General features: G+C 42.5%; 3 protein-coding genes across 6 annotated transcripts; 1 reads left to right on the forward strand and 2 right to left on the reverse strand.

Moving 5' to 3' along the window:
* The first annotated feature begins 16625 nt into the window (after positions 1 to 16625).
* Positions 16626 to 39508, forward strand: LOC139584007 (sodium- and chloride-dependent GABA transporter 2-like). The gene is made up of 14 exons (XM_071415544.1): positions 16626 to 17043; positions 17370 to 17504; positions 18035 to 18175; positions 19030 to 19117; positions 19205 to 19337; positions 24202 to 24336; positions 27178 to 27281; positions 27748 to 27872; positions 31414 to 31526; positions 33626 to 33763; positions 35589 to 35691; positions 35825 to 35925; positions 36800 to 36970; positions 37442 to 39508. Exons 1-14 carry the CDS (start codon positions 16848 to 16850, stop codon positions 37595 to 37597), a joined length of 1839 nt encoding a protein of 612 aa, XP_071271645.1. The 5' UTR covers positions 16626 to 16847; the 3' UTR covers positions 37598 to 39508.
* Positions 39509 to 49565: 10057 nt separating this feature from the next.
* On the reverse strand, positions 49566 to 66023 carry LOC139564271 (prolyl 4-hydroxylase subunit alpha-2). The gene is made up of 13 exons (XM_071383691.1): positions 65969 to 66023; positions 63219 to 63365; positions 57317 to 57448; positions 52606 to 52845; positions 52212 to 52396; positions 51823 to 51999; positions 51662 to 51732; positions 51281 to 51380; positions 51106 to 51156; positions 50967 to 51026; positions 50797 to 50865; positions 50335 to 50431; positions 49566 to 49840 (listed from the first exon to the last, which is right to left on the reverse strand). The coding sequence occupies exons 1-13, from the start codon at positions 66021 to 66023 to the stop codon at positions 49770 to 49772; spliced, it is 1455 nt and encodes a 484-aa protein (XP_071239792.1). The 3' UTR covers positions 49566 to 49769.
* A 1152-nt stretch (positions 66024 to 67175) lies between these two features.
* On the reverse strand, positions 67176 to 107390 carry LOC139584013 (prolyl 4-hydroxylase subunit alpha-2-like). Of its 4 annotated transcripts, XM_071415572.1 has the most exons (16): positions 107275 to 107390; positions 88747 to 88849; positions 86408 to 86504; positions 86056 to 86207; positions 82988 to 83125; positions 82037 to 82276; positions 80810 to 81009; positions 80316 to 80492; positions 80048 to 80118; positions 79832 to 79931; positions 79555 to 79608; positions 76798 to 76851; positions 76671 to 76736; positions 74816 to 74884; positions 74440 to 74536; positions 67176 to 67783 (listed from the first exon to the last, which is right to left on the reverse strand). In XM_071415572.1, exons 2-16 carry the CDS (start codon positions 88829 to 88831, stop codon positions 67713 to 67715), a joined length of 1671 nt encoding a protein of 556 aa, XP_071271673.1. In that variant the 5' UTR covers positions 88832 to 88849; positions 107275 to 107390; the 3' UTR covers positions 67176 to 67712. The 4 variants fall into 4 exon arrangements, with proteins under 4 accessions (XP_071271673.1, XP_071271662.1, XP_071271666.1 ...); XM_071415561.1 differs by lacking the exon at positions 76798 to 76851; XM_071415565.1 differs by lacking the exon at positions 76671 to 76736.
* Positions 107391 to 133639: the final 26249 nt, after the last annotated feature.

Here is a 133639-nt window from a genome sequence, read left to right on the forward strand (position 1 = left end):
GTTTACAAACGCGTGGGGGGTAGATCAGCCTTGGGATGAGAGATGTGTAACTAACTTGAGCACAGGGATGTATGATCCGCAGGTACCAACTGTAGCAGAATACAGGAGGTCATTGGAGAAGTTCAGTCCTAGACTTATCAGTAAAACACGAAGACAATAGGAGAGCAGGAGACACATTCCGAGCAATATCTAATCTCACAGCAGTCGCTGTAGGGACAGTAACAGAAGGAGCAGTAGAAGAAGCGTAGAATGCTATATTGATAGCATGGAATTGGACTACTGTGCAAATTAGGGGTATTGTGAGACTAGTCATGGGCCATGTTAGAAGTAGCAATGGTTACTTTTGTAGCATTGTTGGTATATCAGTAATGACAACTCATGCTACATGGATTGGTTAGTGGTAACTGGGGGACCAATGGGAGGACAGAGGATGCTGTTATTCAAATATCACAAATGATGTTGTCAGGAAATGACTCATGTGTTGCAGTGTGCATATCCTCAGGTGGAACCAAGATATTTTAATTTTTTATTTAACTAGGCAATCAGTTAAGAACACATTCTTATTTTCAATGACAGCTCGGGGATTTGAACTTGCAACCTTTCGGTTACTAGTCCAACGCTCTAACCACTAGGCTACCGTGCCGCCCCATATAACCAAGAGACACCAGGCGGGGGTGTTGGAACAGCATCAAATGGAACACCATTTGAGAGACACACTACTTCGAACAGTACCTGCAGTGGTTAAGATCGTCATGTCTCTCCTTGGGGGGGTGCATAGTTTTCACGTGAAGTGAGGTCTAACTGCATAATGGGTGAGTGAAGACACCATGACACAGGAAGCGGAGCTAGAGAGAGACTAGATTCCACTGTAAGACATACAGATGGTTGGGTCTGGAAATTACTATAAACATCATAGTTGGTTTGGGGTTTAGCTGCTTTATGGGTTAATGCATCATATGATAGAGAATAGAGGGGTAATTGTACTGTGAACAATATGTTGAAGGCATTGATGTGAAAGCAGATAGAGTGCTGAGTTCCCTCAAGAGGATGGAACGTGGATTAGGGATACGCACTTGCATATCAGGTGTCGTGCCTATCAGGTGAAATGGAGAAGACGGGGAACAAAGTGAAAATGATATGACTTGGGAACACCTCTCGGAACCTGGGGCCTAAAGGGGAAGGCTGGGTGAAAGCATGAGGAAGCTTTTTAGAGCTTTCATTTTTGTGGAACCCAGCAGGAAATTATCTTGGAGGCATAGAGTCAGGTGAAGAGAGAGTGGGAATTGTCATGGTTTCAGACGTTGGTTTTCATGCATATATAAATATGCATAGATAATCACATTGTTAATTATGTTTTATGTTTTTTTGTTGCTTTCCTAGTCTTGTGCTATCACTCTCTTAGGAAAGTGGAGAAGGGGAAAGTGGAGAAGCCAAAGCCGCTCCATCTGACATATAACAAGACCGCAGATTCAGCTGGAATGGCATTTTGTTATGTGATGATAGATGGGAATAAAATTGTGTGATCACAGTATAGGAATGAATTTGTCTATGAATTTGTACACCTCGCGGTGACTGGTTGTTCATTGTTTGTTCATTTGTTTGTTTGTTTAATTCATGTTTTTATAATCATTTGTTAGTTTTTTTATTATTATTCATGTTTTATTATTATTGTTTATCCAGTTAAGTCATTTCCAAGTTTATGTAAAGTGAACATTAGGACGCTATTGTTCAAGAGGAAGGACTGTTGGGATGTGCTAAACTTTGAACATTGAGATATTAAATGAATGATAGGAAATGAAAGAGACTGGGTTATGTTAGAAGTTAATGGTTCTCAGAAGAAAGAAGAAAGCTTTGGAATGTGTTTGATGGAGGAGAGGAGAGCGATGTGTTGATACAGGGGAGAGGTCAGGAGGTGAGGACAGATTCTCTTAAGAGAGTAATACATGTTTGGAATCCTGTTACCCTCTTTATTAGCTTCCTGTAGAGCCATAAAATGTAAGGATTGGAGAGAAAGGGGAGTGTCTTAAGTAGGATGCATATAAACTGTGAAGTCTGAAATCTTTAGCTGTCTGTTTTCAGCTGTACAGAACCTTTGGGAAAGATTAAACTTGGTTAAAGCTTCTCTAGTGTCCGTGAGTTATTTACTCTGAAAAATAAGAACCTAACAACTCCAACCTGCCCTTTCCCACCTGGACAAAAGGAACACCTATGTGAGAATGTTATTCATTGACTACAGCTCAGCGTACAACACCACAGTGTCCTAAAAGCTCATCAATAAGCTAAGGTCACTGGGACTAAACACCTCCCTCTGCAACTGGATCCTGGACTTCATGACGGGCCGCCCCCAGGTGGTAAGGGTAGGTAACAACACATCCGCCACTCTAATCCTCAACATAGGGGCCCCTCAGGGGTGCGTGCTCAGACCCCTCCTGTACTCCCTTTTCACTCATGACTGCATGGCCATGCATGACTCCAACACCATCATTAAATTTGCCAATGACACAGCAATGGTAGTCCTGATCACCGACAACGAGGAGACAGCCTATAGGGAGGAGGTCAGAGACCTGGCCGTGTAGTGCCAGGACAACAACCTCTCCCTCAACATGATCAAGACAAACAAGAGGATTGTGGACTACAGGAAAAAGAGAACAGAGCACGCCCCCATTCTCATTGGTGTCCATATCACCAACAAACTAACATGGTCCAAGTACACCAAGACAGTCGTGAAGAGGGCACGACAAAACCCATTCCCCCTCAGGAGACTGAACAGATTTGGCATGGGTCCTGAGATCCTCAAAAGGTTCTACAGCTGCACCATTGAGAGCATCCTTACTGGTTGCATCACTGCCTGATATGGCAACTACTTGTCCTATGACCGCAAGACACTAAAGAGGGTAGTGGGAACGGCCCAGTACATCACTGGGGCCAAGCTTCCTGCCATCCAGGACCTCTATATCAGCCGGTGTCAGAGGAAGGCCCTAAAAATTGTCAAAGAGTCCAGCCATCCTAGTCATTGACTGTTCTCTCTGCTACCACATGGCAAGCGGTACTGGAGCGCCAAGTCTAGGTCCAAGAAGCTCCTAAACAGCTTCTACCCCCAAGCCATAAGACTCCTGAACATCTAGTCCCAGGCTACCCAGACTATTTGCAGTGTCCCCCCCTCACCCCCTCTTTACACCACTGCTACTCTCTGTTGTCATCTATGCATAGGAATTTTAATAACTCTACCTACATGTACATACTACCTCAAATAACCGGTGCCCCCGCACATTGACTTTGTATCGGTACCCCCCAGTATATAGTCTCGCTATTGTTATTTCACTGCTGCTCTTTAATTACTTGTTACTTTTATCTCTTATTCTTGTCTGTATTTTTTTAAACTGCGTTGTTGGTTAGGGGCTCGTAAGTAAGCATTTCACTCTAAGGTCTACACATGTTGTATTCGGCTCATGTGACTAATACAATTTGATTTGACTTGATCTCGATCTCCCTCCCTCTTTCCAGGGGGTAAAGTTAGCACCCGCCACCTTCCAAATGCAGATAGATTTTGGCATTGGCAGGTAAAATGTCTATTTCACCAGCAACATTGGTGGGTGGTCAGGGCTCCACAGCTCGGAACATTTCACTCGCATTTGTGAAAAGCAATCGTCAAGTATGATCCCATTTTTAGTAAAATAAATGCTGCAGTAGTTGTTTTCAAAGTATTTCTGCCGTTTTGTTATATAGTTGGTAAATTAATCGCACAAAGTCAATTATGATTGCATGTCTACTTACATTAAATATATAATTATTAATATACGCCTACTGTAAGATAGCTAGCAAACGAATTAGCAAAATTTCGTTAGCATGCCTAGCTGGAACTTCTGAAGATGGAAAATGTTCTACAATTTCCAAAAGCTAACCAAACAAAACGTCTTTACTTTTACAAGAGGTGTTTGTGTCGTCATGTGCATTAGTTGCATAATTTCATTTTTACTTACACTTGTATGTTGACTCCATATATTGACGTTGAGCATTGAGAGTTTCATGCCCCGAAGTGAACATAATTGTACACTCACAAACTCGACTAAAAACGAGAGCTGATGGGCTTTCGTTGCAAACTTCCCTTGCTTGGATAATCATTTGGACCGCCCTCTAAGATGGTGATGGGGATTCCCCGAAGGGCATAAGGCGAGTGTAAATGAAGGAGGGTATAGCTTTTATGAGCTTGAACCGCAGCCTCAATCTTGCAGGCAAAAACATGATTTGAGTTGCATTACCACGGTAACCACCCACCCTTAAAGGGGCAGTTGAACATTTTTGTCTCATCTGTGATATTTTGGTTAAAAGACTCATGTCTCCAAAAAAAATTATTAAACAATATAGGCTACTGCTACCTAACGGTGTTCCTACACATTTTGCGTAACCGAGGCATTCAAACAAGGCTGTAATGAAAATGAATGGGTCTGTAGCGACTGTGTTGGCATCAAAATCCGGGGTGTAAACTACATTTCTATTCGAGCGAGGATTGACATGGTAATGTACTGTAGCGTTCGTCGTCTGAAGATGAGGAATCATCGGACCAAAGCGCAGCGTGGTAAGTGTTCATGTTAATTTATTAAAAACAGAACACTAAACAAAAGAACAAAGAGAATGAAATGAAATGAAACGAAACGAAACAGTCCTGTCTGGTACAGACACAAAGACAGAAAACAACTACCCCCAAAACACAGGTGGGAAAAGGCTACCTAAGTATGGTTCTCAATCAGAGACAACGATAGACAGCTGCCTCTGATTGAGAACCACATCTGGCCAAACACACAGAAATAGAAAACATAGAACACAAAACATAGAATGCACACCCCAACTCACGCCCTGACCAAACCAAAATAGAGACATAAAAAAGGAACTAAGGTCAGGGCGTGACATGTACCAATAGTATTCGAGAAAATAAGAAAACTGACCCCTCTGATGCTATTCGTATCATGACGTAACGTACGGCACACATTATGCAACCCATTGTGTGCCGTACAGCATCTTCCCACCAGGGGTAGCGTTTATCTTGCAGATTTAAAACATGCTTAAGCATATACACGTGTAAGAAACCTTCATTATTCATGATTTTCGTTTAAATGAGCATTAGTATTAATATTATTATTGCCAATATTAAACACATTTTTCATGAGTAGGGTGCTAATAGCAATGTGGTCATCAATAACACAAACACTGAATCAATCAATAATGAATTACATAAGACTTTGAGGTGTATAATCTTAAAAGAATACCACTGTATCAACCTCTGATCTGTATTTACACAAGCAAACCCGTCACCTGCTGACAAAGAGCTTTCGTTTCTTTGCTCTCACGTTTGCAGTGTTAACATTAAAATACCTATTCACTAGAGCTGTGTGTTCAATAATTGTGAAATCTCATGTGTACAATAACCCATGTCAATAACGCATGTCCTAGATTCTCACGTGTGCTATCTATTAAAGTCGTTTGCAAATTGCACGCTCTAACCTAAATTGAGATGTGACATTCCTGCGTACCTCTCTTTCTGCACTTGATTCTGCACAGGTGAAGATAACGAACCAATCTCCCTAAAAGACAGCATGTCACCAAACTGCAATAGTTATGAATTATATGGAATGTTTTTGGTTTATTGGCATCCCTGTAAACAGGTACTGACAGGAGGCATGAGCCACCTCCCTCAGGCTACTCCCAGCCATCACCTCCTCATAAGCAGCCTGTAGCTATTCGGGGGTGTAACGCTGCTGTTTCTTGGGCTGTTGTTGGGTATTTCCCTTTCCAGTCTTTTCCTGTCATAATACAGTTAAATTAGTTATTGCACACTCTTCGCATTCTCTCAGTCAGCATCATGAGGAATGCTTTTCCAACAGTCTTGAAAGAGTTGCCACATATGCTGAGCACTTGTTGGCTGCTTTTCCTTCACTCTGCGGTCCAACTCATCCCAAACCATTTCAATTGGGTTGAGGTCGGGTGATTGTGGAGGCCAGGTCATCTGATGTAGCACTCCATCATTCTCCTTGGTCAAATAGCCCTTATTAAACAGCCTGGAAGTGTTTTGGATCAGTCCCATTAAGCGCAAACCAGATGGGATGGTGTATCGCTGCAGAATGCGGTGGTAGCCATGCTGGTTAAATGTGCTTTGAATTCTAAATAAATCAGAGACAGTGTCACCAGCAAAGCACCTCCACACCATTACACCTCCTCCTCCATGTTTCACAATGGGAACCAAACGTGGAGATCATCCATTCACCTACTCTGTGTCTCACAAAGACACGAAGGTTGGAACCAAAAATGTAAAATGTGGACTCATCAGACCAAAGGACAGATTTCCACCAGTCTAATGTCCATTGCTCATGTTTCTTGGCCCAAGCAAGTCTCTTCTTCTTATTGGTGTACTTTATTAGTGGTTTCTTTGCAGCAATTCTACCTTGAAGGCCTGATTCACGCAGTCTCCTCTGAGCAGTTGATGTTGAAATGTGTCTGTTACTTGAACTCTGTGAAGCATTTATTTGGGCTGCAATCTGAGGTGCAGTTAACTCTAATAAACCTGTCTTCTGCAGCGGAGTTAACTCTGGGTCTTCCTTTCCTGTTGCGTTCCTCATGAGAGCCAGTTTCATCATAGCGCATAAATAAAAATAACAAATAAAAATACATGTTATATTTGAGATTCTTCAAAGCAGCCGCCCTTTGCCTTGATGACAGCTTTGCACACTCTTGGCATTCTCTTAACTAGCTTCATGAGGTATTCACCTGGAATGAATTTCAGTTAACAGGTGTGCCTTGTTAAAAGTTAATTTGTGGAATTTCTTTCCTTCTTAATGCGTTTGAGCAAATCAGTTGTGTTGTGACAAGGTTGGGGGTATACAGAAGATAGCCCTTTTCTGGTAAAATACACGACAGGCCACGTGGAGTTTGCCAAAAGGCACCTAAATGACTCTCAGACCATGAGAAACAAGATGCTCTGGTCTGATGAAACCAAGATTGAACTCTTTGGCCTGAATGCCAAGTATCATGTCTGGAGGAAACCTGGCACCATCCCTACGGTGAAGCATGGTGGTGGCAGCATCATGCTGTCGGGATTTGTTTAAGCAGCAGGGACTGGGAGATGAATCAGGATCAAGAGAAAGATGAATGGAGCAAAGTACAGAGAGATCCTTGATGAAAACCTGCTGTCACGTCTGCTCCTGCTCCCCCCCTCCGGCATACGACGTCGCCAGAGTACTAACCACCGGTCCTGGGATTCATCATTATGCACACCTGGCACGTCATTATTACGTGCACCTATTAATCATTATGATTCACACCTGGACTCCATTACCTTCATCATTTCCTCCCTTTATTTGTCACTCTGTCACGCCCTGGCCTTAGTTATCTTTGTTTTCTTTATTATTTTAGTTAGGTCAGGGTGTGACATGGGGGATGTTTGTGTGTTTTTGTCTAGTCGAGGGTGTTTGTAGTGTCTAGGGGGTTTTGGTAGAGTTTATGGGGTTGTGTTCAGTGTAGGTGTCTAGGTATGTCTATGGTTGCCTGAGTGGTTTTCAATCAGAGACAGCTGTCTATCGTTGTCTCTGATTGGGAGCCATATTTAAGGCAACCATAGACATTAGACAGGTTGTGGGTAATTGTCTATGTCTATGTTGCATGTGTGCACGTAGGTTTGTAGCTTCATGGTTGTATTTTATTTTATTTTTTTTGAATATTTGTAAATTTGTAAAAGTGTTTGTTTCGTCTTCGTTATATTAAAAGAAGATGTATTCGTATCACGCTGCGCCTTGGTCCTCTCTTCCACAGAAAGACGACCGTGACACACTCTCCCAGGTTCTCACAACAGTTGGTGTTGTTCTTGTGTATCGGCGTTTTGCCTTATGTTAGTGTCGTGTTCTTGGTTTTATTAAAACGTTTCACCTGCACCTGCTTCCGACTCACTGCCACATCATTACACCTGCTCCACAGCGCTCAGGATCTCAGACCTAAGCACACAGCCAAGACAATGCAGGAGTGGCTTTGGGACAAGTCTCTGAATGTCCTTGAGTAACCCAGCCAGTGCCCGGACTTGAACCCGATTGAACTTCTCTGGAGAGACCTGAAAATAGCTGTGCAGCAATGCTCCCAATCCAACCTGACAGAGCTTGAGAGGATCTGCAGAGAAGAATGGCAGAAACTCCCCAAATACAGATGTGCCAAGCTTGTAGCGTCATACCCAAGAAGACTCGAGGCTGTAATCACTGCCAAAGGTGCTTCAACAATGTACTGAGTAATATTTCATTTTATTTTATACATTCGGAAAAAAAATTGAAAAACATGTTTTTGCTTTGTCATTATGGGGTATTGCGTGTAGATTGAGGGGAAAATCAATGTAATACATGTTAGAATAAGGCTGTAATGTAACAAAATGTGGAAAAAGTCAACTGGTCTAAATACTTTCCGAATGCACTGTATATACTCACAGACAGACGGCAAGACCATTGTGCCCAATGGAGGTCAAAATAATTTTGATGTGATTGACTTCAAACATGCCTGGTCATGAAGGACCCCCGGTCACAGGTATGTAACATTTTGGACGATTCAACTTTTTTAACACTTCACAACCACCCCTATGACCTATAATTAAGTCACTTCCTTTTCATCGCAGGAAGCTGAAATTCTATGCCCTAAGTTCCAAGTATTTTTGTTAAGAATGTACTGTTGTACAGAGGATGGAACACAGTGTTTTTGTGTAACTGCAGGGAGAAGGAACCATGTTGAGGATGAATTCCTGTTGCCACAGGAAGCTGAACCTCAACACAGGGCATCCCTATAAGGTCAGGATGGTTTGTGTGCAAGAATGGTTAGCGAGCTCAATTGCAGTCCACGGTTATGTAAGGGCTGTAGGTATCGCTTTTCTATGTGTAACAAATCAAATCGAATCAAAGTTTATTTGTCACGTGCGCCGAATACAACAGGTGTAGTAGACGTTACAGTGAAATGCTTACTTACAGGCTCCAACCAATAGTGCGGGGAAAAAAAGGTGTGTGTGTGTGTGTGTGTAGGTAAGTAAGTAAAGAAATAAAACAACAGTAAAAAGACATTTGAAAATATCAGTAGCAAGGCTATATACAGACACCGGTTAGTCAGGCTTATTGAGGTAGTATGTACATGTAGGTATGGTTAAAGTGACTATGCATATATGATGAACAGAGAGTAGCAGTAGTGTAAAAAGAGGGGTTGGCAGGTGGTGGGACACAATGTAGATAGCCCGGTTAGCCAATGTGCGGGAGCACTGGTTGGTCGTGCCAATTGAGGTAGTATGTACATTAATGTATAGTTAAAGTGACTATACATATATGATAAACAGAGAGTAGCAGCAGCGTAAAAGAGGGGTTGGGGGGAGGGCACACAATGCAAATAGTCCGGGTAACCATTTGGTTACCTGTTCAGGAGTCTTATGGCTTGGGGATAAAAACAGTTGAGAAGCCTTTTTTCCTAGACTTGGCACTCCGGTACTGCTTGCCATGCGGTAGTAGAGAGAACAGTCTATGACTGGGGTGGCTGGGGTCTTAGACTATTTTTAGGGCCTTCCTCTGACACTGCCTGGTGTAGAGGTCCTGGATGGCAGGCAGCTTTGCCCCAGTGATGTACTGGGCCGTACGCACTACCCTCTGAAGTGCCGCGCAATTGCCGTACCAGGCAGATATGCAACCGGTCAGGATGCTCTCAATGTTGCAGCTGTAGAACCTTTTGAGGATCTCAGGACCCATGCCAAATCTTTTTAGTTTCCTGAGGGGGAATAAGCTTTGTCGTGCCCTCTTCACGACTGTCTTGGTGTGTTTGGACCATTCTGGTTTGTTGTTGATGTGGACACCAAGGAACTTGAAGCTCTCAACCTGCTCCACTACAGCCCTGTCGATGAGAATGCGGGCGTGCTCGGTGCTCCTTTTCCTGTAGTCCACAATCATCTCCTTAGTCTTGGTTACGTTGAGGGATAGGTTGTTATTCTGGCACCACCCGGCCAGGTCTCTGACCTCCTCCCTATAGGCTGTCTCGCCGTTGTCGGTGATCAGGCCTACCACTGTTGTGTCGTCTGCAAACTTAATGATGGTGTTAGAGTCGTGCCTGGCCATGCAGTTGTGGGTGAACAGGGAGTACAGGAAGGATCTGAGCACGCACCCCTGGGGAGCTCCAGTGTTGAGGATCAGCGTGGCAGATGTGTTGCTACCTACCCTCACCACCTGGGGGGCGGCCCGTCAGGAAGTCCAGGATCCAGTTGCAGAGGGAGGTGTTTAGTCCCAGGTTCCTTAGCTTAGTGATGAGCTTTGAGGGTACTATGGTGTTGAACGCTGAGCTGTAGTCAATGAATAGCATTCTCACGTAAGTGTTCCTTTTGTCCAGGTGGGAAAGGGCAGTGTGGAGTGCAATAGTGATTGCATCATCTGTGGATCTGTTTGGGCGGTATGCAAATTGGAGTGGGTCTATGGTTTCTGGGATAATGGTGTTGATGTGAGCCATTACCAGCTTTTCAAAGCACTTCATGGCTACGGACGTGAGTGCTACCGGTCTGTAGTCATTTAGCAGGTTGCCTATTGTGGTCTGCTTGAAACATGTTGGTATTACAGACTCAATCAGGGACATGTTGAAAATGTCAGTGAAGACACCTGCCAGTTGGTCAGCACATGCCCGGAGCACATGTCCTGGTAATCCGTCTGGCCCCGCAGCCTTGTGTATGTTGACCTGTTTAAAGGTCTAACTCACGTCGGCTACAGAGAGCGTGATCACACAGTCGTCCGGAACAGCTGATGCTCTCATGCATTCCTCAGTGTTGCTTGCCTCGAAGTGAGCATAGAAGTGATTTATCTCGTCTGGTAGACTCGTGTCACTAGGCAGCTCGCGGCTGTGCTTCCCTTTGTAGTCTGTAATAGTTTGCAAGCCCTGCCACATCCGACCAGCGTCAGAGCCGGTGTAGTATGATTCAATCTTAGCCCTGTTGTCACGGCTGTTGAAAGGAGAGGTGCAGCGTTGTGAGCATACATACTTTTAATAGTCAATGTCGCTAACAAAACAATAAACAATACCAAAAAAAACGTGAAGCTTAAGGCTATGTGCCATCAAACAAAGTTAACTTCCCACAAAGACAGGTGGAAAAAAGGGCTACTTAAGTATGGTTCTCAATCAGAGACAATGATAGACAGCTGCCTCTGATTGAGAACCACACCCGGCCAAACACAAAGAAATAGAAAACATAGAAATAAAGAAACTAGAATGCCCACCCTAGTCACACCCTGGCCTAACCAAAATAGAGAATAAAAGCCTCTCTATGGCCAGGGCGTGACAGTACCCCCCCCAAAGGTGCGGACTCCGGTCGCAAAACCTGACTCTAAAGGGGAGGGTCCGGGTGGGCTTCCTTTATGGCGGCGGCTTTGGTGCGGGACGTAGACCCCCCTCCGCCTCTGGCTCCCCCCACTTTGGTGGCACCTCTGGTGCAGGGACCCTTGCCGCCGACCCCGGACTGTGGACCCTCGCAGCGGGCCCCGGACTGGGCACCCTCGCTGGGGGCTCCGGACTGGAGACCGTCGCTGGAGGCTCCGGACTGGAGGCAGACGCTGGAGACTACGGACTGGAGAACGTCGCTGGAGGCTCCGGACTGGAGGCTGTCGCTGGAGGCTCCGGACTGGAGGCCGTCGCTGGAGGCTCCGGACTGGGGACCGTCGCTGGAGACTCCGAACTGGCCCGTGGGGCAGGCACCGGACTCACCAGACTGGGGAGACCTACTGGAGGCCTGGTCCAGTAGGGAGTGTCTGAACATGGCCCAACAATTATTTTGTATTTATACTGTATATGAGGTAACGAAATGTTCAAAGGTAGTCATGAGTCTAGCTGAAGTTTGGAAGGGGAACACTTTGTTCTGTTCATTTAAAGCTTTTCAAGACCTAAGTTGACCACCTGCAGTCCATGCATTTCATTTTTATTTGACCTTTATTTAAAATAGGGAGTCACAATTAAGACCAGGGTCTCTTTCATAAGGGAGCCCTGCATATCGAGAGGCGCAGTGGTCTAAGGCACTGCATCTCAGTACAAGAGGCATCACTACAGTCCCTGGTTCGAATCCATGCTGTATCACATCCGGCCGTGATTGGGAGTCCCATAGGGTGGGGCACAATTGGCCCAGCGTCGTCCGGGTTTGGCTGGGGTAGGCCGTCATTGTAAATAAAAATGTGTCCTTAACTGAATTGACTAGTTAAATAAAGGTTAAATAAATATATATATACAGTATTAATAAGGCAATTAATAAGATAAAATCAAATCTAAATCAGTTGGTAGAGCATGGCGCTTGCAACTCCAGAGTTGTGTGTTCGACTCCCACGAGGGAACAGTACGAAAAAGTAAAGAAATGTATCCAATCACTACTGTAAGTCGCTCTGGATAAGAGCGTCTGCTAAATGGCTAAAGTGTAAATGAAAATACAATGTATAGCAAACTAAAATACAGCACACCACAAATATTTAAGAAAAACAGTTACATTACTCAGTAAGCAGGTCCCCAATCAATATTTAAATTGCCAGAGCCACACCAGAACATCCAATTGTAATGTATTTTGTAGGTAGTTCCAGCTATGAGGTGCATTAAAACTACAGTGCCTTGCAAAAGTATTCACCCCCCTTGGCGTTTTTCGTTGCATTACAACCTGTAATTTAAATGCGTTTTTATTTTGATTTCACGTAATGGACATACACAAAATAGTCCAAGTTGCTGAAGTGAAAAAAAATAAAATAAATTGCTTCAAAAAATTCAAAAAAAACGAAAAGTGGTGCCTGCATATGTATTCACCCCCTTTGTTATGAAGCCCCTAAATAAGATCTGGTGCAACCCAATTACCTTCAGAAGTCACATAATTAGTTAAATAAAGTCCACCTGTGTGCAATCTAAGTGTCACACGATCTGTCACATGATCTCAGTATATATACACCTGTTCTGAAAGGCCCGAGAGTCTGAAACAAAACTAAGCAAGGTGCACCACCAAGCAAGCGGCACTATGAAGACCAAGGAGCTCTCCAAACAGGTCAGGGACAAAGTTGTGGAGAAGTACAGATCAGGGTTGGGTTACAAAAAAATATCTGAAACTTTGAACATCCCACGGAGCACCATAAAATCCATTATTAAAAAATGGAAAGAATATGGCACCACAACAAACCTGCCAAGAGAGGGCCACCCACCAAAACTCACGGACCAGGCAAAGAGGGTATTAATCAGAGAGGCAACAAAGAGACCAAAGATAACCCTGAAGGAGCTGCAAAGCTCCACATTGGAGATTGGAGTATCTGTCCATAGGACCACTTTAAGCCGTACACTCCACAGAGCTGGGCTTTACGAAAGTGTAATAAAATAACAGGGTACAACAGCTTAAACTTGAATAAACAAATGTAATAATCACAAAGGAATGGTCCACCAAATTCTCTTTGGTTAACTGCCAGTTATGGCCCCTCTTTGTTGTTAATTAATGTTGTACACTGGTAACTCAAACTCGTTGACCCCTCCCCATGCCTCTTATGACCTCTTCCCAAGCCTCGTTTTATTTTATTTATTCCTTTTTTTAACTAGGCAAGTCAGTTAAGAACAAATTCTAATTTACAATGTCGGCCTACCAAAAGGCAAAATGCCTCCTGTGGGGATGGGGGCTGGGAATGAAAAGAAAAATAAATGAAATAAAAATATAGGACAAAACACACATCACGACAAGAGAGGCAACACAACACTACACAAAGAGAGACCTAAGACAACATAGCATGGCAGCAACACATGACAACAGCATGGTAGCAACACAACATGACAACAACATGTAAACAACACAACATGGTAGCAGCACAACATGGTAGCAACACAAACGTTATTGGGCACAGACAACAGCACAAAGGGCAAGACGGCAGAGACAACAATAGATCACGCAAAGCAGCCACAACTGTCAGTACGAAAGAGTAGCCAGAAAAAAATAAGCAAACATGTTTGGTGTTTGCCAAAAGGCATGTGGGAGACTCCCCAGACATATGGAAGAAGGTACTCTGGTCAGATGAGACTAAAATGTTGCTTTTTGGCCATCAAGGAAAACGATATGTCTGGCACAAATCCAACACCTCTCATCACCCTGAGAACACCATCCCCACAGTTAAGCATGGTGGTGACAGCATCATGCTGTGGGGATGTTTTTCATCAGCAGGGACTGGGAAACTGGTCAGAATTGAAGGAATGATAGATGGCGCTAAATACTGGGAAATTCTTGAGGGAAACCTGTTTCAGTCTTCCAGAGATTTGAGACTGGGACAGAGGTTCACCTTCCAGCAGGACAATGTCCCTAAGCATACTGTTAAAGCAACACTCAAGTGGTTTAAGGGGAAACATTTAAATGTCTTGGAATGGCCTAGTTGCCCAGAAAAAAGCCCAGACCTCAATCGAATTGAGAATCTGTGGTATGCCTTAAAGATTGCTGTACACCAGCGGAACCCATCCAACTTGAAGGAGCTGGAGCAATTAGATGTGCCAATCTTATAGAGACATACCCCAAGAGACTTGCAGCTGTAATTGCTGCAAAATGTGTCTCTACAAAGTATTGTCTTTGGGGGGGGGCATGTTGCCACAACAAGTGGCATGTTGTGTAAATCAAATGATACAAACCCCCCCAAAATAATTTTAATTCCAGGTGGTAAGGCAACAAAATAGGAAATAGGAAATGCCAAGTGGGTGAATACTTTCGCCAGCCACTGTAAAAGCGGATTTAGCTAATTCGGTGGAGATCCGACGACCCTCAAGAGTTAACCAATTCTGTGAACGTATTTGGTATCTCATGTTTGTATAGTTGGAAGCCTGTGTAGTACACTGTTGTAAACAAACAGGAGCAATGAAGGGATCTACGGGAGTTTAATGAGGACCAGCCAACCTTTTCATCATATAGGAACGCACTTGTGAGTATTAAAACTGTAACCTGTGATAAAACGAATGGCGCTATGGTAGACGGCATCCAAAGGTTTTGGAGTAGTGGCTGCTGCAATCTGGTTAATGGTGTCACCATAGTCAAGAACTGTCAGGAAGGCTGACTATACAATTTTCTTTCTGGTATTTAGGGAGAAGATCTATAAAAATAAAAAAACAACACTTTAAACCTTTGATTTTTTTTAACTAGCTCATCCGTATGTTTTTTAAACATTAAATCTTTGTCAATCCAAATGCCCAGATATTTATATCGATGGTATCGATGGGAGAACCATCCAATAAATAAATATGTAGTCCATCTGATTTTGTTGTTGTTGCGAGAATTAGAGAACAACATGCATTTAGTCGTCTTGTTCGAATTAAGTAGAAGTTTTAAACCAACCAGTGCTTTTTGTAAGGCAACAAGGTCATATTGCAGCTCTAACATAGCATGGTCAACCGTTGGGGCACATCGTCTGGATACAGATTAATATTACAAGTTTTAACAGATAGAAGTCTTAATGTAGTCTTTCAGAGTGTTCCAGAAGAGACTGTAAAGGACAATTTAATGTATATGAAATTTAAATATGGCAAGATATGTTTGGCAAATTAAGGGGTTTCATCACTTTTCGTTAGGTTTAATTAGCATTTTTTGAAACCTCATCTGCACGTTTTCCTTGTCTTCCCGTGACAGATGATCAAATCCGAACGATTACTTGGATAGGCTTTTACAAAAGGGCCTACATGTTTTAATGATAATAATAATAACAATAATAATAATAAATATATGTATTTACATAAAACAACAAGTTATTTATTTACAAAAAAACTTGATTAATCACATATTATCTCATTTTTATGTCAAATTGCATAATAAGACAATGGACAGATTTGCCAATGTTGTCTACTAATGCGTTTGTAGCCGTGCACAAGCCAACAACACAGATATGCATACCCCTGAAGACATACACCTTATGGAACGACGGGGACTGTGAAGAGACACACACACAAAGGCCCACGTACATTGTAATGGTGTTGTATGGTGGTATTATACATTTTGTATTGTAGATATGTAGTGGTGTAACAATGTTAAATGATGTACTGTTAAATATTTTGTTATATGTAAGTGCTTTAATGTGGTTGGACCCCAGGAAGAGTAGCTGCTGCCTTGGCATCAGCTAATGCGGATCCCTAATACATATAAATACAAATACGGTGATTCTCTCAGAATACACATAAAATGCACATACAAATGTATATTTGGAGTGTATAGCCAATATTGGGGACTGTGACATCGTTTCCCAGAAACAGAAACTGACATTCAATCTCGGTTCCCACTCTTTACCACAGCCACAAAGTCAAAATTGTCCATATCGTATAAATGCATGAAAACAAAAAGTGTGGTTAAAATCACATTTTATGAAGATAAATTGTAGAAATAGGTGGGCTTTATGACTCGCCCTATCTCTTCTCCCCTCTCTTTTCACTCGCACACACGCACGTGCACACGTTTACGAAAACACATATCTCTCTCTCTCTCTTTAAAAAAAAAATATTTTTCTCTCTCTCTTTCTCTCTCTCTCTTTCTCTCTCTCTCTTTCTCTCTCTCTCTCTCTCTCTCTCTCTCTCTCACTCACACACTTATGAAACCACACTCCCTCAGCCCCCTCTCTCACCACTGCTCTTTCGATCTGCCAGTTTCATTCACACCTGAGATGATGACGATTGGTCCTGCACAGTTTTCCTCTAGTCCCACCCTTGACCCCATTTAGGACAGGATTGGTGGGTTTTGTTTACACACATATCCTGTCTATATAGCCTTCTGACCGTGCCAACGTCAGCTACAACTTCTCAAATCCAAGGAAAACTTTACTTACGCATCCTAAAAAGTATCGGGCACCACCATGAACTACAACGAGAAGAAAGACCCCAAACTGCAAATGATGCCCAGCACAGCCAATGGCCAAGCAAAACTAAAGGAGCTGGAAGCGCGGGGGAACTGGGGCAGTAAAGCCGAGTTCATTTTAACGGTGATGGGAGCTATAATTGGACCTGGAAACGTGTGGAGATTCCCTTACTTGTGTTACAAAAACGGAGGGGGTGAGTGAAAGCGGTCGTCACCCAGTTACCACAGCCACAAATTCATAACCCCACCTATTTCTACAATTTATCTTCTTAAAATCTGATTTTAAACCTAACCCTAAACTTAAATTAAGACCAAAAAGCACATTTTAGTTTTTATCGGAGCCCAAGCCAATTTTGACTTTGTGTCTGTGGTAACTAGTGGAATCCTTTGAAACTCTGATGTTGTCCAATAGTCGGTCATTAGATCGCATTAGAGCAATGCATTTGATAAACTGTGTGTAATTTCATTAACAGTGACATTTGCGCATGTCTTGAGTTACCTGTTTTTTCGTGTCTGGCAGGTGTGTTCTTCATTCCATATGTTTTGTTCTTGGTGACGTGCGGGATCCCGCTATTCTTCCTGGAGACTTCTCTGGGACAATACACCAGCCAGGGAGGAATAACATGCTGGAGGAAGATGTGTCCACTATTTGAGGGTAAACCTTTTTATGTTGGCGCATGGGGAAAATACTTATTTTCATACAGCGGTATGGCAGAAGGCACAGACCTGATCAGATTAGCTGCACCCCAGTACTAGCAGTGTTTATTAGAATTACATCATCTTCTTACTGTTCTACATTTCTTAAAATTAAAATGTCAGGAGATTATCATGTCATTGTTCGGTCCATCTCTCCAGTAATTTTGGCCTTGTATCTTTTTATCCTAACTATTCTGTAATTTACCCACAAAGGCCCATCGGTGCTCAAGAAAATGCCCAACGTATGCACGGGTTTCCCAAGTCAGGACCCCAATGAACGACGTACAACTTATTATATGCATTGTATGAACAGTAGAAAGTATAGCACACGAACTACAGTGTTGGTTTTGGACAAGTTAAACCCTACATTTAATCTACTTGTACGTTTTTATTAAATATATGTACTGCTACAACCATTTTGGGACAATTAAGATTTTCACAATCTGCATTAAAATGGTGCTGAGTGCTAAAACATGCTCTTTTCCACAGGTATGGGCTACGCCTGTAACCTTGTCATCTCATTCGGTGCCATCTCCTACATTGTGATCTTGGCATGGGCCTTTTTCTATCTCTTCTCCTCCTTCAGTGCAGAGCTACCCTGGGCAAGCTGCGGAAACTGGTGGAACACTGGTAAGAGACTCAAAGACTCAATCATGGACACTCTTACTGACAGTTGTGGCTGCTTTGCGTGATCTATTGTTGTCTCTGCCGTCTTGCCCTTTGTGCTGTTGTCTGTGCCCAATAACGTTTGTGTTGCTACCATGTTGTGCTGCTACCATGTTGTGTTGTTTACATGTTGTTGTCATGTTGTGTTGCTACCATGCTGTTGTCATGTGTTGCTGCCATGCTATGTTGTCTTAGGTCTCTCTTTGTGTAGTGTTGTGTTGCCTCTCTTGTCGTGATGTGTGTTTTGTCCTATATTTTTATTTCATTTATTTTTCTTTTCATTCCCAGCCCCCATCCCCACAGGAGGCATTTTGCCTTTTGGTAGGCCGACATTGTAAATTAGAATTTGTTCTTAACTGACTTGCCTAGTTTAAAAAAAGGAATAAATAAAATAAAACGAGGCATGGGAAGAGGTCATAAGAGGCATGGGGAGGGGTCAACGAGTTTGAGTTACCAGTGTACAACATTAATTAACAACAAAGAGGGGCCATAACTGGCAGTTAACCAAAGAGAATTTGGTGGACCATTCCTTTGTGATTATTACATTTGTTTAATCAAGTTTAAGCTGTTGTACCCTGTTATTTTATTACACTTTTTTTTAAACTTGTTATCTCATTACCATTAACTATTGCCAAAACAAGGATGATTTAGTACCAGGCCTTAAAGTTTGTGAACTAAAATTGTACTTTTTACCAAACTATATCTTACAATACTATACCATGATATGGGGAGGTACAGTGTAAGGAGGGTCAATCAAAAAGTTGAATTGTCAATTTCCAATGTGTGTTACATGTACCAAATCAACTTGTCTGCCCTAGACTCATGCATGGACTACAGCAAGCAGAATCTCAGCACCAACCTGGCATCAAGACAGAATGCCACACTACCAGTCATGGAGTTTTGGGAGTAAGCAGCCCCCCTTACTTCACGCACGTGACGTGTTGAGCAGGATTCCCAAACCTTCTCACCATCTCTCTCTCTCTCCTCTCTCAGGCGCAGGGTGCTGAACATTTCCGGGGGGATCGAGGAGATGGGCAGCGTCAGATGGGAGCTGGCGCTGTGTCTCCTTCTCGCCTGGGTCATCTGTTACTTCTGTGTCTGGAAGGGAATTAAGTCCACAGGCAAGGTGAGAATCAATGAATACTAACTGACCTCTATGAACATCCCCACTCTATTTCCACAGTGGCATTGTGTGTGATATCCAGTATCACACTATTGTAACTACTACACCTACTGGTTAGAATGTGGTATGGTTATTTGTATGTGCAGTACAAAAACAGATAGACATAGCAACTGATGTCCTTGAGCCTCATGCTTGGACCTTCCCAGCAAACATGACCCAATTAGCCCCATGTGGGTATTATGTGGGCACGGGCTAGCCCACGCCAAGCCCACACCAACCCAATATGGGCTAGCCCACACCAACCGATACTGATTAGCCCACCAATCCCACATCAGCACAACACGTACCCTGTTCTTTTTATGAATGGCTCTGCCCTGGTGTGAGTGGTCAGCTCCACTAAGACTCTGTTCAGCTCCACTCAGTTACATATCACCATTAGAGAACACACGGTGTCTGGCGGTGGCTGTAAAACATAATGACAAGTGAAGGCTGCCACGATTGCCGAGGCGACGTATGTATGGTACTCCATTCACTGTGTGAACAGCTCCAATCCAGTGTGAATGTCTGTTCCTTTTTTTTAATAAACAACTCCAACAGCATGAGAGACCCACAATGAGAGACCCACTGGGTGGTATCTGAAACATATTACGATGATCAAAAGAGTATGTATGTGTAATGCAACGTTATTAAGCATGGAATGTTAGACTTAAGTGCATGAAAGTGTGAATTCTGATTTTAAATTCAGGTAGCTTTGTGCTGAGCTGTTATTATCTCCAGAGGTTTTGTGAAAGTGTATGAAAGTAAGTATTCTTGAAACGTCAGGTGAATGATGGGTGTAGAGTCAGGCGCAGAGAGAGCAAAAATTTTACGGGAACAAAACGCTTTAATGTCCATAGAACACAGGAACAGGTACAAAGGGGTGACGCCAAAACACAGGCGTAAAACACAACCCACAGACCACTGTTTAAAAGATGAACTGGACAGCGAAAAACCCACCAACAAATAATCCACACCCGAACGTAACATGAACACACGAAATAAGCCCGCACAAACACTAGCGGGCGAAACTAACCTAAATAGTACTCCTCCCAAAACCCCAACAAGAAACAGGTGAAACCAATTAGACATACATAAACGAAAAGGAAAAAGGGATCGGTGGCAGCTAGTAGACCGGTGACGACGACCGCCGAGCGCCACCCGAACGGGAAGGGGAGTCACCTTCGGTAGTATTTGTGACAATTCTTATTTTAAATCTATGTAGTTTTGTCCTTAAGTTGTTATTGTCTATTAATGTTCTGTATTATGTCATGTTTTATGTTTTGTGTGGAACCCATGTAGAGTAGTGGCTGCATTCATATGTCCAGAGAGGACATGTAAAAAATGTAAAAAAAATAGTTCCCTGATTTTCCCTCATTATGTCGAGCTCACAACTCATTTATCTCACGATCACTACATAACAAAAGTTATTTTGTCGAAATCACAATATGTGTTTCTCGTGATCACGACATAACAAAAGTACCACGATTCATCCTTTCATTTGTTCAGATGTACGATAACTACATAATCAAGCAAGGAGCCCTGCGGCTGCATTAATCACAATACGGGGCATTTAAGCCCCGAACGATGCATGACAGGCATCTCCTTCTCCCAGGCCGCGTACCGCCCCCAAGACCATAGTCAATCACATGCAAGGAACAATGCAGCTAACTTGTCTAGTCTTGCGAGCTAGCTTGTTAGCTAGCTAGTTAGCTAGCAAGTTATCTATGCTGGTTGTTAGCTTGCATAACTGATATGTATGTAATTATAAGGGACACTTATTGTTTTGTGGATAATATTTACATTGTCCACAAAACATAAATGCCCCATGAAGGCTTAGATGCCACAAGTGCTCTTAGCTCGAGGTAAGGGACATTTTAGCGTGCTAACATTCTAATTTATAAACTGATAATGACTGCCAAACACAAATGAAGGCATGGTGTTAGCATTAAATGCACCAACCCTTAGTGTAGCAATCAATAAAAACATACACCGTTGTCTCTGCCGCCTTAGCCATATTGTCAATCTAGCATCAATGCGTTTACTCCTATTGATAGAGTTAATCTCATGATCTCGACAAAACAACTTTTGTCAAGCCGTGACCATGAGAAAATTATATTGTGATCTCGATAAAACAGCTTTTATGTCGTGATCATGAAATAAATAATCTCGACATGACAAGGGATTTTGCATTTTGTAAATAAAGTATTTCTGTTTTTTATTTTTAAAACATTTGCAAATATGTCTAAAATCCTGTTTTTGCTTTGTTATTATGGGATATTGTGTGTAGATTAATACATTTGATCCATTTTAGAATAAGGCTGTAATGTAACAAAATATGGAAAAAGTCAAGGGGTCTGAATACTTTCTGAATGCACTGTATGTCCTCTCTGGACTTCCGTATGGGAGTCCTAATAAAATACTTAATACAAAGCCCAGCTAGAAGAGGGGCTCATTGGAAGATTTGGGGGGCATGGTTTGCAAGTAATTATTTTTGTGCAACCGTAACTGAGTGTGTTGTTCCAGTTTGTGTTCTGTTGTGGGCTGCCCAATTTTTTGTGCATGTGACATATGAGAAACTAAACAGTTTATTTTGTAAAAATATATGTATGATATTAACAACTTGGTTGTCTTTCTGAGTTCAATGTATCTCGTTCTCTAAAAAATACCTTTAAGCGTTGAAAATTATGCCATTCATGCATTGAACTAAATTGTAATAAATAAATACATTCCTTTTAAATAGCAAAGGCGCATCGGCCCAATGTGGGCAGCCTAAAAGGCCAATATGTTAGCCCGCATTGGGCCCACTTGGGTCGATGTGGGCATGTTTGCTGGGTTTTGTCTCACCCTTTAAGTCACTGAGAAAACCATATCACCTCAACATTAAAGATCCTGAGATTTGTTGTTGAGCCTTTTTTCTTTGAGAAAAAGTATTCTGTGAGCTATACAGCATATCTGCTTTTCTATCAACAGGTACAGTGGGGAGAACAAGTATTTGATACACTGCCGATTTTGCAGGTTTTCCTACTTACAAAGCATGTAGAGGTCTGTAATTTTTATCATAGGTAAACTTCAACTGTGAGAGACGGAATCTAAAACAAAAATCCAGAAAATCACATTGTATGATTTTTAAGTAATTAATTTGCATTTTATTGCATGACATAAGTATTTGATCACCTACCAACCAGTAAGAATTCCGGCTCTCACAGACCTGTTCGTTTTTCTTTAAGAAGCCCTCCTGTTCTCCACTCATTACCTGTATTAACTGCACCTGTTTGAACTCGTTACCTGTATAAAAGACACCTGTCCACATACTCAATCAAACAGACTCCAACCTCTCCACAATGGCCAAGACCAGAGAGCTGTGTAAGGACATCAGGGATAAAATTGTAGACCTGCACAAGGCTAGGATGGACTACAGGACAATAGGCAAGCAGCTTGGTGAGAAGGCAACAACTGTTGGCGCAATTATTAGAAAATGGAAGAAGTTCAAGATGACGGTCAATCACCCTCGGTCTGGGGCTCCATGCAAGATCTCACCTCGTGGGGCATCAATGATCATGAGGAAGGTGAGGGATCAGCCCAGAACTACACGGCAGGACCTGGTCAATGACCTGAAGAGAGCTGGGACCACAGTCTCAAAGAAAACCATTAGTAACACATTACGCCGTCATGGATTAAAATCCTGCAGCGCACGCAAGGTCCCCCTGCTCAAGCCAGCGCATGTCCAGGTCCTTCTGAGGTTTGCCAATGACCATCTGGATGATCCAGAGGAGGAATGGGAGAAGGTCATGTGGTCTGATGAGACAAAAATATAGCTTTTTGGTCTAAACTCCACTCGCCGTGTTTGGAGGAAGAAGAAGGATGAGTACAACCCCAAGAACACCATCTCAACCGTGAAGCATGGAGGTGGAAACATCATTCTTTGGGGATGCTTTTCTGCAAAGGGGACAGGGCGACTGCACCGTATTGAGGGGAGGATGGATGGGGCCATGTATCGCAAGATCTTGGCCAACAACCTCCTTCCCTCAGTAAGAGCATTGAAGATGGGTCGTGGCTGGGTCTTCCAGCATGACAACGACCCGAAACACACAGCCAGGGCAACTAAGGAGTGGCTCCGTAAGAAGCATCTCAGGTCCTGGAGTGGCCTAGCCAGTCTCCAGACCTGAACCCAATAGAAAATCTTTGGCGGGAGCTGAAAGTCCGTATTGCCCAGCGACAGCCCCCAAACCTGAAGGATCTGGAGAAGGTCTGTATAGAGGAGTGGGCCAAAATCCCTGCTGCAGTGTGTGCAAACCTGGTCAAGAACTACAGGAAATGTATGATCTCTGTAATTGCAAACAAAGGTTTCTGTACCAAAAATTAAGTTCTGCTTTTCTGATGTATCAAATACTTATTTCATGCAATAAAATGCAAATTAATTACTTAAAAATCATACAATGTGATTTTCTGGATATTTGTTTTAGATTCTGTCTCTCACAGTTGAAGTGTTCCTATGATAAAAATTACAGACCTCTACATGCTTTGTAAGTAGGAAAACCTGCAAAATCGGCAGTGTATCAAATACTTGTTCTCCCCACTGTAAGTCTTACATATAAGTCTGTGTTGTCTGCGGTTGTGTTCATTTTGTAAGAATTTCTTGCCACAGCATTGTACATATCTGTAAGTTTATCTATAATAATGCACATTATGACTTGTTGTCTTACCCAATGATTTCACTCTGACTGCATATAGTCTCCACCAATTCAATATGACCATAACTCCCTCTACAAACTGACAGGGTTGTTTAGATTCCAATGTACTAAGTTATTCCTGTTATCTCTCCTGTCAGGCTGCTTACTTTACGGCCACATTCCCGTATGCCATGCTCCTGGTCCTGCTGATCCGCGGTGTCACTCTGCCTGGGGCCATAGACGGCATCATCTTTTACATTTACCCTGACATCTCTCGCCTCACAGACCCACAGGTAGACCTACAGTACATGGCTTGACACACACGCACACAGAAACACACACACCATCATTATAATCATCATCATCACCGGCGATCACTCGGGGTCGAGTATGATTGTTCTCCTGGTGGATCCTGCTTGTGGGTCTTCAGATGGCTGAAAATGCCAATCCGGGAGCCGCACATTTTGGTGCTGTGTGGGCAAGGTTGAGTAGTGGTGGTGTATGGTGGTTGGGCCTTCTTGAAGGAAAGTTTCTTCTTTCGAAGTTGCCGCTTGTTATATGCTGCACAGCGAAGATCTTCATAAGTGCTTATCCCTCATGGAGAGTTTTCCTCCATGTCGACCTGTCTTTTTACAGTGTCTTCCCAGCTTGAATATGTCTACGTGGCACTTTTTGAGGTTTGTTTTGATGTTATCCTCGTACCACTTATTTTGTCCGCCAGGGGCACTCTTTCCTTAGTTTAGTTGTGAGTACAGCACCTGTTTCAGGATGCAGGAGTTGGGCATCCTGACAAAATGGTCAGTCCATCTGAGCTGGTTTTGGGTGGTGGTGATGCTCTTCATGTTCGGGCCACCTCCAGGAAACTGGTGTTTGTGCGCTTGTCTTGAGAATGCTCCACTGGCACAGCTTAGATGGTGGTGTATTAAGTGTTGTATCAGTGTTATTTCCTGGTAGTTGCTGGTTGAAAATACAATACGTACTACACAGGACCTTCTGATGCCTGTTTGAATGGGCGTCAGTTTCGGTTTGCATGGTGATGGTTAATAGACCAATAACAAAGAGGGTTCCATACGTCTATGCAAATAACAGATTGTATTAAGTTCCCCCCTCCTCACTCAGACCACTCCCAGACAGTCTTAGCAAAATTCTTGCTTGAGAAATAGAGCTATTTTTGTCTATTTTATTTTATATTTATTTATTATTATTATAAAATAAAAGAAATCACCCCTTTTTTCTACCCAAATTCATGGTATCCAATTGTTACAGTCTTGTCTCATCGCTGCAACTCCCATAAGGCGAAGGTTGAGAGCCATGCGTCCTCCGAAACACAACCCAACCAAGCCGCACTGCTTCTTGACACAATGCCCATCCAACCCGGAAGCCAGCTGCACCACTGTGTTGGAGGAAACACCTGGCGACCGTGTCAGCGTGCACTGCGCCCGGCCCGCCACAGGAGTTGCTAGTGCGCGATGAGACAAGGATATCCCTGCCGGCCAAACCCTCCCTAACCCGGATGACGCTGGGCCAATTGTGCGTCGCCCCATGGGTCTCCCGGTCGTGGCCGGCTGCGACAGAGCCTGGACTCGAACCCAGAATCTCTAGTGGCACAGCTAGCACTGCGATGCAGTGCCTTAGACCACTGCGCCACCCAGGAGGCCCTATTTTTGTCCATTTTAATTAAACTATTACAGTAAGGTACTTAATTGTTACCCAGAAATGGTTTGATATTGATATACAGTTAAAAGAAAAACAGCTGCATTGGACCTTTAAGGTTAAAGAGTCTGCCGTCTATTCTGTACAGGATTGGACTCACTGAGGCAGATTTTGGCCTGTGAGGTAGAGGATGGCAGCGATGAAGTTAGAGGAAAGGGTGGGTGCAATGATGCTGCCCTGTTTTTCTCAAGTTAAACCTTGAAGGGTTCCGTTTCAGTGCCACTGTTACTGAGCACTGTTGCTGACATGTCATACAGCAGTTGCAGTATTCTGGTGAATTTGTCAGGGCAGCCATTTTTTTTACATAATCAGCATGATGGTTCACAGAGTCAACGGCTTTTGTAAAGTCTATACAGTGGTTGCTTCTTGCAGTTGCCACACAGTGAAAAATCATGTCCATGGTGTCTCTGTTGAGCGAAAGCCACACTGACATTCTGGGAGGATTTCTTCTGACAGGGAAAGGAGTCAGTTGCCCAGTATGCTAGAAAGTGTTTTTCTGGTGGTCGACATGAGGGTGATGCCTCCCACGTGTCCAGCAAAAAATTGTGACGATTAGGGTGTCCCTGAGTTTTGCAGGGATTTCCTCCTTGTCCCAGTGGCCTTGTTGTTCCTCATCTTCCTGATGGCATCTTGCACCTCCTGCAGGCTGGGTGGTTATCCCATGTCCTCCTTTGTACTTCACTCTCAACCGCCCTCTCAACCGTTGTTTTTCTGTTGAGGAGCTCTTTGAAGTAGTCTTTCCAACGGGATTGGATGGATTCGTCATTCTTTAGCAGCTTTAGCCCACCTTTGGAGCGGATTGGGTTTAGGCCGCGGTAACTGGGTCCACATACCACCTTCATGGAGTCGAAAAAGCCTCCGGAACCTCCAGAGTCTGCCAGTTGCTGGATCTCCAGGGCCTTTTCTGTCCATTTGTTCTTTAGTTCCTTCTTCCCCCTGGCGTGAGCTTCTCTTCAGGCTTTGCAGTTGATGTCGTTCTGCCAGACGCAGGAGGTTCTCCACTTGGTGTTAATGAGCTGTTCTATTTCTGAGTCCTTCTCATCATTAGGGTGTTCTTGCAGGTGTTGAGGATGGTGGACTTGATCATGCTCCACTGTGTTTCAGTATCCTCGTATTCTTTGGGCAGTTTTGCACTGAGAACAGACTGGAGGTGTTGCCGTTTGGTGGCGTCACCCAGACTTTCGATGTCAAGCCTTTTGCCGGCTCAGCACACACACACACACACACACACACACACACACACACACACACACACACACACACACACACACACACACACACACACACACACACACACACACACACACACACACACACACACACACACACACACACACACACACACACACACACACACACAAGAATCATAATATCTCCATGAATTTAATGCTATGTGTAATATGCTATTCATCCCATCTAAGGTGTGGATGGATGCAGGCACACAGATTTTCTTCTCCTATGCTATCAGCTTGGGCTTCCTCACATCCCTGGGCAGCTACAACAGTTACAACAACGACTGCTACAAGTGAGTCACTGGCATAGGGATGTATAGAGGACACACATGCCACAAACCTGACTTTTTTAGCATGGGCAGCACCATTGAAGTATTTCAGCATTTTAAATTAGTCAACCGGATGGGAATTCCTATGTGGGATCACAGGTCAGTAGGAGGGATCAGCCAATGACGTATACTCCTGAGCAAACATTCCTGCACTACAGGTGGCAGTAAATCACCAACCTTAGAGCTGCCCATGCTCTCACAGAAGCAATACGTACAAAGACAAGGGGTGTGCCCTCTTTCCAACTCTATGGTCTCCGGAGTGTCAGTGAAACCCACCCCCAGTCTGACTGCTTGACACTGATTAAAAAGAAAGACTGCAGATTTATAGGATTACGAGACTTTGGGAATCACTCGCAAGTTATAAAGTATCTCCAGGCCAAAGATAGATCACTATTTCCCCTAACATGTACTTTGGTATTTTTATCCCCAGGGACTGTTTTTACCTGTGTCTTCTAAACAGTGGCACCAGCATTGTGTCAGGCTTCGCAATCTTCTCTGTTTTGGGCTTCTTGACCTATGAACAGGGGTTGTCCATTGAAGAGGTGGCTCAGTCAGGTAAATATTGATACTGTAACAGACAAGAGAGATGGATTTTACCATTAGAATGTTTGACATTATTCCATAGAAGATCATAATGCCGTAAAAGCCAAAGGTCACAGATAGTTCACACCAAATTCATCCACCATGACTGTGAAAACTTCGTATAGTAACTCATCTTCTTAAATAAAAAACGTTTATTTGGTTTCTATATGTGACCGACCACCTCGATTTGGTCTTATGTAGCAACATTTGAAATGGATAGAAACTCAGAGCTACAAAATGGCATATCATACACTACAGTTGAGGAACAATGGGAAAGTAATTCTGCTTTGAAAGTATTTGTAACCCCACTTTTGAGAAAATGGCCCTTGAATCTTTTTGGTACACCTACTGGAGAGCTCTTCTTTGTCTACACCTTTTCAGCATCGTTCACACCCTCTTAAGCCTTAGCCCCACCCATCTCTTTAAGGATTCACATGTGAGGCCATGTGCTAAACAGAGTGAGTAAGATAGTGTAGTAAACAACCAAAGATGTCAAGACTAAAAGTGGTGAAAGTAAGAGCCTACAATAAGGAAAAACTCCAGGTAAAAATACAATTTATCTAGTCCTTGGCCTATATCCTAATCTGACTTTGGTGCAGGTCATGTTGTTCTTCACATTACCGTTTCTAGTAAACACACACTATATCAAATAAAATCTAAGTTTATTTGTCACATGCACAGGATACAGAAGGTATAAACGGTACAGTGAATTTGTTACATGCATATATGCATTGTAGCAATATCAAAAATAGAAAGTGTCCAGATAAAAAATATTGTATAAATATGTTATCATTATTAGAAGATGCTTGATGTGTCATAAATAATTGCTATAGACACCCCCCAGCCACATCTAGCTAACTGGATGGGACACTATTGTCTAGACACATACACATGTTCATGAAATACAATAGATGGCCGTAATCACCCCCAGACACACCTGGCTAACTTGATGGGTCATGTAGCTAGCTCGCTAGCTAGCGAAAGAATAAACCATAATCCCAACCCATACTACTAGATATACTGATTGTCATAGCTAGCCACCAAGCATGAAATGCTGTGGTATGAATCTGCAAGTAGCTAAAGCTAACCAACTAGGTCCAATGTTTTTTTTAAATATATTTTTATTTCACCTTTATTTAACCAGGTAGGCAAGTTGAGAACAAGTTCTCATTTACAATTGTGACCTGGCCAAGATAAAGCAAAGCAGGTCGACACATACAACAACACAGAGTTACACATGGAGTAAAACAAACATACAGTCAATAATACAGCAGAAAAATAAGTCTATATACAATGTGAGCAAATGAGGTGAGATAAGGGAGGTAAAGGCAAAAAAAGGCCATGGTGGCGAAGTAAATACAATATAGCAAGTAAAACACTGGAATGGTAGATTTGCAGTGGAAGAATGTGCAAAATAGAAATAATAGGGTGCAAAGGAGCAAAATAAATACAGTAGGGGAAGAGGTAGTAGTTTGGGCTAAATTATAGATGGGCTATGTACAGGTGCAGTAATCTGAGAGCTGCTCTGACAGCTGGTGCTTAAAGCTAGTGAGGGAGATAAGTGTTTCCAGTTTCAGAGATTTTTGTAGTTCGTTCCAGTCATTGGCAGCAGAGAACTGGAAGGAGAGGCGGCCAAATGAGGAATTGGTTTTGGGGGTGACCAGAGAGATATAACTGCTGGAGCGCGTGCTACAGGTGGGTGCTGCTATGGTGACCAGCGAGCTGAGATAAGGGGGGACTTTACCTAGCAGGGTCTTGTAGATGACCTGGAGCCAGTGGGTTTGGCGACGAGTATGAAGCGAGGGCCAGCCAACGAGAGCGTACAGGTCGCAGTGGTGGGTAGTATATGGGGCTTTGGTGACAAAACGGATGGCACTGTGATAGACTGCATCCAATTTATTGAGTAGGGTATTGGAGGCTATTTTGTAAATGACATCGCCGAAGTCGAGGATCGGTAGGATGGTCAGTTTTACGAGGGTATGTTTGGCAGCATGAGTGAAGGATACTTTGTTGCGAAATAGGACGCCAATTCTAGATTTAACTTTGGATTGGAGATTCTTGATGTGAGTCTGGAAGGAGACTTTACAGTCTAACCAGACACCTAGGTATTTGTAGTTGTCCACATATTCTAAGTCAGAACCGTCCAGAGTAGTGATGCTGGACGGGCGGGCAGGTGCAGGCAGCGATTGGTTGAATATTATGCATTTAGTTTTACTTGTATTTAAGAGCAGTTGGAGGCCACGGAAGGAGTGTTGTATGGCATTGAAGCTCGCCTGGAGGGTTGTTAACAGTGTCCAAAGAATGGCCAGAAGTATACAGAATGATGTCGTCTGCGTAGAGGTGGATCAGAGACTCACCAGCAGCAAGAGCGACATCATTGATGTATACAGAGAAGAGAGTCGGCCCAAGAATTGAACCCTGTGGCACCCCCATAGAGACTGCCAGAGGCCCGGACAACAGGCCCTCCGATTTGACACACTGAACTCTATCAGAGAAGTAGTTGGTGAACCAGGCGAGGCAATCATTTGAGAAACCAAGGCTCTTGAGTCTGCCGATGAGGATGTGGTAATTGACAGAGTCGAAAGCCTTGGCCAGGTCAATGAATACAGCTGCACAGTATTGTTTCTTATCGATGGTGGTTAAGATATCGTTTAGGACCTTGAGCGTGGCTGAGGTGCACCCATGACCAGCTCTGAAACCAGATTGCATAGCGGAGAAGGTGTGGTGGGATTCGAAATGGTCGTTAATCTGTTTGTTGACTTGGCTTTCGAAGACCTTAGAAAGGCAGGGTAGGATAGATATAGGTCTGTAGCAGTTTGGGTCAAGAGTGCCCCATCCTTTGAAGAGGGTAGCTAGCTAGCTAACATTAGGCTATAACTAGCAATGCAAATGTATTTCTGAGATACAAATAAAAGGACTACACAGATCATACACGTAACGTTAGCTAGCGAGCTATGTTCGCTAGTTAGCGAACAGTACGCTTTAACTTGCAATTAAAGTGACTTTCTGGCAAAATTAGAAACGTATAATACCTGAAAATGTAGCTCTTACCCGTATCCATGGATGAACACTTCACAGCAGACTGGAACCCCTTTAACTGCATTTTGTGTCAAGTCACTCCAGTCACTCCAGTTCACACTGACCATTTTGGGACAAGACTTGTCACAAAGCCACTGACCATTTTTCCCGGGAGAAGGAAATGGTTTTGGGTGGTTAATCTCTGTAAATCTTGGCAACCGGGTTCCCGCCATTCATCCCTAGTGAGCATGCCTACATGCATATGTGTGTGTACGTTACATGTACATACTGGGCAAGGCCAGGCAAGGGTGAGGTCAGGTTTAGTCCATGTGTTCAGTCAGTGTGTGCAGTTATGTGTAGTCAGCGTGCACTGTAGTGACACACATTGCACAGTGTGCAGTGATTGAGTGTACTCAGTCAGTGTGCAGTGATTGAGTGTACTCAGTCAGTGTGCAGTGATTGAGTGTACTCAGTCAGTGTGCCTATCTTTGTACAGGTCCTGGGCTGGCATTTATTGTGTATCCTCGAGCAGTAGCCATGATGCCCATGCCTCAGATCTGGTCTGCCTGTTTCTTCATCATGATCATCCTTCTGGGTCTGGATAGCCAGGTAAGTGTCCCTCTTTCTCCCATGCACACTGAAGATTTTTCTAACCACATGAACTTAGTCATTGTCAACTGTTTGTCAAACATGGTTTAACAGGCCTGGGCTTAAATTCCGTTTCAATTCAGGAATGAAGTCAACTCCAATTGTATTTTATTTACATTTACATTTAAGTCATTTAGCAGACGCTCTTATCCAGAGCGACTTACAAATTGGTGCATTCACCTTATGATATCCAGTGGAACAACCACTTTACAATAGTGCATCTAACTCTTTTAAGGGGGGGGGGTTAGAAGGATTACTTTATCCTATCCTAGGTATTCCTTAAAGAGGTGGGGTTTCAGGTGTCTCCGGAAGGTAGTGATTGACTCCGCTGACCTGGCGTCGTGAGGGAGTTTGTTCCACCATTGGGGTGCCAGAGCAGCGAACAGTTTTGACTGGGCTGAGCGGGAACTGTACTTCCTCAGAGGTAGGGAGGCGAGCAGGCCAGAGGTGGATGAACGCAGTGCCCTTGTTTGGGTGTAGGGCCTGATCAGAGCCTGAAGGTACGGAGGTGCCGTTCCCCTCACAGCTCCGTAGGCAAGCACCATGGTCTTGTAGCGGATGCGAGCTTCAACTGGAAGCCAGTGGAGAGAGCGGAGGAGCGGGGTGACGTGAGAGAACTTGGGAAGGTTGAACACCAGACGGGCTGCGGCGTTCTGGATGAGTTGTAGGGGTTTAATGGCACAGGCAGGGAGCCCAGCCAACAGCGAGTTGCAGTAATCCAGATGGGAGATGACAAGTGCCTGGATTAGGACCTGCGCCGCTTCCTGTGTGAGGCAGGGTCGTACTCTGCGAATGTTGTAGAGCATGAACCTACAGGAACGGGTCACCGCCTTGATGTTAGTTGAGAACGACAGGGTGTTGTCCAGGATCACGCCAAGGTTCTTAGCACTCTGGGAGGAGGACACAATGGAGTTGTCAACCGTGATGGCGAGATCATGGAACGGGCAGTCCTTCCCCGGGAGGAAGAGCAGCTCCGTCTTGCCGAGGTTCAGCTTGAGGTGGTGATCCGTCATCCACACTGATATGTCTGCCAGACATGCAGAGATGCGATTCGCCACCTGGTTATCAGAAGGGGGAAAGGAGAAGATTAATTGTGTGTCGTCTGCATAGCAATGATAGGAGAGACCATGTGAGGATATGACAGAGCCAAGTGACTTGGTGTATAGCGAGAATAGGAGAGGGCCTAGAACAGAGCCCTGGGGGACACCAGTGTTGAGAGCACGTGGTGCGGAGACAGATTCTCGCCACGCCACCTGGTAGGAGCGACCTGTCAGGTAGGACGCAATCCAAGCGTGGGCCGCGCCGGAGATGCCCAACTCGGAGAGGGTGGAGAGGAGGATCTGATGGTTCACAGTATCAAAGGCAGCCGATAGGTCTAGAAGGATGAGAGCAGAGGAGAGAGAGTTAGCTTTAGCAGTGCGGAGCGCCTCCGTGACACAGAGAAGAGCAGTCTCAGTTGAATGACTAGTCTTGAAACCTGACTGATTTGGATCAAGAAAGTCATTCTGAGAGAGATAGCAGGAGAGCTGGCCAAGGACGGCACGTTCAAGAGTTTTGGAGAGAAAAGAAAGAAGGGATACTGGTCTGTAGTTGTTGACATCGGAGGGATCGAGTGTAGGTTTTTTCAGAAGGGGTGCAACTCTCGCTCTCTTGAAAACGGAAGGGACGTAGCCAGCGGTCAAGGATGAGTTGATGAGCGAGGTGAGGTAAGGGAGAAGGTCTCCGGAAATGGTCTGGAGAAGAGAGGAGGGGATAGGGTCAAGCGGGCAGGTTGTTGGGCGGCCGGCCGTCACAAGACGTGAGATTTCATCTGGAGAGAGAGGGGAGAAAGAGGTCAAAGCACAGGGTAGGGCAGTGTGAGCAGAACCAGCGGTGTCGTTTGACTTAGCAAACGAGGATCGGATGTCGTCGACCTTCTTTTCAATGTGTTTACATTTTTCAATGAGAAAATTGAAGTTTATGTCCTGACTTGAAATGGAATTGACCATAACCCTAATGGACAAACTTAAACTGTACATCTAATCTCGCTCTCCCTCTCTTTCTCCCCTCTCCCTCTCTAGTTTGTTGGGCTGGAGTGTTTGATGACATCTGTTGTGGATCTGTTCCCTACCTATCTGCGCCGTGAGTTCAGGAGAGAGCTGCTGTTGCTGGCTATCTGCACAATATGCTTCATACTGGGGCTTGCCCTGGTCACAGAGGTAAGAGACCAATGCATCACCCATACTGTTTGTCTATGACTAGTGCCCACTGTTTTACCAGGGGTCGTATTCATAAAGCGTCTCAGAGAAGGAGTGCTGATCTAGGGATCATAAACTGATCCAAGATACAGGCCCTTGTCAGGTAATGTTCTTGAACATTCCCAAACTGTACGCATACACCCACACATGTTGTTTGTTGGTATATAAGGTTTGGGAGTAGTGACTATAAGTGTGTATAGGTACAATGCATTCGCAAAGTTTTCAAGTCCCTTGACTTGTTCTACATTTTGTTATGTTAGAGCCTTATTCTAAAATTGATTAAATTGTTTTTTTCCCTCATCAATCTACACACAATACCCCATACCCCAATACCCCATAAAAACAGGTTTTTAGAAATTGTACATATTAATTATAAATAAATAAAAACTGAAATATCACATTTACGTACAGTAAGTATTCAGACACTTTACTCAGTACTTTGTTGAAGCACCTTTGGCAGCAATTACAGCCTTGAGTCTTCTTGGGTATGACGCTCCAAGCTTGGACACCTGTATTTGGGGAGTTTCTCACATTCTTCTCTGCAGATCCTCACAAGCTCTGTCAGGTTGGATGAGGAGCATTGCTGCACAGCTATTTTCAGGTCTCCAGAGATATTTGATCGGGTTCAAGTCCGGGCTCTGGCTGGGCCACTCAAGGACATTCGGAGACCTTTCCGGAAGCCACTCCTGCATTGTCTTGGCTGTGTGCTTAGGGTCGTTGTCCTGTTGGAAGGTGAACCTTCGCCCTAGTCTGAGGTCCTGAGCGCTCTGGAGCAGGTTTACATCAAAGATCTCTCTGTACTTTGCTCTGTTCATCTTTCCCTCGATCCTGACTAGGCTTCCACTCCTTGCCGCTGAAAAACATCTCCACAGCATGATGCTGCCACCACCATGCTTGACCGTAGGGATGGTGCCAGGTTTCCTCCAGATGTGACGCTTGGCATTCAGGCCAAAGAGTTCAATCTTGGTTTCATCAGACCAGAGAAGAGTCCTTTATGTGCCTTTTGGCAAACTCCAAGCAGGCTGTTATGTGCTTTTTTACTGAGGAGTGGCTTCCGTCTGGTCACTCTACCATAAAGGCCTGATTGGTGGAGTACTGCAGAAAAGGTTGTCCTTCTGGAAGGATCTCCCATCTCCACGGAGGAACTCTTGAGCTTTGGAGCTCTCCCTCAATTGCTCAGTTTGGCCGGGCGACCAGCTCTAGAAAGTGTCTTGGTGGTTCCAAACTTGTTCCATTTAAGAATGATGGAGGCCACTGTGTTCTTTGGGACTTTCAATACTCCAGAAGTGTGTTGGTACCCTTCCGAGATCTGTGCTTTTAAACAATCCTGTCTCGGAGCTCTACGTACAACCTTCGACCTCATGGCTTGGTTTTTGCACTGTCAACTGTGGGACCTTATATAGACAGGTGTGTGCCTTTCCAAATCATGTCCAATCAATTGCATTTCCAACAGGTGGACTCCAATCAAGTTGTAGAAACATCTCAAGGATGATCAATGGAAACAGAATGCACCTGAGCTCAATTTCGAGTCTCATAGCAATGGGTCTGAATCCTTATGTAAATAAGACATTTCTGTTTTGATTTGAATAAATGAGCAAAAATGTCTAAAACCCTGTTTTCACTTTGTCATTATGTGGTATTGTGTGTAGATTAATGAGGATTTAATTTTTTTTTATACATTTTAGAATACAGCTGTAACGTAACAAAATGTGGAGAAAAAAAAAAAATGTTGAAGTGTTGTGTTTGGTGTGGGTGAAGTCATGACAAGGTTTTGTTTTTACTCCAGGGAGGGATATACCTGCTTCAGCTACTAGACCACCATGTGTGCAGTGGGACCACCCTGCTACTGCTTGCCTTTTGTCAGTCTGTCTGCATCGCCTGGGTCTATGGTGAGTCATACACTGCCTATAGGTCATAGCAATGTACTCACTTTAGAATAACTGTCTGAAGGCAATAGGGAATTCAACCAATGGTGACATGGTGATTTGTGACTTTTTGTGATGTGCCCCCCTTGAACTATAGGTGCTGAACGTTTCTATGGTAACATCAGTGATATGATTGGCTACAGACCTCTACCTTTGATGAAGTACTGCTGGCTCTACATCACTCCTACAGTATGCGCAGTAAGGATTCAGTAATCAAAGGGCTAATATTAATACTATGCATGCCAGTATCACTTCTTGTTTAAGAAATAAGAAACATTAATGTGTTGGTAATTCCAAATTGAATGCCTAGTCAACTGTCGTGGAAATTCAACACCAGGGACACCTGAAGTCAATATTAAATGAATAATTCTTTATTATCAGCAAGCTGGAGAGTTTCCAACAAACGTAGTGCACCATAGTACAAGTCGGTCGGGAGCTCTGCCGGGACAGTCCCGTTGGTTCTCTTATATACTGCATTCATACAGCACACAGCGCTGACACACACACTTACCCCACCAGACATGCTGCCAGGGGTCTTTTCACAGTCTCCAGGTCCAGAACAAATTCAAGGAAACGTACAGTATTATACAGAGCCATGAGTGCATGGAACTCCCTTCAATCGTATATAGCGCAAGGGAACAGAGAACCTGGTTTCAAAAAAAAAAGTAACACCTCACAGCACAATGCCTCTCCCCCATGTGACCTACTTGTTGTGTGTATGTACTGACATGTATGTGTAGCTGATAGATTCACACACACACACACACACTACATGTTAATGTTTTTAAATGTATGTCAATTGTAAAGTCTTTTGTCTGTAATGTCTTTTTCATCATGTGTTGGACCCCAGTAAGACTAGCTGTCTCCATTGGCGTCTGCTAATGGGGATCCTAATAAATCAAAACACTGTCTCACTGTCTTGTCTCTGTTTCCGTACACCTCACTCTGTATCTCTCTTTCTGCTTCCCTCTCTAACACACACACAGTCTTGCCTCAGGTCAGATCTCTATGTTGAGAGAATTGCATGTTAATTTCATTTTGTAATGAGTTGCTTTTCTCTCCCAAACCATAGGCTACCTTCATCTTCTCCATAGTCAAGTACTCACCATTGAAGTTCAGCAACACATATGTTTATCCTGTCTGGGCTAACATCATTGGCTGGTTCATTGCCACTATCTCCCTCTCCTTCATCCCGCTATGGATGGTCTACAAAATGGCCAACGGCAATGGAACCCTGCGCCAGGTGAGCTCAAGTCAAGACATTTCAACATCTTTAGACAGGTTTGTCTTGTTTAGGTTAGACTAGTTTATAGTCACATTCTTTCACATGCGCTTCTATTATGATCCTGCAAGATTATTTTCCTGCTGTGAGAAGCAGGGTCAAATTAAGATCCAAATCTGTAACAGAACAGAACTCCAACCAGTTGGATATGTCAGTAATAGCGATTCGTCAAGCTACACAAATATGACACAAAGATGTTGGGGCTGTCAATTAAATTCTTCATATAATTCACATACAATGTTTCTGATCATGGAGTGTAAATAATTGTAATCAACAACTTGAAACTTATGGAAACACAGAATACGTTTTCAGTTGTGTCTGCTATTTCAGATCCTCAATTTAAGTTGTTTTCTTTCTCCCATCTACATGAGCTGTTATTTGTCACCCGTCTCATGTTCGATAATAACAGTTTATTCTCTTTATACTTCTCAGCGGTTCTCTGTGCTCTGTCGGCCTGTAGACGACCTCCCCGTGAACCACACATGCAAAACAGATGTCCCTCTTTATCTGGCGACCTCAGACGTTGTCAGCTCCAACATGGAGCTGAAGCCTCTCTCCTTCACAACGGGGGATGAGAACGCGCTGTGAACTCTCACAGACTATCAGAGAGAGATGTACATCTTTAGTCCATCGGCGGTGCCAATGTATAATATATTGCACATGCAAAAAATACACGTTTGTTTGTGCTTAGTCTTGTCACGTTCTGACCTTAGTTCTTTTGTTATTTCTTTGTTTTAGTATGGTCAGGGCGTGAGTTGGGTGGGTTATCTATGTTCGTTTTTCTATGTTGGTTTTTGCGTTTGGCCTGGTATGATTCTCAATCAGAGGCAGGTGTCGTTAGTTGTCTCTGATTGAGAATCATACTTAGGTAGCCTTTTTTCCACCTGTGTTTCGTGGGTGTTTGTTTTCTGTGTCTGTGTGTTCCACACGGAACGGTTTCGGTTGGTTATTTCACGTGTCGTTTATTGTTTTGTTTCAGTGTTCGATTGTTTTAATATAGAGCATGAACACGTACCACGCTGCGCATTGGTCCTCCGATCCTTACTACTCCTCCTCGTCTGAGGAGGAGGAAGACAGTCGTTACAAGTCTTTACATTGTGCTTAGTCTTTACAGAAACAGCCACCCTATTCACCCACACATACCTTGTTGGATTTTAGTTTGACGTTTGTCTATACAGAGTGATGTGGAGAACACATAAACTCAGAGTCATGTATAGCATCTCTGAATGCAGCCTTTACCTGCACTGCAATGCATCACTGGGACATCGTGCTCCTTTTGTAACCTGGTCCCAAATCTGTGAGTGCTCTTGTTGACTCCATTGCTGTCAATGTCATGCCAAAAATTCCATTAGGCATGAGAGCAGAAACAGACTGGCACACAACCATTTTGTGGAACAAATTAAGCAAGGCGACTAAAGATATGTGTGTGAAATGATGTATTGAAAAACTGAAAATAAGAAATGACCTCATATATATCTCAGTGGATTAGATTATATGAAAAAACATTATCTGGGTTCACACAGCACATATGAAATCGGAAAACTAAACTTTTCAGGCTTTATAATAGCACTTCCTCTTCATTTAGTTTTGACCTCTTCTATCCTCCCTTTGTTTATCTGTGTGCACACAAGTGTACGTCAATGCGTGGGCGATTGCCTGTGCGTGTGTATATGTTTGTGTTTATGTGCTGCAGATTAAATGGATGCTAAAATTAAAATATCCTGTAGTATGTATAGAGGAACAGTGATTCTTGGTCCAAATATTTTATTACTCTGTCTTCTACAATGTATTTGTATTTTAAATGTATAATGCGGATCTTGCAGAGATGTTGAGACACGTTTCAATGTTTATCAAATCAATCACATAAACTACTCTATGGACTACCCGCTAACAATATAATGCTCGACAATTACTGTAAATTAAAAAAAATGCCACACAGTTCAAATGTCAGCTTGGTATTGTTGGCATCTTGTCCTGCTTCACTGCACAAACACTTGAAAGGTGCTTTTGTGTAATTCAGTGGAGAGTAACAATGGGGAAATGTGCAGGAATGTGTAGGTAAACTGAGGGGAGAATCCATCCTGGCTCCAGTCTCAGTCCATCTGGGACAAAGAGCATCTTCTCCTGAACTCCTGTCCATGGGCCCTCACCCATTTATTGGCAACTAAAACCAGGGATGAAATAAGAGTCAAGTTCTGTGCATTTCATTTTTTTGGATCTCTAATTTACCCATTATATTATTTAATTATCTTATCACTTTATACCATTTTCCCTTTATTATGTACTGATCAGCTGATAGGTTGTTTTCCCATCTGACTGTAATGCTGCTGTTATGGCTCAAGTTTTCTCGGTACGCTTCTGCTTTAAAGTACCATCAATGTACTCTACTTGTATTTGAATACTTTGGTTTTGGTTATTACATCTCAATATGTCTATTATTGATTCTGTTGATATTATATGGATTATTAGGTTTTCATTTCAATAAAATTGTTATAAAAAGTGATGAGATATTGTCTTTTGTCATTACAGATAACGATTTTCAACCTTTTTTCCGATGTAATTGTCCATACTATGAGGCATAGGTTTTGATGGGAACTTACCCCATTTATTGCCCACAAACACAGGGCATGCAGCGTGTAAGGTCCTAGCGTCCTCCTCTCCATTCTGCAAAAGGTTGTACCACAGCACCGCTGAACCCTATAGCAGATTACACAGGTAACAATGAGTTCACGGATATACCTCAAACCAGATCTACAAGCACTACTCACATGTTTTACTGGCTTAGGGCAGAGATGCACAGCTCCAGTGCTCATTAAGGACCACCTATAGTGTATGAGACTGATTTCTACCTGAGAAACTAGGTACATGCACTGTCCTGCCAATCAGTAGCATTAATCAACCAGTTCAGGGCCAGGGAAAACCATAAAGCAGCAGAGCTGCGGGCCTGAGTTGTGCATCGCTGGCTTTTGGACAATGCACATGGACACCTATATTGTTTAACGTTGCTGTCACTAATGTCGTGACTTTACTTTCATTAATCTGATGACTGTTATTCATCGAATCAGCTAACTATGTTGAATTGTTACCCAATTAAATGAATCACGTAACAATTAACTCATTAGGAATTTGGGGCACCACGAGCGCGGTTATTTAAAGAGTTACCATCTTTAACCATCACATCCATAAAACAGTCAATGTATTAATCATAACCTCTTATCATATTATCATTCTGAATAGTCATAACCTACAGCATCTGCAAAAACCCCAGCCTTACTTATGATTCAGTACTACAGAAATTGGTTTAATTATTTATTTATTAGCTAACTTAATGATAACACAGGATAACATACACACTTAATACATCAGGAAAAGGTCCCTAGCGGCATTGAGAGGGAGAGAAAGAAACACTTATCGTTGATAGATTTTAGAAACTATTCTCACTGTAATTATATACTTTGCACACGAACCACCACCCATTTGGAGTAAGAAATCATTAATGTATTTACGTGTTAATGCCTTCGTTCGCCATTTATCTCTGAGATATTACTTTTTCTTTGCAACTCTGCCAAGAAGGCCAGCATCCTGGAGTCGCCTCTTCACTGTTGACGTTGAGACAGGTGTTTTGCGGGTACTATTTAATGAAGCTGCCAGTTGAGGACTTGTGAGGCATCTGTTTCTATAACTAGACACTCTAATGTACTTGTTCTCTTGCTCAGTTGTGCACCGGGGCCTCCCACTCCTCTTTCTATTCGGGTTAGAACCAGTTTGTGCTGTTCTGTGAAGGGAGTACTACACAGCGTTGTTCGAGATCTTCAGTTTCTTGGCAATTTCTCACATGGAATAGCCTTCCTTGTCTCAGAACAAGAATATACTGATGAGTTTCAGAAGAAAGTCCTTTGTTTCTGGCCAGTTTGTAATCGACCCCACAAATGCTGATGCTCCAGATACTCAACTAGTCTATAGAAGGCCAGTTTTATTGCTTCTTTAAACAGAACTACAGTTTTCAGCTGTGCTAACATAATTGCAAAAGGGTTTTCTAATTATCAATTAGCCTTTTAAAATGATAAACCTGGATTAGCTAACACAATGTGCCATTGGAACACAGGAGTGATGATTGCTGGTAATGGGCCTCTGTACGCTTATGTAGATATTCCATAAAAAAATCTGCCATTTCCAGCTACAATAGTCATTTAGAACATTAACAATGTCTACACTGTATTTCAATTTGATGTTATTTTAAGGGCCCCCCAAAAAAATCTTACAAATACAATGACATTTTTAAGTGACCCCAAACTTTTGAACGGTGGTTTATATATTTTTCTTGCTTTGCCCAATAAAGCACAATAATGATTCATCTTACAGAAATCATCAAGCAATTGTGACCATTGAATGATCAATTTAGGTATATTGCTATCAGGAGAAAATTACTAGGAAAAGGACTATTCATAGGAGGCTTAAATTGCAATTGTCTGATTTACCAGAGTGATTATATATTAAATGTTCCTAGACGTACAGTTCCCGGTTTGGTCTCACCTGACACATCCACTGTAATGATTTGCAGTTGTCTGTATATGTCCTGTAAACGTACAAGACCCAGTGCAACCCCATCCATGTCCTTCTCACTGGGGAGCCGCTGGGAGACCAATGATACATTAGCCAGGAAATCTAGATTCATGGAAAGGTTTAAACACGGCAGGAAAAAATGGAACAAGACTTAATGGACACTGGGTCTAGTCACTTTTAACACGTTCATATCCAAGCATACATAACTGATTTAGTAATTGAGTTGTGTAAGGTTCAATAAGTCTGCGTACAAAATGCCACACTATTCCCTAGTGCACTGCTTTTGACCAGAGCCCTAAAGTAGTGCACTATATTAGGAATATGGGGTCATTTGGGACACAACTTGGGTCTTGTAGTCACACTTAATATGTTATGTCCAAGCATAACTGGTTTAGTAAGGGTCTTGTGTTAGCTTGAGTAAGTTTGAATAAGGTTATTTAAGACACACTTATACAGCCAATAATTGTAATAAGGTGAACATAGATTCTATTACAAGCCTTGTAGATCATATCTGTGATAAAATAACAGATCACTTTGTGGAGGACGCCCTATGTGAGGGGATCCCTATACTGGTGGCTCCCAACCAGGGGTATTAGGACCCCTGGGGGTACTTGGCCTAGCCATAGGGGGTACTTGAGAAGACTCATGAGACCACAGGCTTACTGGTAAAATGCACATTAGGGGGTACTTCAGGGGTACTCCAGGGAGAGCAAAATTCAGTTGGTGGTACAGGAAACAAAAAAGATTGGGAAGCACAGCCCTATACAATGGGATACATAAAGACTAACAAGGGGTATTTAAAGTGCCATAGTGGAGGCCTGTGGGATCTCCAGTGTAAAGTACAGTACAGATCTCAGGCAGTGTGGGAGAGGTGCAATTCATCTTTTTGGGGAACAAGGACCCATATTGTGGGCCAGAATCAGCCGAAATCACCCCTCTCTGTCGGTCTGAACTAAAGGTCAGAAGCACATGCTCAAACTGCATGCAGACCAATTCAATAACTAATGGCAGCACTCTTGTTCTTCATGTCCAAAGAGGAGGCCGCGTCATTGATCCATAAAAACATGAAGTTGTATTAACACGCACACGTACAAGCTGAAAATAAAGACCATCCCTCCTAAATTCAAAGCTTAAATAAACAGTGGAAGTGTGTATATCTAGCAGATAGATACATACCTTCAATATATGAAGAACATGTCTTGGTAACTTGTTCCACCATGTTCCACTCCAGCCTCAGTCTTCACACCAGCTTGTATGCAGTGAAAGGGTTGTTGATGTGTTCTTCCAGATCCTCTGGGAAGGCTCCAGAGGCATTTTCACAGGCTTCAACAACACTGTGTTGGATTATTAGGAAAATATGATTAACTGAAAGCCCATTTCTAAGACCAGCATTAGAGTAGGCCTGTGGCACCGGAGGCCACAATAAAGAAAAGAAAAAAGAGAGACAAAAATATTTCAATACAAAGCAACCAAGTAACTCCTAGATTACGGTTGGAAAATATTAATTTTCTTTCTACAGCCACGTACTGTATCTACATGTCCACCTACCTTGGTGAAGGCCAGAATGGGGCTGAAAAAACAGGAAGTTATTTTTAAAAGTAATCCTAGAACTAATCATCTCGTTTTTCAAAAGGAACAGGATCTGGCACTGTCCTTTTTGGACTGTTTAGTTATGGGACCTGTTTGGCCGGATTTGTTACCTCTCATGGCATTAAAAATAATTTTCACTTTTTGCAATGTAAAAATTTGAGTATAAGTAAACAAAGTTAATTTGAGTTGCCTCTTCGTGAGTTATCCTAACCCCCCCGCCCTATGGGATCAAAATCATGCCAAATGTATTTGCAAATGTAAATCACCAGTCCACAAATATAAATCACTTTCCACAAATGTAAATCACTTTCCACAAATGTAAATCACTTTCCACATATGTAAATAGCAGGATTTCTTATAAGCTTCCGGGTTAGAGTTCCGCTCCTTGAAAGCGGCAGCTCTAGCCTTTAGCTCAGTGTGGATGCTGCCTGTAATCCATGGCATCTGGTTGAGGTATGTACGTATGGTCACTGTGGGGACTACATCATTGATGCACTTATTGATGAAGCCAATGATAGATGTGGTGTACTCCTCAATGCCATTGGAGGAATCCCGGAACATGTTCCAGTCTGTGCTAGCAAAACAGCCATGTAGCTTAGCATCTGCTTCATCTGACCACTTTTTAATTGATCTAGTCACTGGTGCTTCCTGCTTTATTTATTTTTTCTGCTTGTAAGCAGGAATCAGGAGGATGGAATTATGGTCAGATTTGCCAAATGTAGGGCGAGGGAGAGCTTTGTATGCATCTCTGTGTGTGGAGTATAGGTGGTCCAGAGTTATTTTCCCTCTGGTTGGACATTTAAGATGCTGATTCAGCTACAAAGAATATAGATGAAAACTCTCTCTGTAGGTAATGGGGTCTGCAGCTTATCATGAGAAACTCTACCTCTGCCGCCCCTTGTCTTACCAGACACCGCTGTTCTATCCTGCCGGTACATCGCATAACCAGCTGGCTGTGTGTTGATATTGTTGTTCAGCCACGACTCCGAGAAGCATAAGATGTCACAGTTTTTAATGTCCCGTTGGTAGTCTAATCTTCCCAAAAACTTGTCAATTTTATTTTCCAACGATTGCATGTTTGCTAGCAGAATTGAGGGGAGTTTTTTTTTTTTTCTGCCTCCGACTCCTCAAAAGGCAGCCCGCCCTTCGGCCTCTCTTTCTACGCCTCTTCTTCACACAGATCACTGGGGTCGGGGCCTGTTCCCGAGGGAGCCGTATATCCTCCACCTCGGGCTCGTCAGAGTCGTGAAAGAAGAAAAAGGATTCTGCTAGTCCGTGGTGAGTAATCGCAGTTCTGATGTCTACGACAAAAAAACTGTTTTTTTATCAGTAAAATGTCTCCAGGCATCCGTAGTGTGAGGCTAATCTCTCCCCCATTGAATGCAAACTATTCACATACGCAACATGTTCCTTGAAGCATATCTTTTTGCAAAACTGTACCAGATTGGCACTTATCTGCTGATGCCAAGCTGCAGCCATACAATATATGTATTTGTACATATGTGTTATATATTGTGTTTGTTTAATTACTTATCATGGAGCGGACACAGTTTTCATGCTGTGCTTTTGTTTTGTGTCTAGGTGGGATGAAAAGGTCCTAGCAGCAACATTCAGTGCCAACAAAAAAAATACAAATTAAAATAATGAAAGCAAATGGAGCCAATTATTTGATGCATAAATAAGAAGTTTTTATGCATCAAATAATTTGAAGTTATTTTAATTTGTACACTGAGTGTACAAAACATTAGAAACACCTGCTCTTTCCATGATACTGACCAGGTGAATCGAGGTAAAAGCTATGATCCCTTATTGATGTCATCTGTTAAATCCACTTTAATCAGTGTAGATGAAGGGGAGGAGACAGGTTAAATAATTATTTTTAAGCCTGAAGATTATTTTTGAGACAATTGAGACATGGATTGTGTGCCATTCAGAGGGTGAATGGGCAAGACAAAATAATGAAGTGCCTTTGAACAAGGGTACGGTAGTAGGTGCCAGGCACACTGGTTTGAGTGTCAAGAACTGCAACGCTGCTCGTTTTTTCTTTACACTCAACAGTTTCCAGTGTGTATCAAGAATGGTCCACCTATCACGACTCAGGATATGACCCAGATGCAGACACAGGAGGCGGATGGTTCAGCTCTCAGATCATTTATTATAACACGGGGAGCAGGCATAGGGCAGGTCGAGGACAGGCAGAGGTTCGTAACCAGAACAGAGTCCAACAGGTACAGGACGGCAGACAGGAAGAAGCTCATGAACCAGGTCAGAATCATGCAGGTAAAGAACGGCAGGCAGGCTTAGGGCGTACAGAACCGGAAAAGCTAGAAGAAAAAAAAACTAGACAGCAGGGAAAACCAGCAAACACGCTGGGACGACCTGACAATACAAGACCAACTGGCAACAGACACAAAGAAAACGCAGGAATAAATACACAGGGCATAATGGGAGACACCTGGTGGGAGGGGGAGACAAGCACATGACAGGTGAAACAGATCAGGGTGTGACACCACGACCCAAAGCACAATCAGCCAACTTGACACCACTGTGGTTAAGCACTGGAGTCAACTTGGCAAGCATTCCTGTGGAATGCTTTCGACACCTTGTAGTCCATGTCCCGATGAATTGAGGCTGTTCTGAGGGCAAAAGGAGGTGCAACTCAATAATACAGTAGGATGGTGTTCCTGATGTTTTGTTCACTCAGTGTATTTTTGGGACAGTATACAGATACATGACACTTTGACACTAGTGTTTCTGCTTTCGCCTGCCCATTGGAGGGTGCAGGCAATACTCTGGGTACAGGGTACAGCAAAGATACAGAGTAAGGAGCAATGATTTCTGGCTACAAGGATGGACCCTGGAACATCACTTCCAACTGAGGATGAAGGGCATCATGGCAAAGTCCCAGTATTGGAATGTAAGAATTTGGTACCCTTTAAATCACATACTTAGATGTAGTGTAATTGACTATTGGTTGATTTGGACCATTTTAACATTCTTTTTCATGTAATTGCCTCTAGTTTGACATTTTTACTTTATGCTTTGTGTCATTTGAAAGCTGGCTGTTTGTTAGATTGCTCAGTTGGTTGAAGGCATAGTGCTGGCATGACAACATTGATTAAATTCCTGCATGAGCTTCATAAAGTAAATATGTCTGTAAACCATCAATCACTTTGGAAACATGAATCAAACTAGTCAGCGACCATTGTTTTGCTAGTTGTAATGTAGCCTATGTCATTTTACACAAGACATTCTCAGTTTTATGTATAGCTTTTTTTGTCAGGTTGCATAATAAGACATAATGTCATGTGCATAAGGCAACACAGATAATGTGATTCTCTCAGCCCTAATTAAAAATTGTATTTGAAGTGTGTAGCCAATACTGAGGAATGTGACATAGTTTCCCAGAAACAGAAACAAGGAAATTGCCAATTGCCATTCAATCTCTCTCTCGCTCTCTCCTCCCCTCTCTTTTCACAGCACGCACGCACGTACACACATTTACGAAATCACACATCCTCTCCCACATGAAAAAATACTATGGTCTAGTATTACTATATTTATATACTATGTTATTCACTGTAGTCTTTCTGCAGACTTTATTGTAGTATTCACGGTAGTGTTTTTGCGGACATGATTAGTAGTAACTGTTTGGCCATAATGACCATCGTTATGTTTAGAGGGAAAAGGGGGAGGCTTGCAAGCCGAAGAACACCATCCCAACCGTGAAGCATTGTGAGTTTTTGTTTGTCCACCCGCCTCTTGAGGATTGACCACAAGTTCTCAATGGGATTAAGGTATGGGGAGTTTCCTGGCCATGGACCCAACATATCGATGTTTTGTTCCCCGAGCCACTTAGTTATCACTTTTGCATTATGGCAAGGGGCTCCATCATGCTGGAAAAGGCATTGTTTGTCACCAAACTGTTCCTGGATGGTTGGGAGAAGTTGCTCTCGGAGGATGTGTTGGTACCATTCTTTATTCATGGCTGTGTTCTTAGGCAAAATTGTGAGTGAGCCCACTCCCTTGGCTGAGAAGCAACCCCACACATGAAGGGTCTCAGGATGCTTTACTGTTGGCATGACACAGGACTGATGGTAGAGCTCACCTTGTCTTCTCCGGACAAGCTTTTTTACGGATTCCCCAAACAATCGGAAAGGGGATTCATCAGAGAAAATTTATTTACCCCAGTCCTCAGCAGTCCAATCCCTGTACCGTTTGCAGAATATCAGTCTGTCCCTGATGTTTTTCCTGGAGAGAAGTGTCTTCTTTGCTGCCCTTTTTGACACCAGGCCATCCTCCAAAAGTCTTCGCCTCACTGTGCGTGCAGATGCACTCACACCTGCCGGGTGCCATTCCTGAGCAAGCTCTGTACTGGTGGTGCCCCGATCCTGCAGCTGAATCAAATTTAGGAGACGGTCCTGGTGCTTGCTGGACATTCTTGGGTGCCCTGAATGAAGCCTTCTTCACAACAATTGAACCGCTCTCCTTGAAGTTCTTGATGATCTGTTAAATGGTTGATTTAGGTGCAATCTCACTGGAAGCAATATCCTTGCCTGTGAAGCCCTTTTTGTGCAAAGCAATGATGACGGCACGTGTTTCCTTGCAGGTAACCATGATTGACAGAGGAAGAACAATGATTCCAAGCACCACCCTCCTTGTCGCATGGAATAGCCTTCATTTCTCAGAACAAGAAAAGACTGATGAGTTTTAGAGGAAAGGTCTTTGTTTCTTATTATTTTGAGCCTGTAATCGAACCCACAAATGCTGATGTTCCAGATACTCAACTAGTCTAAAGAAGGCCAATTTAATCAGCACAACAGTTTTCAGCTGTGCTAACATAATTACAAAAGGGTTTTCTAATGATCAATTAGCCTTTTAAAATTATAAACTTGGATTAGCTAACACAACATGCCATTGGAACACATAAGTGATGGTTGCTGATAATGGGCCTCTGTACGCCTACGTACGTAGATATTCCATAAAAAATCTTCCATTTCCAGCCACAATAGTGATTTACAACATTAACAATGTCTACACTGTATTTCGGATCAATGTGATGTTATTTTAATAGACAAAAAAAGTGCAGGACATTTCTAAGTGACCCCAAACGCTTGAACGGTAGTAGAAATACATTAGGCTATAGGCCTATTTCAATCATATTGAAATACATTTTAATGTTCTATTTTGCAACTTATTGGCTACTGTCTGTAGTCTAATTTGTCTCAATATAAACTACATGACCAAAGGTATGTGGACACCTGCTCGTCAAACATCTCATTCCATAATCATGGGCATTAATATGGAGTTGTCTCCCCTTTGCTGCTATAACAGCCTCCACTCTTCTGGGAAGGCTTTCCACTAGATGTTGGAACATTGCTGCAGAGACTTGCTCCCATTCAGCCACAAGAGCATTAGTGAGGTCGGTCACTGAATTTTGGCGATTAGGCCTGGCGTTCCAATTCATCTTAAAGGTATTCCGATGGGGTTGAGGTCAGGGCTCTGTGCAGGCCAGACAAGTTCTTTGTCTCTCCTTCACAGTGGGGGACGAGAATATACTGTGGACTCTCAGAGAAAGATGTAAATCTCTGGTGCGTCGGCGGCGCCAAAAGCACATGCAAAAAATATGTTTGTTTGTGCTTAGTCTTCACTTCGGCAGTGGCACCATCCAGAAACAGCCACCCTCTTGACCCACACATGCGTTTGGGGATTTTAGTTTGACGTTTGTCTATACAGAGTGGTGTGGAGAACACATAGACTCAGAGTCATGTATAGCATCTCTGAATGCAGCCTTTACCAGCACTACAATGCATCAATGGGACATGGTGGTCCTTTTGTAAACTGGTCCCAAATCTGTTAGTGCTCTTGTTAACTCCATTGCTGTCATTTTCATGCCAGGCATGAGAGCAGAAACAGACTGGCACACAGGCAACCCATTTTGTGGAACAAATTAAGCAAGGCGACCATAGATATGTGTGGGAAATGATGTACTGAAAAACAGAAAATCAGAATTGACCTCATATATATCTCAGTGGATTAGATGATATGACAAATCAATATCTGGGTTTACACAGCACATATGAGATCAGAAAATTGAACTTTTCAGGCTTTTTTTATAGTAGCAATTCCTCTACATTAGTTTTTACCTCTTCTATTTTCTCTTTGTTTATTTTATTTGTGTGTGTGTGTGTGTGTGTGTGTGTGTGCGGCAGATTAAGTGGATGCTAAAATCAAAACAGCAAGCAAAACATATTCTGTAGTATGTATAGAGGAACAGTGATTCTTGGTCCAAATATTTCTTCTACAATGTATTTTAAATTTATAATGCGGATCTTGCAGAGATGTTGAGACACGTTTCAATGTCATTTAAATCAATCACATAAACTACTCTATGGACTACCCGCTAACAATATAATGCTCGACAATTACTGTAAAAAAAAAGATGCCACACAGTTCAAATGTCAGCTTGGTATTGTTGACATCTTGTCCTGCTTCACTGCACAAACACTTGAAAGGTGCTTTTGTGTAATTCAGTGGAGAGTAACAATGGGGAAATGTGTATGAATGTGTAGGTAAACTGAGGGGAGAATCCATCCTGGCTCCAGTCTCAGTCCATCTGGGACAAAGAGCATCTTCTCCTGAACTCCTGTCCATGGGCCCTCACCCATTTATTGGCAACTAAAACCAGGGATGAAATAAGAGTCAAGTTCTGTGCATTTCATTTTTTGGGATCTCTAATTTACCCATTATATTATTTAATTATCTTATCACTTTATACCATTTTCCCTTTATTATGTACTGATCAGCTGATAGGTTGTTTCCCCATCTGACTGTAATGCTGATGTTATGGCTCAAGTTTTCTCGGTACCCTACTGCTTTAAAGTGCCAACAATGTACTCTACTTGTGTCTTGGCAAATTATTATACCGGTTTCTTACATTACAAAATATATATATACTGTATATATATACATTTTATTTGAATACATTTGTTTTGATAATTACATCTCAATGTTTTTTTATTATTATTTTTATATTATATGGATTATTATGTCTTAATTTCAATAAAATTGTAATAATAAGTGATGAGATTTTGTCTTTTGTCATTACAAAAAACAACTTTTTTCGATGTAGTTGTCCATACTATGAGGCATAGGTTTTGATGGGAACTTACCCCATTTATTGCCCACAAACACAGGGCATGCAGCGTGTAAGGTCCTAGCGTCCTCCTCTCCATTCTGCAAAAGGTTGTACCACAGCACCGCTGAACCCTATAGCAGATTACACAGGTAACAATGAGTTCACGGATATACCTCAAACCAGATCTACAAGCACTACTCACATGTTTTACTGGCTTAGGGCAGAGATGCACAGCTCCAGTGCTCATTAAGGACCACCTATAGTGTATGAGACTGATTTCTACCTGAGAAACTAGGTACATGCACTGTCCTGCCAATCAGTAGCATTAATCAACCAGTTCAGGGCCAGGGAAAACCATAAAGCAGCAGAGCTGCGGGCCTGAGTTGTGCATCGCTGGCTTTTGGACAATGCACATGGACACCTATAGTGTTTAACGTTGCTGTCACTACCCATATAACCACGAATGATGATGATGATTAATCAGCTTTGAATGTACCTTGTACGGTCGTAGAGCAGCTCCTATATCAGGGAACACAGTCGATCCACCCACTGCCACATCACTCATCTGACATGGATCAGAAGAGGGAGACATTATGTACAACACAGTCACATGTTTCATTACTTTGTCACATTTTAACCAGAGATATCGATATACAGCAGTCTTACATAGATTAAGATCGTTGCGATCCTGCCACCCCTCGTCATGTAGTCTGTGTCATTGGTCAGCTGCGGAGCATAAGAATATTACTTAATATGCTTGTTGAACAAATAACACATACCATTATCAAATTATTTTAATGCTTACCTTGTTGTCGAAGTGTGGTTCATATTGGCCCCCAATCCCATAATTTGCAACCTGAAATAAATCTGGCATTTGAGACATTTAAAAAAAGTTCAACACCCTAATCCCTTAAACCTAGCCATATCCTCCAGCCAACACCCAGGCTTAACCCTGAGCTCTGCCTCTAGCTGTCGCCTACCTGGAGCATCTCTGCTGCCTCCATGTCCAGCCCAGTCAGGTCAGCCATTCTCTGGGTAACACGGGAGATGACAGGGTTGTCCTCGTCAGCCAGCCATGCACTGGCCACACAACACAATGGGTTAAGATAAAGTCATAGGGTCACATAAGGTCAGAGGATATCACAGAATCGTTGGTCTACGATCGATCCTGATTGTCAAGCTTTACAAATGGAACTTGCAAAAATAGAGAGTGTATAGAAAAAAAACAGAGGAAGTCTTTATTGTGTATAATTAGCTATTCAAATAGAAGTTACACATTACATCCTGTCTGCTTAATGCATAGTGGAATTCAATACACTATTAAAAATGCACTATTTTATAACAACATAAAAACAACCAACCTTTTAGCCACACGGGTTTCAGCTGAAAATCTTTCTCCTGTCACATGGTCTGACACCTTTGCTCTGTCAAGCTTGGTCACAATGCACAACACAAAATTGAGTCCAAAAAATAAAGACACTTGTGAATATATTCTTAGTAGTTTAAAATCAAGCTACAGTACCTTTGATCTGGATAGGTGTTTTATGGTCTCAATCTCCCTTTCAGATACTAGGTCATGATATCGTATTATTAGTGGATGGTCCCATTCCTGCTCCTCTTTTATAGGGGCATAGATGAGTCGAGGGTTGCCTCTACCAGTGCTGTACCTGCACCGCAATGTCCTCTGTCTCCTCGGGGTCTGACCATCACAGACACAGCATCTTTTATTTATACACTCACAAGACAGGTGGACAATGAGTACAGAATTCATGGAAAAGTTCATGTTGGCAGCTCAGAACCAAATATTGTGTGGCGCTGAACTATGGCCAGCTTTGTTACGGATGTTAAGGACAGACTGTTAATTTACATTCGTAGTATGTTCCTATTTGTTGTTGAGTACGAGGGACTTGCCATTTTGATGCCCTCCCCTCTGCAAAGAGATTCGTATGTTTCGCTTGCTGGTTTGATTAGTGTTAAGATGTTCACTGGTGCATCTGAGGGCAATGAGGGTGTTTGTGTCTGGCTCCCACACCGGATGCTCTCTCTCAGGGTTCTGTAGTAGGCCAGGTGCACCATGGTCTGCATGCAACTGGGGTCTAAGGGGAGGAAGTGTTTTGACAGACACACACTGTTCTGTAGCACATCTTAGCTAACTCTCAAACTTGAGTCCAGATATCAAATTAACATGGTAAAATACTTCACAGGAATTTGGGCTCACTCTCTGGAGATTAATGATTAATGTATTGTTTTTGAAACCATTGCATAAGAGAAACAACTGCTCCTTCATGTAACATAGGCCACATACCCAGTTCCTGCAACTGTTGCGTTAGCTCCAATGCTAGAGGCAGATTACCCATCTGAAAGGCTAGGGGACCCAGGTAGGTCAGAACCTCTCTCCTGGTCACCAGGGCTGGGATGCCATCCTCCAGCTGCCTGAAGGTCTCCTGGAGCCAGAGCAGGGCATACTGGAACTTGTGGTTCTGCAGGGCCACCATGGCAACGTGGAAGGACTCATCTGGATCCAAGGGCGTCACATTTACCTGTCCTGTGAAGCAAATAATGCTACATTTTATTTGTACATTTTATTTGTACAGCACTTTTCATTTAAGACAGAAATCAAAAAGCTCTGAACACAGCAACAACCTTAAACATTTATAAAACAATATGTTTTTTATTTCAAAGGATATTGGTCAGATACTGTACAAGAAACACAGACTATTGGAGGCAGCATAAGACTAACTGGCAGAACTTTAAAAACGTAACCCCTGTAGATCTACGCTCTTTGATCACAAAATCTACTTAGCTAACGTGGAATTGCTTTATGGTGACCGTAAAATGTATCATTTAGCTAGTTGATTTGGAATTTTAGGACCCTGATAGGTATAAAAAAATGAAACAAAATAGATTTGATGAAATATTGAATTTGGTACCACCTGTTTTGAGCCCCACATTTGGGGTTGCATGTTTTGCATGTTATTTTGGCATTAATACGTGTCACATATCAGTTTGCAAACAATGTAAAAAATAATCTATACTGTCACAACATCTGCCAAAGTCGATGCCTCTCCTTGTTTGGGCGGTGCTCGGCGGTCGACGTCACCGGTCTTCTAGCCATCATTGATCCATTTTTCATTTTCCATTGGTTTTGTCTTGTCTTCCTACACACCTGGTTCCAATCCCATTCATTACATGTTGTGTATTTAACCCTCTGTTTCCCCTCATGTCCTTGTCAGAGATTGTTTGTTTGTATATTCGTGTATTATGTATTGGTGCGCGACGGGTTCTTGTACCCACTTTTATTGTATCTTGTATTTTTGATTATGGAGTTTTGTCAAGTCTACTAAATGAATCCATTTATACCAAGTTCGATTCTCCTGCGCCTGCGCCTGACTTCCCCGCCAGCTACACACACGACATTACATATACATCATGTAAACATCATACAAACATGGTCTCTTTTTTGTTTTCTTGAGTAAGGCAGCTCCAAAATGCAGATGTTTCAGCCTAGCTCAGTGCTTTCTGTGGTGGTGGGGCAAGCCAGCAGAAAACACGGAGAGTTGCACCATGATTGACTCAGAGGTCTCAGAGGTCTTTCACTCATGGGGACTTTACGTCACTGCCAAGCGTAAGAAGAGACCTTGAACATTCTAGCCCTGGGGGTTCTGCCATAGAGTTACATTAGAAGTGCCCATCCAAGAAGGCTCAAGGTCATTGGACACAGATAAAATGACGTCAAATCACGTTATATCTACAGTAGCTTTGATTGGACTGATCATGTCAACATCATACTTTCATAATCTCAGCTAGCAGTCATCATCATGAATCAAGTCGATAATCTATTGGCAAATCATTTTTAATCCTTGTCATATGAAGAGAAATAATGAAGTGGTTTGGAAGGAATCAATGACAGTGACTGTGTGGTCCCAAATCTGGGATTAAGGGGCTCTTTTCAAAATTTCAAAATGATAAACATTCAACATTGGCCCTGGTGTCAATGAAGCATGATTTGTGCCGCGCTCGAAACAATTGTTCACCTCGGAACTGCGAATTCTTGAACTCACTGAAGTCAAGTAAACTGGGAAGTCGGGAATAAACGAGCTCCGACTGGGAAAATACGTTTTGAATGGTCATCCAACTTGGATTTGTAAATCCGTCCTCCAGTTGTTTTGAAAGCACCATAAATCCAGAGAATGCCAGACTTTGATGACAAAATTTGCCCCACGAAGGACAGGCACGCCAACTTCCTGTTCAAGACCAAAAATGGTGGTGACATATTAGTTTGTAGCTCACATGGTTCGGATTTTACAGACGATTTCGTGACGATTTTCTTGTCCGGATTCTCTCATGTGTAGAAAAAGGCCGCTTTCACAAGCCCCCATGTAATGCATAAAGAAGGGATTGAGGTGCAGCCACTAGAAGAAACGGAAAGTCTCCAGCATAAACACACTGCGAGCTATTCAATATTCAAAATGATGTCACCGTGTGACAAACGGGTGCGTCAATCGACTCTAGGGGGTTTTAACATAGGACCACATTAGACGAAGGCCGTTAGGTAAAAAGGAGTCTTTAGCCCAGACTGAAGGCTTTGATGGTCTGGGCCATGCAGAGGTGTAAGTGGGGAAGCTCGTTCCACAGCTGGGGGCAGAAAGGGCAGAACGCTAGGTCACCCATCATTTTTAAGTGGGTTTTAATGGACAGACAGTCTATGATCCATGAGCTGCAGTAATGTTTGGTGACGAGGGCAGTGTTGCCATGTATAGGGTTTTCCTGCAAATTGGGCTTCTTTGAAAACGATTTTGTGGGTGAAAATGTATTTGTCTATTTCTAAGTTGAAATATGTATTTCGTGTGACGTGCTGCTACTGACTGTCAGGCAGTGAGGAAGGTTGTTGCTGAGGGACCGGAGGGGTGGGTGTGTTTTGAGAGAGCAGTACAGCTATTGGCTGTGAACAAGACGAGAGAGCAGCACTCGTGCACGTTGTGACAACTTTTTACCAGCTGTCGGTAGGCTATTTATAGTTTGTCATCATTGAGACAAATATTTGAAACATATTTTACATAAAACATATTAATACGCGAGAACTGATACACATCAAGAACTAATGGAGACAAAGCATTGGGAAAGACTTTGGGCGCATTAGAGCGTATTACATAAATTCGCTAGGAGGTGGTTTAAACTGCATTCTAATGTTGACTGCTTCAAGAAAACGGTGGTTCTTTTTGATACAATAAATATGTTGAAATTACAATATCACTGGAGTCATTGCAAATCAATTTGTGCCACTTGTGTAGCCTACCTGGAGCTTGCAAACCCATTTAATAATAAATAGCTTCCCAGCTAGCACAGTGGATCTGGGAAGGTTCTGGCTGAGAGTCGGGGCACTAGGCTGAGAGTCAGACTCAGCCGATGTCATGTGGCCCGAGTCTGGGCCGCCTTCGGCAGTATTACTTATGGCTAGAATGTGGGGATTGAGCTGGGGCTGATTCCGGTATGAGTTATCCGGCCCAAACATATTACTTGGGGCTCGGGCAGATTGTGGCTACTCTCTGGCAGATGATTACACGGGCTGCTATTATTTATTTATTTTTCCATGTTTTCTCATTGTTTCTGTGATCAAAACATACATCTTAAATTCTAAGAGTCCTGTTTAAGTACTATTTTAGTATTTTGATACTTGGGGCAATTGATAAGCATTAAAAACTTTGTGGATGGTGCCTCCCGAGTGGCGCAGTGGTCTAAGACACTGCATTGCAGTGCAAACTGCGTTGCTACAGATGCTGGTTCGGCCGCGACCGGGAAACTCATGAGGCGATGCACAATTGGCCCAGCTTTGTCCGGGTTGGGGAGGGTTTGGCCAGCCGGGATGTCCTTGTCCCATCGCACTGTAGAAACTCTTGTGGCGGGCCAGGCGCATACACGGTCACCAGGTGTACGGTGTTTCCTCCGACACATTGGTGCAGCTGGCTTCCGGGTTAAGCATGCATTGTGTCAAGAAGCAGTGCAACTTGGCGGGGTTGTGTTACGGGAGTTGCAGCGATGAGACAAGACAATTGGATATGACGAAAAGGGGGTAATACATAAATAAATAAAAATTATGGATGTGTAGAATTTGTATGAATAAAATATATAATAGTAATATTTTAAATGACTAAAATCGGTTAATTTTGTATACATTTATTTAAAATTGCATCATGCCGCTTCTGGGGGGATTCTGGTAAGATGCAGGCAAGTCAGCTGAATTCCGGTCGGAAACGGTCAGATGTACTGGGGCCGATTATGGGCAGGCATTCATTTTGATTCCGGGCCAAGTCCGACACCCGATTCCGGGCCGATTAAATCAGTGGCCGCTTTTGGGCTGATTCCTCATTGCTAGCTGAGCTATATTGTTGTTGTAGCCTTGTGTTATTATCCAATTATTAATGTAGGTGTTTAGTTAATTAAATTGGAAATTATCAAAGCTCTATCGCAAATGTCGATCATTTGGTACCTGTCTGTCTGTGCGAGTTTGTTTTGTTCCTCAAACCTACCAGCGTGTTTCCCCTTGCTCCTGCCTTGTCTATTTTCCTGTTTTCCCGGTTTTGTCCTTTCTGCCTGCCCTGACCCTGAGCCTGCCTGCCGTCCGGTACCTTTACCCCACTACTCTTGATTACCGACTTCTGCCTGATCTGACCCGGAGCATGCCTGCCGTCCTGTACCTTTGCCTGCCCTTGTTCGAATTAATACACTTTCCTTACTTCGTCATTGTCTTCCCTTCAAACGTGATAAGCCCAATGTTACAATAAAGGAAAGATACTACTAAAATATGATTTTTTTTTTTGCCCAATAAAGCAAAATAATTATGAATCTTACAGAAATCATCAAGCAATTGTGACCATTGAATGATCCATTTAGGTATATGGCTATCAAGAGAAAATGGAGGCTTAAATTCATAGGAGGCTTAAATTCCAATGGTCTGATTTACCAGAGTGATTATTTACCAAATGTTCCTAGATGTACAGTTCCCGGTTTGGTCTCACCTGACACATCCACTGTAATGATTTGCAGTTGTCTGTATATGTCCTGTAGACGTAGAAGACCCAGTGCAACCCCATCCATGTCCTTCTCACTGGGGAGCCGCTGGGAGACCAATGATACATTAGCCAGGAAATCTAGATTTATGGGAAAGGTTTAAACACGGCAGGAAAAAAATGGAACAAGAGTTAATGGACACTGGGTCTAGTCACTTTTAACACGTTCATATCCAAGCATACATAACTGATTTAGTAATGGAGTTGTGTAAGGTTCAATAAGTCTGCGTACAAAATGTCACATTGTTCCCTAGTGCACTGCTTTTGACCAGAGCCCTAAAGTAGTGCACTATATTAGGAATATGGGGTCATTTGGGACACAACTTGGGTCTTGTAGTCACACTTAATATGTTATGACCAAGCATAACTGGTTTAGTAAGGGTATTCTGTAAGCTTGAGTAAGTTTGAACAAGGTTATTTAAGACTCACTTATACAACCAGTAATTGTAATAAGGTGAACATACAGTTGAAGTCGGAAGTTTACATAAACCTTAGCCAAATACATTTAAACTCTGTTTTCACAATTCCTGACATTTAATCCTAGTCAAAATGTCCTGTCTTAGGTCAGTTAGGATCACCACTTCATTTTAAACCTGTCTAGCCCCGGGGTTCCGCTAGCGGAACTCCTCCCACATTCCACTGAAAAGGCAGAGCGCGAAATTCAAAAAATATTTTTGAGAAATATTTAACTTTCACACATTAACAAGTCCAATACAGCAAATGAAAGATAAACATCTTGTGAATCCAGTCAACATGTCCGATTTTTAAAATGTTTTACAGCGAAAACACCACGTATATTTATGTTAGCTCACCACCAAATACAAAAAAGCACAGACATTTCTTTCACAGCACAGGTAGCTTGCACAAAACCAACCAAACTAACCAAGAAACAACTTCATCAGATGACAAATATACCTCAAAAATGTGCATATTTGAGGTATAAATCATAGTTTTACATTGCAGCTACCATCACAGCTACCATCATAAATAGCACCGAAGCAGCCAGAGTAATTATAGAGACCAACGTGAAATACCTAAATACTCATCATAAAACATTTATGAAAAATACATGGTGTACAGCAAATGAAAGACAAACATCTTGTGAATCCAGCCAATATTTCAGATTATTTAAGTGTTTTACAGCGAAAACACAATATAGCATTATATTAGCTTACTACAATAGCCAACCACACAACAGCATTGATTCAAGGCAACAGTAGTGATAGCGACAAAACCAGCAAAAGATATTAATTATTTCACTAACCTTCATAAACTTCATCAGATGACAGTCCTATAACATCATATTACACAATACATATATGGTTTGTTCGAAAATGTGCATATTTAGAGCTGAAGTCCGTGGTTATACATTGTGAAAACGTACTTTCCAGAATCTCCGGATATATTTCTGACACTCACCTATTCTGACCAAATAACTAATCATAAACTTTACTAAAAAATACATGTTGTACAGGAAATGATAGATACACTAGTTCTTAATGCAATCGCCGTGTTAGAATTCTAAAAATAACTTTAGTACGACATACAGCTTACGTTATAGCGAGAGAAAGCCCAAAATCTGGGCGGAAACTAATAGTAAACATTTTCGACAGAAATATGAAATAACATCATAAATGGGTCCTACTTTTGTTGAGCTTCCATCAGAATCTTGCACAAGGGGTCCTTTGTCCAGAACAATCGTTGTTTGGTTTTAGAATGTCCTTTTTCCCTCTCGAATTAGCAACCAAAACTTGCCAAGTGGCGCGAAGCTGTCCATCGTCACCAAACGCAGAGAACAGAACACGCCAAAACTCCCGAAAAATGTTCAATAATCTGATAAAACTATATTGAAAAAACATACTTTACGATGATATTATCACATTTATCAAATAAAATCAAAGCCGGAGATATTAGCCGTCTATAAGGAAAGCTTTTCAGAAGCCAAAGCTGATGTCCTTCCCGCGTCTTCCTGAACAAAGGAAATTGGGGTCCTGTCATTCCAAGACCTCTCTTTTGACCATAGATATAGCTAGACTCCCCATTTCACCTCTCACTGCCTATTGACATCTAGTGGAAGGCGTATGAAGTGCATGTATAGTCATACATTTCAAGCAAATTGATAGGGAGGCCCTGGAACAGAGCCTCGATTTCAGATTTTTCACTTTCTGACAGGAAGTTTGCTGCAAAATGAGTTCTGTTTTACTCACAGATATAATTCAAACGGTTTTAGAAACTTGAGAGTGTTTTCTATCCAATAGTAATAATAATATGCATATTGTAAGAGCAAGAATAAGTACGAGGCCGTTTAAATTGGGCACGATTTTTCCCCAAAGTGAAAATAGCGCCCTCTATCCTCAACAGGTTATTAAGAATGTGAAATGTCAGAATAATAGTAGAGAGAATGATTTATTTCAGCTTTGATTTCTTTCATCGCATTCCCAGTGAGTCAGAAGTTTACATACACTCAGTTACTATTTGGTAGCATTGCCTTTAAATTGTTTAACTTGGGTCAAACGTTTCAGGTAGCATTCCACAAGCTTCCCACAAAAAGTTGGGTAAATTTTGGCCCATTCCTCCTCACCAGAGCTGGTGTAACTGAGTTAGGTTAGTAGGCCTTCCTACTCGCACACACTTTTTCAGTTCTGCCCACAAATTTTCTAAAGGATTGAGGTCAGGGCTTTGTGATGGCCACTCCAATACCTTGACTTTGTTGTCCTTAAGCCATTTTGCCACAACTTTGGAAGTATGCTTGGGGTCATTGTCCATTTGGTAGACTCATTTGCGACCAAGCTTTAACTTCCTTACTAATGTCTTGAGATGTTGCTTCAATATATCCACATATTTTTCATTCCACATAATGCCATCTATTTTGTGAAGTGCACCAGTCCCTCCTGCAGCAAACATGATGCTGCCACCCATGTGCTTCACGGTTGGGATGGTGTTCTTCGGCTTACAAGCCTCCCCCTTTTTCCTTCAAACGTAACAATGGTCATTATGTTGAAACAGTTCTATTTTTGTTTCATCGGACCAGAGGACATTTCTCCAAAAAGTACGATCTTTGTCCCCATGTGCAGTTGCAAACCGTAGTCTGGCTTTTCTATGGCGGTTTTGGAGCAGTGGCTTCTTCCTTGCCGAGCGGCCTTTCAGGTTATGTTGATATAGGACTCGTTTTACTGTGGATATAGATACTTTTGTACCCGTCTCCTCCAGCATTTTCACAAGGTCCTTCGCTGTTGTTCTGGGATTGATTTGCACTTTTCGCACCTAAGTACGTTCATCTCTAGGAGACAGAACACGTCTCCTTCCTGAGCGGTATGATGGCTGCATGGTCCTATGGTGTTTATACTTGCGTACTATTGTTTGTACAGATGAACGTGGTACCTTCAGGCGTTTGGAAATTTCTCCCAAGGATGAACCAGACTTGTGGAGGTCTACAATTTTTTTTCTGAGGTCTTGGCTGATTTCTTTTGATTTTCCCATGATGTCAATCAAAGAGGCACTGAGTTTGAAGGTAGGCCTTGAAATACATCCACAGGTATACCTCCAATTGACTCAAATTATGTAAATTAGCCTATCAGAAGTTTCTAAAGCCATGACATAATTTTCTGGAATTTTCCAAGATGTTTAAAGGCACAGTCAACTTAGTGTATGTAAACTTCTGACCCACTGGAATTGGGATACAGTTAATTATAAGTGATATAATCTGTCTGTAAGCAATTATTGGAAAATGACTTGTGTCATGCACACAGTAGATATCCTAACCGACTTGCCAAAACTATAGTTTGTAAACAATTGATTTGTGAAGTGGTTGAAAAACGAGTTTTAATGACTCCAACCTAAGTGTATGTAAACTTCCGACTTCAACTGTATCTGCATCATCAATCCATAAAAACATGAGGTTGTATTAAAACCTTTTGTCAATAGGGGGTGCTGTTAGCACTTTTATTTTTTTGACATTGCCAAATTAAACTGCCTAGTAGTCAATTCTTGCTCGTACAATATGCATATTATTGTTATTCTTGGATAGAAAACACTCTCTAGTTTCTATAACCGTTGGAATTATGTCTCTGAGTGGAACAGAACTCTATCTACAGCACTTTTCCTGACAGGGAGTGAGATTTCAGAAATCTTGGCCTCTGGTCCCAGGTCAGTTTTAATGTCCCTGTGAATGCTATGAGGATACAAACACTGCCTACACCTTCCTCTAGATGTCAGTAAGTGGTGACAATTTGAATGGAGTCGATTGCGCAATCAGGGCCTGTATAAAACACAAAAGACCGGAAGTAGCTTTCTTTTGGATCCTGCGCTGGACGCATGAAGGGCGTCGGACCGACCCCTTTCCAAGCCTTGGTTTAGCCAGTAATATATCGCCGGTCATGTTTTTACTTGTTATAGGTGTTAAAAACATCATAAGGTAGTTAATTTAAACCGTTTTATAGCAATTTATATCCGTTTAGTGCGATTTTGAGGCATTTATTTGTGACGCCCTTCCATGAGCTGGGCACGTTTCCTGTACATACCGAACGTTATTGGCCATTTCGACGGGACAAGAGGACATCTTTCGACCAAAAGACGATTAGACCGGAGAAAGGATACATTGCCCAAGATTCTGATGGAAGAACAGCTCATAGTAAGAACTATTTATGATGATAAATCGCTGTTCTGTTGAAAATTTTTAAACGCATATATCGCCATTTTGTTATGTGTAGCTTCGCTTTGGCGGACCCGGTATTGCACAGTAAGGATAATTTTAGAAATGTAAGTCAGCGATTGCATTAAGAACTAATTTGTCTTTCGATTCCTGTCAACCCTGTATTTTTTAGTCAAGTTTATGATTAGCTATCGATTAGACTAGATCACTCTCAAAGATAGCGCCCGACATTTTCAGGCCAGTTTTGCTACTATTCTCATTGTATAACCACGTTTTTTTGTGGCTAAATATGCACATTTTCGAACAAACTCTATATGTATGTTGTAATATGATGTTACAGGAGTGTCATCGGAAGAATTCTGAGAAGGTTAGTGAAAAAATTTATATATTTTGGTGATCATAACGTTATCGCTCCCGTTGCCTTGAATTCATGCTGGGGTAACGTTTGCACATGTGGTATGCTAATATAACGATTTATTGTGTTTTCGCTGTAAAACGCTTAGAAAATCTGAAATATTGTCTGAATTCACAAGATCTGTGTCTTTCCATTGCTATGCTTTGTCTATTTTTATGAAATGTTTTATGATGAGTAAATTGGTAATACACGTTGCTCTCTGTATTTATTCGAGTCGAGTTGTGATGGTGGGTGCAATTGTAAACTATGATTTCTACCTGAAATATGCACATTTTTCTAACAAAAACTATCCTATACAATAAATATGTTATCAGACTGTCATCTGATGAGGTTTTTTCTTGGTTAGTGGCTATCAATATCTTTATTTGGCCGAATTGGTGATAGCTACTGGTGGAGAGAAAAAATGGTGGACAAAGAAAAATGGTGTCTTTTGCTAACGTGGTTAGCTAATAGATTTACATATTGTGTCTTCCCTGTAAAACATTTTAAAAATCAGAAATGATTGCTGGATTCACAAGAAGTGGATCTTTCATCTGGTATCTTGGACTTGTGATTGAATGATATTTAGATGCTACTATTTACTTGTGACGCTATGCTAGCTATGCTATTCAGCTTTTTTACTGGTGGGGGGGGTGGGGGGTGCTCCCGGATCCGGGTTTCTGACGCGGTAGAAGTTAACAAGCGCACATCAACAGCGGAAGTGTGTATATCAAGCAGATAGATACTATGTGAATACCGTATACATCTAATGATGTTAATTTCCATTCAAGATATTAGATCAGTACCTGCAATATATGAAGAACATGTCTTGGTAACTTGTTCCACCATGTTCCACTCCAGCCTCAGTCTTCGCACCAGCTTGTATGCAGTGAAAGGGTTGCTGATGTGTTTTTCCAGATCCTCTGGGAAGTCTCCAGAGGCATTTTCACAGGCTTCAACAACACTGTGTTGGATTATTAGAAAATATGATGAACTGAAAGCCCATATCTAAGACCAGCAGCAGAGTATGTAGGAGTTATGGCACCAGAGGCCACAAAAAAAAAGAGAAAATACATTCTGTTTTGAAAAACCAAGTAACTCCTAGATTACGGTTGAAAATGTTCATTTTCTTTCAACAGCTACATACTATATCTACATGTCCACCTATCCTGGTGAAGGCCAGAATGGGGCCGAAATCACACATGCAACATTTCAATTTTTTTCATAATATGAAGATTTCCCACAGCAGGCTCGTTTTTTTTTCTTTATTGCCAAGAAGATCAATAAAACAATTAAAACTGATTCCAGGTCTCTTTTTAGAGGACTTAGACTTCATGACTGTGCCAAAATATATAACTTTTAAGTCGGAAACTGGGTCCTTCTGATTCCTCAATGGATAGATGAGGTTAATTGCTGAATATTATGTGACAAAGTGGACATTTCCCATAAACCCACTACCCTCTGCACTGTCACCTGTTAAATCGGTCTATGCATTGTTTCTGTGCTGTGATGTAATCTCTGAGGCTCTGGATGAGGCTCCGCTCAATGACAAGCAGTTCCATCATGTGATCTGTCAGGAAGGGGAAAATGCCGTTCCCAATGAATATCATCTGACGCTCATAGACACAGAGGTGCACATACACTAATAGTGAATCGTCTTTAAATCACAAATCCGTGAATGACCTCAATCCTGACTATAAAGTTTTGATTCAGTGAATGTGCATCTAAAAAGTAATATAACTTTACCTGTAGAGGAGTAGAACTCAGTCTCTTCAGCACAGAAAGTCCAGCCTATCAGCAATAATAAAATCACACGTCGAAGACAATTTGCTTCCATTTCCAGGCCAGTCGCACAGCTCTAGCCCTGTTTAAGTAAAACTCCAAATATACCCAATGTATATGTTATATATACATTAAGGTATACCCAATGTTGATGTTGAACCAGCAAATACAATCGTATTCTTCTCAGATTCCAAGATGAGAGTTCAAAGCAGAAATGATGTGGTAAAATACAACTACTACGTTCTGAAAGACACTACTCCAAAGACAGTCGAGAAGCCAAACATGTCCACGTCAATGAGTCTGGTCAAACCCTTACATCTCGAGTCACCTGCACCTACAGTTTTCATAAAGCACAGTCATGGCAAATAGAGGATCTTTTCATTCGCACTAATCTGAATTGAGTAACCTACTGCACAGTTTAAGTCCACAGATTATGGCACTAGTAAGAGCGTGCTAGCCACATTGTCTTACAAATGCTGTAGACAAGAGATAGACAGAGGTAGTAAAATGCCATGAAGTTGTGCAAAACCATGTAGGCGCTAAACCCCTACTACTGTAACTCCCTGATGGCGTATGTGTCATAACACCTAAGTAGAAATGCATTTAGTTTAACTGAGGATTTAGCATTGAACTGAACCAGGGTTATGGAGATACCACCAAGGGCTACTGTTAATCCTTTAATGACAGGGTGTGGACATGGCTTCATTTATGGTGAAACACCAGAAGACATAAAGCCATGCTTAGCAATGTGACTCATAGGCTGAGTCCCTCTTACACAAACTCTTCAACTCTCTTACCCAACACATCTATTCTGTTAGGGTGTCATCTGTTTGTCTCAAATGAACCACAAAGTGCACCCTCGTCAACATACAAACCTGTCATGAGAGGATCTCTAGGGAATTTTGACAGCAATTTGACATAATATCCGAACAAAGCTAAGGGAGCGGAAGAGAGAAACGTATTTATGAGTGTGGACGGACAGTAAATTAGACTTGTGCGGTAACATTAACTTTCCCGTGTTCAGTCAATACTAAAATAGAAGCACATGGTAAGATGCCCCACAGTCATAGTAGGGTAAGGGCAAGTTATGGAACAAGACAGCTTGGAGATATCATGGCAGAGAGGAGGGAATGAGACCTTTACCTGTAGGCCCACAGTTGATCTCATATACGGTACATGGGTTCCCATATACACTGAGTGTACAAAACATTAGGAACACCTGCTCTTTCCATGACATAGACTGACCAGGTGAATCCAGGTGAAAGCTATGATCCCTTATTGATGTCACTTCTAATTAAAATTAAAATCTGTGTAGATGAAGGGGAGGAGACCGGTTAAAGAAGGATTTTTAAGCCTTGAGACAATTGAGAAAATAATTGTGTATGTGTGCCATTCAGAGGGTGAATGGGCAAGACAAAGATTTAAGTGGCTTTGGATGGGGTATGGCAGTAGGTGCCAGGCGCACCGGTTTGAGTGTGTCAAGAACTGCAACACTGCTGGGTTTTTAATGCTCAAAAGTTTCCCGTGTGTATCAAGAATGGTCCACCACCCAAAGGATATCCAGCCAACTTGACACAACTGTGGGAAGCATTGGAGTCAACATGGGCCAACATCCCTGTGGAATTCTTCGCCACCTTGCAGAGTCCATGCCCTGACAAATTGAGGCTGTTCTGATGGCAAAGGGGGGTGCAACTCAATATTAGGAAGGTGGAAATGGAAAATGTTGACACCAACATTACTGTAATGAGTTACAGGGTAAAGGCTGAGATGTTACCAAATCGCAGTCTGCTCGGAAATGAGTCCCTGTCCATGAGCTCTTGTCCGATCATTCTCGAACAGTGTTTTAAATAATCAATGTGACATGCGGCAAAACACTCAATGTTTTCAGTGTGGTGTGTAAAAACATTTTAATAGTGAATGTCTGACTGACTTTCGCAAAGTGAGAGGCCTTGTTTGAGACTGTCAAAACCGTGATGTAGTATGGGTAAATTGTGACTGACTGATCTACAAATAATATTGAATAGTTCTTTTGTAGGTGATTTGACTAGTCAGTCTTGACTCGCCTTTAAAGTCGACTGCAATGTTGAACGCACCCATAGAGTTTGGTCCCGTTCCCCTGCTCAGACATTGCATCCATCCACCAACGGTTGCGTACCAGGTCATCAACGTTTCTGTTGGACACCACATTGCTATAACATATGATACATAAAATACCTATCCAGGCGTTGTAAGATCTGGCATGCATCATCAACGCCTGGGCAGAGGAACGCGCCCCATGTGTGTAGGAAAAATGGCACCCTCATCACCGCTTTGCTACAATTCTCTGTCGTGAACAGTTGGGACATGTTAATCTTGAAAACATGTCATCCTTACTAGTTGGTGATGATGGCATGGCTTTACATTTAAAAAACATTTGATTTATCTAGGCAAGTCGTTTAAGAACAAATTCTTATTTACAATGACGGCCTACACCGGCCAAACCCAGACGACGCTGAGCCAATTGTGTGCCGCCCTATGGGACTCCCAATCACGCCCGGTTACATACATCAATAGCCTTTCTCAATGGTGGTGGTGATGACATTATGAAACAGTAATGTTACACAACTTTGTTCACAAGGTTACAATATAGGCCTTCCAATGTAGCCTGGTCTCATATCTGTTTGACAATGACTGACAAGGAGTTGGCATGATAGCACAAACAGACTGGCCCTCAGTCAGCTGCCCATCAGCTAGTGGCTAACTCCTGAAGTGGTTCATATTTGATGATGACTAGTCCTTTTTTCTTGCACTTAGATCATGCAGGCAGTGTTGATGTGATTTATCAGGCAGTCAGATATAAATCATGAGCCTTAGCCAATTTTAGGCTAATTTAGAAAAATGTAATCATAAAATAGGTTAGGGCTAGGCAAAACCTCATAACAACTTACATTTGACAGAGCCGGCAGAGATCAGCCATCACAATAGTGAATGTAGGCCGCCTGCACTTTTAATCAAATACACTGTTTATTCTGCTCCACATTTTCCATCTTTTAAAAAGGTCACAATCATACAGTGTAATAATTTAAGAAGTCTATAAATACAAACGTAAATGGACAGGAATAGATGAAGCAGTATGTTCTGATAGGGTTGTGCAGTCAGTATGTGGTTATGCATAAGTCATTTTTGTATGAAACATCTGAATGCTAAATAAACATGTAAACAAAACAAGAAATCAGATACTTTAATGCTACATATCCATTTCTCTCTATCTGCATAGGTACTGCAGACTCCCAAGCTTCAGATCATTGTTAAAAGCCATAATGGATACCACAGTAGGTAGGTGTGTGTGTGTGTGTGTGTGTGTGTGTGTGTGTGTGTGTGTGTGTGTGTGTGTGTGTGTGTGTGTGTGTGTGTGTGTGTGTGTGTGTGTGTGTGTGTGTGTGTGTGTGTGTGTGTGTGTGTGTGTTTTCAATCAAAAGTTCAGGCACTGCAGTTGGAGTGTACTCCTCCAGCCAGGGTTCAGGGGTGAGAGGTCAAGTTCAGTCCACTTCTGTCAGGCCACATGGTCTCCTGAACTCCTGACCTCGCTCGTGGATCCATTTGTTGGAGACTGGCAACAGATTTTTTTTAAAGAAAAAAAAGTACAGTATGTCAATGTCAGTCTCAATTCAGTGGAAGTCACAATTATCTCCAATGTGTGAGATTAGGGCTCTGTTAAAACCTACAACTACCAGGAAGACTCCCCTCACAGGTAGATGCTTCCTATTCCCAAAGTACAGTGCCTTCAGAAAGTATTCATACCACTTGACTTATTCTCCATTTACTTGTGTTATGTTTTATCCATTTGGATTTTAGGCTATGTAAAATCTCACCCATCTACACACAATGCTCCATAATGACAACCTGAAAACATGTTTTTAGAAATTATGGCAAAGCTATTGAATATTGAAATATCTTATTTACATAAGTATTCACACCCCTGAGTCAAAATTTTCTGGAAGCACTTTGGGCAGCAATTACAGCTGAGAGTCTTTCTGGGTAAATCTGTAAGAGCTTTCCACACCTGGATTGTGCAACATTTGCCCATTTATTATTTTCAAAATTCTTCAAGTTCTGTCAAATTGATTGCTGATCATTCCTAGACAATAGTTTTCAGTATACTGAACAAAAATATAAAAACGCAACACGCAACAATTTCAAAGGTTTTACTAAGTTACAGTTCATATAATAAAATAAAATCAATTGAAATACATGTATTAGGCCCTTAATCTATGGATTTCACATGACTGGGAATACAGACATGCATCTGATGGTCACAGATACATAAAAAAAAAGGTAGGGATCAGAAAACCAGTCAGTATCTGGCATGACCATAATTTGCTTCATACAGCATAGAGTTGATCAGGCTGTTGATTGTGGCATTGGAATGTTGTCCCACTCCTCTTCAATGGCTGTGCGAAGTTGCTGGATATTGGCGGGAACTGGAACATGCTATTGTACACGTCGATCCAGACCATCACAAACATGTTCAAAGGGTGACATGTCTGGTGAGTATGCAGGCCACGGAAGAACTGGGACATTTTCAGCTTCCAGGTAGTGTACAGATCCTTGCAACATGGGGCCGTGTATTATCATACTGAAACATGAGGTGATGGCGTCGGATGAACGGCACGACAATGGGCCTCAGGATCTCGTTATGGTATCCCTGTGCATTCAAATTGCCATCGATAAAATGCAATTGTGTTTGTTGTACGTAGCATATGCCTGCCCATACCATATCCCCACCGCCATCATGGGGCAGGCACTCTGTTCACAACGTTGACATCAGCAAACTGGTCTCCCACATTACGCCATACACTGCTATCTGTACAGTTGAAACTGGGATTAATCCGTGAAGGGCACACTTCTCCAGTGCGCCAGTGGCCATCGAAGGAGAGCATTTGCCCACTGAAGTCGGTTACGACGCCAAACTGCAGTCAGGTCAAGACCCTGGCGAGGACAACGAGCATGCAGATGAGCTTCCCTGAGACGGTTTCTGACAGTTTGTGCAGAAATTCTTCAGATGTGCAAACCCACAGTTTCATCAGCTGTCTGGGTGGCTGGTCTCAGATGATCCGTCAGGTGAAGAAGCCGGATGTGGAGGTCCTGGCCTGGTAACATATGGTCTGCGGTTGAGGCCGCTTGGACGTACTGCCAAATTCTCTAAAACAACGTTGGAGGCAGTTTATGGTAGAGAACTTAGCATTCAATTCTTTGGCAACAGCTCTGGTGGACATTCCTGCACTCAGCATCCCAATTGAACACTACCTCAAAACTTAAGTAATCTGTGGCATTGTGTTGTGTGACAAAGCTGCACATTTTAGAGTGGCCTTTTATTGTCCAAAGCACAAGGTGCACTTGTGTAATGACAATGCTGTTTAATCAGCTTCTTGACATGGCACAGCTGTCACGTGAATTAATTATCTTGGCAAAGGAGAAATGCTCACTAACAGGGATGTAAACAAATTTGTGCACAACATTTGAGCGAAATAAGCTTTTTGTGCATACGGAACATTTCTGCTATCTTTGATTTCAGCTCATGAAACATGGGACCAAAACTTTACATGTTGCTTTTACATTTTTGTTCAGTGTAAATTTAAGTCAAAACTGTAACTCATTCCCTGTCTTCTTGGTGAGCAACTCCATTGTAGATTTGTCCTTGTGTTTTAGGTTCCTCAGAGCCGCGTCTTCAGAGCACGTGTTTACAGACATATTCAATTTCTCCCTATCCTAGTCTGCTGTCCCCACTTGCTTCAAGATGTCTAGCATTATTCCTGTACCCAAGAAAGCAAAGGTAACTGAACGAAATAACTAAATCGCCCCGTAGCACTCACTTCTGTCATCATGAAGTGCTTGGAAAGGCTACTTAAGGATCATATCACCTCTACCTTACCTGACACCCTAGACCCACTTCAATTTGCATACCGCCCCAATAGATCCACAGACGATGCAATCACCATCGTGCAGTGCGATGGAACACTGGTCACACTGCCCTATCCCATCCTGACAAGAAGAATACCTATGTAAGAGCGCTGTTCATTGAATACAGCTCAGCCTTCAACACCATAGTACCCGCCAAGCTCATCCTTAAGCTTGGGGCCCTGGGTTTGAACCCCGCCATGTGCAACTGGGTCCTGGACTTCCTGACGGGCCGCCCCCAGGTGGTGACAGTAGGAAACAACACCTCCACTACGCTGATCCTAAACACAGGGGCCTCACAAGGGTGCGTGCTCAGCCCCGTCCTGTACTCCCTGTTCACCCACGACTGCGTGGCCATGCACGCCTCCAACTTAATCATCAAGTTTGCAGATGACACAACATTTGTAGGCCTGATTACCAATGACGAGAGCCCACGGGGAGGGGGTGAGGCCTCTGCCGGAGTGGTGCCATGAAAACAAACGTTTCCTCAATGTCAACAAAACGAAGGAGCTGATCGTGGACTTCGGGAGACAGCAGAGGGAGCACGCCCCCATCGACATCAACGTGGCCGTAGTGGAGAAGGTAAAACGCTTCAAGTTCCTCGGCATACACATCACTGACAATCTAAAATGGTCAACCCACACAAACAGTTTGCTGAAGAAGGTGCAACAGCGCCTCTTCAACCTCAGGAGGGTGAAGACATTTGGCTTGGCCCCTCACAAACCTTTACAGATGCACCATTGAGACCATCCTGTCAGGTTGTATCACCGCTTGGTATGGCAACTGCACCGCCCGCAACCGCAGGGCTCTCCAGAGGGTGGTGCGGTCTGCCCAACAAATTACCGGGGGCACACTGCCTGCCCTCCAGGACACCTACAGCACCCGATGTCACAGGAAGGCCAAAAAGATCATCAAGGACATCAACCACACGAGCCACGGCCTGTCCACACAGCTATCATCCAGAAAGCGAGGTCAGTACAGGTGCATCAACAGCTTCTATCTCAAGGCCATCAGACTGTTGAATAGCCATCACTTGCCGGCCTCCATCCAGTACCCTGCCTTGAACTCAGTCACCGTCATTAGCCGGCTACCACCCGGTTACTCAAACCTGCTCCTTAGAGGCTGCTGCCCTATGTACATAGGCATGGAATCACTGGTCACTTTGATAACGGAACACTGGTCACTTAAATAATATTTACATGAAAGTAAGGTATTTACAGCGGAAATTATTCAGGCCCCTTGACTTTTTCCACATTTTGTTACATTACAGCCTTATTCTAAAATGTATTAAATTATTTTTTCCCCCTCATCAATCTACACACTGACAAAGCGAAAACAGGCTTTTAAAAATGTTAGCAAATGTATTGAACATTTTAAACTGAAATACCTTATTTGCTTAAGTATTCAGACCCTTTACTATGAGACTCGAAATTGAGCTCAGGTGCATCCTGTTTCCATTAATCATTCTTGAGATGTTTCTACAACTTGATTGGAGACCACCTGTGGTATATTCAGTTGATTTTTGAAAGGCACACATGTCTATATAAGGTCCCACAGTTGATGTGGGACCTTATGCATGTCAGAGCAAAAACCAAGCCATGAGATCGAAGGAATTGTCCGTAGAGCTCTGAGACAGGACGAGGGACAGATCTGGGGGAGGGTACCAAAAAATGTCTGCAGCATTGAATGTCCACAAGAACACAGTGGCCTCCATCATTCTTAAATGGACAAAGTTTGTACTCACCAAGACTCTTCCTAGAGATGGCCGCCCAGCTAAACTGAGCAATCGGGGGAGAAGGGCCTTGGTCAGGGAGGTGACCAAGAAACCGATGGTGGAGATGGTAGAACATTCCAGAAGGACAACCATCTCTGCAGCACTCCACCAATAAAGGCCTGATTGTTTGAGTGCTGCAGAGATAGTTGTCCTTCTGGAAAGTTCTCCCATCTTCACAGAGGAACTCAGGAGCTCTGTTAGAGTGACCATCGGGTTCTCGGTCCCCTCCCTGACCAAGGCCCTTCTCCCCTAATTGCTCAGTTTGGCCGGGCGGGTCTGAATTCTTATGTAAATGTAATATAACTTTTACATTTTTTATACATTTTAAAACATTTCTAAAAATCTGTTTTTGCTTTGTCATTCAGCGGTAATGTGTGTAGATTGATGAGGGGGAAAAAAACAATTTAATAAATTTTAGAATAAGGCTGTAACGTAACAAAATGTGGAACAAGTCAAGGGGTCTGAATACTTTCCAAAGGCACTGTAGATGAAGTCTCTTCTAGATGAAAAGTCCCCTCCTTGATCTTAATGGAGGCTGCTGTTCTGTCTTACCCAGCTAATTGTATATCATCCATGTCCTTGTTCAGCCACGACTTGGTGCCAAGAGTGTGCAAAGCTGTCATCAAGGCAAAGGGTGGCTACTTTTAAGAATTTCAAATATAACATATATTTTGATTTGTTTAACACTTTTTTGGTTACTACACAATTCCATATGTGTTATTTCATAGGGTTGATGTCTTCACTATTATTCTACAATGAGAAAATAATAAAAATAAAGAAAAACCCTGGAATGAGTGTCCAAACTTTTGACTATTACTGTAAATGTGTATGCGACCAATAAAATGTGATGTATTGTCCGGCTGAAATGTGAGTTCATCTCCCAGTGTCTGGTGGAAAGCAGACAGACCCAGGTTTTCCTCTAGGATTTTGCCTGTGCTTAGCTCCATTCCGTTTCTTTTTTATCCTGAAAAACTCCCCAGTCCTTATCGATTACAAGCATACCAATAACATGATGCAGCCATCCCTATGCTTGAAAATATGGTACTCAGTAATGTGTTTTAATTGGATTTGCCCTAAACATAACACTTTCTATTCAGGACAAAGGGTTAATTGCTTTGACACATTTCTTTTTTGCAGACTCCATGCAACTTATTGTGTGACTTGTTAAGCAAATGTATTTAGGCTTGCCATAACAAAGGAGTTGAATACTTATTGACTCAAGACATTTCAGCTTTCCATTTTTAATTAACTTGTAACAATTTGAAAAACATAATTCCACTGACATTATGGGGCATTGTGTATAGGACAGTGACAAAAAAATCTGAATTTTTCTGAAGGCACTGTAAGTGTATGTGCAGGCAGACTTTCAAAAAAACAAACACTGCGGGTCATTCCATGTCATTTCCACAAGCCATGACACCCACCATCTCAGATTGTTAGAAACAGATAAGATAAGCATTCCTTCAACATTATTTTGTTGAAATATAATTTGATCTTTGAGAATTTAAGCTAACTGATAGTACATAAATTGGCCATTTTATTTGATAGGATTCATATATTATTCAATAAATATAGTACCCAACCTCCGATTTGGACCAAACTTCTTCTTACCAATGAGTAAGACATGAGGAATCCAAAAATGGTTGCTAAGAGAAGGTCAACAACATATATTTCATGGAGAACTGTCTTGACTTGTAGGACCACGTAATTTACAGTATTTTTATTATGAGCAATTAGTTTTCTACCCAAAAGATGCAAAGAAAATGTTGTGATCCATTTAATAAATACAAGTGACCAGCAAAATTGGTAAAAAGGTGTGACAGTATAGCAGGAACAGTACCATCTAGTGGTCAAAACCTGGTACTTTCACAAAGTTTAACAGGAAATAAGGCAAGTGACTTCAATGACTAATTTCTCTGAACAGGGGGAAATAACCGTCACCAGATTCACAGGGAATACATTACATAGTATGAATAAACAATACTCCAAGATGCAGCTCCATACTACTTGTCAAACACAGAGAACTGATACTGAACACTGGTTGTTGGGGTGGGATTGGTGTGAGGTGTGGGGGTGGCTTTCGTCAATTCTTTGGGATTCCTCATGGCTTTATCATTGCTTGGAAGAATGTAGGTCCAAATCAGATGTAAGGTACTATATCTATTGAATATTATATGAATCATATAAATTAAAATGGTCAATTTGGGTGCAATCAATTGTCTTCATTTCTCAAAGAGTAAATTATATTTTAAAATAATGATTCAGGAATGCAAATCCTATCTAACTACAGAAACGATTTCAAAACAATCTGAGATGGTGGGTGTCGAAATCTTCTTTCTTGTGTTTTTTGATGTGGAACGACCCTGCGGTAACATTCCTATGAAGGTTTGTTTGCAGCCTATGTGAGAGATACATACAAGGAGCACCGACTAGGAAGTAGTCAAAGAAACACAAATGACTGACACCAATTCATTGATTGATATTGAGATTAGACGCTGCTTGTGAGTTTGGATTAAACTCTCCATCCAACTCACCCCATTTACATCCTACTAAGACAGGACAGGCAGCGTGTCTAGTCCTGTAGTCTCCCTCTCCACTCCTAAAGAGGTTGTACCAGAAGACTGCAGTTCCCTGTGGACACACATAGATGAGACATACCCTGTTCAGTACATGTAAGTCACCACTGCATCGACATGATGGCCCACTATAAGATAGTGTGTGCCCTCTCAACCCAGGGTTCCATTAATTTGATGAAAAGGGCCAGGGGTTTTCCCTGACCATGTGACCTGACCAGGAAAACCTAGAGCCAAGAGGTTTTCACGACCAGGTCACATGGTCAGGAAAAGCTCCTGGCCCTATAGTGATGAGGCCTGTACTTGTCTAAGAGTAGGTAAATGGTTTATCTCTCACCTTTTTGGGATATATAGCTGCTCCAAAGTCTGGGAACACAGTTGCTCCTCCCGCTTCAACATCACTCATCTGTCAGGGAAAACACAACCCTGTCAGCTGGCTTTACTGATATACAGTAAGTGCACTTATGAATTTACTATACTGTAAGAAATGTGTACTGCCTTTAAAAGGACACACTGTTTTAACAGGCGCGTAATGATATAAGTTACAGGTAGCCTAGTGGTAAGAAAGGCGAGCCAGCAACCGGAATGTTGCCCGTTATAATCCCAGGTCTGACGGTATGAAATCCTAGATGACATTGCTTGTTGTTGTGCCCTTGAGCAAGGCACTTAACCACCCACAACAACTGCTCCCCTGGCGCCCAGTGTGGCAGCCCCCTGCTACAACCTGTACATGTATACTTGTGTCTTTCAGAGGGGTTGGGATAAAGAAAAGTGACATTTCTATTGGACCATGTGACCAATGGACGAATAAAGTGATATTTATTATTTATTTAAAAAAATAACATGTAGCAATGTAAAGACTACTGACGATCTAAATAACATGTAGCAATGTAAAGACTACTGACGATCTAAATAACATGTAGCAATGTAAAGACTACTGACGATCTAAATAACATGTAGCAATGTAAAGACTACTGACGATCTAAATAACATGTAGCAATGTAAAGACTACTGACGATCTAAATAAAATAATAACATGTAGCAATGTAAAGACTACTGACGATCTAAATAAAAAAATAACATGTAGCAATGTAAAGACTACTGACGATCTAAATAAAAAAAATAACATGTAGCAATGTAAAGACTACTGACGATCTAAATAAAATAATAACATGTAGCAATGTAAAGACTACTGACGATCGAAATAAAATAATAACATGTAGCAATGTAAAGACTACTGACGATCGAAATAAAAAAAATAACATGTAGCAATGTAAAGACTACTGACGATCGAAATAAAAAAATAACATGTAGCAATGTAAAGACTACTGACGATCGAAATAAAAAAATAACATGTAGCAATGTAAAGACTACTGACGAGCTAAATTTAAAAAATAACATGTAGCAATGTAAAGACTACTGACGATCTAAATAAAATAATAACATGTAGCAATGTAAAGACTACTGACGATCTAAATAAAATAATAACATGTAGCAATGTAAAGACTACTGACGATCTAAATAACATGTAGCAATGTAAAGACTACTGACGATCGAAATAAAATAATAACATATAGCAATGTAAAGACTACTGACGATCTAAATAAGTGTCTTGAAAGTCTTGAAACTATGACAAATTGTTTAATGACACTAAACATAATGTTTATTCAACACCATTATACTATTATACAGCAACACCAAGTCCATAACAGCCAGTCATTCAACTAGACAGAAGTGCAGCAGAAAACTGAGTGGTCCAAAAGCGCTGTAGTTTTGCAAAGCATTGCATTCTTCTTCTGTTTACACACTCACATCATGCATACAGTATTAGCATGGACCAAGAAACAAGGTAGCATGTTGTGGGGGGGGGGGGTGGGGGGTACAACACGCCGCAATATGCACTGAAATTGACTGACAGAGACTCCAAGGGGAAATGTCCTGTTTTTGACCACCTTTCTTCCGACAACCATCTACTAGGTTAGTGATTAGGTTAAATCGGTAACACCGATTTGTCAAATGGTTGAGAAACATGGAAATGTCAATCAATTGAAGTCCAATATTCAAATAGAGTTCATGGATCTGTCGAAAACAAAAAAATTATGCAAAATGGAGACCCCAAAAAAGAAGAGTCCAAATCTAAATCAGTAACTGCTACTGTAAATTGACGGCAGCAACTGGAGACGCATACTTACGTAATTTAAAAAAGTAGCCACACGATTTCCAGTGCCTAATGTTTTGAAAGCATCAGGTTCATCTTTCTATGAAGATAAAATTTGAGAGTAAAACACACGTTGAACATACACAGAGACATGTACTTACGTAGTTCAGGAAGGTAGCAAGTCTATTTCCATCGACCATGATGTCCTGAGGACGCTGCAACAAATGTTTATAACTTTTAACCCAGACTGAAATGAATAACTCTTGGATCCCGCCACTAGGGCACTAAATAAATATATACAGTGGGGAGAACAAGTATTTGATACACTGCCGATTTTGCAGGTTTTCCTACTTACAAAGCATGTAGAGGTCTGTAATTTTTATCATAGGTACACTTCAACTGTGAGAGACGGAATCTAAAACAAAAATCCAGAAAATCACATTGTAGGATTTTTAAGTAATTAATTTGCATTTTATTGCATGACATAAGTATTTGATCACCTACCGACCAGTAAGAATTCCGGCTCTCACAGACCTGTTAGTTTTTCTTTAAGAAGCCCACCTGTTCTCCACTCATTACCTGTATTAACTGCACCTGTTTGAGCTCGTTACCTGTATAAAAGACACCTGTCCACACACTCAATCAAACAGACTCCAACCTCTCCACAATAGCCAAGACCAGAGAGATGTGTAAGGACATCAGGGGTAAATTGTAGACCTGCACAAGGCTGGGATGGGCTACAGGACAATAGGCAAGCAGCTTGGTGAGAAGGCAACAACTGTTGGCGCAATTATTCGAAAATGGAAGAAGTTCAAGATGACGGTCAATCACCCTCGGTCTGGGGCTCCATGCAAGATCTCACCTCGTGGGGCATCAATGATCATGAGGAAGGTGAGGGATCAGCCCAGAACTACACGGCAGGACCTGGTCAATGACCTGAAGAGAGCTGGGATCACAGTCTCAAAGAAAACCATTAGTAACACACTACGACGTCATGGATTAAAATCCTGCAGTGCACGCAAGGTCCCCTTGCTCAAGCCAGCGCATGTCCAGGCCCGTCTGAAGTTTGCCAATGACCCTCTGGATGATCCAGAGGAGGAGTGGGAGAAGGTCATGTGGTCTGATGAGACAAAAATTGAGCTTTTTGGTCTAAACTCCACTCGCCGTGTTTGGAGGAAGAAGAAGGATGAGTACAACCCCAAGAACACCATCCCAACCTTGAAGCATGGAGGTGGAAACATCATTCTTTGGGGATGCTTTTCTGCAAAGGGGACAGGACGACTGCACCGTATTGAGGGGAGGATGTATGGGGCCATGTATCGCGAGATCTTGGCCAACAACCTCCTTCCCTCAGTAAGAGCATTGAAGATGGGTCGTGGCTGGGTCTTCCAGCATGACAACGACCCGAAACACACAGCCAGGGCAACTAAGGAGTGGCTCCGTAAGAAGCATCTCAAGGTCCTGGAGTGGCCTAGCCAGTCTCCAGACCTGAACCCAATAGAAAATCTTTGGAGGGAGCTGAAAGTCCGTATTGCCCAGCGACAGCCCCGAAACCTGAAGGATCTGGAGAAGGTCTGTATGGAGGAGTGGGCCAAAATCCCTGCTGCAGTGTGTGCAAACCTGGTCAAGAACTACAGGAAACGTATGATCTCTGTAATTGCAAACAAAGGTTTCTGTACCAAATATTAAGTTCTGCTTTTCTGATGTATCAAATACTTATGTCATGCAATAAAATGCAAATTAATTACTTAAAAATCATACAATGTGATTTTCTGGATTTTTGTTTTAGATTCCGTCTCCCACAGTTGAAGTGTACCTATGATAAAAATTACAGACCTCTACATGCTTTGTAAGTAGGAAAACTTGCAAAATCGGCAGTGTATCAAATACTTGTTCTCCCCACTGTATATATAATATCTATAACTAAATGGATTATTAACAACTGTTTGACTTAACATAGTTATTGAAAAATCAGTTAACCAATTTCACAAAATATGAGCTACTACTGAATATTTAGTATATTGAATATAATATAGAATAATGTAGATGATTAGATTCACTATTTGATTATATGGATATATTTTCATGAAGTGAATTGATACTTTGTGCACCTCCCATATGCACTGTCTACAAATGGGTGGTGGCCCCGGGAATCTTGCATTGCACAGTCTGAAACCTTCCAGACAGAAGAAACCTACACACATGACTCACTATAAAACCTTAAACTGTGCCCGAGTTTAAAAATGCAATCTTCATCCTGCTGTGATTTTTGTTGTTGCCAGAAACGTAAAATAAAACAACTTCTGACCGTGTATTGAATGTGTTTTTAAAGAATCCCATAACTCAATCACCACATATCAAAGGCAGCATGCATGGACAAACTTGAACATGTCTGAAAATGTGCTGATTTTCTAATTACAGTTGTATATTATTACTAGAGACTCTTCTCCTTCTAGGAAGATGCACTCGGGAGTTATGGACATGGTTGAACGGTGACTCAACCCATCATCTAGGGACGCGTCCAAGATCCCTGGTCAAAAGTAGTGCACTATATAGGGAATATGGTGCCATTTGAGATAATACCTAGGTCTCGTTTGGCAATCTGCCATATAGGAATTCTGGGCCTCTCTTAGATTACACACTATTCTAGCAGTGGATGGTCAATGAGATGGAGAAGCCTGATAAAACTTTATAGGTCTACATTTGTCTTAGACAATGTCTGGCATGTTGACTGCTAACACCGTCAACAGCGCAGCGGTAAATGTGTGTGCTACGGAAGTCATTTTGATCACAGGTCAACATACACGTGAAAACATACTTCCCCATAGAACCCAGCAGGATAAACCGTTGCATGCCTGTTGCATCCCTTCTCAGATGCAACAGAGAGCAATTTTAGGCCGTCTAGAGGTTACCCTTACCCTGGAGAAATCAAAATGTGGCTCATATTGTCCTCCGACCCCATAGTTAGCAATCTGTTCAGTGAAAAGAGAAGAAGCTGAATTATTTAACAACATCTGAAGCTGAAAGACTAGTCACACAAAACCAGGTGTCTGTTAAGATTGTCAGTATAGTTTCAAAGAGTGAACAGGGGTATTCTTGCAGCGAGCCACCAGAAAATAGTATCCAGTGCTAGGTAGTATGCGTGTCTTAACAGGTAGAATCCATGTACAGCCCTATACAGTATGTGGTGTGTACCTGGAGTAACTCGGCAGTCTGCGTTGTCAGGCCTGTGATGTCCTCTATCCTCTGGTTGACACGCTCAATAACAGGGTCCTCCTCCCCCTCCAGCCAGGCACTGAAGGACAACAGATCCACTGACTCGACACAACAACACCACTCATTCACCCAGATAGCATAGCTAAACATGAACCACAGAGGGCGCCAAAACCCTGCTTACCCATAATGACTCACCTTTTTGATACCCTGTAGTTTGCTGTGGTCAGGACGCCTGTTTTGGGGTCTCGAACAGTAGCTCTCGCAAGCTATACAAAGATTTACAGACAAGTAGGAATAAATATTGACATACAGTACTTGTAACATCTCATTTTCCTTGGACATTCACCACCTTATGATACAATGTTTCGATACTACCACTGAGACATACAGTATAGTGTTATATCTAAAAACATAGATCATCTGTGAGGTAATAGTGGCCCTGCTGCTTCTCTGCTCCTCTCACCCTGGGCTTGGCCAGCTGCTTAATCTTCTCAATTTCTGAGTCTGAAAGGGCGTTGAGGTAGCGGACGATGTGTGGGCTGTCCCACTCGTCCTCCTCCTTCATGGGCTGGAGCAGCAGGCGAGGGTTCCTGTTCCCGTCATGGTAGCGGCAGTACAGCCGGCTGCGCCGCTCACTGGTCTGGATGGGGTGGGTCGAGGGTGTGGGAGTTAGACCGGAATTCACAGCTCCTCTCCAAAACCCTGTCAAATGACCTCACCTCTAAAAGTTCCCTCACAATAACTGCGTGTCTCTTTTAGACATCACCCTTTTGACACCATCTCATTTAGCCCCCTGTCTGCTTCTGCTCTCTTGTCAACTCCATGTCATTCATCGTCACACCATGACAACGAGTGACAAGGAGTTGACATGATATCACATACTGGGAACAGGCTACATCTCATGCTCCTTACTTTTAAAAACCCTATCTGTGCGTTATAAGAGTCAGTCGGTCTCACCATTTTGACTCCCTCTCCCCTACACAGGCCCTCGTAGATCTCCCTCTCAGGCAGGTAGTCCTTGGGTCTCTTGTAGGTCCCCAGATGGATGGGCTCCTCTGTGGCCGGCTCCTGGACCTCTTGGTTCAGCTCCTTCAGCTGCTTGGACAGCAGCTTCTCAAAGTAACGCAGGTTCTCTCCTGCCCTCTGGTGGCTCGAGTCTGTAAGGACACCATGGGTAATGCAGTTCGGCAGATTAACAGCACATGGGGGAATATGAGGGAATTGTGTGATGGCATGGCACAATTCAACAACGTTTAACTCTCATCAATGGTTTGAGTGAAAAGGAACGGTCTCTCTCTGTGTGATGCTACTTCAACCATACAAAATGAATCCGTTTTGAGTATCAAGGGAAATAGGCCTTGACACTAACATTGAATGTCTGAAATCAGACGCCCACTTGTGGTGTTTGGAGTCAGTTATTTCAAAATTGCCATTACATGTTCTGAGATGAGAGACATGATAAAGGATTTAATGCAGTATAGCAAAAAGGCATTCAGTTACTTTAGTTAGATCCAGTTGTCTTTTCAGTTTGAATTACAGGAACCTCTACAACAAAAATGTTATACCAACTCCCTAGTATGGTATTTCCCTTTGTTTACTTCAAAGTTAGCTTTGAAGAGTTAAAAGTAGCACTTTTCCTGCCACAATCACACAGGGGATTGGGGGTCACAGACAGCTGTAAAAAAAAAAGATACCAAAACTAGACACAACTACCCAACGATATGTTACTCTAGCTAACTACAGCAGCTGATGTTATTGTTTTAAATCTGACTCTTTCCTTGGTAAATATGCTGGTAGATCTTACTAGGTGTTGACCTTGGGTTCGGTTCATTAGACTTCACATTCAAGCAAAGTAACCAGAACTCCATAGTTGCAGCCTTTAAACAGACAACATTCCTGATGCAGTTCAAAATAGTAAACCATGAGCACGCTTTGGGTTACACCCTGTAACTCTGGACGTATACGAGAGGTTTTGAGAGGGTGAGAATATGAGAGTACGTGAGGGAGAGTGAGTGCGTGAATGAGAATGTGTGAGGGAGAGCGAGAGCAGAAGAGATTGAGAAAGTGAGAATGTGTGCGAGAGAGAGGGTATGAGCGAGTAAGACGTCTCTCTTGTATGTCAAACACCCCTAAAAATAAGCTCCTGGATATGAAACAGCGGTGTGTCGCGTGTGTGTGTCCTACCGATGGCCACTAGGCGGCGTGTCAGCTCGATGGCGCGGGGCAGGTCTCCCATCTGGTAAACGGAGTAGCTGAGATAGTCCAGGACATCAGCCTTGGACACCACGTGCTCCTCCCCTGCATCCATCTGCCTGAGGGCCTGCTGCATCCACAGCACCGCGTGGTAGTAGTCTGCCTCGTTGTACGCCGTCTTCCCCATGTCGTAACAGTCATCTACTGTCAGGATGGCATTCTGGTGCATACCTGCAGGTATAGTATAGTATAATGCACCCTTTTGGCAATTCAGCACCATTCTGCTCTGTTTGAGGTTTCCCGGTAGCATGTCATAATAACATCCATTATTAAGACAGCTGTTTATGAGTAGTTTAGCAACTGCTTATGAGGTTACTCCATAAGAATGCTCCATAAATCCACAATGGTGTTATGATACTGTAGTGGACGTTGCTGTAGCAGCAGTAAGAGGGTCATATCAAAACCCTTTGCTTTTGCAACCTTTTTCCTGACAGACCTCCCAGACTTGGTGGGGTGTGCAATACTAGGATAGGATGCATATTTGTCATACAAGATATACATAGTGAATGTGTGGCCACAGCATTTGCTCCCCAGTATCAAGACTGTTTTGTTTGAGCTTGCATTTCTGGAGAGGGTAAACATCTGGCTGGGCGAAAGAGAAACCGTTCTCTGCGGTCTGGTAGTGCTGGAAGGGCAGGCTGAGAAATGCTCAGCTCACACACCGTCTACATCCCAAATGGCACCCTATTCCCCACATAAGTGCACTACTTTTGACCAGAGCTCTAATCAAAAGTAGTGCACTGTGTAGGGAATAGGGAGCTATTTGGGATGTACCCACTGTGATAACACATCTGGAGGCTTCTGGAATCTTCCATGGCAGGGTTTCAGTGAGTGTTCACACACAAAGAGTAGGGATGAGTCAAGGAGATGATAGAGCCTCACCAGGAAGTTTGCCCTTGGAGAAACTCTCTGAATCCAGTTTGTACGTGTCCTGGAGACGCATCAGTGCCTTGGCAGCACCTTTCTCATCCTCCTCGTCAGGGAAGTACTGCCTGTGTACAGTCATGTTGGAGATGAACCCTGAGGAGGGAACACAGTGATAAGGACACAGAGTGAAGCAGTGAAAAGGCTGTGTCCCAAATACCACACTACTCACTACTTTTGACCAGGGCCTTGATAGGGACAATGTGGGACGCAAACAATGAGTCGAAGGCATCACAGCACAAAACATCTGCATTGGAGTTGCCTGGTGTGCACTGCTATGATGTGTGATAATGTAGTGTGTGAGGTCAAGACAACTAGAGAATGTTTATTTTTATTTTTTATTTCACCTTTATTTAACCAGGTAGAACAGTTGAGAACGAGTTCTCATTTACAACTGCGACCTGACCAAGATAAAGCAAAGCAGTGCGACAAAAACAACAACAGAGTTACACATAAACAAACGTACAGTCAATAACACAATAGAAAAATATATGTACAGTGTGTGCAGATGTAGTAAGGTTAGGGAGGTAGGCAATAAATAGGCCATAGTGGCAAAATCATTTTGCATTAAAGTTAGCATTAACACTGGAGTGATAGATGTGCAGATGATGATATGCAAGTAGAGATACTGGGGTGCAAAAGAGCGTAGTTGGGTGTGCTATTTACAGATGGGCTGTGTACAGGTACAGTGATCGGTAAGCTGCTTTGACAGCTGATGCTTAAAGTTAGTGAGGGAGATATAAGTCTCCAGCGTCAGTGATTTTTGCAATTCGTTCCAGTCATTGGCAGCAGAGAACTGGAAGGAAAGGCTGCCAAAGCAGGTGTTGGCTTTGGGGATGACCATTGAAGTATACCTGCTGGAGCGCGTGCTACGGATGGGTGTTGCTATGGTGACCAGTGAGCTGAGATAAGGCGGGACTTTACCGAGCAAAGACTTATAGATGACCTGGAGCCAGTGGGTTTGGCGACAAATATGTAGCGAGGTCCAGCCAGCGAGAGCATACAGGTCGCAGTGGTGGGTAGTATATGTGGCTTTGGTGACAAAACGGATGGCACTGTGATAGACTACATCCAATTTGCCGAGTAGAGTGTTGGAGGCTATTTTGTAAATGACATCGCCGAAGTCAAGGATCGGTAGGATAGTCAGTTTTACGAGGGTATGTTTGGCAGCATGAGTGAAGGAGGCTTTGTTGCGGAATATGAAGCCGATTCTAGATTAAAATGTTGGATTTGAGATGCTTAATGTGAGTCTGGAAGAAGAGTTTACAGTCTAACCAGACACCTAGGTATTTGTAGTTGTCCACATATTCTGGGTCAGAACCGTCCAGAGTAGCGATGCTGGACGGGCGGGCAGGTGCAGGCAGCTATCAGGTGAAGAGCATGCATTTAGTTTTACTAGTATTAAAGAGCAGTTGGAGGCCACGGAAGGAGTGTTGTATGGCATTGAAGCTCGTTTGGAGGTTTGTTACAGTGTCCAAGGAAGGGCCAGATGTATACAGAATGGTGTCGTCTGCGTAGAGGTGGATCAGAGACTCACCAGCAGCAAGAGCGACATCATTGATATATACAGAGAAAAGAGTCGGCCCGAGAATTGAACCCTGTGGCACCCCCATAGAGACTGTCAGAGGTCCGGACAACAGGCCCTCCGATTTGACACACTGAACTCTATCTGTGAAGTAGTTGGTGAACCAGGCGAAGCAGTCATTTGAGAAACCAAGGCTACTGAGTCTGCCGATAAGAATGCGGTGATTGACAGAGTCGAAAGCCTTGGCCAGGTCGATGAAAACGGCTGCACAGTATTGTCTCTTATCTATGGCGGTTATGATATCGTTTAGGACCTTGAGCGTGGCTGAGGTGCACCCATGACCAGCTCAGAAACCAGATTGCATAGTAGAGAAGGTACGGTGGGATTCGAAATGGTCGGTGATCTGTTTGTTCACTTGGCTTTCGAAGACTTTAGAAAGGCAGGGTGGGATAGATATAGGTCTGTAGCAGTTTGGGTCTAGAGTGTCTCCCCCTTTGAAGAGGGGGATGACCGCGGAAGCTTTCCAATCTTTAGGGATCTCAGACGATACGAAGGAGAGGTTAAACAGGCTAGTAATAGGGGTTGCAACAATTTCGGCAGATCATTTTAGAAAAAGAGGGTCCAGATTGTCTAGCCTAGCTGATTTGTAGGGGTCCAGATTTTGCAGCTCTTTCAGAACATCAGCTATCTGGATTTGGGTGAAGGAGAAGCGGGGGGGCTTGGGCAAGTTGCTGCGGGGAGTGCAGAGCTGTTGGCCGGGGTAAGGGTAGCCATGTGGAAAGCATGGCCAGCCATAGAAAAAAGCTTATTGAAATTCTCAATTATTGTGGATTTATCGGTGGTGACAGTGTTTCCTAGCCTCAGTGCAGTGGGCAGCTGGGAGAAGGTGCTCTTATTCTCCATGGACTTTACGGCGTCCCAAAACTCTTTGGAATTAGTAAACTGTGATGCTAGTCACGCAGTGGCTAAGAGCTCTCCAGGGACACACAAGGGAGAGTAGCTGATATAATTAAGCAATAAGGCACGATGGGGTGTGGTATATGGCCAATATACCACGGCTAAGGGCTGTTCTTACGCACAACGCAACGTGGAGGGCCTGGATACAGCCCTTAGCCGTGGTATATTGGTCATATACAATCATAAATACATTTGATATACCACAAACTCTGGAGGTGCATATTGTTATTATAAACTGGTTAGCAACTTAATTAGAACAGTAAAAATAAATGTTTTGTCATACCAGTGGTATGCGGCCTCATACACCGCAGACGTGGCCAATGTAAACAGAGGAAAGATGCAGCTGCACGTGAAAGACGACAGCCTGTGTTCTCTCTCAGCTCCACTCTACTCACCCCAACTCTACTCTGCAGATGTTGGGGTGGAGCATGATGGATCAGAATTGGCCTCACACCTTCTTTTCCAGAAGCCTCCTCACACCCACACACACACAGAGGAGCTATATAGAAGCTGTAACCTCTCCCTCCCTCCGACCCGATCTTACCATCTGAGGGGTCCTGCAGCACAAGGCTCTCCAGCTCGGACCACTCGGTGTTGAGTCTCTTCATCAGCTTGTAGGCGTTGACGGGGTGGGCCAGGTAGACCTCTGGGTCTGAGGTGGAGGCACGCGTCAGCACGTCCAGCTTGTTAGCCCAGCTACAACACAGCACAGGGAAGAAAAGAGTCTGGTTCAGTACAGTAGACAATGATCTCCAATCGTGCTACAATCTGATTATTGAACATTTCTCAAAATGGGCTTATTCTGTCTAGTCTTATTTTGGCAAATTAACATAATTGAAAACATGGCTATCAAAGTCGCCTTTATTAGCACTATGGTTACAGAGTGTAGTGGTCACCTTTTCACAGCAGCAAGTTTGGACTCCTCTGCTTGGATATATTCTTTCAAGGACTGAACCAACTCCTTCTCTGTGTATATCAGGTCTGTCATTTGACCTAATGGAAAGTGGAAAGAAAAATAAAGGCCCATGTTGAATATGAAACTGGAGATGACTCATTAAATATACTGACGCTTTTGTGTTCTGTGTTATAGACCTATATAATAAATGTGTTCGGCAACCAGATCAAGTATTTTCCCTTGATCATCATTTCCTGAGGGAAAGTGGGGGATGTAGAGGGGGATGGGGGATGTAGAATATGCTTTGGTTTAATTGTCCGGAAAATAACGGTTTCCTCACACAGACTCTTCACAGTAAGTGAAAAGTTTCCACCTGTAGCATTCTCTGCTGTGATTGTATAGAATTACCGGTATGTGTCCAACCACACACACCACTCTAAATACCCATGGTTCTTGGGGTAAGGGGGTGGGAATGCTGCTGTTTGCAGAAAACAATTCCATAGCAACACTAGACAGTTATGAGTGAACTCAATGCTGTTGCCAGAAGGAAAGCGAAACAGCTTCACGCAATATTTATATCTTAGGGTAATGGCAGCCAAAGTAAGTATATAAATTACAGATTATTGAACTGACATTATGCAGGCTGATGGTGCCAATTTCAGTGAAATTATGCTCACCATGTTATTTTAGAAATTGGACTCAAAAAGAACTGGTGCTACTTGCTTATCCTGTAAACGATCCTATGCCTTGTCTATAGCAGGTGTTTCCTTCATTTGGTAGCTATACTGGACAGATGTGAGGAGAGTTCAGAGACTTAGCTAATTCTTTTCCAGATACTTTTTAGAAGCCTGTTGAACACTGGAGGTTTGGCGAGAGAAAGAACGTCAGTCAACTCTAAGACAAAGAGGCGCCGTAGGCTGGAGGTGTAAAGCTCTCTCTTCTCAATAGCACACTGGACACAGCAAATACAGCGTCATCAACATGCATGGAAAAGCAGGAATCCCGAACTCAATATCCTATAGACTTAAGAATTCTAAATGAGATGATTTACGACAGGAATTAGGGCATGCAGAAACTAAGGTTGACTGGTGTCATGTCAGATACAAGGTATAGGTCTACTTATAGATGTGTAATGGTAAAGGGTACCTACAGAGGCGTAATGGTATAACCATACAGGTATACACTACCATTCAAAAGTTTGGGGTCGCTTAGAAATATCCTTGTTTTTGAAAGAATAGCACATTTTTTGTCCATTAAAGTAACATCACATTGCTCAGAAATACATGAGAAATACATGTAGACATTGTTAATTTTGTAAATGACTATTGTAGCTGGAAACGGCTGATTTTTAATGGAATATCTACATAGGCGTACAGAGGCCCATTATCAGCAACCATCACTCCTGTGTTCCAATTGCACGTTGTGTTAGCTAATCCAAGGTTAGCATTTTAAAAGGCTAATTGATCATTAGAAAATCCTTTTGCAATTATGTTAGCACAACTGTCATACTGATTAAAGAAGCAATAAAACTGGCCTTCTTTAGACTAGTTGAGTATCTGGAGCATCAACATTTGTGGGTTCTATTACAGGCTCAAAATGGCCAGAAACAAAAGCACTTTCTTCAGTCTATTCTTGTTCTGAGAAATTAAGGCTATTCCATGCGAGAAATTGCCAAGAAACTGAAGATCTCGTACAATGCTGTGTACTACTCCCTTCACAGAACAGCACAAACTGGCTCTAACCAGAATAGAAAGAGGCGTGGGAGGCCCCGGTGCACAACTGAGCAAAATGACAAGTACATTAGAGTGTCTAGTTTAAGAAAGACGCCTCACAAGTCCTCAACTGGCAGCTTCATTAAATAGTACCCGCAAAACACCAGTCTAAACGTCAACAGTGAAGAGGCGACTCCGGGATGCTGGCCTTCTAGGCAGAGTTGCAAAGAAAAAGCTGTATCTCAGACTGGCCAATAAAAAGAAAAGATTAAGATGGATCTAAACCCTATTGAGCTGTTGTGGGAGCAGTTTGCCTATCAAGCCAATCCAATTTGTGGGAGGGGCTTCAGGAAGCATGGGGTGAAATCTCTTCAGATTACCTCAACAAATTGACAACGAGAATGCCAAAGGTCTGCAAGGATGTAATTGCTGCAAATGGAGGATTCTTTGACGAAAGCAAAGTTTGAAGGACACAATTATTATTTCAATTAAAAATCATTATTTGTAACCTTGTCAACATCTTGACTATATTTCCTATTCATTTTGCAACTAATTTCATGTATGTTTTCATAGAAAACAAGGACATTCCTAAGTGACCCCAAACTTTTGAACGTTAGTGTAGGTTTACCTATAGAGGTGTAGACTTCAGCCTGAACGCTCCAGAAGCAGCAGCAAACCAGAGCCAGGGCTAGGAGAGACAGGTGTTCCCTCATTGTACTGGTAGATAAGACCTGCAATGACATCATACAATCCCATCAATTAGTCATTATATTTAATTCAATACAACTTTATGTATCCTCTCATGGGCAATTAAGACGGGCAAGTCAGTCGGTCATTTCCATTTTAATGATCCACACAATAAATTACATTCAGCTACTGTACTATCAGAGATGTGATATTGAAACTTTTTTTTTTTTTTTTAAACAGGCAATGTCTTCATTATGAAAAAGCTTGCGGTGCTGTGTGTTCATAGTTTCCAACAGGCTTTTTACTATTCTGTTAGCCATTACCCACCAGCTGGGAGGCCCTGTGCGGCCTGGTGGTTTGTCATCCGAGTCTAAAAATGGCTGCAAAAGCAAAACCGAGGGCTGGCCCGCCACATGACTAATGAGAAACGATGACTCATAGGGTGAATCTATAAAATCAGTCTTTTCGTTGATCATAGGATCTTAATTTGATCACCCTGTTACAGGAGAACTTTCTTGCAGCGCAGGACGTTTTTAACTTATAGGGTATTTGAGGTTTAAAAAGAGTTGGAAATGTCCACTTCGAAATCTCAGACTTGATTTTCCCCTTACGAAAAATTGGTCAATCCCTATAACAACGTCCATTCATTATAATCCATATGGTTCACATTTCCTGTTGCTGCAGGATGATTTTCCAGCTGTAGCAAACTGACTCAAATTATGATCTTACATCTGTAGCAGAGCATTGGAGAAGACTCACAAATTCCCTGTTAAAAGGTGGCAGGTAGCCTAGCGGTTAAGAGCATTGGGCCAGTAACTGAAAAGTCAGTGGTTCAAACCCCAAGCCGACTAGGTTAAAAATCTGTCGATGTGCCCTTGAGCAAGGCACTTAACATTAATTGCACCTGTAAGTCGCTCTGGATAAGAGTGTCTGCTAAATTACTTGAAATGTTCAATGTAAAAGGTCTGGTTACCAACTACTGTATGTCTGGGTTAGGGGACAGGGCAGAGTGTATTATTAGAAAGCGGTCACATCTGCTTCCCTGATGGTTAAGAAGTCTGTAAACCTGTCTGGCTCACACATGCACATATGGAGAAATTACAGCACTTGATTGATAGAAGTAGTCTTTCGACCAAAGACAAAACAACATTTTCCACTTTCTCGTATAAAATCCCAAATACTGTTGACAGAGACACACATGACATAGTTCAGAGAGAGAGAGTTTACAGGGAGGTTATACAGGGTGTGAAGCAGCATTGCACAAACGCTCCCCAGCTGCTTCACCACAGCACTCCTCAGTGAGGACTGTTTACCGCAGGTCTGTCTAATTAAGCACAGCTCACTTCACACTCCGTCTGAACCACTATACCCCTTGCTTCTCCTTAATCCAGCTCTAATTTTGGGATGATCGCCAACAGCCTGCTGAAACACAGTGTGATGCCTAACTGTCAAAAATACCTCATTTGAAGCATACTAAGCATCTGGAGAAGAATAAGACGAGCCTAATTTCTAAGTGATTGTGTCAGGTTTTGACAAAGTTTTGACAATAGGATTTAAACATTCTTAAATATTTGTCACTAGTCCTACATTATGCTTCAAATTGTTTACACTGATAGAGAGCAGAATGTATGGATAGATTTATATGTGTAGAATATGCTATGTTTGGCAAATCGTAGTTTTTTTAATCTAAATAAAACCAATCCCTTGAGCCTTTCCAGATGAGTCCAACATCATTTTTGTGAGGAATGGAGGGAAAGTCACTTCCCAGAAGAAGAGATCCATCCGGGACAATGACAGATGCTATGGAAAAGGGGAGAGGAGGAGGAACAGAAGTGACTTCGAGCTAAAGCACTACGTAGCGGACTGTGGCAGTCTTTTTCAAATTTAACAGAGAGAGAAAAAATGAATTTGATACGTTCATGATAAAGGCAGATATTTGGTTAGAAAGCAGCTTACCATTACTAAATGGTATTTACCAAATGTCCGAACTAGTGTGTAGATGTGGAATTGCTGAGTAAGTGAATACTGTACACTGTGAATTGAGCACCATCATCCCACGCATCACCTCGCCTCTAGTTCTTCTGACCTCCCACACCCAGTTTTGCTAGTCATGGGTTAGTCCTGCAGTTCTGACCATTGGCAGGGTTTCCCCGTATATTAATTTAGCAGCGGCTGCTAAACTTTTGCCTTGCCACCGCTACAAAGAATATGATGTAATTATTGCCACCGCTACCCTTGCCACCATTGGTATTGAAAGGACAGAGGACAACGTGTGCAGTAGGAGCTTACTTTGGAGAGCATAGTAAAAGGTTTCTGACTGAGAAAACAGGAAATGTTTACTCAGCAGATGCCTCCATCTGGGGAATGTTCTAATGCTGTTGGAGCTCAGCTGAAAGAAGTTCCATGGAAGAGCATCTGGCTTGTACAAGCAATGGTTGTCTATGGCCAGTCAGATTCCAGTAGGGGAAATCTCCAATTCACAAGTCCAATTAGAGAGTAAATAATACACTACCGGACTCTTTGTGTACTGATACAAGTGAAAATACTACAGTACATTTCACATGAATACAAACAGGTTTATACTGTATCATATTTCTTTCAACTTAACATTGGCCTCGGGCTGGGATGAACTCACAGTGAAACTGTTGTGTAGAGATATATCATCATGTCAAGTGAATCAGTGAAGCTGGATAAAGGGCACGATAATGCAGAAACACACACCCTCCCCAGGCTGAGAGAATGCAGAGACAACCCACTCCAGCCTCAGACTTCACCTTTCCAGATTTCTGTCATAGCCTAATGTTAACTCATTCCTCACAACACACTGCTAGAACACACATCCCACAACCCCTTTCACCTAAGGAGGTCCCAACAGGGAGGCCTGACCGATTGCTCCCTTCCATCTCTGCAGCACACCGCTCCAATTTTTTGTCATATTTTTCCACATTTTCTAGGTGTTACTTGAGTTGACAAGAACACAGCTCTGAACCATTCCAGCGCAGGATAGGGTAGTGTGTGACCTTTCCAGTATTTATTATGAGCTGAGATCCAGTAAGCCCCAGGGGTTAAATTGGTCCGGGACCTGGTACCTATGATCCAAATGAGAGCCAGGCAGAGCTGAAACCTTTCAATTGTTGTCCACACAACATTTTCCACAGCCAACAACACGTGTAAGCAGCAGGGGAATCAGAAAACTCCACAGTGGAATAGTTTACCTATTCAATTGTTCGGCCTGTCACATTCTGTGCGAGAAAATAATACTCCTCCCGAGGTGTATTCAAATTGCGAGTGCCGCATAGGGAGAGAAATACGCATGCCCAGTTATTGTAGCCTATAACATTATGAATGCAGTCGAGGGAAAAAAACGCCTTTGAAAGCTTTTTTGATGGCCACTGTTAAAAGAGGAGGATTCACTGAACTTTCTTATGGAAGCCCTGAAGCCCAAGGCAAAAAAAAGTAACTTAGACTCTTGGAATTATTTAGTTAGTATCTCGTTTGAGCAACTTAGTAAAAAAAATATACTTTTTATTTTTACTAAATTGTTCAAATTAGATAGTATCTTGTTTGAACAACTTATTAAGTCGTTTGAACGACTTATTTTGTTTGAATGACTTAATTGTTCTTTTGTCTATAAAGGCATCTTTTGTTATGCAGCTTGTCAGACCTTGTAACGGTAGCTGCAGCCATTCATTCACTGATTCTATCCATTGACATGAGTGGGATGCTTTTGAATACCAGAGCATGTAGGTGGGCGAGTGTGGAGCAGAGCATAATTTCAGCAGATTAAAAAAAATGCCTAGCATTTTTCATTTCCTTTATCACTATTCTTTGAATTACTGTGACACCACCCACAGTAGCCAATATCTAGTGTATATTCTACTATCACGATATGTAGTTTATATTTTGAAGGACTTAAAATGTATTAAATTATGGTTTTAGGTAGGCAATACATTGGCTACTGAAAATATGTATTTTTTCTTTGAATAGAAACACCATATGTAAATCAATTTAATTAAGCTAAAATATCATGAACACCACATTCATGTCAATAGGAATAACAGTTATTTTGTCTTCCATTTTGTGTTCACTCACTATCGAAAAAGGATTAACACTCAACAACAAAAAACCCTAGTATATTGAAATGAGTCAATTTGACTAAATTACTCACTCAAAATGTACCAAGTATAATATATTATTATTTATATATATACATAAATATACAGTGGGGAGAACAAGTATTTGATACACTGCCAATTTTGCAGGTTTTCCTACTTACAAAGCATGTAAAGGTCTGTAATTTTTATCATAGGTACACTTCAAGTGTGAGAGACGGAATCTAAAACAAAAATCCAGAAAATCACATTGTATGATTTTTAAGTAATTCATTTGCATTTTATTGCATGACATAAGTATTTGATCACCTACCAACCAGTAAGAATTTCGGCTCTCACAGACCTGTTAGTTTTTCTTTAAGAAGCCCTGTTCTCCACTCATTACCTGTATTAACTACACCTGTTTGAACTACCACTTTAAAAACAACTCCAAAACTCCTGCCTCTGTCACTTTAGGCCCAGGCGGTGTGGTACAAGGGTGAATGGTGGTACTTGGGGCAGAGACAATCCATGGAAACGTAGGCTCCCCTCTTGGGTGTGCTCTACCTCTCCCTCCACTCTCTCTCTGCTTCCTCCTCTTCTCCATGTTCCTCTCCCTCCACTCTCGTCTCCCTCTTCGCTCTCCTCCTTTATCCCTCCATTCAATTCAATTCAAACGGCTTTATTGGCATGGGAAACATATGTTTACATTGCCAAAGCAAGTGAAATAAATCTTAACCTCCATTCCAGAATGTGATTGTTACGCAACCGTACATTTAATCCGCGCTGCCCTCAAACCAAGGCACGCAGCCTGTTTTTATTTATAGACTGTTTTCAATTTGTCAATTTCAAATGATTTTCCAACAAGTTTTTATTTTCTAAGAACAGTTTGAATTGAGGTGTGTTCCACCTCAATCATTCACATAAAAGTAGTCATTTTTACTTTTGCGGACAATTATTATTTTTTGACATTTCTGACCCGGACAAAATTCCCCAATCACTTCGCAAATTGTTTGCGCAGTTCAAGTCTGCAGACAGATCCGTCAGAACAGGATCTGCACACGTGTTTACATTTTCCGTCTTTGTCCGCATCGCAGTCATTGTTTTCGTTACCAATAACAACTTTGGAAATGTGTGCGTTTCTATCAAAGGAAGTGCCTTTTTACGTTATAATAGTTTCTGTATAGCGTTTCTACTGTAGCTCACTGTATGTATGGAGCATAGTATATTTGTGTATATTCCTTATAACCGCGGACACGCGAGGTAACGTTACTCATTTCATAACCTTTATGGTGTTATATTCAATCATGCTTATGTAGCAAGTACATTCTTCTATTAGCTCTGTAAAACAATGCTAATAGCATCAGAGAAGTATTAGCTTGTGTTGTATTTTAAAGCTACCCTGGCCTTATGATTCCCAAGTGGCGCAGCGGTCTAAGGCACAGCATCTCAGTACTAGAGGTGTCCCTACAGACACCCTGGTTCAAATCCAGGCTGCGTTTCTATCAAATAGTTAATAGTTTCTGTATGTGAACTGTATGTCCAATTACAAAAAATACCATGTTATGTAATCATCTCACCTGTTAATTGGCGGTGAACTATGTGGCCGTTGAGGGCTGCAGTGTCGATCAGATGGGAAAATATCTTCTTATACCACTTGGTCGTTTTCCGAGCGCATTCCACAAAGCTGTTTATCATGTCCGCCTTATCCACTGCCTCCATTTTGAGGTTATAGTCAAGCACACAGTCTGGTTTGATTTTTCTCTCTCCCACCAGGTTGTTCACCTTCCCTGTGGCCGACATGGTTGCTGTATGGACAGTGGAGAGGACATGGACGTCTCGTTTGTCATGCCACTTTACTGCCAGCTGTTGACCGTTCTCCTTGAACTCCACCTCCCCTCTCTGCATCTTCCTGCATGCGAATGCCGGCATCCCCTTCCTGTTTGACCTGACTGTCCCATGTGCTGTTGGAGAGCAGATGCTGAAAGAGTGTGGGACTGCTGTAACAATTGTCCACACACAAAGTTTGTCCCTTGCTGAGATGAGGAGCCAGCATGGTCATCACCACATAATGTTGGAAGTCAGTGGTGGACCCTGTGTAAACTATAATGTCCTGGACAAATCCTGTCTTCACGTCGCACATGACAAAGAACTTGACCCCAAACCTGTGCCTTTCGGAGGGAATATATTTACGCATCGCCAGCCAACCTTTCCCTAACATCAGGTACTCATCAATGCATAGGTTCTTGTATGGCACAAAGATCCAACCAAATGCTGATGTCAGGCTGGTAAGAACATTTCTTATTTTGTATAACGGGTCATTTAGGATGGCAGTAGCATTGTTGACGAAATGCAGGCATCGCATCAGTACTAGGAAGCGGTCTTGGGAAAAGAGGGTGGCAAAGAAGGGAGTTGCAAACATAGGATCTGTGCTCCAGTATTCTCTTAGGGAGTTCTTCTTTACTATCCCCATGAGAAGGACTGTCACCAGGAAGGTATACATTTCACTAATTGTGGTTGTCACCCATTTAGCAAGTTTCCCCCTCACTCCTGGCTCGCTCTTCTCTTGTAGCTCCAAGGTGTAACCGATGTGAAATGGCTAGCTATTTAGCGGTGGTGCGCGCTAATAGCGTTTCAATTGATGGCGTCACTCACTCTGAGACGTTGAAGTAGTTGTTCCCCTTGCTCTGCAAGGGCCGCGGCTTTTGCTACATGCAATGTAATGAGCTACAAAGCATCTGAACCAAGCACTGAAACGATCCCACTACATCATGCCGACACTAGAGGATGTCCTCTATAAGCTTCCCAATGCCAGGATTTTCACCTTGGTGGATGCCCGAGATGCATTCCTTCAATGCAAGCTGGACGAAGAAAGCAGCTTTGTGACTACCTTCTGGACCCCCTGGGGTCGGAAACGCTGGCTCAAGCTCCCGTTTAGTGTCTCAGTGGCGCCTGAGGTATACCAACGCAAGCAGCACGAGTTACTGGCTGGGCTCAAGGGCATTGAACCCATCTCCGATGATGTTCTGATCGTAGGCTGTGGTGACACAGACGAAGAAGCAGAACGCGACCACGATGTGAAGCTCCTGGCACTGATGGAGCGCTGCCGATCAGTTAAGCTTCGTCTTGGCCTGAAGAAGCTGCAGTTCAAGGTGAAAGACGTCCACTTCCATAGCCACATGCTCTCGGCAAAAGGCCTGAAGCCGGACCCAGACAAGGTCCGAGCGATCATCGACATGCCAAACCCGTCTGATACAAAAGGAGTACAGCGTCTCATCGGTTTTGCAAACTATCTTGCAAAGTTCATGCCACACCTATCAGCAGTCTGTGAGCCTCTGTGCCGGTTCGTGAAACATTATACTGGCTACCGCCAGGCTCGTGAAACATTATACTGGCCAAACATGCAAGCAGAAATTAAAGACTTTGTCAGCAACTGTACCACATGCAACGAGTACGCTCATGAACAGCAAAAGGAAACCATGATGTCACACGAACTGCCCACAAGGGCCTGGCAAATCGTCAGCATGGACTTATTCAGACCATCTTCTCATCGTTGATCACTACTCTGACTTTTGGGAAATTTAACTGCTCCCTGACTTGTCTGCAGAGACGGTCATAAAGCGCTGCAAGGCGCAGTTTGTAAGGCAAGGTCAGCCTGACAAGGTATTCACGGACAATGGCCCACAATTCACTGCACAGTTCAAGCATTTCGCCCCAGAATGGGAGTTTGACCACGTGACCTCCTCTCCAAGACACCCAAAAGCAAATGGCAAGGCAGAGTCAGCTGTCAAGATTGCAAAAAACCTGTTAAGCAGGGCCTTGCGCGACAGCAACGACCCATGGAAAGCGATCTTACAGTGGAGGAACACACCCACCGAAAACATGGACAGCAGCCCAGCACAACGCCTTCTGTCCAGACGTCTGAAGACTACCATCCCCGTAGCTAACAAGCTACTTGAGCCCTGCGTCATGGTTGGCGTCACGGACAAACTGCATCACAGAAAGCAGCTCGCTAAGTGCTTCTACGACCGGACTGCTCGAGACCTACCAGAGCTGGAGGTGGGTGAAACAATAAGGATGAAACCGCTGCCGGGAGACCACACAGGACTTTGGAGGCTGGGCACATGCCTACAGAGAGTTGCACCACGTTCTTACCTGGTGGATGTTGGTGGCTCCCTCTATCGTCGCAATCGGGTGGATCTGCGCGTAGCAGAGCAGACAAACCAGAACACGCCATACACTCACCTAGATGAGCTGGATCACAGTCCAGGCCTAAGGGTAAGGGGGGCCGAATTGAGACATGAGCCAACTGAAGGTGAGGCTTCTACCCCACCAAGCTCTCCAGCTCGTGGCCCTAATCCTACCCATGTCAGAGCCAATACTTACTCACGGGTCGGCAGTGCAAGCCACCGGACAGGCTTACTCTGTAAGCAAGAGACTTAACTTGTCCTCTGTTAATTAAAACATTTTTAAAAGGAAGATGACAACTGAAGTAAAAAGAAAATGTCATGCTTTTTCAATTGTTATGTCTTGACTGTTAAGAACTTAATGTCATGCCGTTATGTTTGCATATTGAAAATTATGATGTTACGGAGTCTAGTTGATAGGGATTCGACTAGCCGGACTGTTCCCTGGACTCCACGTGTAGGGATTTGTACAATGCTTAACAAGGCTATTGAACTTGACATTGGTGTCTGTCTTTATTCCTTTATCTAACATATCATACTGAAACAGTTCTGGTCATGGACCTCACGGCACCACTTAGTGCATGGGTACTTGGACAGGTTCTTGAGGCCGAGCCTGATTCCAAGGGGGTTAGTACATGCAGTACGCCTGAAGACAAAAACCAACATGATAGAAAGACCAATATCCAAGATCTGCCTACTGCAAGAAGGTGCAGTCTAAAAGGAAGGCTCCTTCAAGTTAAGTAAATAATTGTTTTTGATTTCACACCAAATACAATTGGGGCTGGTGTGTAGGAGTCAAATATAAAAATATACAATATGACCTGTTTCCAATTCATGATGCAAAGTGTGTTTGCCATTAATCCCCTGTCAAGGGTGTGTATCGACTCTTCAGACCAATGGAGAATACAGTTAATAAAAGGCATTCATGCTCCATAGCCTACTGGGAGTGACTGGAATGGCAGCATAGTCTTTTGACCATACCAGCCCATGTTAACCATGATGTTTGTTTGTTTCTTTAGTTTTAATGATCATAATTTATTTTGGTAGAATGTTCTTAACATTTTTGTATCCAGAAGAACAACGAATAAATGGATTATTAAACTCTGGACATTGGTGAAATGTTAGTCTTGACGCATACAAATCCAATCTCCATTGTGCCTAAATGATTAGAATGGAAATTGTATTGGGCCAATTATATTGGACAATTTAGCCACTATAATTTTAATAAAGAGAATGACTGTAATTATGAATTGACTTTTGTGATTATCAATTTGATTGGATACGTTATTCTGTTACTTTTGTTATGCAGCACACACACACTATCCAGTTAATATACCACTTTGTGGTTAAAGGAATTCCTGCCTCAGTCTCCTCCATTACCCTGTCACCTGACCCACGACCTCCTGTTCACCGTCACTATTGTCAGTCATCCTACCTGTCTGGCTACACACACAGATTCCAAGAATCTATCAATGATCCACCTAGCTAGATGATAACTGAACCAAAGACAGGTGAAAAGGAAATGGAGGAGGAGAAGGAAGAATTGTCTCCACTTGAAGGAAGGAAGGAAAGAAGGAAAGATGGGGAAACAGCAGCTGAGGCTAAAGTCCTGTAAAGAAAAAAGATCCAGGAGCTAAGCCTAAAGCATCGAAAAAAGATTCATTCTCAACCACTAGCAGCACAAGGAGAACCAGGCAACAAACGAGCAGACAACTATCAGGTTATTTGAAGGATTATGTGGTGGGGTTTCTCCTACCAAAGGGCAAGCCCACTAAATCAAATGTTATTGGTCACATACACATGTTAAGCAGATGTTATTGTGGGTGTAGCGAAATGCTTATTTTTCTAGCTCCAACAGTGCAGTAATATCAAAAAATTCTCACAATACACACAAACCTAAAAGTATGGAATATATAAATATTAGGGGGGGGGGAAATGTTCCAGCTACAATAAATGCGGCCTCAGGCTATGTGGTTTCCAGTTTGCATAAAGTCCAGTGAAGTTTTTTGAGGGCCGTCATGGTATCGGCTTGAGGGGGAATAAACAATAATTATTTTGGGAGGTAATACGGTAGGCAGTCCACTCGGAATTCCTCTTCTCCGCCGCCGGCAGTGTTTCGGATCAGCCTCTGGAATCAGTTAAATTGTCCTGTGGGGTACGAACAAAGGATCTAATTCAGGAAAGTCGTATTCCCAGTCAAAATGCTGGCGAGTTACCGCCTTTCTGATATCCAAACGATCTTTCCGGCCGCGTATGTAATAACACAAAACATTTCCTGGGCTAATAATGTAAGAAATAACACATAAAAAATGCAATACTGCAAAGTTGCTTAGGAGCTAGAAGCAGAGCTGCCCTATCTGTCGGCACCATCTTGCCATCTCATCACTAAGGCTCAAAGCAGCGATGCATCAACTGTACGTTTCAGCCATCAAACATCCCGTCCAAGCCAAGGACCGGAAACTGCTTAGGAACAGGAGGGTGGTCTACTGGAAGAACGCATGGAAGAGATAACTCCCACAGCACAGGTTGACCAGCTCTCCAAGGTGGGGACCGCTCACCCCTCAAGTAATGGGAAATCATCGAGGCACTCTAGACAGAGTGACTCAAGACGGAGTGAGAAATCAACCAACGGATAGCGCTTTGGAAGGGGCCGTGCCAGCCTCCATTCACTAGCCCTCAGTGATTCACAGACCCCTGTCCTACAAGAGAGAATGAAACTACTAGCGTTGGAGGAAATTGAGGAGGAACTACAGGCTGATGAACGATGTCACCTATTGGACGTGCAGGCCGGTAAAGCTCAACAGGAACAGGAATTGTCAAAGACCTGGCACAGCAGCGGCAGCGACATCAAGCAAGAACAGAATTGGAGGAGGCATGGATAGTCTCATCCGTCCTGGAGAGGAACAAACAGTTCAGAGGTGCCCAACCATCCTCCTCTGTCAACCACAACACGGGCTGTACTCCCACTACTCCGTGGGACGGAGTGGCGACTACTGAAGAACCCTGAGCTTGCCGAAGTTCATAAAACGGGAGATTCATAACCTTGTGAAGGCAGGATGTCACCAAAGTGACCCCTCATGAAGAGGGAAACCCACCCAGTGAATCCTGGTATCTCCCTCCCCATTGTATTGCTGGACCGATTTGTCTTCAACTGTTCATTCCAGGATACTGGTCAAAGCCTGAATGACTGTCTGCTTCCTGGACCAACCTTTGGTCCTTTCTTTCTCAGTGTCCTTCTCCAGTTCTGGCAGGACTCCACAGCCATCAGTGGAGACATCAAAGCCATGTTTATCTGATTCGTCTGCTGTCTTCCGAAACCACACTGCTCCGGTTCATAGGGCGAGATATGGAACGAGACGCAGAGCCCACAATCTATGATTGGCAAGTACTAACATTTGGCACCACATGCAGTCCTTGCTGTGCCATATACGCTCTGCCGAGACATGCCTGGGAGAACCCAGACAGTGACCGAGAAGTCTGGGACTCAGTGGAGAATGCCTTCTATGTGGATAACTGCTTACAGAGCCTCTCATCCACTGCTGAAGTGAAAGCACTCCTCAACAAAGTCCGGAATCTCTTGTCCAAAGGGGGATTCAAGGTCCGACAGAGGGCAAGTAACACAGCAGAGGTTATCCAGCACCTCCCGCCACAAGCCAGGACAAGTAGCATTGAAGTATGGCTGTCGCAGTCTGGCACCAACCCACAAGAGCCCACTCTAGGATTGAGATGGAGCTGCATACCGGATACAAGCGCCGCTCAGCCCTGAGCACCGAAATCCCCTCGGGTATATCCTGCCTTACACAACCCGTGCCAAAGTCTTAGTCCAGGATCTGTGGCAGACCAAGAGGGACTGGGATGAACCAATCCACCCAGCTGACCTAGTGGAAAGATGGATCTGTTGGGAAACAGAGTTGTCGGCGCTCTGCAACGTCCAGATGCCAAGGTGTTATGTCCCACCCTATGCTGACCAACTAGGTCCAAGCCAGGAACTTCATGTGTTCTGTGACGCTTCAGAGCGGGATTACGGAGCGGTTTCCTATCTCTGAGTGGAGGATGATGCTGGCCAGACCCATGTCTCCTTTGTCATTGCCAGGTCCAGGGTCACACCCAAGAAGCAGTTGTCAATGCCTAGGCTGTAACTCAGCACTGCCCTTTCTGGAGCCCAGTTGGCCTCCACCTTGCAAGCCGAGGTCACCTTGCCAATCCAAAGGGTCATCTACTAGGGTAATTCGACCACGATACTGACATGGCTCAAGTCGGAGTCCTGCAGGTATAAGGTGTTCGTCGGAACTCGCATTGCAGAAATTCAAGACCTATTGGAATTCAATGACTGGAGGTATGTTGATAGCGCAAACAATCGTGCTGATGACATCACTCCTTGTAAAACTCTTCAGGAACTGGCTCAACCTCATCGCTGGAGCTTGGGACCACCATTCTTGTCCCAACCGCAGAAGTGGCCGACAACCACCGTGCCTGTGGTGTCTCCGCATCAACTGCAGTTCACGCAATGCTACAACATCTATACGGAGCCAACAGCAGCTCTCTCTGACCCAGCAAAATCCCCAACACTGCAGGATCTGATTGCAGGCACCAACCAGACCTCAGATGGGGGCCGCTTCCATACCTACCACCCTCACTGCAGAGACACTCCTCCTGCAGTATGCTCAAGCAGCCAGCTTCTCTGAGGAGCTAAAAGCTCTGAAAACCGGTAAGGAAGTGTCTAAGGAGGGACGTCTTCTCTCTCTTGCCCCAAATACTCAGAATGATCAGAGTCGGAGGGAGGCTGCACCAAGCAGAAGTCTTGGACCCCGATACTATCCATCCAATTATCCAATTACCCTTGAATCCAGACACCCTCTTACCAGCCTCCTTATCAAGAGTTACGATGAGGAGCTTCTCCAACCAGGGCCAGAGAGAGTCTATGTCGAGATGAGGTGGAAGTACTGGATACTTGGAGATCGAGGAGCCATTCACAAGCACCAATACACCTGCATGGAATCTCAGAGACGGCAGGCCAGAGCAACTGTGCCTAAAATGGCGGATTTGCTCCCTGCTCGCTTGCGCCTCCTCAACCCCCCTTCTGGTCAACAGGAGTAGATTGCTTTGGGCCCTTCATGATCACGCTAGGTCATCCAGTGGAGATGCGCTGGGGCATTCTGTTCAAGTTCTTAACAACTGGATGTGTCCAACTGGTCCTATTGGAGTGTTTGGATGCTGAAGCCTTTCTCATGGCCCCAGGTCGGTTTATCTCTTAATGGGGGAAACCCTACGAGATCCTGGCTGACAGAGGCAAACTTCAAGGAAGGAGAAGCCATGTTGGAGGAAGCCTTCCAAGCAATGGAACCAACCCTCCAGGATCAACTGATGGACCAACAAATCTCCTTCAAATTCAACACTCCAGGAGCTCCTCATTTTGGAGGAACATGGGAGCAAGTCGGTGAAGATCGGTGAAGACAGCGCTACGAGTCGTTCTGGGTGACCAAACTGTGACTGAAACAGTCTTCTGGACCGTCCGGATAGAGGTGGAAGGGATACTGAACTCCAAACCCTTGGGATATCTCTCTGCAGACATCGCTGACCTAGATCCGGTCACACCGAATCTGCTCTTAAAGGGGGCCGAGATGCATTACTTCCTCAAGCCATGTATACTGATACCACCCTCATTGGCAGACGCTGGTGGAGGCACAGCCATATCTTGGCTGACCATTTCTGGGCCCAATTCATCCGGGATTACCTACCAAGCCTACAGCACAGAGGGAAATGCAGAGAAATACATCCAGCCTGGACACTGGCCAAGTAGTAATGATAGTGGACCCTCATCTGCCTCTGGACTCCTGGCCAGTGGGCCATATCACCATTTTTCTTGGTCAATCTCCACAGAGGAACTCTGGAGCTCTGTCAGAGTTACCATCATGTTCTTGGTCAACTCCCTGACCAAGGCCCTTCTCCCACGATTGCTCAGTATGGTGGTTCCAAAATTCTATTGACATGTTCTTGGGGACCTACAATGCTGATTTTTTTTTTTGGTACCCTTCCCATGATCTCTGCCTCGGAGCTCTATGGACAATTCATTCAACCTCATGGCTTGGTTTTTGCTCTGACATGCACTGTCAACTGTTGGACCTTATATAGACAGGTGTGTGCCTTTCCAAATCATGTCCAATCAATTTAATTTACCACAGGTGGACTCCAATCAAGTTGAAGAAACATCTCAAGGATGATTCAAATTAAAGAACTACATTTCGAGACTCATAGCAAAGGGTCTGAATACTTACCTAAATAAGTTCCATTTTTTTATTTCTAGTACATTTGCAAAAATTCCTAAAAAACAGTTTTGCTTTGTCATTATGGAGTACAGTGTGTAGATTGATGTACACTTTTTTTCTCATCCATTTTAGAATAAGGCTGTACTGTAGTTAAATGTGGAAAAAGTTGACCAATGGGAACACTTTCATTGGCATAGACAACACCGTTCAGTCAAGAGCGTCTAACCCAGGGCTCTCTAACCCTGTTCCCGGAGAGCTACCCTCCTGTAGGTTTTCAATCCAACCCCAGTTGTAACTAACCTGATTCAGCTTATGACCAGAAAATTATTAATATCAGGTGCTCTAAATTAGGGTTGGAATGAAACTTTTTGACACACCCATTCCTTTCGACACAGCCATTACTCCGAGACCAGTCCAGGACACAGCTACCTATACTTGAGCTTTGCTCCTAATGTGAGGCACTGAGGCTAGCTAGGTTAGTTAGCCTACCTAGTTACCTATAAAGTTCGACTACAGTACATTTTAGGTGTAGCAAACACAGCTAGCTAACTAGCTTAACTTGAATAGCTTGGTTTGTAGTGGTACTAGCATGTCCCGTTGTGGTCGAAACGATCACCAAATTGTACTGTACAACACTGCCTAGGTTAAAATATACCTTATACAGTATTGCTAACTAGCTAAAGACAGCAAAACAACTCCTGGTCCAGCTGGTCTAGGCTGGTGCCACTGCTTGCTGGTCTCGCAAATATTTTTCCTCGCTGTCTCAACTCCTTTTCAGTTTATTCCAGCTCGAATAAATAGGGCTGTATGTTCCTATATGAAAGACAATCTAAAAATGTTTCGTCGTTCAGCTTATCTTGGAAAGAGGAACCATCAGAAGCAGCCATTATAGCTAATTATTTAGAAATCTCGGATAGACAGTACACAGTAACATAGCCTGCCTTCGAGGGTGAGAACAAGGAAGTAGGTCTCCCATCAGGCTGTACAATTTCCCCTGTCTTTACAAAGCCAGGGGAAATTAGTAAACCTAGATATCCTGCAATGTCCTGGCAGATAGGAACATCGTCGAGACCAATGGCTCTATTGAACAAGGACAACAATATCTACTCGCTGCTAGCGTGACCGTGCAATCGGAGAAACACAAAGGCCATAATAATTGTTACAAAACATACAGTTTTAGATAAGACAGCAGTCTCAATCAACCAAAGCAAGGTCCATACATAAATGGTTTGTTAAGATCGGTGTGGAAGAACTTGACTGGTCTGCACAGAGCCCCGACCTCAACCCCATCGAACACCTTTGAGGATGAATTGGAACGCAGACTGCGAGCCAGGTCGGATCACCCGACCTCACGAATGCTCTTGAAGCTGAATGGAAGCAAGTCCGCCAGCAATGTTCCAACATCTAGTGGAAAGCCTTCCCAGAAGAATGGAAGCTGTTAGAGCAGCAAAGTGGGAGGCCAACTCCAAAATAATGCCCATGATTTTGGAATCTATATGATTTTGGGATTAGTCCAAATATCACACATGGCACTTTCCTATGGCCGGATATGGACTCATTCGATATCCAGATGTGTGACATCCTATTTTCACTCTTCATGTTGACAAATATCCACTGTATATTCAAGATAAGAAGCTATATTGAGTCAAGATATGCATCTCTTGGCTGAGGTACATATCCGGATCTTGTGATTCTTTTTGATATGCTGAAAATAAGTACGATTAATGAATATTTTCTGAGTTATCATCACATGCTCAATAATGATAAATATGAAATCCATATTTTTCTTTCATGAACATATAATTTTTGAATTCCCTCTGGATATCATACATGGTATGGCCGGATATGGACTCATTAGATATCATTTACATTTACATTTACATTTAAGTCATTTAGCAGACGCTCTTATCCAGAGCGACTTACAAGTTGCTTACAAATCCTGAGATAGACCTATGTGGACATCTTATTTTCTCTATATGTTGACAAGTACTAACAGTAGGCCTACATAGCATATTTTCTCAGGATTTTGATATGCTAAATAAGGACAATGTGATGTTTATTTGAGTTTTGAGGACATGCTCAATAATTTGACAAATATTAAATCCATATAAATCTTTCAGACACTATAATGTTTTATTCCCTCTGGATAAAAGTGCTCACTATTTACCCCAGCCACAAAATTCTAAACCCGCCTATTTCAAGAATTTCCCTTCTTACAATCTGATTTTAAACCTAACCTTAACCACACTGTCAAGCTTATGCCTAACCTTAAATTAAGTGGTAATTAGCAGGGGTTGGTACCGGTTCAGGGAACAGAACCGAAAACCGGAAAATAATTGTATTTTTCTAGGAACAGAAACTGAAGCTGAAAAGAAAGGGATCCATACTGTTCCGGAACAGAACCGTTATTTTAGAAGCATGGGAACCGGTTAATAACGATATTTTACGTTCCAGGCATTTTTTTTCTAATTTTGGGATTGGAACTCTGAATTTGCTAAACTGCATTTATTTAAATAGAAAAAGCAGATGTGCTTTGGAAGTAGCAACTTGGATGAAATAGGTTGCCTTTTTGTGCCTTGTATAGCCTACTACTGAATATGATGCAAATGTATGCTCAGATTTGTCACCCTCATGTAAATAAGTGCGTTGTTTTCCGACGACTGAACAAGGCAAAAATAATTTGGGTGATGGACATTTCATAAATCAGATTTAGCCTATTTTTCGATCAGACATACAATGATGAAACATTAAAATATCCATGATCCACATTGATTCACATATCATGTAAGGATATCTATTGAAATAAATCAGGTCAGGTAATGATTACAGATATGATACATTTCTTAAAATATGTGGATTCGTTCATGCCTGACTATAAAGGCTTAGACATGTCAGCATGTTGACACACACCCTTTCCGGAGTTAGAATATTCTACTAATATGCATCAGGCGCGTGTCTTGAACCTATCTCACCCCAAAAATGGATTCATACCGTAGCAAGGAGATTTCAGAAGTCCAGATTGGATGCATGTAGAAACTGTCCCATTACAGAGAATATCCTAGCTCCGTATTATGAAATTCAGGACACGCTTATCTGGAGCAGGACTACTCCTTTCGTGTACTAAAATGTCAGACATATATTGATAAAGATATCCCAAAGGTATTGAGCCTTATCACTCAGTCTTCCCACTGGGCAAAAACTGTCTTTCAACCAAAATGATCTATGTGATGTCATTGAACCAACATGGAAAACTGACTGGATTTGCAAAAATTAATCAATGTAAGGGCATTTCATATTTTTTTCACATTGAATTCACGTTAGCTGACAACAAATCTAGACGTTGAACTGACGTCTGTGCCCATGGGTTCTTGCTACAGTACTTCACTCCGTTACAATGCCCGAGACGTCAGCCAAGACGGCGACGTTTCTATAAATAACCGTTTGAACACATCACAGGGTCTTGTGAAAAAGTTGTTTGAAAAAAGAAATGCATCAAAACAGTTGAGAGAAAGGTGAATGCCAATGTTACGTTCTAAATACATATTGCCTACCTAACCCTCAAAACCCTGAAGTTATAATGGAATTCTGTCATGTTGGCTAAACCTCCCAAAACTTTCTGTCAGTGTTGATACGTTGTTACTGCAACTACAGTTGCCAACAAGGCATGTAAAGCAAGCGAATGCGCAAAAACGAGCATCCCAGTATAAAGCCTACCCAATTCACGATTTCATTCAATTATTATGCTGAAATCTCAGGTTTGGCAACAAGAATGTCCCAAAAAGGGGTCGGTTATTACTGACAACAATAGGCCTACACATCATGTTACAGGAATTACATGCTGCGCTCCTCTGTGCAACACACAGATTAAAAAATATATATAATGACAGTATGCATCTGGAACATTAAAATGTACATGTAAGCTTACCTTTTCGTTCCCTTGTGATTGTAAAATAATCCTACACCTTTAACAGTATGTACAAATCTATTGTAGACGCCCCGAGTTAGTGATCTGCAGAGATTTTTTCTCTGCCACGTACAGACCCTGGTCAAAAACCTTCTACAAAATGCGCACTTCATTCTGGGACCCCTCAGCTCAAACCGTGGTCTTTGCATTACAACAGTAGGCTAAATCCGAGCCATAAATATTGGCTACTGATGGCAACCATAAAATAAGGGCTATCATGTTTCACCTGGAAGGCAGATCCTTATTACCAAAGTTATGTATTATAAAACAGAAGGCCTACCTAGTGCATCAAATTACATTTTGAAACCATGTGTGGAATGGTCAAAATTCCTTTTGGAACTTGTCTGTACTTGACATTTCTCCGAAGCCAGTTAAACTGGAATATTCTGTACAGAATGAGTTCGACACGTCTTGGAGGAAGAAATACATTTGGGTATATTATGTTACATGATGCAACCTTCACAAATGCATAATGCTCTCTGGACCGAAGGTAATTACGGTAATATAATAATCAAATCAAATTGTATTAATCAAATCAAATCAAATCAAATTTATTAGTCACATTACATTTACATTTACATTTAAGTCATTTAGCAGACGCTCTTATCCAGAGCGACTTACAAATTGGATACACATGGTTAGCAGATGTTAATGCGAGTGTAGCGAAATGCTTGTGCTTCTAGTTCCGACAATGCAGTAATAACAACAAGTAATCTAACCTAACAATTCCGCAACTACTACCTTATACACGCAAGTGTAAAGGGATAAAGAATATGTACATAAAGATATATGAATGAGTGATGGTACAGACGGCATAGGCAAGGTGCAGTAGATGGTATAGAGTACGGTATATACCTATGAGATGAGTACTGTAGGGTATGTAAACATAAAGTGGCATAGTTTAAAGTGGCTAGTGGTCCATGTATTACATAAGATGGCAAGATGCAGTAGATGATATAGAGTACAGTATATACATATACATAAGAGATGTGTAATGTAGGGTATGTAAACATTATATTAGGTGGCATTGTTTAAAGTGGCTGGTGGTACATTTTTACATAATTTCCATCAATTCCCATTTTTAAGGTGGCTGGAGCTGAGTCAGTTTGTTGGCAGCGGCCGCTAAATGTTAGTGGTGGCTGTTTAACAGTCTGATGGCCTTGAGATAGAAGCTGTTTTTCAGTCTCTCGGTCCCTGCTTGGATGCACCTGTACTGACCTCGCCTTCTGGATGATAGCGGGGTGAACAGGTAGTGGCTTGGGTGGTTGTTGTCCTTGATGATCTTTATGGCCTTCCTGTGACATCGGGTGGTGTAGGTGTCCTGGAGGGCAGGTAGTTTGCCCCGGGTGATGCGTTCTGCCGACCTCACTACCCTCTGGAGAGCCTTACGGTTGTGTGCGGAGCAGTTGCCGTACCAGGCGGTGATACAGCCCGACAGGATGCTCTCGATTGTGCATCTGTAGAAGTTTGTGAGTGCTTTTGGTGACAAGCCGAATTTCTTCAGCCTCCTGAGGTTGAAGAGGCGCTGCTGCGCCTTCTTCACAACGCTGTCTGTGTGGGTGGACCAATTCAGTTTGTCCGTGATGTGTACACCGAGGAACTTAAAACTTTCCACCTTCTCCACTACTGACCCGTCGATGTGGATAGGGGGGAGCTCCCTCTGCTGTTTCCTGAAGTCCACAATCATCTCCTTTGTTTTGTTGACGTTGAGTGTGAGGTTATTTTCCTGACACCACACTCCGAGGGCCCTCACCTCCTCCCTGTAGGCCGTCTCGTCGTTGTTGGTAATCAAGCCTACCACTGTAGTGTCGTCCGCAAACTTGATGATTGAGTTGGAGGCGTGCATGGCCACGCAGTCGTGGGTGAACAGGGAGTACAGGAGAGGGCTCAGAACGCACCCTTGTGGGGCCCCAGTGTTGAGGATCAGCGGGGTGGAGATGTTGTTACCTACCCTCACCACCTGGGGGCGGCCCGTCAGGAAGTCCAGGACCCAGTTGCACAGGGCGGGGTCGAGGCCCAGGGTCTCGAGCTTGATGACGAGTTTGGAGGGTACTATGGTGTTAGTCACATGCGCCGAATACCTTACAGTGAAACGCTTACTTACGAGCCCCTAACCAACAAAGCAGTTAAAAAAAAAAACACGGATAAGAATGAGCAATAAAAGTAACAAATAATTAAAGAGCAGCAGTAAAATAACAATAGCGAGACTATATACAGAGGGGTACTGAGAGAGCAAGAGGAGAGTCTATGCCCTTCTGCGAGTTTACAATTTTATATACAGTTGAAATCGGAACTTTACATCCATTTAGGTTGGAGTCATTAAAACTCATTTTTCAACCACTCCACACGTTTCTTGTTAACAAACTATAGTTTTGGCAAGTCGGTTAGGACATCTACTTTGTGCATGACACAATTAATTTTTCCAACAATTGTTTACAGACAGATTATTTCACTTATAATTCACTGTATCACAATTCCAGTGGGTCCCAAGTCTGGGACCTGTTGGATCGGAGGGTGAGGTATAGGGCCCTTCCCCCCAGAATTGTCTGGGAACTTGCAGGTGCTTTGGTGGAAGAGTGGGGTAATATCTCACAGCATGAACTGGCAAATCTGGTGCAGTCCATGAGGAGGAGATGCACTGCAGTACTTAATGCAGCTGGTGGCCACACCAGATACTGACTGTTACTTTTGATTTTGAACACATTGGTAACACATTATTCCATTTCTGTTAGTCACATGTCTGTGGAACTTGTTCAGTTTATGTCTCAGTTGTTGAATCTTGTTATATTCATACAAATATTTACACATGTTAAGTTTGCTGAAAATAAATGCAGTTGACAGTGAGAGAACGTTTATTTTTTTGCTGAGTTTACTATCCTTATCTGTGGATATGGCAAACTGATATATTCACTATTATTTACTTTTTTCCTCTCTTCAATAGTTCACCATTGACTTAAGGGGTCATGTTAGTAAGTTAGTAAAACCAAATGCATGCTTTTCAACCGTTCGCTGCCCGCACCCGCCCGCCCGACTAGCATCACCACCCTGGACGGTTCCGACCTAGAATATGTGGACAACCATAAATACCTAGGGGTCTGGCTAGACTGTAAACTCTCCTTCCAGACTCATATTAAACATCTCCAATCCAAAATCAAATCTAGAATCGGCTTTCTATTTCGCAACAAAGCCTCCTTCACTCACGCCGCCAAACTTACCCTAGTAAAACTGACTATCCTACCGATCCTCGACACTGCAGCTGTACATCAACTATCTGATCACTGCAGCTGTACATAGTCCATCTGTAAATAGCACACCCAATCTACCTACCTCATCCCCATACTGTTTTTATTTGATTTACTTCTCTGCTCTTTTGCACACCAGTATCTCTACTTGCACATCTTCATCTGCTCATTTATCACTCCCGTGTTAATCTGCTAAATTGTAATTATTCGCTCCTATGGCCTATTTATTGCCTACCTCCTCATGCCTTTTGCACACACCGTATATAGACGTTCTTTTTTCTACTGTGTCATTGACTTGTTTATTGTGTTATTGGCTTGTTTATTGTTTACTCCATGTGTAACTCTGTGTTGTTGTCTGTGTCACGCTGCTTTGCTTTATCTTGACCAGGTCGCAGTTGCAAATGAGAACATGTTCTCAACTAGCCTACCTGGTTAAATAAAGGTGAAATAAATAAATAAATAAATATTTTTTAAAGTTCCGTTTTTTGAGAGAAATACATTATCTTTGCGATGTTCTGTGTCCAGTAGACGTCACTTTGGTTCCTCTGAGTGCATCCTCCTTAGCTATAACCTCATTTAGTCGGCGTAAAAAGACAGCAGTGTTGTACTCCAGCAGAGGGCATATTGTTCTCACCACTAGCTCAGGACGATATCAGACAGTCAATGTTTTATGACCAGTAGATGTTTTAAAACCTTTCCTTCGTGTTTCCATGATTTGATAGATGTAATTCAGTGTTTACCCCAGATTATTTTCCAGGCAGGGCAAAGATCCCCAAATCAACACCCAGAACTGCTGGCACCAAAACTGTCAATTGAAACCAGTTGACCACATTGGATGCTTTGCTAGATAGTACTGTAAGACTTACCTTACCTGCGGGTAGATTTGCTTTTAGCCAAATCCTTTTAGAGCAATCCAAATAATTTCATGTTTTAAAAGTTATCCTAGATCAGGATTCATCGTTTGAATGGTAAGATGCCAATCATTTGAGTGTACCCTAACCCTAACCCTAACCCTAACCCTTATCAAAGTTAATCAAAGTACCACAATCTCTTCCTGTCCAACAGTAATAACCGAGGGGCAGAATAAAGTACAGCTATATAGCAGTATCTCCCCACACAGTTTCAGGCTATTATTAATTTATGTCCATTAGGTGTCAGCAATGTTCTTTGTATGAGAGAAGACTTATGCCTGAAATGGTCAGTCATCTCTCAAGTAAAGGACCATGTTCTTTCCAAGCTGTACCGGGAGTAAAGCCTTCCATCATGGTATTGGTTAGTTTTTTAGTTGTTTTTTATGTGTAACGTAGGCTATATAGTATGAGTTGTAATCTGTGTCAGTGTGATTGTATTGAGCTGTGAACAAGTAACATATTTGTAATAATTTATTTACATAAAGCCTCGCCTTTCGGGCTTTCTCAACGTGCCGATGTACCATGAATCACAGCTTGTTGAAACAGTTGTCTAATTTATTCTTAGCTAAACACAAAGGTGTTCAGTCACCTCTGTTGGATTTAAACATGCCATTTGGGCTTTATTTTTACACCTGAGCAGAGGCTCTGAAAGCTCTGAGACGTGGTGAATGCATGGTATGTCACGCATAGTGACATACAGAAACCAATTACCGTAGGGACGTGAATGTAGAGAATAGAGATTGTGGAATGTGTCAAAGCTGATTGATATAGTATGTTCCATCGTCTGATGATGATGCCTTTGTCTACTTTGGCATCTGGTAGCAGAGTACTGTGCATATGGTGACAGAATTTGCTCGAAAAGTGGCATCCCTTCCACCCATTAATTTATACTTAAGTTAAGTTTTTCCAGATGTGCAAATGGTTCCAGACACTGGTTTGTCTTGAGTTTGCCTGGTTAGTCATGCACAAGCAAGGCCAAAAGGTCAAAGACGCACTCGGCTACAGAGTCAGGAATGATGATTGAGGAGGGACACACAGCCAGCATCAGGTTTCAGCCACTCTAATCAACTTTCATCAGTTGAACTGAAGGTACTTGAAGGTATGTATACCTCTACTACTCCAGCACCATTTCTCCAGAGCTGATTGTTCTGCCTGGCCTCCAGAACACAGAACAAAACAGAAAAACAAAAGGCAGGGAACAGGGAGATTTAGGCTGGGGAATTAGTGTGTCCAGGTGCCCAGCCATAGAATGACTCAAGGACGATCCCTCAAAGAGGAGGATCGGGTTACAAGCTGCGCCAGTCATCACAGCCAAAATGAGTTCCCTGGGGAAAGAAGTGACAGTGGTGTTCACACTCTCTCCAGCAATAGGGCTAATAGTTTTGTTGTTGACGTTGAGCTGGTCAATTCCTTCAATCAATTGGTGAAATCACTCATTGGCAGATAAATAAAGTAAAATTTCTGAGAATGTGTTCATATGGTGAGCAGACTTTCTTTCTGGTCCTGATGCTAGTACTTTTATCTGGAGTGTTTGCGTTTGTCTGTGTGTGTGTGTGTGTGTGTGTGTGTGTGTGTGTGTGTGTGTGTGTGTGTGTGTGTGTGTGTGTGTGTGTGTGTGTGTGTGTGTGTGTGTGTGTGTGTGTGTGTGTGTGTGTGTGTGTGTCTGTGTGTCTGTGTCTGTGTGTGTCTGTGTCTGTGTGTGTGTGTGTGTGATGCAAATCCATTTGTGTGTGTGTGTGTGTGTGTGTGTCACTTGAGTAACGGCCCTGTCACACAAGCATCCCTTACTGTTCAACATGTCACTGAGTTACGGCTTCACTAATATTGACTCAGTTCTTTCCTGAAAGGACAACCAGATGTAGATGCAGGTTGCCACCCATTACCGTGGTGAAATATGGGTGAAAACAAGGGGAAAGGCTTGTCCTTATACCAAAATAACCACTGTGCACTGACCCAGGTCAGAGAAGGAGCTCCCAGTAGGGAGTAGCTCTCAGAACCAAGCCTCTAATTCAAAAGCCTCTAATGAAAATGTTCCCAAGTGGTTTATAGTGGTTAGAACACCTAAGGCAGAGGACCCAAGAATAAGAAGAACATGCGCTTGAAATATGACAACCTAAAGAGACTCTGGAGGGCCACTCAAGTCCAGCCGGGGTGCGTGCACTATACGCTAGTACCACACAAGGATTGGAAACCACCCTTCTGGCATCCCCAGAAGTCCCCACAGCAATATAAACAATGAATGAGAAAGACAGATTGACAGGCACTGCTGAACAACTGCTTTCCAATCTGGCTAGCGTATGGATAATGGCAAAAATCTTGACCTTAGGTTTGGGGCAGGCACCTTTACCTTCAAATTACATCTACGGTATATGGCTATTCTCTTTTGGAACGAGTGCTTGACTAGCAACACTCAGGGAGTAATAGAAAAATATACTTCCTGAGACATGTGCTGTAGTAATCAGCAGCCAAGAGGAGGCATGGACAGCCTTTCAAAGAGGAGCTTAGAGAGGGAATCCAGACCCCCAGGTCTTCTGTGCATTTCACTCTAAATCGTATTTGACCACTTAAGGACAGAAACCATGTGTAACCACAACCTGATATAAGAAGCCAATGTAGTTCCTTCCTGAGTGAAAGATTCTACCACTCGGCACAAAACCCTTAAGGCCTGCCACTCAAAACAAACATGCAATTGTAATACGTTAAATGAGTAGCCAATTCTACGATACCCAAGCCAGCACACCGCAAATTGAAGGGAAATAAACATTTCAGAGATATTGTTTTGGGCATTTGTTTCATTGGCTACCTAATATGAAGCATACCAAGACATGTTATGTCATACCTACATGAATAAAATATGTAAAGTACTGTACCTGAGAGAATAAGCAGAATGTAATGGCAAACATTTGTGCACCTATAATTACATTTCCTTTGTATGCAGTTGCGGAGATTAGATTTCCACAGATATTGAATATAGCATTTCACCAAAGGGTTAGACGAGGACGGTACAGTGGACAGATTTTTGAAGCTCATCTGTTCGAATCTCTGAAGTTGGCCATAAAAGGTTGTTGAGGACGTCTCTCACTGAAGATCAACTCACTGATGTTCCTTGACAGAGGAATGCAGCTTAACGAGACGGAAACAGCCGATAGTCTGGAAGTAATTATGCAAAGAAGGTAAAGGCATTCTCCTGCAAACTTCCGCTAAAGCAACAAAAGTCCTTCCATAACTGGAGCCTGAGGCCACAAATAAGATGCACAGCTACATACCCTTCCATCAGTCAAAGATACCTTTCTTCTGTGTCCTAAATGGCACCCTATTCCCTATAATTATAGTGCAATACTTTTGTGCAGAGCTCTACTTTTGTACTGCACAACATAGGGAATAGGATGCCATTTGGGGTGCAGTCTTTGAGTAGTTCTACCACCCATACCCAAACACATGGCAAAAGGAACCAACAAACTGGAGACAAGCTGAGCACCAGCAAACAAACAAACCCATTGAGTCTGGAGAGCATCAGTGAAAGGCTAGCGGCTCACAATGGACAACGCGTGGGGGAAAGATGTCTCAATGAGGGAGATTGATTGCCCTAACCACATTAAACAACAAACAGTGTATCCTTTCTTTCTCTGTCCTCCACTTCTCTCTATTTAGAAATGCACGTACTTGTGGTAGCCTACAGAACACAATTAGGCCACTAGCTAGGTACAGTTTGTTCCTCTGAAGCACAGTTGGTCGGTGTAACCTGGACTCAGGGGTACTCGTAACATAGTAAATGTAAATCCGGGACACAATTAGTATGGTATGTTACATTTCGTATGGTTTGTATTCATTTGTGGATGGCCATCATCCATTTCGTATGATATGTTACAAATGACAATTTGTATGGTATGTTACGAATTGCAATTCGTACAATATGTTACAAATGACAATTTGTTGTGGCTAATGTTAGTTAGGTGGTCCGTTGGCTAATGCTAACGTTAGCTAGATGGCTAACGTTAGCTAGGCTAGGGTTTAGGGTTAGTGGTTAAGGTTAGGGTTACATTTAGAGTTAGAAGTTAAGGTTAGGGGAAGGGCTAGCTAACATGCTAAGTAGTTAAATATACTGTGTCTGTAAAATGTATATAGTATGTATAAGCCGGAAGTAGAAGTCTAAATGTTGTTGTCCATTAGTTTACTCTAATTTGGGGAGGGGTGATACGGTTAGGGGAAAATAATAAAGGAAAATAATATATATATATATATTATTTTCCTTGGAATGTATATATTCTTTTCCTTGGAATGTATAGAAATGTTTGTCTATATATACAGTGGGGCAAAAAAGTATTTAGTCAGCCACCAATTGTGCAAGTTCTCCCACTTAAAAAGATGAGAGAGGCCTGTAATTTTCATCATATGTACACTTCAACTATGAGAGACAAAAAGAGAAAAAGAAATCCAGAAAATCACATTGTAGGATTTTTAATGAATTTATTTGCAAATTATGTGGAAAATAAGTATTTGGTCACCTACAAACAAGCTAGATTTCTGGCTCTCACAGACCTGTAACTTCTTCTTTAAGAGGCTCCTCTGTCCTCCACTCGTTACCTGTATTGATGGCACCTGTTTGAACTTGTTATCAGTATAAAAGACACCTGTCCACAACCTCAAACAGTCACACTCCAAACTCCACTATGGCCAAGACCAAAGAGCTGTCAAAGGACACCAGAAACAAAATTGTAGACCTGCACCAGGCTGGGAAGACTGAATCTGCAATAGGTAAGCAGCTTGGTTTGAAGAAATCAACTGTGGGAGCAATTATTAGGAAATGGAAGACATACAAGACCACTGATAATCTCCCTCGATCTGGGGCTCCACGCAAGATCTCACCCCATGGGGTCAAAATGATCACAAGAACGGTGAGCAAAAATCCCAGAACCACACGGGGGGACCTAGTGAATGACCTGCAGAGAGCTGGGACCAAAGTAACAAAGCCTACCATCAGTAACACACTACGCCGCCAGGGACTCAAATCCTGCAGTGTCAGACGTGTCCCCCTGCTTAAGCCAGTACATGTCCAGGCCCGTCTGAAGTTTGCTAGAGAGCATTTGGATGATCCAGAAGAAGATTGGGAGAATGTCATATGGTCAGATGAAACCAAAATATAACTTTTTGGTTAAAAACTCAACTCGTCGTGTTTGGAGGACAAAGAATGCTGAGTTGCATCCAAAGAACACCATACCTACTGTGAAGCATGGGGGTGGAAACATCATGCTTTGGGGCTGTTTTTCTGCAAAGGGACCAGGAAAACTGATCCATGTAAAGGACAGAATGAATGGGGCCATGTATCGTGAGATTTTGAGTGAAAACCTCCTTCCATCAGCAAGGGCAATGAAGATGAAACGTGGCTGGGTCTTTCAGCATGACAATGATCCCAAACACACCGCCCGGGCAACGAAGGAGTGGCTTCGTAAGAAGCATTTCAAGGTCCTGGAGTGGCCTAGCCAGTCTCCAGATCTCAACCCCATAGAAAATCTTTGGAGGGAGTTGAAAGTCCATGTTGCCCAGCAACAGCCCCAAAACATCACTGCTCTAGAGGAGATCTGCATGGAGGAATGGGCCAAAATACCAGCAACAGTGTGTGAAAACCTTGTGAAGACTTACAGAAAACGTTTGACCTCTGTCATTGCCAACAAAGGGTATATAACAAAGTATTGAGATAAACTTTTGTTATTGACCAAATACTTATTTTCCACCATAATTTGCAAATAAATTCATTAAAAATCCTACAATTTGATTTTCTGGATTTTTTTTCTCATTTTGTCTGTCATAGTTGAAGTGTACCTATGATGAAAATTACAGGCCTCTCTCATCTTTTTAAGTGGGAGAACTTGCACAATTGGTGGCTGACTAAATACTTTTTTTGCCCCACTGTATATATATATATATATATATATATATATATAGACAAACATTTCTATACATTCCATTTTCTACACATTTTAGAGTGGCCTTTTATTGAATGTGGCACATGGTGCACCTGTGTAATGATAATGCTGTTTAATCAGCTTCTTGATATGCCACACCTGTCAGGTGGAAAGATTATCTTGGCAAAGGTGAAATGCTCACTGACAGGGATGTAAACAGATTTGTGCACAAAATGAGAGAAATAAGCTTTTTATAAGTCTGGAAGATATCTGGAATCTTTTATTTCAGCTCATGAATCATGGGACCAACACTTTACCTGTTACGATTATATTTTTGTTCAATATACAGTACCATTCAAAAGTTTGGACACGCCTACTCATTCCATGGTTTTTCTTTAATTAATCTTTAATTATTTTTAAACTATGAAATAATACATATGGAATCATGTGGTGACCAAAAAAGATTTAAACAAATCAAAATATATTTTAGATTCTTCAGAGTAGCCCCCCTTTGCCTTGATGACAGCCTTGCACACTCTTGGCATTCTCTCAATCAGGTTCATGAGGCAGTCACCTGGAATGCATTTCAATTAACAGGTGTGCCTTGTTAAAAGTTCATTTGTGGAATTTCTTTCCTTCTTAATGCCTTTGAGCCAGTCAGTTGTGTTGTGACAAGGTAGGGGTGGTTATACAGAAGATAGCCCTATTTGGTAAAAGACCAAGGGCAAGAACAGCCTGAATAAACAAAGAAAAATGACATTCCATCATTACTTTAAGACATGAAGGTCAGTCAATGTGGAACATTTCAAGAACTTTGAAAGTTTCTTTGAGTGCAGTCGCAAAAACCATCAAGCGCTATGATGAAACTGGCTCTCATGAGGAACACCACAGGAAAGGAAGGCCCAGAGTTACCTCTGCTGCAGAAGATAAATTCATTAGAGTTACCAGACTCAGAAATTGCAGCCCAAATAAATGCTTCACAGAGTTCAAGTAACACATACATCTCAACATCAAGTATTCAGAGGTGACTGCGTGAGTCAGGCCTTCATGGTCGAATTGCTGCAAAGAAACCACTACTTAAGGACACCAATAATAAGAAGAGACTTGCTTGGGCCAAGAAGCACGAGCAATGGACATTAGACCGTGGAAATCTGTCCTTTGGTCTGATGAGTCAAAATGTGATATTTTTGGTTCCAACTGCTGTGTCTTTGTGAGACGCAGAGTAGTTGAACGGATGATCTCTACATGTGTGGTTCTCTCCGTGAAGCATGGAGGAGGTGGGATGGTGTGATGGTGTGGGGTTGCTTTGCTGGTGAAACTGTCATTGATTTATTTAGAATTCAAGGCACTCTTAACCAGCATGGCTACCACAGCAGTGATACGCCATCACATCTGGATTGCGCTTAGTGGGACTATCATTGTTTTTCAACAGGACAATGACCCACCAAACCCACCAAACAAGAAGGATAGTGATGGAGTGCTGCATCAGATGACCTGGCCTCCACAATCACCCTACCTCAACCCAATTGAGATGATTGGGATGAGGTGGACCGCAGAGTGAAGGAAAAGCAGCCAACAAGTACTCAGCATATGTGGGAACTCCTTAAAAGACTGTTGAAAAAGCATTGCATGGGGGAGCTGGTTGAGAGAATGCCAAAAGTGTATAAAGCTGTCATCAATACAAAGGGTGGCTACTTTGAAGAATCTCAAATATAAAATATATTTTGATTTGTTTAACCATTCTGGGTGCTACATGATTCCATATGTGTAATTTCATAGTTTTGATGACTTCACTATTCACTGTGTCCCAACTTTTGACTGGTACTGTATATATATACAGTGCCTTCGGAAAGTATTCAGACCCCTTGACTTTTTCTAAAATTGATTAAATAAAAAAATACCTCAGCAATCTACACACAATACCCCATAATGACAAAGCGAAAACATAAAAAATGAAATACCTTACTTACATAAGTATTCAGACCCTTTGCTATTAGACTCGAAATTTAGCTCAGGTGCATCCAATTTCCATTGATCATCCTTGATATGTTTCTACAACTTGATTGGAGTCCACCTGTGGTCAATTCAATTGATTGGACATGATTTGGAACGGCACACACTTGTCTACATAAGGTCCCACAGTTGACAGAGCATATCAGAGCAAAAACCAAGCCATGAGATCAAAGGAATTGTCCGTAGAGCCCAGAGACAGGATTGTGGCAAGGCACAGATCTGGGGCAGTGTACCAAAAACTGTCTGCAGCGTTGAAGGTCCCAAAGAACACATTGGCCTCCATCATTCTTAAATGGAAGAAGTTTGGAACCTCCAAGAGCTGGCTGCCCGGCCAAACTGAGCAATCTGGGGAGAAGGGCCTTGGTCAGGTGACCAAGAACCCGATGGTCACTCTGACAGAGCTTTAGAGTTCATCTGTGGAGATTGGGGAAACTTCCAGAAGGACAACCATCTCTGCAGCACGCCACCATTCAGGCCTTTATGGTAGAGTGGCCAGACGGAAGCCACTCCTCAGTAAAAGTAACAAGATTCTCTGGTCTGATTAAACCAAGATCAAACTCTTTGGCTTGAGTGCCAAGCGTCACGTCTGGAGAAAACCTGGCACCATCCCAACGGTGAAGCATGGTGGTGGCAGCATCATTCTGTGGGTATGTTTTTCAGCTGCAGGGACTGGGAGACTAGTCATGATCAAGGCAAAGATTAATGGAGCGAAGTACAGAGAGACCCTTGATGAAAACCTACTCCAGAGCGCTCAGGACCTCAAACTGGAGCGAAGGTTCACCTTCCAACAGGACAACGACCCCAAGCACACAGCCATGACAACTAAGTAGTGGCTTTTCGACGAGTCTCTGAATATCCTCGAGTGGCCTAGCCAGAGCCCGGACTTGAACCCGATCGAACATCTCATTAGAGACCTGAAATAGCTGAACAGCGACTCTGACAGAGCTCGAGAGGATCTGCGGAGAAGAATGGGGGAAACTCCCAAAATACAGGTGTGCCAAGCTGGTATTGTAGGGTCCCAAGAAGTCCCAAGAAGACTCGAGGCTGTAAACGCTGCCAAAAGTGCTTCAACAAAGTAATGAGTAAAGGGTCTGAATACTTATGTAAATGTGATATTTCAGTTGTTTATTTTTTATACATTTTCATGAAAAAAATATAAACCTGTTTTTGATTTGTCTTCATGGGGAATTGTGTGTAGATTGATGAGGGGGAAAAACTATGTAATACATTTTAGAATAATGCTGTAATGTAACAAAATGTTGAAAAGTCAAGGGGTCTGGATACTTTCAGAAGGCAATTATTTACAAAAAAACATGTATGAGGAATGATGCAGACAAATACATTTATAAAGCCACAATCTATCTGCAATATTAAAGCTGTTCTACCCCTAAATATTTGTTTTTAAATCAAATAAAAACGGGCTAAGTAGTTGCAAAGTAGCAAGTAGTTGCAGACGGTATCCGTGATGAGATTTGAATCAGGAACCATTGGATTACAAGACATTTGCATTATACGCCTACCCATCCACCTCGACCAACCACCCTACGTTTATTTTTGTGGAGAATTAACCTTCTGTCTTATGTAACCATATCAAACATAGCATATCATACCAATTTGAGTGTCCCAGATTTACATTTACTATGTTACGTATAGCTTATGAGACCAGGCTCGTCGGTGAGGCAGGTACGGCATCCCAAAAAATGGATTGTGGAAATAAAAACCAGACACCAGCCATTTCCTGTAGGTGTGTAACTTTGGCAGACCTTTTGTTCTTTTCTCACAAGTGCTGTTTGGCCTTTCTGAGGAAGACTAGACCAAAGGCTTGGGCATGGGGAGGATGAATGCCTCCTCCTTGGGATAGCTATTGTTGACCGTGGCTCCTCGGCTGGAGCCTGCCCTCTGTTATCGGAGGATAGAGAGGGACACTAGTATAAACAGACAGACAGTGCTTTTTTCAGCCTCACAGTTGTTGTTTTTTTCTTCTTGTTTCAAACCCTCTCAATTGCTTTGTCTTTGAAAGTAGGCCGGTGATTTCACAGATGGTTTCTAAAATATATCTGGGAGAAAAACAAACCTTGTTAACCGTGATTGGCTAACACCAAACTCCTTGTCTAAACAGGGACCCCTCGCTGGTTTAACTAGTCCTTTCCCTGTTGTTCTGTTCTCTCTCTTTCATCTGCTCTTTTAAAAGTGGCAGCTGTTGAAGTCCGGCAGTATTTCATCCAGTGTTGTAGACCAGGTTTCTGCTGACTGCCCATCAAAGGTATGCTCTCACATTATGGACAAAGCTAAAGCTACTGTACCAGCCATTCGTACACACACACCTCCGTTGGGAAAGACATGACCTGAGGGGAAGTCACTAGCTAACTACCTCTGTTATGGCTGGGCCTTGGAGGTAACATGACTCCTGTGTGCGGACATTGTCCTGCTCTCCTCTCATAGGTGAAGAGCTCTCACTCTCAATGAAAGACCGTAATCCTGCCTGGCCTTCCTGCTAAGTCTACCGTATAATTGCCTATCTCAAATGCAGGACCAGACTTGTGTCAAACAACCTGCTGTCCTGTCCTGTGTCCTGTGTGGGTGGGTGGGCACTTCACTTTAGACTGGTTAAGATGTAGCTGAGTCTGGCTGACTCTGCTGTGACAACTGTTATCCCACTTCCATTCTAACTCTGCTTTGTCAGTTGCTTTGTCAGTTGTAGATTGTTGGGGTGACTTAAAGGGGAGGGGACTAATGATGCATGGGTTGGGCGGGTTTAGGGTCATGAAATATTGTGTGGATGAAGGGCAGGTGGGTGGCAGGCATTAAAAATCCATAAATGTATAATGTTATGCAATTCATATCTATAGGATGCATTGAGGTTTTTCTTTCATATTGTGTACAGTATCTGCCATTAGTGCATAGCCTAAACCTAAACTTTAGGGCAGGGTTCGCTAACTGTCGCATATTTTATTTGCCCCCCCATGTTTTCTGAGCAAAAATAATAATAATAATGACTATTAAATTCTTGCGGTGAATTTGCAGTCTACAAAGTATTTGTAATTCAAATGAAAATAAATAGAAGGGAAGGCCAGTACAGTAGCCAGTACAGTAGTCTAATGTTTGGGAAATATTTGGTGAAGTGGTAAAAGAGAATGATAGCAGTACCGGATATGTTATGTGTGATGATTATGAGGGGTATAAAAAATAGACAGTCGCAAAATGGGGACTTCAAAATGTCACTTTAAGGGAACTGTACTGTTCAAATGGGTTAAACGTCCACACCAGAAGAAATCCACCTTTTCGAGCTGAAAGACGATGGCCAGAGCTCACCCATTAACTCAAATGGTACTCACATAACTTTCATTACCTGGCTAAGGTTAGCATGCTAGCTAGTTACACTACAGCTGTCAGTCCGTGCCCTATTTGTTGTTATTTCTCTGCTACATGTGGAAATCACCCCAACATTCTCACCCCCAATTCCTGAATATGTATTTGCAGCCTGCGTCAGTCTTTGAGGTGGAACCTAAACGAGAATTTCCGCTCTAGGACAAGGATTTTACTTGAAATAGGAATTACTTGAACGTCCTCCGAGGTGGGCCTTTAAATGAAATAGTTGCCTAACTAAAATCTGGACACTGACTGGACACTGACTCTCACTGATATACATTTAACATTTAAGTCATTTAGCAGACGCTCTTATCCAGAGCGACTTACAAATTGGTGCATTCACCTTATGATATCCAGTGGAACAACCACTTTACAATAGTGCATCTAACTCTTTTAAGGGGGGGGGGGGGTTAGAAGGATTACTTTATCCTATCCTAGGTATTCCTTAAAGAGGTGGGGTTTCAGGTGTCTCCGGAAGGTGGTGATTGACTCCGCTGACCTGGCGTCGTGAGGGAGTTTGTTCCACCATTGGGGTGCCAGAGCAGCGAACAGTTTTGACTGGGCTGAGCGGGAACTGTACTTCCTCAGAGGTAGGGAGGCGAGCAGGCCAGAGGTGGATGAACGCAGTGCCCTTGTTTGGGTGTAGGGCCTGATCAGAGCCTGAAGGTACGGAGGTGCCGTTCCCCTCACAGCTCCGTAGGCAAGCACCATGGTCTTGTAACGGATGCGAGCTTCAACTGGAAGCCAGTGGAGAGAGCGGAGGAGCGGGGTGACGTGAGAGAACTTGGGAAAGTTGAACACCAGACGGGCTGCGGCATTCTGGATGAGTTGTAGGGGTTTAATGGCACAGGCAGGGAGCCCAGCCAACAGCGAGTTGCAGTAATCCAGACGGGAGATGACAAGTGCCTGGATTAGGACCTGCGCCGCTTCCTGCGTGAGGCAGGGTCGTACTCTGCGAATGTTGTAGAGCATGAACCTACAGGAACGGGTCACCGCCTTGATGTTAGTTGAGAACGACAGGGTGTTGTCCAGGATCACGCCAAGGTTCTTAGCACTCTGGGAGGAGGACACAATGGAGTTGTCAACCGTGATGGCGAGATCATGGAACGGGCAGTCCTTCCCCGGGAGGAAGAGCAGCTCCGTCTTGCCGAGGTTCAGCTTGAGGTGGTGATCCGTCATCCACACTGATATGTCTGCCAGACATGCAGAGATGCGATTCACCACCTGGTTATCAGAGGGGGGGAAAGGGGGATATAATATCAACTACTGCAGAATTAAGCATTTCTTGCAGTAAAATTATACCCCAAATGTACATTTTGACTCAGGAACAAGAGTGGAGAAATATTATTTATTTATTTCAGCATATTGAGAGAATGAATGAGCAGTTAGGTGGCAGCCTGTAAAGGTGGCGGTGATATCTTTATCAGCGTCATAAAAGCTGAAAGTATTACAACCATATAAAATATGCATCCAAGCCGAACTCAAATCTTATCATAAACATGTTGGGTCGTTTTAACAGCTTTTAATTTCCTTAAAACCCGTCAAACTGATACCATTTGGAAATGTTGCACTGAAAATATTTATTTAAAAAAATGATTATTGCATTTTCTCCCCGGTCCCTAAATGTGTTTGTGGTGTGAGAGAAGCAGAGATGAAAAAGGAAAGAACTTTACAGATCTCAACCGGATTGAAGCATTCATTCTATCGATTTCTGACATTATTCTGGTGATTGAGGGTTTATTTAGTCTTCTAGGGCAACAAGTAATGACAGAAGTGAAGCTGCATGTAACTAATTATAGACAAGTTGACTAACAAATAGCCTACCAAAATAATGGACATTTTCAGCAGAAACATAGGCCTGACTGTAGCCTATAGCACGTTTTCTTTTTGCGGGTTAGGGTCGGGTATGGTCCTCAGTTTTGGGTTATTAGCAATTGCAGGCAGGTGCGGGTGAACAAACCAGCCAGGTCACCCATGATACGAATCAGTATTCGAAGTCCATCCATGCCTGAGGACATCGGGAGATTACATGGAAACCGGTCACTAGGGGCAACAGTGAGCGCTGTAACTTTAAAGTAGGTTTCGGTTTTGCAAGAACATCGTGGATCAGGGTGGCAAATGTACATAAGCATCTGATTCTAAGGGTTGCAGGTTCAAATCCAGCAACAGAAATTAGTTTTTGAGATTTTAGTTTTAAGCCTATCCCAACCCTTAACCTTTACCAGTCGGAGTTAATGACTTAATAGTTAATAAGATTTCTGACTTAAAAGGGAATTTTACCCTGGCTCTGCCACGGCATATAGAGATTACTATATTGTCAACCTTAACGTTCTTATCATAACTATCACAATCTAGAACTAGCACATTTTCAATTCAGTGGTAGGATCATGAAGTTTCGACTCCATTTTTTAAATCTTTATTTAACTAGGCAAGTCAGTTAAGAACAAACTCTTCATTTCAATGACAGACTAGGAACAGTGGGCCTTGTTCAGGGGCAGAATGACAGATTTGTACCTTGTCAGCTCTGGGATTTGATCTTGCAACCTTTCGGTTATTAGGCCAACACTCTAACCATTAGGCTACGAGTTCCAAGTCTAGGACCAAAGGCTCCTCAACAGCTTCTACCCCCAAGCCATTACACTGCTGAACAATTCATATAAATCGCCACCAGACAATTTACATTGACAGTGGCTTGCGGCTATCAAGTATGATGGGGGGACCAAAGATTATTAGAGTGATTTTCAGGCTGAACTGATGGAGAATCTATTTAGACGACAACTGAGAAGTGACAAGAAACCGACAATTTTTTTCCTTCACAATAATGTGAAATATTCTTAGTTAGAGGTAACCTATCGTTAGCTAGCTTGCTGAGTTTAACTAGTAGATGCTCCACCGTTTAATTTGTGTCGATGAGAGGAATCACTTGAAGCCATTGCATCTGGTCAGTTCTTTTAGTTTTGCACAAGGGATTGTTGTTAGTGTCCACCACCTTTTCAAAGAATCCCACCTTGGGGGAGGGGCGGGGGCCAGAGCAGGTAACACCGAACATTACAATTGGTAGTCTTTCAGAAAATTGAAAAAATATGTCTGCTTGTATATTTAGCAATCAATCCGCCGATAGGAAAGACGTCCAATGGATCTATCGAACAAGGACAACCATATCTACACCCACAAAAATGTATAGTGCTATCAGTATAACATGGAGGCTTCACAAAATGCCACAATGCAGGACTACATTTATTTTTTAATCTCAGACCTCCCATCTACACACCAAAGGCGTCATAGGGTGTATCATTCAGCGAGCAAAGCCCTGACCTGCCTTTCTCCTGGGCAATTATGTGTAAAACACATCTCACTGTCCTAGAAATTCCTCAGACATTATGAAAACAAGCCCAGATTTGCCCAGGGTGAAATGCCCATTTAATGCCTAAACATAACCCTAACCTAACATTTTTTGAATTTCTTTTGTACAATATCTTTTTCTTTTTTTTTACAATTTAACAATCAACAAAATATGACACAGATAGTGCCCCGTTATTCCTTCCAACTACACAAAACACCATGCTACATGGGGGCACATCGTGCAAAACCCCTTCCCTCCCCAACACAGGAACACCCCCCTCCCTCACCTCTACCGATATTAGCTTCACTGATTAACAAAAAATGTAATAAACAGAATGACCTTCACATTCCATGCTAGAAAATAAATTATTCAACACAAAAACAAATAATAATAATACATTAATGAGGAAAGTAGTAATGAGGCAGCTAAGGTGACGTCTCTAGAAACTGCTGAAAGTCCCCCCAGACATCAGTAAATTCAAAGGGTTTATTACGTAAATTGTATGTTATTTTTTCAGATGGAATATAGGAAGTTAGTTCTTTTAGCCACATCTGCTTGCTTGGCGGAGTGTCACTCTTCCATATAGTAGCTGTGCATTTATTGGCTGCAATGACTGCCAATTTAATGAATCTGGTTTTGCTACAAATATTAACTTGTAGAACAGAATCATCTCCGAGAAGAATAAGGGAAGGATCTAGTGGTACCGTCATATTAGTGACTGTGATAAGGTCTGAATAATGTCTTTCCAATAATTGCTTAGTTCAGGGCAGGACAAAAACATATGCATAAGTGTGCCCACTCCCGTTTTACACCTTGGGCAAAATGTTGAATATTTAGAATTTATCTTATACAGTCTCTCTGGTATAAAGTAGACCCAGTGCAAAATATTGAATTGCATCAACTTGTGCCTTGTGTTAAATGAAAGACGCTGGGCATCTAAAAAGAGCTTTCCCCGTTTCGCATCCTTAACAATGAGACCAAGGTCATCATGCCACTTCATGCATGATTTCAGAGGTTCATCGTTCTCCAACAGAGCTTGAAGCCTAGAGTACATGTAGGAAATGAAACCTTTAACCTCTTTCCTTTACAGCCACAGTGTATCAGTTATAGGTTTACTCATGGGCTGAATCTTACCTCCCTGCTGAGTGGCAATATAATGCCTAACCTGTAGGTACTTGAAGAAATTAGTTTGAGGTAACTGAAAATGAGATGCCAGTTGTTGAAAGGATAGTAGTTCAACTTCTCTACAGAGATTACCAAATGTTTTAATTCCTTTGTTGAACCAAGAAAATGTAACACCATCTCTCAGAGCTTTGGGTAAAATGGGGTTATTATAGAAAGGTGTTTGTTCATATATAGATCTAAGCCCTTCTGTTTGTTTACAGACTTCAATCCATATATGTAAAGAGTTTTTAATGAAAGGGTTGTTTATGAGACCTAGCAAAGCTTTAGGTTGGATAATGTAAGGTATGGGCAGGTAGCCTAGTGGTTAGAGTGTTGGACTAGTAACCAAAAGGTTGCAAGATTGAATCCCTGAGCTGACAAGGTAAAAATATGTCCTTCTGCCCCTGAACAAGGCAGTTAACCCACTGTTCCTAGGCCACCATTGAAAATAAGAGTTTGTTTTTAACTGACTTGCCTAGTTAAATAATGGTAAAATAAATGTAGCAGGGGTCAGATACTCCTCCTCTATCTGTCTTCAAGAGGGTGAACTTGTTGTTGTATCTTACCATACCCACACAGCCTTTAACTGAGATGCCCAGTAATACAACTGAAAGTGAGGTAGGGTAAGTGCTCCTTCTGAGTATGGTTTGCATAAAGTTGTGAGTTTCACTCTGGGGGGTTTCCCTTTCCACAGAAATGAAGAAACATTCCTATTAAGTTGTTTGAAAAATACTTTGGGAATAGGAAAGGGCAAGGTTTGAAAAAGGTACAAGAATTTTGATAATGTATACATCTTTACACAATTGACCCGCCCAATAAGAGAAATTGGTCAATCCTGCCATCTATCCAATTCTTCCCCAACCTTTTTGAGAAGTGGAGTGTTGTTCAGTTGATATGTCTTAATCATTTCAGAAGGAATTTGCAATCCAAGATATGTCATTTTCTGTGGTTTCCAAGAAAACGGCTGGTCTAAGATCAGGTTCTGCATAGCTGCCCTGTTAAAAGGCATAATTATACTCTTCGATAGGTTTATTTTATATCCTGAAAAGGTCCCATATTCTTTCAGGATGTCAACTAATGCTCGGAGTGAAATTTCTGGTTTAGTGAGGTAAAGCAAAATGTCATCGGCATATAGCGAGACCAGATGTTCACGCCCACCTATACGAACACCATGGATGGATGGATGGGATCTTAAAGCTTCTGTCAGTGGCTCTATAGCCAAAGAAAAAAGGAGTGGACTAGCGGGACAAACCTGTCTTGTGCCACAAGGTCCAATATCCATCCTCTGTAAAACTTCAAACAGGTAGTTCCATTCTATACGGTCAAAAGCTTTTTCCGCATCTAATGAAGCCGCCACTACAGATTCTTGGTCATTCTCTACATAATGCATAATATTAAATAATCTTCTGATATTATCAGGAGATGAGCGGTTTCTTACAAAGCCTGTTTGGTCCATATCAACCAAGTCCGGAAGAACCTTATCCAGTCTAAGAGCTATGAGTTTCACAAGAATCTTATATGAAGTGTTCAATAGAGATATTGGTCTATACGACCCACAAAGCAGAGGATCTTTCCCAGGTTTTAACAAAACTGTGATCAGTGCCTGTTCAAGTGTGTCTGGGAGCTTTTCTGTCTCTATGGCATAATTAAACATACTGCAAAGAGGCTCAATTAGTTTGGGTAAAAAGGATCAATAGAATTCAATAGGGAATCCGTTTAACCCTGGTGATTTTCCCCCAGCAGTGTTTGAAAATGGATTCTCTAATTTCCTCTGATGTAATCTCTTTTTCCAAGTGCTCTCTATCCTCATCAGTTAAAGTTTGCAAATTGAGTTTGTTCAAAAACTCATGCATTGTGGCAGGGGCATCCCCTTCAGACTTGTACAATGTTTCATAAAACTCCCTGAAGACTAGATTAATTTCCTCAGGACTGTGAACACCTGTGTTATTGGGTAGCTTAATTGAGCTAATAACTCTACTAGCATCCTCTTGTCTTATCTGCCAAGCAAGCAACTTTCCTGCTTTATCTCCATGTTCGTAGTAGTTTGGTTTTCCTAAGAGCATTTTCCGCTTTATGGGTCGTCAGGGTGTTATATTCCAATCGCTTTGAGTCTAATTTTTGTAGTTGAGTCGTCAAATGTTACACTATGTTCATTTTCCAGATCTCTGATTTCATTCTCCAACGAATCTACTTGAGCCTTATACATCTTACGAGCACTCGAACTAAAGGATATGATTTGCCCCCTCAGATATGTAAGGAGAGCTTCCCATAAAATTAGGGGGGAGGCAGAGTTGTTATTGGTGCTAGAAAATATGTCTATATGAGTGTTCAGAAATGTTACAAATGTGGGATTGTTTAGTAAGTATGTGCCAAACCTCCATCTTCTTGAGGGTGGTTGTGTTTTACTGACTGGTACTGAAGCCAGCAGGGCAGAATGATCTGATATACATCTTGGTAAGTACTTACACCCAGTAGTTAAACTTCCCTTGGCTGCATGAATAAGAAATGAGTCAATTCTAGAGTAACTGTTATGGACAGGGGTGTAAAATTAGTATTCTTTAACCTTTTGGTTGTGAAATCTCCATAAACCCACAAGTCCAAAATGTTTAATTTCTGCTTTTAACATTTTAGCTGCCTGTGTGAGGTTGATACTATTAGAGAAAGATCTATCACTGGATGGGTCCAGTACCAAGTTAAAATCCCCTGCCATTATTATCTCTGATGATGGGCATGTTAACTTCAAAAAGATGTCTTGGTAAAATTTAGAATCATCATGGTTAGGCCCATACACATTCACAATGGTAATAGGCTCAGTGTTAATGAAACCTTGGAATGATCACAAACCTACCCCCTTTGTCTTTCATCTGAGATTGTATCTGAAAGGGGCAATACTTATTAATGAGTATGGCCACCCCTCTTGCCCGAGAGGTGAAAGGTGAATAGTACAGTTGACCCACCCACTTTCTCTTCAGTTTATCATGCTCAGAGTCAGTCAGGTGTGTTTCCTGAAGAAGAGCTATATCAACCTTATGCTGCTTCAGATAATTCAGAATGCGTTTGCGCTTGACTGGGCATTTAGTACCCCTCATGTTAAGTGTCATAAATGTATAGTTATTAGGTGCCAACATCTTTGAAGAAAATAAGAAATAAGGAAAAGGAAAGAAACAAAATTGCGTTGAGTGTATACAACTTGTAAAAAATGAAATGATAAAAGTACAAAGTAGTAAACATCTCGTGAGCTAATACCCTGACTCTACCACAAACCCACCCAACCCCCTGCTCAACTGAGGGAGTTAAAGAACCCATACCCTTAGATGCTAGTCTATAAGCCAGATGTACCTGCTATGCATAGAATTAGGTTAATTCTAAATTATATGTATATGGAATTAGAAGTACATTGACTGTTCCTTGTAGCATGAAAATATTATTAGTCAAGTAACAAAATACAATTTGATTACAACAATAATGACCGGTAAACCTTGAAGTCTCAAATTCGAGCGTCTTTGAAAATGTTCGTAATAATCAAATTTCTCCTCGAGTTTAGAGATGACGCCATCTCTAAACTCGAGAAGAAATTTGATTATTACGAACATTTTCAAAGACGCTCGAATTTGAGACTTCAAGGTTTACTTCCAACTTCTTGTATTTTTGGTCCACTTCCTCGCGGCCGTCCAGGATGGCAGCCTGGTGGTCAGCATGGTCTTTTTCTAACTTTGTCACTCGTCCCTTTGTGACTTTCTGGTCTTCGTGGAGTTTATTGACCAGTACATCAATTTTGCTTAGGTATTCAGAAAGTGTCTCTTGGATTTTTGTTATACCCTTGTCCATCTCCATTCTGAACCATGCTGGTGCTCCTTCCGAGCTAGCATCCACCGAAGCAGAAGAAGGGCTGTCAGTGAGGGGCATTTTTCCATGCCTCGTCTGAGGCTTTGACATATTGGGAATCTTTTGCTTTGGCGATACAATAGATGTTTTAACTTCCAACTCACTATTAACGAACAGGTAAACTGTGTCAAAATGCCTTAAAATTGTTTGAAAGTTTGTTAGCGTCTTGTTAGAGCTTCACCATTTCCGGAAGTCTAACCTTAAACATTTTGAGTTCATGCCTAAACTTAACCTTACACACTTTGAAATTTGATGTTCAACTTCTAATTATGATATGAGACTGTAAGAGCTAGTTGGAACAAACAGCTGACCTGTGCATCACTAGAGTCACTTTTAACTTTAGCACAACGTTTTCCTGAAATCAGCTACTTTCCTTAAATTTATCAGAGAATAACCTCTATAGTACTTTAACCACGAATTCCCTGTAAAATATTCACATCAAGCGCTTCCTTTTGGTTTGTAGCCTGTATAATGTATAATCTGTAGTGCTCCTGAACACCTGTTTCTGTACTGTGGCTTGTCAAAGATAATGTTGTTTGGTCTTTAGGAGTCCATTTTGTGTCTGGCAGTTTGAAAGGACTTGTTCGAGATGAATTGTCTGGTTACTGTCCTTCCTTTAGAGCTTTCCCCTACACTGTCACAGTCAAACTAAAATGTGTATGTCGTTTGTTTGTTGCTTTACATACAATACTTGAGAAAAGTTCACACCAGATTTTAAAGACCCACTGCAGTCAAAAACGTGATTTTCCTGTGTTTTATATACACTCAGTGGCCAGTTTATTAGGTACACCCAACTAGTACTTGGTCAGACCCCCTTTGCCTCCAGAACAGCCTGAATTCTTCAGGGCGTGAAAACGTTGCTCAATTGGTATCAAGGGACCTGACGTGTGCCAGGAAAACATTTCCCCTATCATTACATCATGGCCACCAGACTGTACCGTTGAAACAAGGCAGGATGGGGCCATGGACTTATGCTGCTTACACCAAATCCTGAATCTGCCATCAGCATAACGCAACAGGAACCGGCATTCATCGGACCAGGCAATGTTTTTCCACTCCTCAATTGTCCAGTGTTGGTGATTATGTGCCCACTGGAGCCGCTTCTTCTTCTGTGACAAGTACCAACGAGTTGTACATTCCGAGATGCCATTCTGCCCACCGCTGTTGTACTGCACCATTATTTGTGTCTTTCTGGCCCGCTTGCACGATTCTTGCCATTCTCCTTTGACCTCTCATCAACAAGCTGTTTTTGCCCACAGGACTGCCGCTGACTGGGTGTTTTTTGTTTGACGCACCATTCTCGGTAAACCCAAGACACTGTTGTGTGTGAAAAGCCCAGGTTCAGAGATACTGGAACCGGCGCACCTGGCACCAATGATCATATCACATTTAAAGTCGCTTATGTCACTCGTTTTGCCCATTCTAACGTCCAATCAAACAGTAACTGAATGCCTCGATGCCTGTCTGTCTACTTTACATAGCAAGCCATGGCCACGTGACTCACTCTCTGTGGGAGCAAAACATTTTCGTGAACGGGGTGATGCACCTAATACTCTGTGTATTTCCACACTATGAGGTTGGAATAATACTGTAAAATTGTGAAAATTATGATAATGTCTTTTTTTTTTAACTGCTGCTCTTTAATTACTTGTTACTTTTATCTCTTATTCTTATCCGTATTTTTTGAAACTGCACTGTTGGTTAGGGGCTCATAAGTAAGCATTTCACTGTAAGGTCTACAACTGTTGGATTCGGGGGCAATTGTGACTAATACAATTTGATTTGATTTAGTATAAGAGCTGTTTGAATAGACCGCCTGAAATTTCAGCATGTTTTGGTGGGATGGAATTTTAGCCTGCCTGGTGACATCACCATCATCACCAGTAAATTAGTTAGACCAATAAGAAAGACTTCTCTGCAGATAACAGCAAGTTTCCCGTTTTCACCTCCCCACTCAGACCACTCCCAGACAGTCCTAGAAAAGTTATTGCTTGAGAAATTGCTCTTGGCTAACAAATAATTTTTGTTCATTTTAATTTAAAACAATCCCAGTAAGGTACTTAACTGTTACCCAGAAATGGTTTGATATTGAGATAAAAACAGCTGTATTGGGCCTTTAAGCTATGCCTTATTCATTTTCAACCACTGATTGTTAATGCTTATTACGAGATTTAGAAAGCTTACTGTACTTAATCCGACTGCCTGCTAATTGGTGTAATTGTAAAATGCTTTGTTGGTTTACAGTAATGTTACTTAGGCCTACTCCTAATTTTCCATTTGGTGCAGTGTATCATGTATTTGTAATGTCAAGTTCACTGGATTAAACAAGTGTTACCTAACAAGCTTTGTGTACACGTAATGAAAGCTAAATCAGCATACATACTGTATCTGTTTGTTTATGAAAACTAGTGTTTGACCTACCTCTAAAATTGACCTGATTAGCAAAGATAATAATGACATCATTTCCTCTCCTTTCCTCACCCCTCTATCTGAGAT

This window comes from Salvelinus alpinus, chromosome 1, assembly GCF_045679555.1.
Source record: "Salvelinus alpinus chromosome 1, SLU_Salpinus.1, whole genome shotgun sequence".
Classification (NCBI taxonomy): domain Eukaryota; kingdom Metazoa; phylum Chordata; class Actinopteri; order Salmoniformes; family Salmonidae; genus Salvelinus; species Salvelinus alpinus.

Coding starts and splice junctions, on each gene's coding strand:
- LOC139584007 (XM_071415544.1), top strand. CDS start 16,848: ATGAACTACAACGAGAAGAAAGACCCCAAACTGCAAATGATGCCCAGC. Junction 17,044..17,369: donor GTGTTACAAAAACGGAGGGG/GTGAGTGAAAGC, acceptor CGTGTCTGGCAG/GTGTGTTCTTCATTCCATAT. Junction 19,338..24,201: donor GAATTAAGTCCACAGGCAAG/GTGAGAATCAAT, acceptor CTCTCCTGTCAG/GCTGCTTACTTTACGGCCAC.
- LOC139584013 (XM_071415572.1), bottom strand. CDS start 88,831: ATGAGGGAACACCTGTCTCTCCTAGCCCTGGCTCTGGTTTGCTGCTGC. Junction 79,609..79,831: donor AGACTGCCGAGTTACTCCAG/GTACACACCACA, acceptor TTCACTGAACAG/ATTGCTAACTATGGGGTCGG. Junction 74,885..76,670: donor TGGCTACTTTTTTAAATTAC/GTAAGTATGCGT, acceptor TTTCCCTGACAG/ATGAGTGATGTTGAAGCGGG.
- LOC139564271 (XM_071383691.1), bottom strand. CDS start 66,023: ATGATCGGACAAGAGCTCATGGACAGGGACTCATTTCCGAGCAGACTG. Junction 52,846..57,316: donor CATTACAGTGGATGTGTCAG/GTGAGACCAAAC, acceptor TTTGCTTCACAG/GACAGGTAAATGTGACGCCC. Junction 50,432..50,796: donor CTGCTCTACGACCGTACAAG/GTACATTCAAAG, acceptor AATCTGCTATAG/GGTTCAGCGGTGCTGTGGTA.